Source organism: Leptidea sinapis, chromosome 14, assembly GCF_905404315.1.
Source record: "Leptidea sinapis chromosome 14, ilLepSina1.1, whole genome shotgun sequence".
Lineage (NCBI taxonomy): Eukaryota > Metazoa > Arthropoda > Insecta > Lepidoptera > Pieridae > Leptidea > Leptidea sinapis.
The window spans coordinates 4,667,111-4,811,289 of NC_066278.1; the positions used below are offsets into that span (position 1 = coordinate 4,667,111).

General features: G+C 36.1%; 5 protein-coding genes and 1 non-coding gene across 8 annotated transcripts; 2 read left to right on the plus strand and 4 right to left on the minus strand.

Moving 5' to 3' along the window:
* Positions 1-57,617: 57,617 nt before the first annotated feature.
* On the minus strand, positions 57,618-57,691 carry Trnas-gga (transfer RNA serine (anticodon GGA)). The gene has a single exon. It is a non-coding gene; the product is annotated as a tRNA-Ser (tRNA).
* A 1,313-nt stretch (positions 57,692-59,004) lies between these two features.
* LOC126967896 (THAP domain-containing protein 5-like) lies at positions 59,005-63,529 on the minus strand. Its single transcript, XM_050812592.1, has 3 exons — positions 63,385-63,529; positions 61,487-61,673; positions 59,005-61,341 (listed from the first exon to the last, which is right to left on the minus strand). Exons 1-3 carry the CDS (start codon positions 63,459-63,461, stop codon positions 61,093-61,095), a joined length of 513 nt encoding a protein of 170 aa, XP_050668549.1. The 5' UTR covers positions 63,462-63,529; the 3' UTR covers positions 59,005-61,092.
* Positions 63,530-64,134: 605 nt separating this feature from the next.
* LOC126967891 (upstream stimulatory factor 2) lies at positions 64,135-84,667 on the plus strand. 3 transcript variants are annotated; one of them, XM_050812586.1, is made up of 7 exons: positions 64,135-64,251; positions 64,445-64,485; positions 64,663-64,761; positions 66,408-66,494; positions 68,109-68,227; positions 68,889-69,073; positions 77,149-84,667. In XM_050812586.1, exons 1-7 carry the CDS (start codon positions 64,199-64,201, stop codon positions 77,318-77,320), a joined length of 756 nt encoding a protein of 251 aa, XP_050668543.1. In that variant the 5' UTR covers positions 64,135-64,198; the 3' UTR covers positions 77,321-84,667. The 3 variants fall into 3 exon arrangements, with proteins under 3 accessions (XP_050668543.1, XP_050668544.1, XP_050668545.1); XM_050812587.1 differs by having other exon boundaries at positions 66,411-66,494; XM_050812588.1 differs by lacking the exon at positions 64,663-64,761.
* Positions 71,753-73,935, minus strand: LOC126967888 (uncharacterized). Its single transcript, XM_050812582.1, has 2 exons — positions 72,200-73,935; positions 71,753-72,168 (listed from the first exon to the last, which is right to left on the minus strand). The coding sequence occupies exon 1, from the start codon at positions 73,722-73,724 to the stop codon at positions 72,714-72,716; it is 1,011 nt and encodes a 336-aa protein (XP_050668539.1). The 5' UTR covers positions 73,725-73,935; the 3' UTR covers positions 71,753-72,168; positions 72,200-72,713.
* A 1,404-nt stretch (positions 84,668-86,071) lies between the features above and the next one.
* LOC126967881 (zinc finger protein 624-like) lies at positions 86,072-108,966 on the minus strand. Its single transcript, XM_050812576.1, has 10 exons — positions 108,589-108,966; positions 104,979-105,175; positions 103,470-103,516; positions 102,017-102,188; positions 100,141-100,421; positions 99,472-100,022; positions 98,984-99,097; positions 91,770-91,918; positions 89,545-89,639; positions 86,072-86,237 (listed from the first exon to the last, which is right to left on the minus strand). Exons 1-10 carry the CDS (start codon positions 108,691-108,693, stop codon positions 86,089-86,091), a joined length of 1,860 nt encoding a protein of 619 aa, XP_050668533.1. The 5' UTR covers positions 108,694-108,966; the 3' UTR covers positions 86,072-86,088.
* A 1,745-nt stretch (positions 108,967-110,711) lies between these two features.
* LOC126967897 (protein FAM177A1-like) lies at positions 110,712-112,043 on the plus strand. The gene is made up of 2 exons (XM_050812593.1): positions 110,712-111,142; positions 111,557-112,043. The coding sequence occupies exons 1-2, from the start codon at positions 110,999-111,001 to the stop codon at positions 111,833-111,835; spliced, it is 423 nt and encodes a 140-aa protein (XP_050668550.1). The 5' UTR covers positions 110,712-110,998; the 3' UTR covers positions 111,836-112,043.
* The last annotated feature ends 32,136 nt before the right edge of the window (positions 112,044-144,179 follow it).

Below are 144,179 nucleotides of genomic sequence, written 5' to 3' on the forward strand. Positions count from 1 at the left end.
CTGTATATAATACGCCGCAATACAATGGGCGTTCAATAAGTAGAGAATATGAGGTGCAAACTCCTTGGATCCAAAAAAAAGTTAATCCTAGCTCGTAAAGCTGGAACCAGGTGGGATGCTCCTTTGCACAGGATCCCGGCTATATTATGCATTCATGTGTAAGCATTATTGTTTCGGTCGGAAGGGCGCCGTAGCTAGTGAAATTACTGGGCAAACAATACTTAACATCTTACGTCTCGTCCCTTATTGTCATAAAAAACATTGATTAATAATAAAAAAAAGGCAAATAACTAGAGTATCTTTTGTATTTTGGAAATGGAAGCCTTTGTGTTCAGTTTGTCGGAGCGTGTTATTGAACATGAATACAGTTTAATGGCGCCATACTTCATTACGGAATAAGATATACAATTTATAGGTCTAGACAGAGCCTATTGCTGCTAAACAACCGATGAAAACAGGCAAGGCTTATAACTATAGTGAGCGTGATAAGTTACGTCTTACACAGGCAAATTGCAAGTCATAAAAAATACTCGGCAGTGTCTGGGGCGGCAGCCATAATTGGTAAAAGGACTGGTGATGACAGCATCAAAAAGGATATTTGAGGCTACATCACACGTGTGGTATGAAAATCTGATATTCTCCAAGAGCACTTCAAACATTCAATTGAAATGAAATGCCTTAAAAATTATGATGTGGACAGTAACGCAGTAGACAGATTTAACAGCATGTTTATATATGACGAGGAAAGAACCTCTGTATTGTTTTTAAAAGGTGTGACGTCATTACTGTTGACAGCACAATTGCTATCTTGCTGAAGATCACTCACTGGTTCTTCCAAAGAAAACTACACGAGTAAGTATTTTATTACTTTCGTTTATTCAACGGGCAGCGATACGACGTCCCAGAGAGGTCCGTACCGTACGACAGCCCGAGCACGACTGACTCAAGTGTCGTCGTCGAGTTTTCTTCTCACCCCCTGTGTGAGGGCGGAAGGAGGGAGTGCAGGGCGGAGCCTTATACCCTGGCTGTTCTTCTCCCAAGACGTTAGGGTACAACAATTTTTTTTTTATTGTTTTTTTTTTGATTGATCTAGACTTAAGTGTTGACCGTGCGGCTGTATTTATAGGCTAGTGCTAATCCGCGTGTTTTGAAATGCGGCCGTATTTATGGGGCTCGGTGCACGTGCACGTGTTTTCAATTCGTGTTGTAGTATTTGCGCCGATATATACGATTCGATGAAAAATAAATTGTTAGAAATGAGGCAATTAAGAAAGATGACACACAATGAGTAATGAGAAAAATCAGTGGAAGATAAAATAGGCTTCTACTTTCTGAGGAAATGGTGAGAATACAAGGCCAAAATGATGAAAATAAGTATTGCATTTTCATCGGTATGTAAGCAAATAGGACGCTTTAGAGTTGGTGAAATTCCGTTAAAAGATATCGTTATAGATACAGGGTTTGGAGTCGATTTCACATAAATGCTGTTGTTTAAATATTCTTCTGTTCAGTATTTGAACTTTTGCGCGAACATTTTTCCGATTCGTTTGTGTATTTAATTTATATGCGTAATTATTTTCAATTCAAAAATTTCCATGTCAGAGTATTTCCTCTGAAAATTCTTGATTAAGTTACACAAAATATACCGACTTAATTACCATTCAATAAGTACTTAAGCCTTTCTACCTCATAAATTTGCGCACAGTGAACATACAGCCCCATTTTGTTAAATATTTAATTCATAAGATACACGCACGTTTTGTACTAATAATATTTCGAGTAAGGGAAACATATAAGATGACTAAACGTAAAAATATACTAAATAAATTTTAGTATGGTTTTTCTAATAGAGAAATATGAAGATTATTTTTATAAATATTCCATGAAATAAACAAATAGTGGGTAGAACCCAGATAATTTTTTTAAATATTAATAGGGGATGAGGCGAGTAGGATGTTCAGGTGATGGTACGCCCTGCCCGTTACAATTCTCTCTCAATACGTCTTGAAAAACCCAAAAATTCAGAGCGGCATAACAATTGCGCTCGTCACCTTAAGACATAAGATGTTAAGTCTCATTTGCCCAGTAATTACACTAGCTACGACGCCCTTCAGAACGAAACAATAATGATTACAAATTACTGCTTCACGGCAGAAATAGGCGCCGTTGTGGTACCCTTAATCTAGCCGGCATCCTGTGCAAAGGAGCCTCCCACTGGTACATTACAATAAATTGACCAGTATATAATTTACTTATTGGAAATAATATACAAAGTTGCTTAAGGGTTCTGAACGTCCAAGTGAAAATATTAGGTATTTATATAGGGAAAATATAAAATTGATTGAAATGCGAAATTTTCAAATGAAATTACTTTATTTCACGTAGCTTTATTTTGGGTCGGAGAGCAAATCATTATAAAAGCAATTAATACCCTATTAAAATTATATTATATCAAGATTTATATTCCAATTATATATGAAATTAATGTTGTCAGATTTCAAATCAAAATACAGGGTTTGAATAATAATTTGGTTGAGTGTGCTGTATGTTGATTATGATAATTAATAATAGTTCTATACTTCCTCGGATTAACTTTCATTTAAATTCGTTACTAGCATTACCATTCAAAATATAATTCATTGATTAAAATTTCAACGTGATTCTGGAATATACAATTTATTACTACATTAACTTCTACTCTGAGAAAGTACGAAATAAATTTTCAGTTTAGTTGTTTAACACGACTTAATTAATCAGAGACGATACATTTCATTTTATGTTACAAGGAATCGGCTGTATAGTATAGTAAATAGGGGTCGTATCTCATTACGCTACCCTCAGGTAGTACGCAAACGAAGCTTTAGTTGTGTGTAACGATTCGTATACTATTGTCATCCGTTAAGGCAGATGAAGCACCTTAACAAAAGCTCCCATTTTTTTTATGATTTAAGTTCCTAGCACATAAACGTGTTCCAAATTTGAATTAAGAAAATATATTTTCTCACAATAAAACAATGCTTAATACGATAATATTTGTAAAAACTGAAAAGGAAAACTTTTTTTTTTATGGAATAGGAGGACAAACGAGCGTACGGGTCACCTGGTGTTAAGTGATCACCGCCGCCACACTCTCCTGCAACACCAGAGGAATCACAGGAGCGTTGCCGGCCTTTAAGGAAGGTGTACGCGCTTTTCTTGAAGGTACCTATGTCGTATCGTCCCGGAAACACCGCACAAGGAAGCTCATTCCACAGCTTCGTAGTGCGAGGAAGAAAGCTCCTTGAAAACCGCACTGTGGAGAACCGCCACACATCCAGATGGTGGGGATGATATCGTAACTTGTGGCGTGTCGTGCGAAGGTGAAATTCAGCGGCAGGAATCAGGTTGAACAGCTCTTCAGAACACTCCCCGTGATAAATGCGGTAGAAGACACACAATGAAGCGACGTCTCTACGCAACGCCAAGTGATCCAGCCGTTCACAGAGCGCTAGGTCCCCGACAATTCGAGCTGCTCTGCGTTGCACGTGGTCAAATGGATCGAGCTGATACTGGGGTGCGCCAGACCAGAGATGACAGCAATACTCCATATGAGGCCGGACCTGCCCTTTGTAGAGCGCTAGAATGTGGGCCGGCATGAAGTATTGTCGTGATCTATTTATGACGCCCAGTTTCTTCGAAGCCAATTTGGCATTGCCCTCCAGATCGCCACGGAATTGGCAATCGCTCGAGAATTCGAGACCCAGTATTCCGATACTAGGCGAGGCTTTAAGGGAAGTGTTCTCGAAGAGCGGTGATACGGCAAATGGGGTTTTTTAGTGGTTAACGCGCAAACTTGAGTCTTCTGGAGGTTAAATTGGACAAGGTTCAACTTACCCCATTCCGCAACCTTCTCGAGAGAGGACTCGATAGAAGACACAAGTTTCTCCCGGCACTGCTCGACGTTTTCCCGAGAGAGACCTGCATTGCACGTGTATACGGCATCACCAGTGCTGTCGTCTGCATAGCAATGCATTTTGGCGGTGTCCAACATATCATTGATATGCAGAAGAAATAGCGTGGGAGATAGCACACAGCCTTGGGGCACTCCAGCGCTCGCGGGGTTGGAATTCGAGCAATAACCGTCGACAACGACCTGTATGCTGCGACCAGTGAGGAAGCTGGAGGTCCACTTGCATAAGCTCTCGGGAAGCCCAAATGATGGAAGTTTTGCGAGGAGCGCCTTGTGCCATACACGATCAAAGGCCTTCGCTATATCTAGACCAACTGCCAGGCCTTCCCCCTTGCTTTCAATAGCCGCCGCCCATCTATGTGTTAGGTATACCAGAAGATCGCCAGTCGACCAACCATGGCGAAACCCGTACTGTCGGTCGCTGATCAACTGGTGACCCTCAAGGTATACCAAGAGCTGGCGGTTAATTATGCTCTCCATGATTTTGGAGAGTAGGGAGATAATAGCAATAGGCCTGTAGTTTGCCGGATCCGAACTGTCTCCTTTTTTTGGGATCGGATGGACAAGGGCTGACTTCCATGAATCAGGGACTACGCCTTTTGAATAAGAGTGCCGGAATAAACGCGTTAGCACCGGCGTCAACTCAGGGGCACACGTTCTAAGCACGATTGGAAAAATGCCATCCAGCCCGCTCGACTTCCTGACGTCCAACGAAAACAGAGCTCGCCTGACAGTCTTCTGTCGGAACTGTACTTCAGGCATGGAGCTCTGACACGGAGCGGGATGGTCGGCGGTGTTTTTCCGTTGTCGTCAAGAGTCGAGTTGGAGGCAAAAAGAGTGCACAGGAGATCGGCTTTCTCTTTTGCCGTATGGGCCAGGGTGTCATTCCTCATGTGCAACGGCGGCATGGACGGCTGGTTGAAGTTACCAAGAGTAGCTTTCGACAACGACCAGAACTTGCGTGTTCCGGTCGGGTAGCTGGAAAACTGCTCGCCAATTTTGGCGACGTGCTTCGATTTCGCAAGGGCGATTTGCCGCTTAAAAAATCTGGAGGCACGGTTATATTTCCTCTTCAGAACTTTGCAGTTCGGATCCTTTGAGCCCAGCGCCGCAACCCAAGTTCGATACGCCTGTTTTTTGCAGTCAGATGCTGTTTTAGTTTTAGGCACTACACTCCTGACCAGGGAATGGTCGGACGTTCCGAGATGGGCGTCGACAAAGACCTAGTAACCATCGGGATATGCAGTCAGCAGAGGATCAGCTAATAAGGACGGCATGTGGCTATCCACATCCGGGAGCCGCGTTGGCGACTTAACCAATTGGGACAGACCATACGCCAATTCAAAATTATGCACAGATCGCCCTGCGTAGTCTGTGGTACGTGATCCAAGCCATTCGGCATTGTGCCCGTTGAAATCACCCAAGACTATGATTTCTGCGGAGGGGAACTGAGAACTGCCCATGAGATGATCGGTTTCTGCGTTACCACTATGGGACCTGTAGACACACGCATAGATGCGGACGCGGTCCTCTAAATCTACGCGGAGCTAGAGAGTAGACAGGTCCCTACCCCCAAAATTGCCGAGACGGCGACGGCAGATATCCTCCCTAACGTACACACATACCTCGGCATGAGGCATGAAATTATGCTCAATTTTGTACCCGGGGTACGTTAAATATAACGTATCGCTAGGTCGAGATATCTGCGTCTCCGTAAGGAAACACAAGGCCGGCTGCGCCGTCTCAAGGTGGTGGTGGACGGCGTTTAAGTTGGAGTGAATTCCCCGGATGTTAAAAAAGTCCATGTTAAGCGTGGAGCGGGGTGCCGTGGTGTTGCTGCCCTGTTTGTCCTGTGACATACGCGGTACTGTGCCCTCCCGAGAATACGAGGGGCAGCCCGAGCGCGAATGCTCGGGGAGGGATTCTCCGGCTCTACAAGATCCGGTACCCTCCTGGGGTAGGTTCTCTTTCAATACCGCTCTCATATTTTGTTGGGGGGGAAGGACGGGGGGGGAATGGCCTCCGGTCCTCGACACTAACCTATGCGAAACATAGCGGCACTAGGTCGCTACTTCACGCCGGTATTCTGTGCAAGTGTGGTAAGTAACCCGGACGAGTCTGGCCCAATTGTGCTGACGTCATAAGACGGCAGCGTGACTCTCCCACTTTCAAAAAGCCCGTAGTCACCTCTTACGACACCCTTGGACCTGGGGCTACCCTATTCTTTTTACGCCCCGGGGCAGCACAGGGCAATTACTGGGCATTAAACTGGTGATATTGATTGTAATTTTCTTTTTATAAATATGCGATGATTTTCATTTCGATTCATTATTATTAATGAAATTAATATATATCATTTATTTAAATAAATTTAAGATTGAGTCTCTGTTAAACAAGGGTAACAGAAGCCCTTTGAACTTAAAATGGTTAAGTTATTAAACCGAGCAATGTAAGAGAAAGGCCATTTATAAGTTTAGAAGCCCGAAGCACATGCCCGAAGGGCGCAGCGAACTTTTCATAAGACTTTATCAAATTAATATTAATAAGTGCTTATGTCTAATTACTAGGCATTTATTAAGGACTGGGGTATCATTTATTAAAGAACTATGCCAACGTAATTTTTTAATACTTTGTTTGACATAAAAACAGCTTTTGTGAAAAGAGTTCTCTCTTTTCTTTTATTCTAGAGATTTTTATTATGAGAAAAGGAAGACATTCCAAGTACAATGCAGTGCCGCTTAGGATTAGGTATAGATTAAATCTAAAAACCTGAGTGTCATCGCCATTGCGCTCTTAATTTTCAAAAATAGGATAAGTTAAGTTAAGCAACAGTAGCCCAGTAATTTTTCCAGCTACGCCACCTTCTAACGGAAAAAATAAGGGTTGCACATTACGGTTTTATGGCAGGAAAAGGTTCCGCTGTGGTACTCACTTAACTGGCATCATGTGCTATAAAGCCTTCCAAGGATAACGACCTATTAATGTCGATATGAAAATTTTGTTTTAGTTTAAAAAATTATAAAGTATTCTAATAACATAATTTATAACAATATTTTACGCTCGTTTCCACAACCGAACCTTATCTGTGAATAAATCTCTGAAGAAATTTTAACACTTTGTTAATACTGAATTTCCAAAGTTTCTTATTGATATTGTGATATCAAAGATCTGCTAGTTGACATGAAAAGTTTTTCGACGAACTTAATGTCCAAACGGAAGATGAACCTCCTATAACTTACAACCTGAGGCCTAAGTGTGATTTTCACACTTTGCTATTGTTATTATTGTCTATTGCCATGTCGGCCCTTAATCGTTATTTTTCGTTTCTTTGAATGTAACAAACTTAAGTATGCACTGGAAATAAAAAGCGCGACTCTTGCCTTAATTTATTAGTTAAGTTTTATACTTAGAGGGAAACAATATAAATATAAAGTCTAATCTTCTGCCTCGACATCCATCTGTGTGCCTCTTTCGACAAAGGCCTCCTGCACCTCCGACCTTTTTCCTCTGTCTCTAGCTAATCTTGACCACGAGCTACCTGCTGTGACCTTTATTTCACAAACCGCTTTACTTGTGGGCCTATCTCACTTCCTTCTCTTGTACCTTGTAAACATTATAGATTTTGACCATTTGTCGTGTCCCCTGACTGTGTCTTGTCCATTTCCACTTTAGTTTTCTGATGGTAGCTCTTGCGGCTTTGTTTTAGTTTATTTCTTTATAGTTTCTAATCTAATTCTATCAGATAACTTTTTCCCATCATAATTCTTTCCATTGAGATCGGGCATGTTGCTAGTTTTTTTTAGTATGAACCATAGTAGTGGCCCAGATTTGGTAACCGTATGTAAGGACGGGCAATACGCAGGTATCATCATCTTCATGTCTCTGTTTTTCGTAATATCCATCACACTCCATTATTATTTCCATGCAATCCCTATGCGTCGTTCTATCTTTTGGTATTGAGTCTTTACTTAGTAACTTCCTTATAATCTAACTTGTGTAAGTGTAATAATATTATCTAAAACATCAAAGCTGATAATCATGGGTTTTGATCCATGTCTTGGATCAGCCTAGAACAATCAACATCGAACGGCCTTGTGAATTCGAGGTTGAAAAAAGAACTTCATATTTTTTCTTATGAAAAAAAGGGATGGGACGATCAGGACGTTCAGCTGATTGTAATTGATACGCCCCGCCCATTACAATGCAGTGCCGCTCAAGATTATTGAACCGAAAAATCCTGAGCGTCACTACAACAAGTGCTCGTCACCTTGAGATATAATATGTCAAGTCGCATTTGCCCAGTAATTTCGCTAGCTACGGTACCCTTCAGACCGAAACACAGTAATAATCTAGCTAACAGATAGTGTCAAACTATCTCTAATTAGTTCGACACTATCTGTTAGCCCAGTGTTTATTAATGTATTTACTGTTTGGCCATGGTCCATAGAACAGGCCTAATTTCGCTGATTACGAATTGTTTGAAAATACAGAAATTATAATTAGTAGAATTTCGATACAGGAATTTATGAATTGTTAATAAAATAACTTGATTTCACGTAGCTTTATTTTTGGTTCGAGAGCAAACCATTATAAAAGTAACTGATCTCCAATTACAACAGCTAATGCAATTAAGGGAAAACGTGAAAGTTTACAGATTTCCAATGAAAATTCAGCTTTTATTATTTAAGGCTAACTAATAATTGCCACTGAAATTATATTTTATTGTTTATAGCCTTGACCTGATTCATAATTATTCAATCTATCATTATATTATCAACTCACCTCCGATCGGCTTGATTCTTTGGCGTTGCGTAGAGATGTGGGGTTTATTTTCATCTTAAACCCCGAATATCATAGGGAGTACTCAGAGCAGTTGTTCAAGTATATACCAGCAGCCTAATTTCACAACCAGGCGTTGCATCATTACATCATTACGTCAAAAATATATGAACCGCGTCATTTTGACGTCTGGCATTTTGCGAGGAACTTATGCCTTGGACGGCTACTTTGTGAAATCAAATACTAGTTGCACATTACGACTTAGATACTTTCAAGCTTAGAACACACTCCCACCTTAAGTTAAGAGCGGCAACATTTCCGTTGACGTCTGGTGTTGTTGATGCACATTTCCTATGAGGTGAACCGTGGCCAATTAGCCCCTTTTTATGTTAAAAAAAAACAGTGTACAGAGTTCGGATCGTGTTTCGCTGCAACTTGGGTAGTTTTGTGATGTGTTGCTACTTGAATCCTAATGTCACTTGCTTAATTATACTGTATTATGCTGGTTAAATTAGAGGAAACAGAACTTTGTACCGTGTCCTTCTCGTTAGACGCTACTAAAATGGAAGAATCATCGGACTTCGAAAAGGAGGAGGTTCTCAATTCGATCGGTATTATTTTATGTATGTACAACGATTACGCTGATATTTATGATACGTTCAAAAAATGGTATATATGGTATAAGGTGTAAATGGTAAATAACACTAGAAATAAGGGATTGCTTCTAACTAACTCTAGAAGGCTTCATAAGATACATAATAGGTTTATTATTTACCCTTAACTAATACACTTTTATAATTAAGCCAAGCCACTGTTCAGGCATAATCTATAAATAAATTTAAATGTTTTATTTAAAAATGCCTCTGTCGTAAATCCTACTACTCCACAGCTGAATATCTAATTGATCGGACAGCCTGGGACTACATTATGTTTTTTTATCAATAACAATGACAGTACAGTATTGTCTATTTTATTAAAAAGAGCGCAAAAAAAGAATATTGTTTCTTTGGGGTCGCTTATTCTCTCTCAGAGTGTCATTATTTCCGAAGCGGTGGTAGCGTTAGAAATTATATAAAATGAATTCTAAAGGAATCAATTTTGAGTAAATAAATACCTTTTAATTGCTGTAGTATACATTGTTGTTTGTATTTATAAATTGTTTATATAAACAAATTGTTCTGTTCCTAACACAATCAAGTTTTAAAGTCCCTTCCAAACAAATAAGGGAGTGTTATTTATTCAGTATTGATTCGTGTTGACCCTTGCTTTGACGAACGTCAGCGCTGTCCAAATATCATTTTCCTTATTGCTTTATATTGAGGGATTTGTTGCGTCATTCAAGTAATTGTTTTATTTATGTATCAGGACGTGTATCGAGCCCTTAAATCTGTTGAATTTAATGTATCAGATACAATGTCTAAGCTTACATACATATATTATAAGGTCTATTCATTTACAACTGTTATGACAGATATTTTTAGATTCCCATTCCATTCTTTTCCATCCATCCTTTCCATATAAACCCAAATAAGACGGTAATGGAAAAGTTATAAGTCCAGTATCCATTACATTGTTTGCAACATTCTGGACATTCAGGTGAGAAGAATTATAAGAATAACATGAGAAGTATTGTTGTGCAGAATTATGGCAATACGAATAAATTAAGAACCTTATAGCGCAACAATTAATTGCCATATATTTTGTTACCTAATACAGCAGTTTAAAAAAAATAGTATATTTGCGTCAGCGTTTGCTTCACTTTGGATCATTCCAGTGCCTGCAGCGTTTTAGTACTACAAGAATTCTAGACTAGAATCTATAGGACATAAATATTGTAATTTTCATATCGAGCTCTGTACTACTGATCGGTGGCAGATAACCCTGGTTCTTCGCGTCAGTTAAAGCAACAGGAAACTGCACACAAATCCGAATAAAACAGTGTTAAACAGGAATTACAACCGTAGAGATTCTAAAAACGTCCCTAAAACAGGCGAGCAGCTTTCAAGTCACTTCTCGAGAACACGCAAATTACGACATTAAGTCCAGTTCAGACAGAAAACGGTTAGCAAGATTTATTTTCCTTAGACTTTAAGAAGTCGAGTGGGCTGTATGGTATTTCTCTCATCGCACTTAGAACGTAGGCCTCTGAGCTTACGCCATTAATAATGCGTTAATTACAGCACTCACACCTACTCATTCATACAAAAGATGTAGACCCGGACTCACAGAAGTGAGCCCTAGTACATGTGGTATCAGAAAAGGTGATAGCTGGGTTCCGACAAGCCTATTGCTATTACCTCCTTGCTCTTAAACCTTGGAAAGCATCACTAACCATCAGCACTTATATGGTATATATTTAGGGTCACCACTTGTTAATTTACCGAATTACTGGTACAGCATATTATACAAGGGCTGCAACCGAAAGCAAGGGAGGAGGCCTGTCAGATAGTCTACAGTCAGTTAACGAAGGCCTACAAGCATATCTGGCATAAGTTATTCCTCTCAAATCTTACGTCCTTAGGCTTCCCGAGAGATTATGCAAGTGGGCTAACAGCTTATGCTCTGCCTAGTGAGGATTGTGGACGGATCTAGTACACTGTTTGTTCTGCATGACAGTGAAATGTTGGACGGACAGTTGGGCACACGGAAGGTTGGACTTGCGCGGTGTTTCCAAGACGATTCGACATGAGTACATTCATAAAGTGCGTACACCTTTCTTAAAGATAGACAGCACTGCTATTCCTCTGATATTGAAGGCGAATGGCTCGTTTGTCCTACTCTTCGTAAGCTTGCTGTCCCTAGCTGCTTGTGTTTTATTTTGTTAATTTTACATTACGCCTAGTGTGCGTACACCTTTCTTAAAGACAGACAGCACTGCTATTCCTCTGATATTGAAGGCGGATGGCTCGTTTGTCCTACTCTTCGTAAGCTTGCTGTCCCTAGCTGCTTGTGTTTTATTTTGTTAATTTTACATTACGCCTAGTGTGCGTACACCTTTCTTAAAGACAGACAGCACTGCTATTACTCTGATATTGAAGGCGGATGGCTCGTTTGTCCTACTCTTCGTAAGCTTGCTGTCCCTAGCTGCTTGTGTTTTTTTTTGTTAATTTTACATTACGCCTAGTGTGGGAGTCAGTATGAATTATTGTGATTTATGCAGTTACCTGTTATCTCCGACGAAAAGTAATTTCTATATTGTAGAAGGAACGACTTTCCGTTAAACGGAGAGGTGATAGAACCGGTGGAATCTGCTATATTTCTTGGAATAACTCTAGATTCCAAATTACAATGGGGCCCCCATATTGAAGGATTGGCGAACAGACTTAGTTCTGCAGCATACGCGGTTAAAAAGATTAGACAATTACAAGTATACTTTAGTTATTTCCATAGTATTATGTCCTATGGCATATTGCTATGGGGCAACGCTGCCGATATTAAACAATATTTGTGCTGCAGAAGAGGGCTAACCGCACTATTTATAACCTAGATCCTAAAGAATCATTGAGGGCAAAATTCAAAGAAATTAACATCTTGACTGTTGCTTCTCAATATATTCTTGATAATGTAATGTATGTTCATAGGCACATAAGTGAATTTGCCAGAAACTGTCATAACCATAATGTTAACACCATGAACAGACATAAACTTATAATGCCTACTACTCGGCTAAATCGAGTTAGTAAGTCTTTTGTGGGGCGATGTATATGCTTTTACAACAAGATCCCAGAAAATGTTCAAAACAAAAGTATAACGTTATTCAAAAGAATTGTTAAAAAACGTTTGTGTGGTAAAGGTTACTATAACATAAATGACTTTCTTAATGATACCACAGATTGGGAATGGAATCGCCCTCAGGCTATTAAATATTTAAGTTAATTTACTTTGTAAACATATTTATTCGATGAAAAAAAAAGCCCGCTGAGTTTGTTGCGCCCATTCTTCTCAGGTCTGAGGCATTCATTTTGGAATGGGTGGTAGTTTTTTGACTTTCAATAAGTGATGTCACATCCTATTTTGAATAAAAATATTTGAATTTGAATTTGAATCTAACTTATTTTGACAGATCTTTATACGGTTTACCTATATAAATAAGTGTATTTAAGTCACGTATTATAAAAAGCAATTTCTTTATTTCAGAATAATATGCATTTTGGAGTGAGTGGTTAATGTTTATTTAATAGTCGGCGTTTTTAATTATATTCATATACTAGCTTCTGCCCGCGACTTGGCCCGCGTGGAACACGTTTATATCGTAGCCCTTTACAACGATGATACGACTCGCTTGACAGACTCTAGCAGGCAGGTTAATGAATAAGGTTACGTACTGTACGTTATTTTCGCAATGGTGGTAGGATTGTGCTGAAGTTTACCAACAAAGTGATATTACAAATTACAATGCATTATTGTAAATGCATGATATTATTATTGTTTAAACAACAATATTGTTATTGTTGTTGCATTAGCTATATTACTTCCATATACACTACATTAGTGGTTCTGCCTTGAGGTGCTAGTATGACCAAACTGCTAGGCGAACTTACTCTAGAACAAGCCATGTAAAGCTGCCCGTGTGAGAAGCAGTCCCCCCTTAGGTCAACCCCTGCCGTTTTTAACGACTAACCCTGTGATTTATTAATGGTCATTGCAAAACAGACCTTAAGGGGTAACTTCAACCTTTTAAATTCAAACGGGTAGTCAGATAGTATTAGAGGTATGCGTGGTATATACATGGATTCACCTCTAGCGCAACCAGTAATGACAGTGGCCTCTACCACATTGTTATGTAACGCTTTTATACACAACCTGGTCCCGTTGTACAACTTGTCAACAACTCAGATTACGCAGTAACATTACTGGAGCACCCACTTTAAGGACAAGTTTATGAGTTGGTAGTCCAGGCGGGTTAAGTGCATAAGTCCGTATTTACTACAGAGTCCACAGAGTTGTATTGAAGTTCTGCACCTTCGAACAAACTTCAATAAAGTGTCATTAATGAAAGAAGCCTGGTCGCTCTTATCACTCAGAATAGCACGTTCACACAACCACTCATGGGTTTATTGGGCAGGTTTTTGACATCTGGGTAAATTCGGGCTATAAGGTCTTGAACGGTGTGTACAACTGGTGTTCTGGTGGAATTACAATTTTGCCCTCAGTTATCAGATATTCTCCATTCCCTATTTTAAGGAAAAGATCGGAGAATTCCCCGGCGCACAAGTCGTCCTTAAGATGCACTCGCATGTTTTTTGTAATGTTTAGTTTTTTAATAAAGGGCCAAATATTTGACGCCTTAATGCATGCTTTGACTTCGTCAGCTCGAGTTCCCCTCGGCACTAAGGGCCGAGTCTGACGAAAGTCTCCAGCTAATTAAACTGTGACCCCTCCCATCGTGAAGTTGTTCCCTCGGATCTTTTAGGGTTCTATTTAACGCTTCAAAGGTCCGCTTGTGCGACATAGTGCTTTCGTCCCATACTATAATTTTGCAATCGCGCAACACTTGTGCTGCGTTGCTTTGTTTTGGGATATTGCACAATAGAGTTTCAGTATGATTAAGATATAATAAGTCTGTAAGTAAAGAAAGTAATTCAAGAGGCAGCCTGAAAGCCGTGTGAGCAGTTTTGCCGCCCTCCAGTAGTGTGGCAGCGATTCCTGATGACGCGACAGCCAAAGCGATACCCCGGTTATTTGTTACTTTTACTAATATTAAATTTATAAGAAAAGTTTTTCCAGTGCCACCAGGAGCATCTAAGAAAGAAATGTCGCTCTTTCAATGCTGGCTAGAATTTGTTGATAAACATTTTCCTGTTCACCCGTCAATAATTCCTCGTGATGCGATACTACCTCTCCCAGGGCGCAAGGGCTATAATTTGTCTCTCGTAGATATTTGCAATTATCCAGGTTTACTGCGGATCTTTTTGGTTTAGGTAAACCGAATTGATCCAAATGTTTTCCAGCTTGTGCTAAAACTACATCTTCGATCAATATCAAGCATCTGTTAAACACCTCATTCATGAATAGCTCCGCACCATTTTGCAATTCTCTTTCAAGTTGCCGTTGAATGTCATCCGAAAAACTGTCCCTATATTTTCCCCAAAGGCTTAAGGGATCAGTAAGTTGACAAAAACTGAAACTGAAATTCATTTTCTTGTATTGTAATAAGGAGTCCATACGCAAAGTTTAAAGTGTCTTACTTAAAATTTTACTCCATCCCCATACAATTTTTCAAGCCCCTTTTCACCCCTTTAAGGTTAGAATTTTCTAAAATCCCTAATCTAGGTTCAACGGTTTGGGCTGGGCGTTGATTTAAGTGAGTGAATCAGTCAGTCAGGAGTATTGCGTTTATATATATAGATATTTATAGTTATATATTTCTTATCGTAAATATATTATAAACCCTCACATAGATATATTTAAATATTTACAGTGAGTATATTCTGCATCTATTGTACTCAATAACTCTTGTGGTTTTTTAATTTATATTTAATTTATATATATATTTCAACTTATTCATGTAAGTAATTCAGAATTTAACGTTTTATTATTATTACTGCCTTTTTTTACCATTATTTATTTATCATTATTACCATTTTACACCAAATTATTGGTGTAAAATGGTAAAATATTTAAGTTTTGATATAAATAAGTATGATTTCTTTGACCTAAATGATTAAAGTAAAATTGATTTGAAGAAAGTATTGCAATTTGCACTATATATCCTTGCCAAGAAAGGTGAGGATTAAAGAAAGAAAGTAATTTCGGATGGCGTAGTAATCCAATAGATGAAGGGCGTTTAATTTCAGTTCACATGGACAGAACAAGTAACAACAAAGGCACAATTGGAATCGTGGTAGCTGTAATTAAAGTTCGAGCTCTGTTTATGACAGGGTTAGAATTCTGTTTTCATACAAAAAGCTTACAAACTTTCGGTCAAATCTCAACTGTTGGCGCCATATTTCATTTGCTCATTTCGGAACGAAGTTGTAAGTGTCAGCTACAACGTCAGTTGTCAAGTTTCTTCTCGTTTCCACTCCCCCTACCTCGGCCCTCACTAGCTCGTTGGACGCGCCACCTAACCTCATCAGTGACTAAGTGACCTAAACACCAAACACGAACTAAGCGAAGAAGAAAGGATTTATACAAAGGCCAATTTGATACCCTCGGGGCTGCAGAGGACTACCAGCATTTACCAGGTCAGTTCCCTCCGTCCCTGTATAACTTTCCTCAGTAAGCAATACTAATCAGCAAAAAGATGTTATATTCTTCAGTATTAATGCAAAACTTAAGCAGTTTGCTACTTCAAGCAGTTGCATGATCAGGCTACGAGAAGAAACCAAGTTTCGACGCGTCCCACAGCATCGCCCTTCCCGTTCACCCAAGTTACCAGTGTCATCAGACAAAATGAATACAAATTATATGTTTCAAACATATAGTTTGTATTTTTTTGGTTTGTTTTTTCTCCAAAGGGTTTGCCTTTTTACATTGCCTTTTTAATGCATAAGGCAAAATAATTATGTACTAAAAGTGATGTGCGGTGAAAGTAAATAAGTATATTATGTATTGATATATTTCTATATATCTATCAAATTGGCTATTTTTTTATATATATATAAGGGGAGGCAAACGGACAAGAGGCTTACGGAACTTTAAGGTGGGAGTGTGCTCTTTTCTTGAAGGTCACTTGTCACACAAGGTGCTTGAACAGCAGCCAGTAACTGATTCCACAAAGTGGCTGTGCGTGGCAAGAAATTTCTTACAAAACGTACGGTTGTGGAATTCCAGGACGTCAACGCGATGCGGGTGGTATTTTGCATTTTGACGTAAAGTCCGGTGGTGACATTCAGCCGCTGGAATCAACCAGAACAACTCCTCTGAGCTCTCCCCGTGGTAAATGCGGTAGAAGATGCAGAGAGAACCCACATCTCTACGCAACGCCTAAGATTTAAGCTGATCGGGGATACCTTGATCGTCGATGATTCGAGCCGCTCTTCGTTGTATGCGATCAAATGGAAGAAGCTGGTACTGGGAAGTGCCCGCCCAGAGATGAGAACAGAACCTCTCGGGAAGCCCATAACAGTTTCGCTATAAGCGCTTTACGCCACACCCGATCGGAGGCCGTCGCTATATCTAAACTACCACCAATGCCTCTACCTCCTCTAACTTCGGATAAACAGCTTGCACCCATTTATGGGTGAGATATGCAAGAAGATCACCAGCTGAACGACCCTAACGGAAACCGTACCGGCAGTCGCTGATCATCTGGTGCTTGTCATGGTATCCCATGAGCTGGTGCTTGATAATCGACTCCATCACTTGTGGAGAAAATGGAAGTAATGCCAATGGGGCGGTTGTTGGACGGATCCGAGCATACACCTTTCTTAGGGATCGGGTGTACTAAAGCTGCGTTCCAAAATTTCGGCACTACGCCTGATGAGTAGAAGAGCTGGAAAAGACGGGTAAGGACCGGCGCCAATTCCAGAGCGCATGTCCGCAGCACAATCGGGGGAATGCCATCAGGCCCGCACGATTTATGAATGTCCAAGGTGAAAAGCGCTTTATGCACGGCGCCATGCCGGAATTTTACCTCTGGCATGTATGACTCGCACCGCGGAATATGCGGTGGTGGTGCACCTTGGTCATCCAGAGTCGAGTTGGACGGGAGCTCAGGAGATCAGATGTCACTTTCGCGTCATGGGCCAGCGCGTCATCGTTCCTATGCAATGGCGGAATGGCTGGCTGGCAAAAGTTTCCTTGGACAGGCGAGTGACCAGAACGCACGAGTTCCCGAGAAAAGGCGTGCAAGTCTCTCACCAATTCTATTAATGTGCTTCGACTTCGCGTCCGCAATCACTCACTGTTGATTGAGGCATGATTGTAGTGTTTCTTAAGACCCCGAATACGAGAAGTAAAATGTATCAGCCAGAGAGGATATCTGTGTCTCGGTCAAAAAGGGCAGGGCCGGCTTCGCCATCTCCAGGTGGAAGTGGACGGTATTTAAATTTGAGTGAAGCCCCCTGATCTTGCAAAAGTCCACAGTGAATGTGGAGGAGGGTGGTTTGAGCATCCTGTAAAAAAATGACTTTGTAAAAATGCATAAGACATTATAATTATCTTGTGATGTTCGGAGAAAGTTGATAAGCATACTAAATTTAATATTTCTAATTCAACAACTTTGCTTTGTATCATGTAATTTAAATTGTACTATTTATTAACTTACTAGTAAAAGCAAAATTTAACCTCCTAAATACATACACATAAATTTTGCCTTTATAACAATGCATAAAATGTGTTTTATATAAAGCTGCACGTAGTGTGGACAACGTAAATATTTAACTAGGTGTGTGTATCTAAGGTCAACGTTATTATGTGTTCGGAAAACACTACGGCACTAATGTAATTATTTGGCTGTTGGCGAAGTAATTTGTTTCGCTTTGATATATCAAATACAGTGGATATATTGTACGGGAATGATCATTAGATTATTTATACTGAAGTTCTTCATGGACGAGTTTTATATGCGAACAACATGCTTTTTCAACAGCCATAATATCATCATCGGTACAAAATAAGTTTATTTAACATTGAGTCATTATAAATATTTATAATCCTTTAGAATGGCAATTATATGTATACCAACATATACTTACACTTTTACTGCAATGGTCGTAAATGTGAAAACTATGTTACTTTATAAAAAGTTTTTATGTGGCTTTCATAATACGTTCTAATGAGAGGGTATAATAATTGGGGAACAATTTTAACAGGGTCATACTTAATTAAACATGTACATGCGATTTATGGTATTAGTACCTAAATACGACGTAAAACGTGGTTAGTACAGATCACAGAGTGTATAAAATAACTAACAACAGTAATATCTCATTACATGATTCTAGAACTTTTGAGATCTACGATATTTCGGGGTCGGTTAACACGTCGTCAAGACGGGTGGGTTCGTGAGCAAATATCCCGGGATTAGTGCTTAAATTCAGATCAATAACATTATAATTTAGAGAGTTATGAACCGATTTTTATTCGCTTTTTATAAGCTTCACCTGTATATATGTTTGTTTGTGTCCAACTTATTTGGGCGCGATTTTGACCCACTTTAAACGGCCAGATTTTGTTCAAATTTCATAGATTTATCGAGGACCGATGACAATACAGTAATTTGATAAAATTATTCCATTTTCAATTTGCAAAATAAGATTTATGTTAATTTATATAATACTAGCTAACCCAGCAAACGTTGTATTGCCTATATTAAAATCGCGATACAAAAGTAACTGTTGAATGTAGATGGGTGAAAATTTGAAGTTGTATGTATTTTTTAATGCTGACTGATAATCAAACAAATTTAAAAAAAACTGTAAAAAAATTAAAAAAGTAAATTTCGTGTGGACCATCCTTAACGTTTAGGGGTATGAAAAATAGATGTTGGCCGATTCTCAGACCTACTCAATATGCTCACAAAATTTCATGAGAATCGGTCAAGCCGTTTCGGAGGAGTACGGGAACGAACATTGTGACACGAGAATTTTATATATAAGATTTTCATTTATCGGCGTTAAGGCAGTAATTGATGTTAAATATAAATTTGGAACCATTATCTTTTTAACCAAAGCGTGTTTTTTAATTCTTTTTAAACCATTTTTTGTTGATTTTAAAGAGTCAGGTTAGTTTCTTTTCTATTCTAATGGACTCTACAATTCAAAAAACAGATTCAGTAAAATAAAATTAAATATGTAATTCATTTATTTTACTGATTCTAGCAAAAAATCTAAAGCCTATTTGAATTGAGATGTTTTGGAGTTTGAGCTAAGAAATTAAAATATTTTTCAGCACTAATGTCGTAAGAGCAAATCGTGAAAGCCCTCACCGCTAGTTGCAGAGAGCATCCTTATAGTTATGTTAAATTAATGTTTCATTATATCACATGCTATTGTTGCCTGTCAAAATGAAAAAGAAAGTGACAGTATGTTATTTAATGAAAGATTAACTTTAAGGATGCCTTCTGCAACTAGCGGTTAGGCCTATAAAATCACATGACAGCCAAACTCTATAGAAAGACATCATGATTTTTTCGATTATGCCGACAACTGAAATCCCAGCCCTGTAGATAATCCAGAAATTTTATTATAAGAGTATGTAATGGTATAAAATAATATTTTTGTTTATTATATAAATATAACAACTTCTATAAAACTCATTATCCAATAAATAGAGAGGGTTGGTATAACGAAAGGCAATTTAAAATCATAATTTGACTTGACTCATACAGACTGTTACAAAACTTTGTCGGAACTTTTCCACGAGAAATTATAAAGAAAATTAATTAAGATTAATATTTTAGGACAAATGAGCGTTCGGTTTTCTTGTGTTTGAGTGCACACCGCCGCCCATATTCACCTACAATTTCAAAGGAATCACAGGAGCGTTGCTAGCCTTTTAGGAAAGAATTTTTTGAAGGTGCAGAAGTGTATTATCCTCTAGACACTGCGGAAGGGAGCTCATTCCACAGTTTTAATTTATTTGAAAATCGCTTTGCGGAACAATACATCCAGATGGTGAAGATGGCAATTATGTGGCAGGAATCAGGCTAAGCAGCTCTTTGGAACTCTTCCCATGATAAATGGGAACAATATTCCACCACCAATGAGGAGCCTGCAATGCAAAAAACAAAGTTTTAAAATTAAAAATTAAACAGTTTTTGTTAAATCATCAGAAACAAGAGGAAACACTGAGACATGACACCAGTACTTTATAAAAGTATTTTACCTAATATAGTTTTACTTATTACAATGTACAAGAATAGGTACTGACCAAATATTGTTTTCTCCATTATCTTTTCAATTCAAAACATAAACTCTCAATTCTAATTAGATCTTTAAAGGAACTACTTACTAATTTAGGCACTTGTCAGTTATTTATACTTGGCTGTTACCAGTTTTATGAACTATAATGTTGATTGTTTTACATTTGCATTTTTTAGTTTTTTTTTGGGATAAATTATAATTGACAGTTGACGCAACAAACAACGAACAGAAATTATCTATTTATTTACATGCGGCCACTGAGTATACAAGTAGAACGTTCTAACTCATTCATTACCCATCGTTAATTATAATCAGATAGAAACACTTAAGAAATTAATTTTAAAATTGGTAACCTTATGTAAGTTTATAAGATTTAGTTTTTATACCACGTTACTTTTAGTATCCTACCAGTAAAAAGTTTTGCTTTTAATTTATATATAAATATTTTTCGTGACGTCACAAAATGGCCTAACGGAAGACCAGCGTTGGTTTTCAAACCAGCAACATGCTGAGTTTGGACCATTTTTTGAATCGTATATTGCAATAGAAATGTTATAATAATAATAAATAATAGAAATGTTTCAGTCTTTTTGTTTTTTGCTTGTTTATCAATCTTAAGTTTATATTTATTTTTTATGTTATGTCTTTGTATACTACTTACTTATACGTTTCAAAATAAAAAAAATTCTTTTTCTTTCTTCTAAATGCAGTAGAACAGTGAAGGAACGTCTCCATGCAACGCCAAGTGATCAATCCGTTCACACGGCACCGGATTGTCGACTGAGGAAGTTGGTGATCCACTTGCAAAAACTCTTGGGAAGCCGGGAAACAGGGAGCGCTGGGTGGCAGTGTTCCGGCTGAGTCTGGCCTTTTAAGTGCTGTCAATATAGGATGACGTGACTCTCCCACATCGAAAGTGCTTTTTTGCCTCTTATTCTTACATTGGGCCTGGGAATTCCCTATTCTCTTAATGCTTTGGGTAACCACAGGGTAAACACAAATACAAAACGAAGTCCAGGATTCAGGTGTCGCCCTACACTTCGTCTTATATAAATTATAATAAAAAATGTAATCATAAAATATAGTTACAATATTACATAATGCAATAATTCATATGAATGGGCTTTACTATGGTAACTACAAAGAGAAAGTAAGTAATTGTCGTCCATTTTATGTTTGAACAAAAACATAAAAAGTGTTTCATGTCTAGTTACACGCTGAGTATACACTTTAGTCATTTTATGTTATTATTACGCCACTAAGGTGTAATAAAAATGAAAATACCTTTTCTTATATTTTTGGAATGAAAACTTCTATAGCGGCGTTGAATACTTTCTTGGAATGGGTATAAAATGTTAAACTAGCGTCAGGATACGTGGCCTGATTGAAAATTCGTTAGGCAATTGGACCAGTGGTTGAAACATTGTGATTGCAAAGACGAAACATCGGATTCACCCGGGATCGAGACTCAACCGTGAAGTATTTTTACTGTTTATTAAGATGAAAGTTGATTTTTCTGAGAGATAAACTTTTTAATGCAAAATGACTGTAATAGTTCTGTAGTGTTAAATTTTTTGTGTAATTTAAATTTTGTGTACGATAGCGCAATGAATGAATATTATATTTAACCACATAAATGCTAGTGTTTTTATTCTAATAAATAAAGCAATTCGCGCGAAATTATTCTCTAACTATTCCAAAATATTAAAAAATGCACAACGATAATGATCAAGTTTTCACTTCTGCTGGCAAAGTAGGTTTTGATATAATTTTTTTGATAAATACGAAAACTTGTTTCCAATTATTACTAAATTATAATATTAAAAAGACTTATTTTCTGTTGAAAATGAATATTAATATTGAATAATTTAATAATTTCTTAAATTCAAAAGAAAATGTGTGTTTGATATCTGCATTGTTTCCAAAATAAGTTTTTGATTTCACAGACAATAATATATAAGATCTCAATTTAATTACATTTTTATTATTTAAACTCGATACCCATGTCATTTTGCATTTTGCATGTCCTAACTAACCGATGACAAAATTTTGCGTATTATTTTACCTTTGCCAATAACATGACATGTTATTACAATATCTTCGACATAATGTCGGAGAAGATTGAAACCACAGCTTTGCGGTTATTGAATTACAGTATATGTATGAGAAATTGTTGTCAAGATTGGAATTTCTCTGCTTGTTATTTACCTTAAGCTATAATCGAATTTATATAATATAAACATACCAATTTCTGATTGATAAAAAAACTAATCTTAAAGAAAAAATAGTAACAGAACTCCTTTAGGCAAAATTTTTGTCATATCAGTCTTTCTATGAATGCGAATCTAAAATAAAATAAGATAAAACAAAATATCTATTTTGAGTTGCGTGTCTTTAAATACACACACCAGCTGTTAGAAGCCCGACGAGAGAGTCCTCGTCCTGGAATCTTTTTAAGCCACTCACTCACACACACACAACAAATAAACTCAAGTACATCACCGCACTCGCCGGTGAGTTCGTAGTTTTTTTCAAACCTAAAGTCTGACGGATTAATAGATATTATATTACATTACTAGCTGACCCTGCGAACATTTTTCCGCCTTAGAGGCAATAAATGAGCAGATTTAGGATTTAATTAATTTCAATATTTTAATAGGATAAAAAATATAAGGAAATAAAAAAATCAAGTTCGTTAATGATTCTTTATTGGCTGTGCATTTTGGAGCTTGGGTTGCACTCTTCAGTGAAGCACCTTGTGATAGACGACATTTACCGTTTTATTATCATGCGCAAATAACGCAGATGGTCTACCATCCCATGAAAATGCCACTTCTAATTAACTGAACATGGGAAATGGATTCTAGATTCGGACCACAAACTTTCAAGGATTGGGCTTAAGATTTGAATGGTCAGGGCGAATGCGAGACGGATCGGAAAGGAAAGATTTGCGGGCTAACTCGACATGCAAAATGTTCATGAAGTAGTTGCTGCAGATCATGAAGAATTGCTATAATGATTGCTGCATTGATCTCCCAGTCAACTTGAATAACATGATGTGCACTGTCACTTGTATTTTATTACTCATGTAGCGTGAAACTAACAAAAAACTTCATTGAATTCTTTCTATTCTCTATATGTCATCAAAATGTCAATCCATACAAAATGTATCAGAAAAAAAAAAATTATAATAATATTTTTTCGTGATTTTTTTGATATTTTATTACTTATTATCCTATTCCAGACTAAGAGAAATCCAAAAAATCTAACAACAGAAAAATTGGTCTAGCCGTTCTTGAGTTATAAACGGCCTAGCAAACAGTCGGTCCGATGTTCAAGATACAAATTTGGCCTCCACGGCTTGCGAGAATGTTTTAAGCTTCTAGTTTTTAATTTTAAAATGAAAAAAAAAAACAAAATATTAAATATTTTTTGTGCACGTCATACTCGATTCTAAGCGAGGCTAAATTGGTATATATGGCAAGCTCCCCGAAACAGTTAGTTCATATTATAGTTACAACAGATATGTTTGAAGCGTTTAAGCAAAAGCAATCATATATCGTGAACTATATACATAACCAATTAGTAAGATGCTGCAATATGAGTCGTGTTTAAGTAACAAACTATTTTCCTGAAAGTAATAAAGAATTAACTGTATAAATATAAATTATTGTATATTGGATGCATCAACCTTTAGAGCTTGAATTCATTGTTTGTGTAAGGATGCTTCGTGAACATGATGGCCGTGATTACTGTCACAATTAGTAATTGCATCCAACAAATACTGTGATTTATTAACAGGTCGATGTGGCACCACAAGCAGCACCCGTTCACGAGTTGACGCATGGAGCATGCCATTAAGGCGACACTAAATGCCAGCGACCTTGAGCGATATGAGTTCACGGCTTCCGGCCCGCCATCTATGTAACAAAGCCAATATTTTCAAAATTCTTGCATGGAAAACAGTTTATATGCTTACAATCCTCGTTATTCACTACTAATCTGAATAAATATACCTACACAAAAAAATTAAGCTATAAGAATAAATTTTCTGAGAGTTGTACTAAAAAAAATACGTCATGCCATGCCAAAAAACTTGTTTAACTGCAAGAAAAAGTGGTAGTTCAAAAAGGCTCTGGAGTGAAAACTATAACCAACAGGAAGCATTAGAAACCTAAAAGTAAGACTTAAGTATATGTGTAACAGTATTAAGTAGTGTTCATAGCTCGAAATACTATATTTTCACCAAAAAACTTGTCTAAAAACACCTTGTTTGCATGTCTTCTGCTTACTCTTCGCCATTAAGTTGTCATTCAATTGAAATACAATATACGGTGAAAACTGGGCGATCATGGATTAAAGTCACAGGCGTCAGATTGTCTTTAGTATGAGTGTGTTACTTATATTAAAGTCATTATCCGTGTACTAATAACTATGATAACTATTTAACTTGTGATGAAACTTTCAAGACGGTAAATTAATTGTAACTTTTATTATTACTACTATACTGTTAACTTATCTGTATATGTAATTTAAATCTCTCATTGAATTAAAGTACATTGTAATTAATTATAGCCATTAAAATATTATTTTATTTATTGAATAAGTTTAATAACATTTTTTTCTTATATCCTTTTGTTTAAATTTTATAAAGCAACAGGGGAACTCTTCAACATCTGTTTTTAAGGTATAACATAGGGAATTAAGTAATCCAACCATTTCTACTTTCTTTCTTTTTTTTTGAAGTTGTTACAAAATGGCGATAGTGTGAAATGCCACACAAGCCATATCCCGACGAGCGAGGTTGTGTATTGAGCAAGGCGGAGCACACTTTGAGCCATTTATTATGAAAAAGTAAGTGTTTAGGTTCTTAAGTTAGGTTGGGTCTTTAAAAATTGTTGCCCTTACGCGAATTAGGTAGAAATGTAGGTAAAAAATAGGGTTTGCACTTTGCACATCAGTGAAACTTATAATATATTTTTGGGGTATGTTATACAGTGATTCTACGGTTCTTAAATATCTTGAATTGACTCGTTATAAGGCCCTATTTAACCTCCGTATTCCTCCTTTATGGGTAGTTTTGTAATACCTGTATACACTCATTTGCAAAAAATGCGTGCACCTAAGCATTAAACCAATTTTTTGTTTCTTTAAGACTTTAATCTGAATATACTGTGCTTAATTCTAAAAATATAATACACCAATTCATTACCTTGTTCAATGGAGTTACTTTATTTTAACATCAATAAAGGTATAAATGAATGAAGGTACTCGCTGGACAAACTAAACATTAAATTAACTAGGCGTGTGTATTACAGGTCAACATGGTTACGTGTTCGGAGAACAGGACGGCACTGATCTAATTATTTGGCTGTTTGCGAACTAATTTACTCTATTTTGATATATTAAATTACAAAAAACATATTGTTTTGTTAAGCATATGGGTGTTTTTTAATAATTTATTTTACTTAGTTAAAATTCCAGAAAGGAGAAAGCCCATTTGCCGCTTAGGTTTTCTCGTGAATCAAAATTAAATTAATGTAGTAATTATTTGCTTAATTTTTGCCATAATCTCGCCCTCTGAATTGAACAGAGGATAAAATTTAAAATAAAATAAAAAATTAATATTACTTATTTGTACTTACTACTTGTACAATAGTGTAACACAAAACATTTTATGTCATAATAAACGCGTTTTTATTCGTGTACATAAATGTTGTTGCACATAAAAATGTAAATTATTTGATTAATAAATATAATATTATTATTTTATAAACTATGCACAGTTTAGTGTTGTGTAAGCTACACACTTGCATTTATATAAGAAAAGTCTACTAAATCTGTCTGTCTGCAAGTCTGCTAAGTACTTAGGCAGGTAAATATATAATTAGGCCGTCTTTGGTTTGGTAGGCCCAGTAAATTCTTTTCGAAACGTAATAAAATTAATTTGATGAAAAGGATTTTGTAGTTCATAGGTTCAGTTATGTCAACATATCATTGTACCTACATATTATACTAGTAATAACCTGGACATCATACGATTTGCTTTGATTTTGAGGTTATGTTACATCTTATCGAATTACATCAAAACCCGGGTGTTGATATCAAAAATGATAACTGGGGGGTAATCAGTGGATGTTTACGTATCATCTAACGGCCGTTCCCAATATTCAGTCTATCACTTACTTGAGATAAAAATCGTAACTATCGTTGACTTTTCTGTCCCAATAAACTTATCGACGGACGGTAACTCACCTTATCCGTACACGCTGTCTGTCAATGGGACGACGTATAAATTACCAGCGATAGAAGTTTGTATGGAAATTGCAATTCACACGTCCCACTATAAGGCGATAAGAATGAGTTATCGGGTATATTGGGACATCTTCAGATTATTGACAGATAATTACTGAGAGTAGAAGGTCGTAATTAATCTCAATCTGTAGATAGTATATTGGGAACGGCCGTAAGAGAAATTTGAATTTGATGCAAGTCTAGGCAGCGGTCCATACATTTTTTGGGCAATCTTCTTTGAAATAATGTTTTTAATTGATTACGTCATAAGCTAGTAAAATACAATAGTACAAGTCTTAAGATTTAGAACTAAGTAGGTATATTTAAAAAAAAACTAGCTGTTACAGTATTTTATGCAACAGTTGTATAATGAGGGTCAAAGAACACGAATGGTGTGGGTTGCGATATGAGCCGCAGGCGAACATCGCAATCAATGACGCCACGAGCGTTTTTTGACCTAGTTATACAACATGTTGCATACAAAAATTTTTTAAGGCTTGGTAATTTTAAATAAAACAAACAAATACTTACCACTGTTTTCGAGTTGTCGCTTAAATGGGCGGGAAATGTATTTATCGGCGCAAATACTACTACACACCTATTATAAAAAAGAGAATAATTCAGTTAAACTAATTTTAGTTAAAATTAGTTCTTAATTTATCCTCTAATTACATTGTGACTTGAAATTATTGTAAAAAACAACACGAATTGAAAACACGTGCACGTGCACCGAGTCCTATAAATACAGCCGCACGGTCGACACCTGAGTCAGTCGTGCTCGGGCTGTCGTACGGTACAGACCTCTCTGGGACGTCGTATCGCTGTCCGTTGAATAAACGAAAGTAATAAAATACTTACTCGTGTAGTTTTCTTTGGAAGAACCAATGAGTGATCTTCAGCAAGATAGCAATTGCGATGTCAACAGTAATGACGTCACACCTTTTAAAAACAATACAGAGGTTATTTCCTCGTCATCAGAAATGGAATACGACCTGATCAACTGCGACCAACCAACATCCAGCAGAAGGGACCGTTGGTAGATAACAATACGCCATTGGATGCAGGGTCACAAGGACTGCAAGCATACCCATATTATGGAAATCAGATGGGAGGGATACCAAGTCATTTCTTGATGGAGACGACGCAGAAAATGTCGGTGCACTTATGTGCTTTATCTACCGAAGCGAAGATAAAGGATTCAAGTCTACTTTATTTGACTGGAACGAGTGCGCTGCAATGCGTAGTGCAGAACGAGAGTTTGGTGTCAGCTCGTGGTGCTGCAGGATGGCACCTGTACATGCTTATTTACGTGGTGACCGTATCGGCGGAAAACGAATTACCCACTCACCGAGATCCTATTGCACAACACACCCAGCCCATTCCATCAATCATATGAGAAAGGCTGTCACTGCAGCCACACTAAGACTCAGTGTGAGGATAATCAGAGTAAAGGGAAGTACCTCTATTCAACAATTCAAACAACCAGACGAATATCTTTTATAAATCCACGAGAAAAGTGAATCACACCACAGATCCGTATGAATATCTGGAGAGTGGTACCTCTGAGCTAATCATGTCATAAACTTGGATAACCACGGACCCATGATGTATCCATAAGAGAACCATGGAGATACCGTTGGGAAGTCTTGTGGAATTGTGATTAGACACGTACACACCACAGATGCATACGAGTGTCTGGAGCGTGTTACCTCTGACCTACTCTCGTTTCACACTTGTGCTAACCACGGACTCTTGATGGATTCACAATGTGAACAGTTTTATTCTATAATTCAAAACATCCTGATGAAAACCTTTTATTAATCTACGAGAACTCTACGAGACCCTCCGAGAACTCTACGAGACCCTCCGAGAACTCTACGAGACCCTCCGAGAACTCTACGAGACCCTCCGAGAACTCTACGAGACCCTCCGAGAACTCTTCGAGAACCTCCGAGCACTCTACGAGACCCTCAGAGAACTCTACGAGACCCTACGAGAACTCTACGAGACCCTGCGAGAACTCTTCGAGAACCTCCGAAAAGCCTCTTAAGACTTTATATTTTTGCAGTTCAACGAGAACTACGAGATCCTATGAGAATCTGCAAGAACGCTACGAGAACCACTGAGAACCCTCAGTTATAATTATAGCATTTGTGGTTATGTAACTACAGCAAAACAACTCAAGTTGATTACAGATGCACTACTCAGAAAAACTTTCTATACTTGCAGGTCAACAAGAACCTACGAGAATCTGCGAGGACTCTGCGAGAACCTCCGAAACCTCTACGAGAACCTCCAAATCCTCTACGAGAATCTCCGAGAACTCTGCGAAAAACTACCAATCCTCTACGAGAATATCCGAGAACCTCCCAATTCTCTAAGAAAATCTTTGAGAAATCTACGAGAACACTCAATCCTCTACGAGAATCTTCGAGAACTTTACGAGAACCTTCGACAACCTACGGTTACAATAACAGTCGATAAGAACAAACGAGAATCTGTAAGAATCCACTACAACTTACAAATACCAACCAGGCTGGTGCAGAGCGCGCACCGCCTGTCAGAATGGCCGTATCGGTGCAAATACTACAACACACCTATTATAAAAACGAGAATAATTCAGTTAATAATTTATCCTCTAATTACATTGTGACGTGAAATTATTGTAAAAAACAACACGAATTGAAAACACGTTCACGTGCACCGAGTCAGTCGTGCTCAGGCTGTCGTACGGTACAGACCTCTCTGGGACGTTGTATCCCTGCCCGTTGAATAAACGAAAGTAATAAAATACTTACTCGTGTAGTAACCAATGTGTAATCTTCAGCAAGATAGCAATTGTGATGTCAACAGTATTGACGTCACACCTTTTAAAAACAATACAGAGGTTCTTTCCTCGTCATATTGTATACATACTTATCTCTGGTGGCTGGTTTTTTCCTTCAAGGAATGGCAAAGGTTCACCCATACAGCTAACGCAGGGAAATTGAAAATTACAAAATATACCTAGCAGCATCTTGGCAAATTATATAAACAAGATTATTTCTTAAGTTGACATTAAAATGTTTAGTCTAATGATTTAAACATGAAAATAGTATGTGCTACGTATTACCTAATATTTCTATGAACCTACCATACCAACCTAACCTAGATTTACGGCCGTTTGCAATAACCTATCTATCCTTACTAGAGGTAGACAAATCTATCATTTTCCGCTTACTTACATTAACTTTACAATAACCTATCGACATAAAGCGTTGAACAATAAATTGGACACTCAGTGGATAGATAAGATCTTGTCATTAAACGGTGTCAGCAATGTATCCGTAGCTAGAGATACGTTATTGGAAACGGCCATTAGTTGTCTGTGGCACCAAAAAAACTGTGCTTATTAGTGATATTATATTAAACAATGCTTTTTTTAGGCCATAGAGTATAGACTTTTCAAAAACTCAAAAAAGTATTTACTTATAATAGTGATCGTGGCTATATATAAATGACAGATAAAAGTAGGGGAGTAGAATAATTAGATTTCAACATTACGTACATTATAACGATCTAAGTAATTTACTTACAGTAAGTAGCACTTTCCATTAATAAATTGCTAAGTGAAAAGCTCCAACAGAAAGTTCCCCACGGATCAGATTTGTAAACCTCTCACAAGCGGCCACTGACAAACAGCCTATCTACATGTAAACTTTGATTATGTAGCATATAATTGTATTCATAATTAAACCTTAACTGTGTTAGTAATAAACGCAGTGTAAAGTTACACCAAGTTTAAAATAACTTCTGTGACAAACAAACAAACAAAAATATTTTTATTTCGTAAGTAAATTATTGCATTACACTTGAAATATGTAATTTTTTCATACAGCTAGTTCGGAAGACAGATTTCCTTAGAGAAGAACAAGCAAGTAACTCTAGACAAAGGTAAGATTAAACCATAAAGTTTGAAATTTGGAGTAGGTAATTTTACTTCGCGTCTATTAATAACAGTTATAGCCTACGTTTACAGCAGTTAAAATGCCATTAGGTGTAAATAGACGAAAAAAATTGGTCAGTAATACTGTAATGTTAAAGCACCTTGGCAGCGACGAGGGTAACTTTGGATCGATCCTGAATGAATAAATAACACTCCCTTGTTTGTTTGAAAAGGACTCTTGGGCTTAATTCGATGCGTAACGGGTGAAGTGTCTCAACTTTCCATTTAGCTCAATATGATTTCATGATTTTGTATCAACTTTTCCTTGTACAAACATATTTTAGTAAGAGTAATGCATAAGAATATTTTTATCTACAAATTTATAACACTGTCGGTATCTTTTTAATGACATTCCCATCATCGTTTAAATTTGAATTTAATAATGTCATTTCTCATCAGCCATGTACCATCCATTAAAAGGCTCATGCCTATTTATATACCGGTAAGGATTATTCAATATAATTCAATAATTTCCCTGCGAGATCGAATCAGTTATGAGGAGATTCGTAGGAGAACCATAGTCACGCACATAGTTCAAATGATTGCGAAACTGAAGTGGCAGTCGGCAGGGCACATAGTTCGACGGACAGATGGCTGTCAGAGCAGTAAAGTCCTCTAATGGCGACCACGTACCGGAAGATGGAAAAGATGGATCGATACACTATTAGTTAAGATCTCCGGAATACGTTGGATGAGGGTAGCGCATTGATGGGTCACCATATTTGGGGGAGGCCTTTGCCCAGCAGTGGGCTTCTACCGGCTGATACGATGATGATAGTGATGAAAGATCATGAAATAGAATGATGTCGAACAGTGTAGTAGGTAGAAGCAGCAAAAGCCGGCGATTTCTCGCTATTTGACCTAACAATATCTTTGATATTCTTAGCAAATATACAGAGATATTCAAATTATTTGCCCTTTTATATGATACACAGGTAATATGGTAATATTACCTGAGTAATATATTTGCTGTATCAAAATAGTACTTGACTACAGTTGAAAAATTTCCAGATATATTTGGATTTTACAGTCAAGTTTATCATCAGCTATTAGGTTATTTCAGACATTGCAATTTTTAATATCAACCTTGATAAAAACATAATACGATAACTGATTTTATTGATCTGATTTATTTCATAATTCCATCGTTGAGTGATCACTTCTGCCTATGTGGGCTGATGAATTTAACAAGCGCTATTATTTTACTTCCATAAATAAGGTCCAAACGGGTCTATATATTTTTTAAATTTTTCGTCATACTGATGTTAAATTTTCTCTTTTAAATTTTGAAAAGAAATTATTCTCAAACAAAATTTCAAAGCCTTGTGAAACAAATTAATTAAGAAGTTTCTTTCTTTAAATAAAAACCGTTGCCGTTACAAGAATTTCCTGTAATGCCTTTTGACGTTCCGAGTCTCAAAGGAGAATAAATTACAAAACAAGATGGGTCCAGGCTGTTTACTTACTGTACTATTTTATTTATATATTTAAATAACAAACTTTTGAGATACGCTTCCTTAATAACAGTTTGATTTAGAATTGTTTTGCTTTTTAAATACATTATTTTCGAAAGAATTCGGCGCATCATCACAATCATATCACTGCATATTATAAAACAAAGTCCTCCACCGTGTCTGTCTGTCTGTTTGTTCGCGATAATAACAAAAACTACTGCACCGATATGTCATGATGTTCTTACCAATGGATAGCGTGGTTCTCCAGAAAGGTTTGAGTATATAATTTGTTATGTGTTTGTGTGCATTTTAGTATACATTAACGATATTTGTAGGAGGTGTCGGAAAAAATAAGCCATCTGGGAACTTTCAACGAAAACGCTGTCAATGTAAAACCCGTTGAGATATAACAAAATAATGTATGGTAGAATGATGTAATTTATATAGGTCTACAGAAAAGTCCGTGATGGCATATATCTATCTCATGAGGATAACATACTATATCTATTTAAATACTTTAAATAATTGGCAATTATAAAGCGGTAATGTAAAAACTGTTAACACAAATTCGATATTAATCATAATCATTTCATTATTACATAATATTACAAAATCTTTAACTTTGATAACACATGTCCGATGGCTAAAAATACGTTGGTAAATATCCCTACTCTGCGCTTACACGACTACATTATTCCCGAATTCTTAAATCATTTTTTTTCTATTGGCAGAACCGTATTTTTATCTTTATCTTTATATATATTTATTGAAAATGGGCTTTGTTTGAGGCTCTTTCACGCCTTAACCACTGACCGTATCGACATGAAACTACCACTATTCGATGCGAAAGTTATCTTAGATGGTTTATGGCTACATATTTACGAATTCCAACGTTCTTTCCTTTTAAAATTCGCGCAGCGATGCGGGCGTTAAATATAATTATTGAGCTTTTTTTGAGATTTTTTTGTGTCATCATTTGGTAGCCAAATTAAATGGTTCTTCGTTTTGTGGGTTTAAATATCCTGGGTAGTCATATTAATTAACCTTAGGTTATATAGAGAAAGGATTATATTGAGTTACTATTGTAAATACAAATTTGAGATCGGTTTCTCTTCGAACAAATAGATAGTTTTGGATTATAGGTCATATTCCGGTGTGTTTTTCTGAATGACGCTAACCTTTTTTTTCTTTTTTTTCATGTAAATAAGGGACGAGATGATCAGGACGTTCAGCTGATTGTAATTGATACGCCCTACCCATTACAATGCGTGCCGCTCAGGATTCTTGAATAACCCAAAAATTTTGACCGAAACACAGTCATGTTTACACATTACTGCTTCACGGCAGAAATAGGGACCGTTGTGGTACCCATAATCTAGCCAGCTTCCTGTGCCAGCTAATTGGGCCTTGAAAATTTTAAGGTCCTTTTGATTACGAAACATTAACTAAATAATATTATAAACATTTATATTGCATCGCTATTACCGAAGATTTATTATCAATTGTAATATGAAATTCCATTTTGTTAATTAATACAGCATTGATACTATGAAACGCAGACGCAAACGAAGTTTGACTTTGATATTGACATTCAAAGGTTCGGCTAACCTTTCGTGTAAATCGCCAACCGTAATCATATTCATAGATTATAACTACGTGACTTTGGTAAACTATATTATTTAACTATCGAATAAACTATTATCAAAGCGCTAATTAAGGCATTCAAGCAAAAACTCGATTGAGGCTCTCATTCCTCACTTACCAGAAAAAAACCTGTGCATTCGTAAAAAAAAGTAACTGAATTTGGCGTTATTTCTCGTAAATCCATAATTATCATAATTTTTTATGTTTTCTTGAGTGTAAATTCCGCTAATATCCGTCTTTAATCAATTCGACACGCGTTTCGCCTCTACACGAGGCATCCTCAGGAGGCTTGCCAAATTCTGGCACGAGACTCAAATAAAAATTTGGATACAAAAAGTACTAATCAGAGCTAACTGGGCACTATCACCTAAACAAGCACTTCAGTGTGTTCGGAATCACAAAAGAAAAAACTTGCAGATTTCGCCTCTACATCTTCTCGTCGACTACGACCCATTTATGCATAAACCCTTGCAAAATACACATTACATGTAAGTGATCTTTGCAACACTGGCATCAAGAAATGCGGTTCGTAAATGCTGCAGGGCTTGACAACGAGCTTTTAGTTACAGGGGCGTAGCTACCGCCGTATCTGCCGTATCCACTATACGGTGCCCCCGGGCCACGGTCCCGACGTGCGTAAGCAAATATTAATGAAAACAGTCGGTGTTTGCCGAAAAAAAGGCATGAAGAGTGAATGTTTAAATTGAATTGTTTGGAAAAAGTGACAGATAATTATGATGAATAAAAATTTCTTTTAATTTTATGCAAACATTTTTTTTTCTATTCTGAGAAATCTTCCCTTCATAAGGGCACCCAAGCAAATTTTTATACTGGGTACCGCCAAGGCCCTTTACGCCACTGTATTAGTATGAGTGAACAACACGTTCATTCTTGGACGCGGTGTTATTAGAACCTATAGGAACTAAACTCATACTTAAGTCACACTGAAAAAGCTTACAAAATAAAAAACGGCTTAATGTAGAAAGTTATCAATACTTTTACGGCCTTACAAATAAAGTTATAACTGATGATAAACAAAGAAAATGCAAAATGTTTATAATATCGTTGACAACACTATCAATACAATGATAATTCTGAAGTTTTCCGAATGACAAGCTGCCTTACAAATAAACGCCGGAATTGTTATACGTCCATACAAACCATTCGTAAGCAAACTGTCTATTTGTAAACATTTTACATATTCTTGGTTTATGCTTAGTTATAACTTTATGCCAATTTTATTTGTAAGGCCGTCATTGTTTTTCGAAGTAATCTCTGTTCCTCTCTACACATCGTCGCATTCGATGGAACCCCTGAGACAAGCAGTGGCCCACTCTTCCTTAGTCTCTTTACAGGCATTTTCGTACGGTTTCACCGCATCTTCAGGGCTCGTAAAGCGAAAACCTCGAATTTTATCTTTAGTTCTTAGGAATAAACAAAAGTCGCAGGGCGCCAGGTCAGGACTGTATGGCGGTGACTCATTATCTCGACACCTGCCATAGTCAAATATTCAACAATCTGATTTGCGGAGTACGCTGAAGCATTGTCGTGGTGCGCATCCTGATTCGATGACGCTGCTGTCGAATTTTTTCCAAGACAAGAGGCAAACAGCGATTGGCATACCAGTCTGCTGTCCTTCTATCTTCTAGCACAACTGTACCATGTTTGCCCTGTACTTTTCCCGGGGCGTAAAAAGAATAGGGGAGTCCCAGGCCCATGGGTGTCGTAAGAGGCGACTAAGGGCTTTTTTAGAAGTGGGAGAGTCACGCTGCCGTCTTTTGACGTCAGCACAATCGGGCCAGACTCGTCCGGGTTAATTACCACACTCGCACAGAATACCGGCGTGAAGTAGCGGCCTAGTGCCGCTATATTTCGCATAGGTTAGTGTCGAGGACCGGTGGCCATTCCCCCCCCCCCTGCCCCCTCCACCCGAATATGACAGCGGAACTAAAAAATATTTTACCCCAGGAGGGTACCGGCTCTACCAGAATTGGAGAATCCCTACCCGGGCACTCTAGCTCGGGCTGCCCTTCGTATTCTGGGGAGGGCACAGAACCGCGCATGACCAAGAACAAACGAGGCAGTATCACCACGGCTCCCCGCTCCACACTCAACGTGGACTTTTGCAATATCAGGGGAATTCATTCTAATCTAAACGCCGTCCACCAACACCTTGAGACGGCGCAGCCGGCCTTGTGTTTCCTTACTGAGACGCAGATATCTCGTCCTAGCGATACGTCATATTTAACGTACCCCGGGTACAAAATTGAGCACAACTTTTTGCCTCATGCCGGGGTATGTGTGTACGTTAGGGAAGATATCTGCTGTCGCCGTCTCGGCAATTTTGAGGGTAGAGACATGTCCACTCTCTGGCTCCGCGTAGATTTAGAGGACCGCGTCCGCATCTATGCGTGTGTCTACAGGTCCCATAGTGGTAACGCAGAAACCGATCATCTCATGGGCTGCGTTCAAGCGGCAATTGACGACGTACTTGCACAGATCCCCTCCGCTGAAATCGTAGTCTTGGGTGATTTCAACGGGCACAATGCCGAATGGCTTGGATCACGTACCACAGACTACGCAGGGCGATCTGTGCATAATTTTGCATTGGCGTATGGTCTGTCCCAATTGGTTGAGTCGCCAACGCGACTCCCGGATGTGGATAGCCACATGCCGTCCTTATTAGATCTTCTGCTGACTACACATCCCGATGGTTACCAGGTCTTTGTCGACGCCCCTCTCGGAACGTCCGACCATTGCCTGGTCAGGAGTGTAGTTTCTATCCGACACCAACGTCGCAGACCACCAGCGACCCACCGCGTTTGGCACTACAAGTCAGCTTTTGGGATGGGATGCGTTCCTTTTTTGCATCCTACCCTTGGGGCAAGGTTTGTTTCCCTTCGGATGATTCTAGTGCCTACGCCGTTGCAGTAGCCGATGTGATGCTGCAGGGCATGGATATTTTTATACCAAGCTCTGTAGTACCGATCGGTGGCAGATCACAGCCCTGGTTCGATGCGTCAGTTAAAGCAGCATCTGACTGCAAAAAACAGGCGTATCGAACTTGGGTTGCGGCGCTGGGCACAAAGGATCCGAACTGCACAGTTCTTAAGAGGAAATACAACCGTGCCTCCAGATTTTTTAAGCGGCAAATCGCCCGTGCAAAGTCAAAACAAGTCGTCAAAATCGGCGAGCAGCTTTCCAGTTACCCGACCGGAACACGCAAGTTCTGGTCTTTGTCGAAAGCTGCTCTTGGTAACTTCAGCCAGCCATCCATGCCGCCGTTGCACATGAGGAATGACACCCTGGTCCTTTCGGCAAAAGAGAAATCCGATCTCTTGTGCACTCTTTTCGCCTCCAACTCGACTCTTGACGACAGCGGAAAAACACCGCCGACCATCCCGCGGTGTCAGAGCTCTATGCCTGAAGTACAGTTCAGACAGAAAACTGTTAGGCGAGCTCTGTTTTCGTCGGACTTCAGGAAGTCAAGCGGGCCGGATGGCATTTCTCCAATCGTGCTTAGAACGTGTGCCCCTGAGTTGACGCCGGTGCTAACGCGTTTATTCCGGCACTCTTATTCTAAAGGCGTAGTCCCTGACTCATGGAAGTCTGCCCTTGTCCATCCGATCCAAAAAAAAGGAGACAGTTCGGATCCGGCAAACTACAGGCCTATTGCTATTACCTCCCTGCTCTCCAAAATCATGGAGAGCATAATTAGCCGTCAGCTCTTGGTATACCTAGAGGGTCACCAGTTGATCAACGACCGACAATACGGGTTCTGCCATGGTCGGTCGGCAGGTGATCTTCTGGTATATCTGACACATAGATGGGCTGCGGCTATTGAAAGCAAGGGGGAAGGCCTGGCAGTTAGCCTGGATATAGCGAAGGCCTTTGATCGTGTATGGCACAAGGCGCTCCTCTCCAAACTTCCATCATTTGGGCTTCCCGAGAGCTTGTGCAAATGGACCTCCAGCTTCCTCACTGGGCGTAGCATACAGGTCGTTGTCGACGGATATTGCTCGAACCCGAAGCCCGTGAATTCTGGAGTGCCCCAAGGCTGTGTGCTGTCTCCCACGCTGTTTCTTCTGCATATCAATGATATGTTGGACACCTCCAACATTCATTGCTTTGCAGACGACAGCACTGGTGATGCCATATACACGGGCCATGCAGGTCTCTCTCGGGAAATCGTCGACCAGTACCGGGAGAAACTTGTGTCTTATATCGAGTCCTCTCTTGAGAAGGTCGCGGAATGGGGCAAATTGAACCTTGTCCAATTTAACCCCCAGAAGCCTCAGGTTTGCGCGTTCACCACTAAAATAACCCCATTTGTCGTATCCCCGCTCTTCGACAACACTTCCCTCAAAGCCTCGCCTAGTATCGGAATACTGGGTCTTGAAATCTCGAGCGATTGCCAATTTCGTGGTCATCTGGAAGGCAAATCCAAATTAGCTTCAAAGAAACTGGGCGTCATTAATAGAGCACGGCAATACTTCAAGCCGGCCCACATACTAGCGCTCTACAAAGCGCAGGTCCGGCCACACATGGAGTAATGCTGTCATCTCTGGTCTGGCGCACCCCAGTATCAGCTCGATCCATTTGACCGCGTGCAACGCAGACCGGCTCGAATTGTCGGGGACCCAGTGCTCTGTGAACGGCTGGATCACTTGGCGTTGCGTAGAGACGTCGTTTCATTGTGTGTCTTCTACCACATTTATCACGGGGAGTGTTCCGAAGAGCTGTTTAACCTGATTCCTGCCGCCGAATTCCACCTTCGCACGACACGCCACAAGTTAGGATATCATCCTCAACATCTGGATGTGTGGCGGTCTTCCACAGTGCGGTTTTCAAGGAGCTTTCTTCCACGTACTACAAAGCTGTGGAATGAGCTTCCTTGTGCGGTGTTTCAGGGACGATACGACATGGGTACCTTCAAAAAAAGCGTGTACACCTTCCTTAAAGGCCGGCAACGTCGGCCGGCCTCTCGTGTTGCAAGAGATTGTGGGCGGCGGTGATCACTTAACAACAGGTGACCCGTACGCTCGTGTCCTCCTATTCAATGCCTAGGCTTGCCCGTATCTGCTGATAGGTTAATCTCTTTCATGTGTCGCACAGCACTGATGTTATCTTCAGTAGTCGCTGTTAAAGGACTTCCCTCACGCGGATCATCATTGAGATTGCTAAGTCCACGCTTAAACTCGTTAAACCAGTTGCTAATAGTGGCACGAGATGGTGCTTCATCAAGAAATGCTAATCGCAGCCTATCATATTCATAGCTTTGTTGTTGAGTAAGCCCACAACGAAAGTCGTAATAAATCAGTGACCGAACATCTAACTGGCCAGTTCTAAACATTTTCAGTGTTACCCACGTAGCCACTCTTTCCAAAAAATGATAATAGGTGATAGTACCATCTGCTTATTTGAAGTTTCTGTACGCTTGTGACTTACCCTTCTCCTAAGAGCCTGGCGCTGAATAGAAGACCTTCCAAAAAACCTTTTTTATTTGCAAGGCTGCCTGACATTCGGAAAACTTCAGAATTATAATTGTATTGACAGTGCTGTCAACGATATAGTCAACATTTAACATTTTCTTGATTTATTCTCAGGTATAACTTTATGCCATGTGTATTTGTTAGGCCGTAACAATTCCGAGTTATGTACAGGGCTGTAGTATACCGTTTGTAAAGCTTCGCTTCTTCAGGGCGTGCCTAAACCACATTGTTGTTTTTATTAATATTATTTTTTGTTTAGAGGAACCACAAGAGCGTTGCCCGTATCTGCTGATAGGTTAATCTCTTTCATGTGTCGCACAGCACTGATGTTATCTTCAGTAGTCGCTGTTAAAGGACTTCCCTCACGCGGATCATCATTGAGATTGCTAAGTCCACGCTTAAACTCGTTAAACCAGTTGCTAATAGTGGCACGAGATGGTGCTTCATCAAGAAATGCTAATCGCAGCCTATCATATTCATAGCTTTGTTGTTGAGTAAGCCCACAACGAAAGTCGTAATAAATCAGTGACCGAACATCTAACTGGCCAGTTCTAAACATTTTCAGTGTTACCCACGTAGCCACTCTTTCCAAAAAATGATAATAGGTGATAGTACCATCTGCTTATTTGAAGTTTCTGTACGCTTGTGACTTACCCTTCTCCTAAGAGCCTGGCGCTGAATAGAAGACCTTCCAAAAAACCTTTTTTATTTGCAAGGCTGCCTGACATTCGGAAAACTTCAGAATTATAATTGTATTGACAGTGCTGTCAACGATATAGTCAACATTTAACATTTTCTTGATTTATTCTCAGGTATAACTTTATGCCATGTGTATTTGTTAGGCCGTAACAATTCCGAGTTATGTACAGGGCTGTAGTATACCGTTTGTAAAGCTTCGCTTCTTCAGGGCGTGCCTAAACCACATTGTTGTTTTTATTAATATTATTTTTTGTTTAGAGGAACCACAAGAGCGTTGCCGGCCTTTAAGGAAGGTGAACGCGCTTTTTTGAAGGTACCCATGTCGTATCGTCCCGGAAACACCGCACAAGGAAGCTCATTCCACAGCTTTGTAGTACGTGGAAGAAAGCTCCTTCAAAACCGCACTGTAGAGGACCGCCACACATCCGGATGGTGGGGATGAGATCCTAACTTGTGGCGTGTCGTGCGAAGGTGGGATTCGGCGGCAGGAATCAGGTTGAACAGCTCTTCGGAACACTCCCCGTGATAAATGTGGGAGAAGACACACAATGATGCGACGTCTCTACGCAACGCCAAGTGATCCAGCCGTTCACAGAGCACTGGGTCCCCGACAATTTGAGCTGCTCTGCATTGCACGCGGTCAAATGGATCGAGCTGATACTAGGGTGCGCCAGACCAGAGATGATAGCAATACTCCATGTGTGGCCGGACCTGCGCTTTGTACAGCGCTAGAATGTGGGCCGGCTTGAAGTATTGCCGTGCTCTATTAATGACACCCAGTTTCTTTGAAGCCAATTTGGCTTTGCTCTCCAAATGGCCACGATATTGGCAAATGCTCGAGATTTCGAGACCCAGTATTCCGATACTATGCGAGGCTTTAAGGGAAGTGTTGTCAAATAGCGGTGATACGACAAATGGGGGTTTTTTTGTGGTAAACGCGCAAACTTGAGTCTTCTGGGGGTTAAATTGGACAAGGTTCAATTTACCCCATTCAGAGACCTTCTCGAGAGAGGGCTCTATAGAAGACACAAGTTTCCCCCGGTCCTGGTCGACGATTTCCCGAGAGAGACCTGCATGGCCCGTGTATTTGGCATCACCAGTGCTGTCGTCTGCATAGCAATGAATGTTGGAGGTGTCCAACATATCATTGATATGCAGAAGACACAGCGTAGGAGATAGCACATAGCGTTGGGGCACTCCAGCATTCACGGGCTTTCGGTTCGAGCAATGTCCGTCGACAACGACCTGTATGCTGCGCCTAGTGAGGAAGCTGGAGGTCCACTTGCACAAGCTCTCGGGAAGCCCAAATGATGGAAGTTTTGAGAGGAGCACCTTTCATAGCAATATATCCAGCTTTCATCACCTGTGACGATGAAAAATACAGCATTTGAGTCACCGCCGTTGAACTTATCTAACATTTGGCGACACCAGTCCATGCGAAGGTGTTTCTGGTCGTCGGTTAAAGTATGGGGAATCCATCTGGTACAGAGCTTCCTGACGCCTAAATGTTCCTGTAATATTTTTTGAACTTGACTCATACCAATGCCTAGGCTTGCCCGTATCTGCTGATAGATCAATGTCTTATCTTCCTCTTTCATGTGTCGCACAGCACTGATGTTATCTTCAGTAGTCGCTGTTAAAGGACTTCCCTCACGCGGATCATGCTTAAACTCGTTAAACCAGTTGCTAATAGTGGCACGAGATAGTGCTTCATCAAGAAATGCTAATCGCAGCCTATCATATTCATAGCTTTGTTGTTGAGTAAGCCCACAACGAAAGTCGTAATAAATCAGTGGCCGAAACTGGCCAGTTCTAAATATTTTCAGTGTTACCCACGTAGCCACTCTTTCCAAAAAATGATAATAGGTGATAGTACCATCTGCTCATTTGAAGTTTCCGTACGCTTGTGACTTACCCTTCTCCTAAGAGCCTGGCGCTGAATAGAAGACCTTGCAAAAAACCTGCACCCTGTTGCCCTGTACTTTCCCCGGGGCGTAAAAAGAATAGGGGAGTCCCAGGCCCATGGGTGTCGTAAGAGGCAACTAAGGGCTTTTTAGAAGTGGGAGAGTCACGCTGCCGTCTTATGACGTCGTAGCACAATCGGGCCAGACTCGTCCGGGTTAATTACCACACTCGCACAGAATACCGGCGTGAAGTAGCGGCCTAGTGCCGCTATGTTTCGCATAGATTAGTGTCGAGGACGGGAGGCCATCCCTTCCCCCCCCCCCAACAAAATATGAGAGCGGTCCGTAAAAATATATTACCCCAGGAGGGTACCGGCTCTACCAGAGCCGGAGAATCAATCCCCGAGCACTCTCGCTCGGGCTGCCCTTCGTATTCTGGGGTGGGCACAGAACCGTGCATGACCGAGAACAAACGAGGCAGTAACACCACGGCACCCCGCTCCACGCTCAACGTGGACTTTTGCAATATCAGGGGAATTCACTCCAATTTAAACGCCGTCCATCACCACCTTGAGACGGCGCAGCCAGCCTTGTGTTTCCTTACGGAGACGCAGATATCTCGTCCTAGCGATACGTCATATTTAACGTACCCCGGGTACAAAATTGAGCACAACTTTTTGCCTCATGCCGGGGTATGTGTGTACGTTAGGGAGGATATCTGCTGTCGCCGTCTCGGCAATTTTGAGGGTAGGGACCTGTCTACTCTCTCTGGCTGCGCGTAGATTTAGACGACCGCGTCCGTATCTATGCGTGTGTCTACAGGTCCCACAGTGGTAACGCAGAAACCGATCATCTCATGGGCTGCGTTCAAGCGGCAATTGACGACGTGCTTGCACAGATCCCCTCCGCTGAAATCGTAGTCTTGGGTGATTTCAACGGGCACAATGCCGAATGGCTTGGATCACGTACCACAGACTACGCAGGGCGATCTGTGCATAATTTTGCATTGGCGTATGGTCTGTCCCAATTGGTTGAGTCGTCAACGCGGCTCCCGGATGTGGATAGCCACATGCCGTCCTTATTAGATCTTCTGCTGACTACACATCCCGATAGTTACCAGGTCTTTGTCGACGCCCCTCTCGGAACGTCCGACCATTGCCTGGTCAGGAGTGTAGTGCCGATCCGACGCCAACGTCGCAGACCACCAGCGACCCGCCGCGTTTGGCACTACAAGTCAGCAGATTGGGATAGGATGCGTTCCTTTTTTGCATCCTACCCTTGGGGCAAGGTTTGTTTCCCTTCGGATGATCCTAGTGCCTGCGCCATTGCAGTAGCCGATGTGATACTACAGGGCATGGATATTTTTATACCAAGCTCTGTAGTACCGATCGGTGGCAGATCACAGCCCTGGTTCGATGCGTCAGTTAAAGCAGCATCTGACTGCAAAAAACAGGCGTATCGAACTTGGGTTGCGGCACTGGGCACAAAGGATCCGAACTGCACAGTTCTTAAGAGGAAATACAACCGTGCCTCCAGATTTTTTAAGCGGCAAATCGTCCGTGCAAAGTCAAAACACGTCGTCAAAATCGGTGAGCAGCTTTCCAGTTACCCGACCGGAACACGCAAGTTCTGGTCGTTGTCGAAAGCTGCTCTTGGTAACTTCAACCAGCCGTCCATGCCACCGTTGCACATGAGGAATGACACCCTGGCCCATACGGCAAAAGAGAAAGCCGAGCTCCTGTGCGCTCTTTTCGCCTCCAACTCGATTCTTGACGACAACGGAAAAACACCGCCGACCATCCCGCGGTGTCAGAGCTCTATGCCTGAAGTACAGTTCAGACAGAAAACTGTTAGGCGAGCTCTGTTTTCGTTGGACTTCAGGAAGTCAAGCGGGCCGGATGGCATTTCTCCAATCGTGCTTAGAACGTGTGCCCCTGAGTTGACGCCGGTGCTAACGCGTTTATTCCGGCACTCTTATTCCAAAGACGTAGTCCCTGACTCATGGAAGTCAGCCCTTGTCCATCCGATCCAAAAAAAAAGAGACAATTCGGATCCGGTGAACTACAGGCCTATTGCTATCACCTCCCTGCTCTCCAAAATCATGGAGAGCATAATTAGCCGCCAGCTTTTAGTATACCTAGAGGGTCACCAGTTGATCAACGACCGACAGTACGGCTTTCGCCATGGACGGTCGGCAGGTGATCTTCTGGTATACCTAACACATAGATGGGTGGCGGCTATTGAAAGCAAGGGGGAAGGCCTGGCAGTTGGTCTGGATATAGCGAAGGCCTTTGATCGTCTATGGCACAAGGCGCTCCTCGCAAAACTTCCATCATTTGGGCTTCCCGAGAGCTTATGCAAGTGGACCTCCAGCTTCCTCACTGGGCGTAACATACAGGTCGTTGTCGACGGATATTGCTCGAATTCCAAGCCCGTGAGCGCTGGAGTGCCCCAAGGCTGTATGCTATCTCCCACGCTATTTCTTCTGCATATCAATGATATGTTGGACACCGCCAACATGCATTGCTATGCAGACGATAGCACTGGTGATGCCGTATACACGGGCCATGCAGGTCTCTCTCGGGAAATCGTCGACCAGTGCCGGGAGAAACTTGTGTCTTCTATCGAGTCCTCTCTTGAGAAGGTCGCGGAATGGGGAAAATTGAACCTTGTCCAATTTAACCCCCAGAAGACTCAATTTTGCGCGTTTACCACTAAAAAAACCCCATTTGTCGTATCACCGCTCTTCGAGAACACTTCTCTTAAAGCCGCGCCAAGTATCGGAATACTGGGTCTCGAAATCTCGAGCGATTGCCAATTCCGTGGCCATCTGAAGGGCAAAGCCAAATTGGCTTCGAAGAAGCTGGGCGTCATCAATAGTGCACGGCAATACTTCAAGCCGGCCCACATTCTAGCGCTCTTCAAAGCGCAGGTCCGGCCACACATGGAGTATTGCTGTCATCTCTGGTCTGGCGCACCCCAGTATCTGGTCGATCCATTTGACCGTGTGCAACGTAGAGCAGCTCGAATTGTCGGGGACTCAGTGCTCTGTGAACGGCTGGATAACTTGGCGTTGCGTAGAGACGTCGCATCATTGTGTGTCTTCTACCGCATTTATCACGGGGAGTGTTCTGAAGAGCTGTTTAACCTGATTCCTGCCGCCGAATTTCACCTTCGCACGACACGCCACAAGTTAGGATATCAACCCCACCATCTGGATGTGTGGCGGTCCTCCACAGTGCGGTTTTGAAGGAGCTTTCTTCCACGTACTACAAAGCTGTGGAATGAGCTTCCTTGTGCGGTGTTTCCGGGACGATACGACATGGGTACCTTCAAAAAAGCGCGTTCACCTTCCTTAAAGGCCGGCAACGCTCTTCTACGAAGCGAGCTAATTCTGGGGTACGCCATACCAGAGATCACAGCATACTCCATGTGTGGCCGGACCTGCGCTTTGTAAAGCGCTAGAATGTGGGCCGGCTTGAAGTATTGCCGTGCTCTATTAATGACGCCCAGTTTCTTTGAAGCCAATTTGGCTTTGCCCTCTAGATGGCAACGAAATTTGCAATTGGCTCGAGATTTTGAAACCCAGTATTCCGATACTAGGCGAGGCTTTAAGGGAAGTGTTGCCGAAGAGCGGTGATACGACAAATGGGGTTTTCTAGTGGTAAACGCGCAAACTTGAGTCTTCTGGGGGTTAAATTAGACAAGGTTCAATTTACCCCATTCCGCGACCTTCTCAAGAGAGGACTCGATAGAAGACACAAGTTTGTGCCATACACGATCAAAGGCCTTCGCTATATCCAGCATAACTACCAGGCCGTCAAGAAATAGTTTCAACTATGCGCCATTTTGGCGTTTTCTTGGGATAGCAGCCTTGATACAAACTCGAAGTTTCATTTTCCATCCATTGTAGTTCACGAAATACATACAGTCCACTATCAGACAGACAGATGGTCGGATAGTGCAGTCTTATTTATTATAGGATTTCGCACTAAAAGTCTAACCAACACAGGTTAAACTTTTAGTGCGAAATCCTTAAAATTTATCATCATTATATTATTTCAATACATTTAGCTACAATTTGTGATACAGCTATACAATACATAATAAGTAAAAAACTTTTAGGAGAATTAGGCGTGAATCAGTTATTAAAGTTGCTCCGAAATCGTTCCTTGATTTAGTGAACTTTATAATTTAATGGTAAATTTCCCGCGCCATTTGCATTCTTAATCACTTTCCTAATAACTTTTCACATTATAGACATAAAAAAGCTTAAAGTGATGGGGAACTTAGTGTAGAACGTGTTTACGGACGAATAGTTTAATAAAATTTATTGAAGTACTTTACGGAAATCCATAATAATCCAAACGTTTTAAGTTTTCAGTTAGTTTTAAGGTCAAACGGGTCGAAATTTTATTTGACAACGGTCACTCACTCGGAAACAATAATAATTTTAATATTTAACATACATGTGAAAAAGGATTTCGCTTGAATGTGTTAGAGAAATTAGGAATAATAAATGAAAATAAACAAACAAATTTGGTCCCTTCATCATCGTTACGAATCTCTTCCGGGGGTAATACGTCACAACAGCCGACCAATCACAGCGCGTCATTTCATGGGACGAGGGTATAAAAGAGCGGTTTCCGGCTCATTTAACTCAGTCTCGTGCCACATCTCAATCAACGTGTCAACATGTCCTGAGGATGCCTCGTGCAGAGACCAAACACGTGTCAAATTGTTTAAAGACAAATATTTTCGGAATTAGCACTTAAGAAAATTTAAAACAATTGAGTAGTTTTGTATATAGTACTGCAATCATTTATTAAACAGCTTAAAATAAACACACATTATCAATACTAAAGCTGAGATCTTTAGAGTGTACTCAGACTTTACTCGTGTACAACTCAGCTGAGTTCAAACTTAACGCAATCTTTGATTTGGTATTTATAGTTATTTGACTGCTGAGATTCTGCTGAGCTTAAGCTAAGACAGCCCAATAGAAAGGTCAAGCGGGCGTTTCTTATAAACAATACATTGTCGATTATTATTAAACAAACTTAAACCAGTGGGAGGCTCCTTTGCACAGAATGACGGCTAGATTGTGGGTACTACGACGGCGTCAATTTCTGTCGTGAAGCAGTAATATATAAACATTACTGTCTTCCGGTCTGACGGGCGCCGTATCTAGTGAAATTACTGGGCAAATGAGACTTAACATCTTACGTCTCAAGGTGTCGAGCGCAATTGCAGTGCCGCTCAGAATTTATGGGTTTTTCAAGAATCCTGAGCGGTTCTGCATTAATTACCATCTGCTGAACATCCTGCTCGTCTCGTCCCTTATTTTCATTAAAAAACAACTTTAGCAATAGAAATTATACTAAATTGTAACAGTACCCAAAACTTACTCGATTATTAGTTTCGTTGAAATAAGTGGAAATCGATGAAAGATTTACGCAAAATGCGGACTTTTTAATTTATTTGGTATTAGGAATGGAACGCATTTTTAGATGCGTGACAGCTGTGGGTGACAGCAGACAGTGCATTTTACACGGGAATTTAATAACGAATGTTGTGATGATGCAAGGAAGATTTGTTGATTTGCTTTTTGTTCGGCTTAAAGTCTGAGTTTTTCCTATGTCCTCGTTATGGTGGACTTTGCTTAAGCTTTGCTTACACTCAAAGCGATGTTTATAAGTACGGAGTTTGAGTTAAGTCTCTAGATTACTCTGAGCAAAGTCTAAAAACGCTCTATAAATACGAGTCTAAGGTCAGAGGGCCCTATCTCTGATCAAAGAGAATTTAAACACTACGTTCAAATTCTCTGATATCCGCAATATTTGACAGCTGAATTTTTGACAGAGTAGGTCATTATTTCTGTAAGTAAGAGTAAGTAAGATCTTTATTTGTTGACTAGGGTAATACATAGATACATTATTTAAATACAGTTTAGCTCTCCAAGTCGTGCCCGTTATTGAGCATACAAATATTTGACATATAGATATTATAATCAAATCATATTAATTATCATAAAACAAAATTGATTACATCATGAAATAAAGTTAAATTAAATTAATTGCATCATTAAGTTAAAAATAAGAGCGACCATTTTATAATATTTTTTCTTAATAATGATTATTAAGAAAAAATATTATAAACTACTGTTGGAACAATGTGGAATAATAATAATAATAATATTGACACACTTTTTATACAAATTATCTTGCCCCAAGTTAAGCATATATAGCCTGTGTTATGGGTTACAAGACAATGATATATTTAATACAATATACTTACTTAAACATACATAAATTCATATAAACATACATATAAACATACATAAATACATTTAAACATCCATGACTTGGAAACAAACATCTATATTTATCATATAAATGCTTGCACCTACCGGGATTCGAACCCAGGACCTCTAGCTTAGTAGGTAGGATCGCTAACCACTCGGCTATACAGGTCGTCAAATGAATGAAATGAAAACCGTGATGGTGAATTCCAAACCATGCAGATTATTTTTTTTTACAAAAGTTGTAAGTAAGTAAATGTCTACCGTGTGACTTTCACTATGTTTCTAGATACGATAATTTCTAACGTCTTTTTCAAAATATTTCATGAACCGAAACACTATTACAATAAATTTTCACCATCAAATAACACCAAAATTACTAATAAAATGTTAAAATCTAGTTTGGTAGCTTTGTAAGGACTATAATATTGTGTGGTACAATTATTTAACAAAAGCCTTTCAGTCCATGCAGAAATCAACTTAAAGCAACGAGGGCTCTTGAAACTTTCATCATTAGGAGCGGCTATTAAATCGCCTCGGAACCATAATACAATTTACCAAGTTAACTGTAAATTATGAAGTACCAACGACACAATATCAAACTCATTATTAATGAATTAAGTACATATTATAAAGTTCGTTTTCAAGTAAGTACTGTTTAAACATACTTTAAATACTTATGACAATAACAGCCGTACTCATAGTCGTTTAAGGAATACTTAAATAGCTAATTCGTAAGAAATGAAAAATGTTCACTCCTATAGTCACCTAAAGAATACTTAACTTTAAGTATCGTCGAATCTATACTTAAATGCTTAAGGAATGTTTTTGACATGTAAATATTGAGATAAACGTGTCGAAATCTGTAATAATAAATGCAATATTATGCATTAATATAATTTAATTTAAATAATTAATCAGTGTTTAGTTACAAAAAATACATTTCATTTATTGATAGTACACTCATTTTCTATGATAACTGTGTATGGTAGATACGTCCGAAACTAAAGTGAGAAGGTTTCCATCGCTTTCTGTGGAGTTACAGAAAAAGGCTCACCTCCTGTTTAAAACAGGCTGCCACGTTCATTTGCTCGAGCTTTCTAAACGTAACTTATCTTTTGTAATGAATTTCACGAAAAACCTATTCCCAAAACACAAAATAACAACAATCACCGTCGAAGACACTCACATTACACCGACTGAATTGACTTAGGATATTGTCACAGTATAAAATAACCATTCAGTTTATTTTATTCGTAATTTTCAGACAATTATGGGCTTTTCTGTCAATATTTAAAGCTATATGCTTACTTAAAAGTGTCCTTAGCTAAGGAAATCAAAAGCGACGACTGTGGGATAGAACTCTTCTTAGTTTATCAAAGCATACTTAGCTAAGTATTCCTTAACACTAAGATAGGGCACGACTATGGGTGCGGCGGTTTAACTTCTTAGCTAATATGTAATTATTGGCAAAAAGATTCTCGTACATACGCACGATCACGGTCGGCTCCCAGAGGGCTAGGCAGATAATGTCCATTGGCCATGGTCCTAACTTTTTGAGATTAAAAATTTTAGTATACTTTTCACAGGTGGAGTTAAAATTCACGACCTCTGTATCTGTGCTCTGTTTGAGCATAGTCTGCGGCGCCAGTATTGTTTGCACCTATTACTCATTGTTCTGAGATCCTCGCATATAAAATTAGATTCATGAAAGAGATATGTATAAAGTATAAATTTAGTCGCCTAAATTTAGTCGTTACTTACGTCGTTAGGATGGTTTCTGACTGACTGAATCTTTTAGAAGCCTAATCAGACAGGCATTTAGGAAAGTGTAATTGCATTTAGTTAATGATTTCGCTCATGGCTCTTCGTGCGTGGAGGACGCATCTAAGTTTTATGTTACCGAATAACAGTAATAGCCCCAACAAGTTTCACTTATAGTTTTTGTCAGCAGGGCTTGGGATATTAAAGAAATGAAATATAAATCTTGATACGAATTTCGTGTTGCAAGAAATCTTAGTGTTACGACCAATTTTTCTTTTTTACTGTTACTGTCATGTAGGAGTAGTAGTAGTTATCTAGTAGAGATAGTATATTGCTTTTGGATAAACGGTGTCATTTATGTCCAACGATCTCGAATCCATGCGTATATTTCTGAAGTCTGCTGGTTCTATAACACTTATATATGTCTCTTTGTAATGTTTGCTAACTTTCACCCATGATTCTATTTTCCTATTTTAATTGAGCCAACCGCCAGGCCAGCCAAAGCCAATTTTTCGGTGTTCGAACAATAATAGACTCATCCTCGTAGACGACACGTCCGACTACGTCGCGCTTTTATTGGTAACTTTTAACTATTAACTAAATTTAGGACTATGTTCAAATTTATTACAAAAGTGAAGGTGTGAGACGAATGTGTGACATATGTAATTAGCATTGTAAAAATGGAAATTTTATTTAAAATGAAAGTAATTAAACTTTTATATAATTAGTACTTGTAAATACTTAAACAAACGTTTACATAAATAGTGTGTATAAGTGCGTGCGTAGGAAAACATGATATTAAAAATGAAAATAAGTTAAGGCGAAACAATAGACAGACATACCTGAGGTTCCGAGAAAGAGATGGTCTGCAGCTGGGAGCTCCCGCTAATCCTCTAGGAACATTCTTGAGATATTAAAGTGTGTGGCCTCTCGGCGTTTGGTGAATGAATACTAACCACTGAGTACTTTTATGCGATGCGAATATTCCGTTGACCACTGATGAAATTATTAATGAATATGCGTGCGACTATGCCGGTTTCCGGTCACAATTGGTTATTAACCGGCGCGAGAGCCAATCGGCATTAGATTAGCCAATCAGATACTAATACGTCTTGTCCGTAGTTATGTCTCTATCTACAGGAATCTATCTGCACTTTAGTTTGCAATAACAAAGAATTACAACAACGAGAATAGACTAGTGCTTCTGATTAAACAAATTTATATTATTTCAATTGTATGTTAGTTGTAATTTAAACCAGGCCGATTGTACGACCATTCAATATCTGTTATAAGCGTCAATTTTATTGGTTAAAATTTTCGATTCAATTTAATAGCTGCTCCGTTTATAGATTAATTTTATTCGGTTACATCATACAATATAATATCCATAACGCCTTAAGAGTTCAAATCTCTGGGGGTATCCCCTGTGGATTCCTCTCTTCGAATCTCCGTTGCGAACATTAATTTAAAGTTTTATCTCTACTCATAGCTTTGCCGCATGGCTCGAGAATATAGGACTAAATATAATATTTTATATGATAAACTCACTAAAATAAAAAATAAAAAACAATTAAAAATTATAGTATTTTAATTTTATTTAGTTTTATTAAGTTGAAGTTTATCGAAGGAAACACACGGAAATATCACACACCAAGCATAACTCGTAACTGAAAATAAAATTTATCGTCGTCGTTGAAATTAAAATAGATAATTTAAAAAGTGACAATTTAAGGGCTTTCAGTAGTCAGTAGTAAATTTAAAACAATTGCAGTTTTAATATAACATTACAATTTAACCGAATATAATCTACATTGTCCGTTGTATGTAGTGAGGCGTCACTCAGTCGCGTCAGAATTCGAAGGACGATGCGGCGTCTGCCAGTCTGATCTTGAACCTCATATCGCTGACATTTTATTGTTCGCTGACGTTAAAACACTTTTATTTCGAGTTTACGTATTATTTGATTTTCAAATATCTCATATTTGAAAATCAAATAATACGTGAAACCACTATAATCTAATATTACTTGATAGAAACTTGAAAGAAGCGACTAAGTGCGAGTCGGAGTCAACCATGAAGGGTTCCGTAGCAGCAAGTAATATAATACAAAAGTTCTTGAAGGTTTACGATTTATGACGTATTAAAAAACTACTTACTAGATGTCGTTCAAACCAATTTTCGGTGTTAGTTTGCATGGTAATGTTCATTATATATTTTTTTTGTTTTATCATTCTCTTATTTTAGAAGTTACAGGTGGGGGGGGGCACACATTTTACCACTTTGGAAGTGTCTCTCGCACAAACTATTCAGCTTAGAAAAATAGAAAATGATATTAGAAACCTCAATCATATATCATTTTTGAAGACCTATCCATAGATACACGTATGGGTTTAAAAAACATTTTTTTAGTTTCAGTTTGGGATGAAAAAACATTTTTTTAGTTTCAGTTTTAAGTATAGTAGAACCCCCAAAATTTATTGTTTTTTTTCTATTTTTGTTTAAAAATGTAAATGCGGTTCACAGAATACATCTAATTACCAATTTTCAATTGTATAGTTCTTATAGTTTTGAAATAAAGTGGCTGTGACATACTCGGACGAAGAGACAGACAGACATGACGAATCTATGAGGGTTCCGTTTTTTGCCATTTGGCTACGGAACCCTACATTCGTTACATTGCTATACAACAAACCATCATTTTGCCTTCAAAATAATCAATAGGTATGTCGCAATAAGGCGAAGATCTGCATTTGGACAAGAAATATATATGTAATTAATTGCTTGTCCAAAAGTGTGTATACATAAAATATATAAATAAATTGTGTGTTTATATACGATTTAATGAATAATTTTTATTAAAAACAAATATAATTTATTTAAACTTTAACTGTTATAAGTTTAGAAATGATTTTCACGACAACCATATTATTAGCTTACGAATCAGTATAATTTTGTTGAAGCCTATGAGATTACGTAATCATTACCTTCATATACCTTACACTTATGTGTTACTTATGTAAGAGGACTTTATACAGCAGTGGACGTCGTCCGGCTGTTTTAAAAAAATTAAGACTACCATCCGATGTTATTTTCTTTTCTGTATTTATGGAAATAAAAATTAATGTTATTAATTAATATGTTATCAGAATTAATATTAAGTGATCGCTTAGGTTTATACCGAAGTCGATTTATGATTTTTTAGCTAAAGATGTAACTTGAAAAAAAAAAACTACAATAATCATCTGACATATTATACATATATCATACACTATTATATTTTTTAGAGCTGCTTGTTATATTAATTTAGAGAAATATTAAAAACTCTTACAACCAATTACAAATGATGTGAGTTTTATTGAGTGTAAATTCCGCCAAGATTTATCTTCAATCAATTCGACACGTGTTTCGCCTCTACACGAGGCATCCTCGGGATATGTTGACGCGCCAAACTGTCACGAGACTCAAGAATTGTCTTCAATCAATCCGACACGTGTTTCACCTCTAAACGAGGCATCCTCAGAAGATGTTGACTCGTTAAACTCTGGCACGAGACTCAAGATTCATCTTCAATCAATCGGACACGTGTTTCGCCTCTACGCGAGGAATCCTCAGTAGATGTTGAACAAAGATTTATCTTCAATCGACCACCCTTTTCGTACGAACACTACGTGGACGGCCAGGTCTTTTTCTGTCACAAACAGAGGATTCAATGTACCTATTAATAGCCTGGTACATAAACATTTTACCAATACCAAGCGTATGGAGAGTTTTAAAAATTGCATTTGGCTTCATACGTACGGTGTGATTACATTACAGCGATTCGGTTCTCTTTATCATCCCACTCCATTTTAATATCGGAAAAAAAAATTGTACAATTTACAATTCCTTATTCAAATGTTATTTTGTTTATTTTTAACTGTAACAGTATTTATGGCCAGACTAAGTATGTACATTCCATGTGTGTGTATGGGTTTGTGTGTGTCCAATGTTGTCGTGGAGCAGACCTTACCCGAACGAATGTAACATACAGGACCGTTTCTAATTCAAATCTAAACAAAACAAACAACAAAGTAATAAAAGTAGCCAAAAAGAAGTTTCAATAATAAAAATCTAACATCTTGTTATAATCGCACGATTTTTTAAAGCAAAACACGGGGCCTGATATTATTCTATTTAAATGTTATAATATATAAATAAATGTTTTATTTATAAAACTTTAATATTACCAATTTCTTCTTATCTTCATCAAAAACGTACATATTATATTATATCCAAACATTTTGATAAAGTGACGAAAATACAATAGAACTTATGTAAGTGTATTGTAAGGCGCGCCGTAGTCGACCGTAGGCATTCAGTCGCCTACGTGATGAACCGTAGTATAGCGTAGCATAACGGGTCACCGTCACTCAATAAAGGCTTCTTTGATCATTGAACTGACAGGCCCGACACGAAGCTTTATTAAAATATTAGTACAGTGCCAGTTTTGTAAAGCGTTCGGAGAGGATATTAATTTATTTACAAATATTTAGTCCTTTGAAGTCAACGATTTTGTTATATGATTAAACTCCATGCTGTACATATACTTGAGAAATCCTGTCTAGTATCACAAAAATGTCAGAACAGGTTTTAATATAAAATTGGTATAAAATGTTTGTGTATTATTGTCACCCTTATGATTATGATATTTAAAAACATTTTATTTTAAGTAAATTTCAATAAAAAAGGGCCCGATAAGTTTTTTGCATTTGAATTAAATCAATCTGTCTTTTAAAATCCTATTTAATTTAATTATATATTTAAGTCCTAAAATCTTGTTTTTGAAATAACAGCTGAACATTAACATTTTTGAATAAAATAAAAATATTAGAATGTGAATTGCAAGAAAATTCTAAAGAAGTAAAAACACTAAAATGAATCATAACGTTAATAATGAAAGTAATTTAAGATAACCATATATTCAGATAATTATAATAATAATGAAAATCAGTAATACTGGGAAGAATTACGAGTAGTAACACATTTATTTACAAATGTATCTGATCAACGTTGTAGCAGCTAGCTAGTTAGCTGGATTATAGCCCCCTTATTCATAATAGTCTGCTAACTTAAAGCATTGCTAATTCTCACTCTGTCTTCTTCTATTGACCTAAGTCAGAATGAGAAAAAACACTCCTTAGCGGCTGTTTAAAGTTAGCAGACCATTATGAATAAGGGGGTAAGTGTATGGTATGTATGGTGCATGTTGACCAACGTATTACTTGTTCCAAATTATTGATTTAAGTTTTCTTTCTACAAAGACCTATTGAAAAATGAGTGGAACTAATCAAAGATTAGAATTTTTTACGATTTTGGAAAATACGTAGAATTAGCACGATCGTCAGCGGTAGTGAGTCGAGGAGGCGGCCTCATACCGATAAAAATGTGACAGCTGACCCATCACCATAATAATCAAATGCTTTGCCACTCCATCGCCCTCACCATCTTCTTCACCTATATCTCTCTTTTCATCCCTAATAGAAAATAAATATTAGTAATAAATATTTACAAGATCTATGTGTTTTATATTAACAACGGCTAAGTGTTTTAATGGTGTAATTTTGAAAACTAGCTGCTACACAGTATAAACTAAGACCAAAACTTGTAGAACCAGCATTTCACGGCTTTTACATTCCGTAATGGTGGTATACAATAGGTGGTGCGCCAATACACATCTACATAAAAATGAAGAAAAATTACATTCGCGAACATCCTCATGAACACTTCCATTAAAAAAAGGTTTTTATTGGAAGATTTAAGAAAAGGAGGACAAACGCGCATAACCTGGTGTTAAGTGATCACCACCACCTACATTCTCTTGGAACACTAGAGGAATCACACAAGCGTTGCCGGTCTTTTAGCTTTTTTTTTAGCTTTTAAGTGTACGCGCTTTTATTGAAGGTACCCATGTCGTATCGCTCCGGAAACACCGCTCACACAAGGAAGCTCACTCCACAGTTTTGTAGTACGTGGAAAAAAGTTTATTGCGGAGGAGCCACAGCTCGTTTTTCTCCAAACATCCAGATGGTGGGGGTGAGATCTTAATTTGTGGCGTGTCGTGCGAAGGTGGAGTTCGGCGGCAGGAATCAGGTGATACAGTTCTTTGGAACACTCCCCGTGATAAATGCTGTAGAAGACACACAATGAAGCGACGTCTCTACGCAACGCCAAGTGATCCAGCCGTTCACAGATCACTGGGTCCCCGTCAATTCGAGCTTTTCTGCGGTGCACGCGGTCGTATGGATCGAGCTGATACGGTACTGCACCAAGCCACAGATGACAGCAATACTCCATATGTGGCCGGACCTTGACCCGGAAGATTGGTAACAGTGACAAGGAAAAACTGCTATAAATCTGCATTCACAATAGCAGCTTATATGTTATGTATTACATACATTTGATGTTCTTGCTGTATCTTTATCATTAGCCTCTTTTCACCCTTCGTTTCTTACCGTGACTTTATTGTGCAGATATTGTTACAAATAACTTATTACGTAAACTATGAGCCCAAGTCCGCAATAAGAGGTGGTACGTTATCGCGAACCCACCACACTCACCCCTGATGGAGGATCTTCGAATGGTCCGGAACTAGTCGGTACCGACACCGACAAAAACGTGAGTAAAGCCGTATTAATAAATAAGTTAATAATGACTCACGAAAGTTTTAATAAATTAAATAACGTATTGTTAAATTTGAAGGCTCAATTTAATTTTAATTACTTTATTCCAATTTACAAGGAGAGGCTCAGAGATGATAGCCATTGGACCGGAACCAATAGTCCCTCTCCCCTCTGGTTGGCCCACATCAGTCATAAGGCGGGAGTCACCAAGGACCTACATAATAAATACTGGACGGAGATGAGTGGATGCAGACAAGCAAAAGAGGCTCTACCATGCATAGATCAGAGGCTCTCTCGTAAGCTGGTGAAACTCACACGATCAAGATTACGTAAGATAACTCATGTAATAACGGGTCACGGCCCTTTTAACAAACATCTGTTTAATATAGGTGTCACTGACAGTCCCCTGTGCAGGGCTTGCATGGAGACAGAAGAAACGGCCACACACCTCATCCTGGAGTGCTGCGGAGTGGCCACATACCGGGTCACCGAGGACTCTCCCCGAGGTCATGGGTGACATCAGAGGTTTGAGTAACTTCCTTGAGGAGTTGGGATGGCAAGATTAGCAATCCAACCCTATGACGCAAAATAGGCGCACAGCAGTCGTCGAGTTGCGGAAAGTAGCCCGTGAATACCTATACCTATACCTATATTCCAATTTACAAACATCACACAATATAATTGTTCAAACACTTATAACTGGAAAACAGCCGGACCGCATTTCATGATTTTTAATTTGTTGGATTTGTCTCCATCCCGAATAGCAGAATAATATACTGAAATATTAAAAATATTGAAATATTAATAAAAACTATATAGTTAAATCTATTAAACCAATTTTGAAAATTCTGTTACCAAATAAAATATGAAAAACAAAATTTTATGAACGATGTGGGACTCGAACCCACGACCTCCGGCATTCCGTGCCGGTGCTCTAACCAACTGAGCCAACCGTTCGAGTAACGTATCGTTATAAAATCTTGTTTGCTTTGTTCAACTCTCAAGTTGTGGCTTCATTATTCATTCTGTTACCACATTTTTGTGAGTGTCAAAGGCTATATTTTACTAATCCGAAAATTGAAAAGACCTTTTCGTGGTAGTTGGAATTAAAAAGTAAGTCGGAGAAGAACGGCGGAACACTAAAAATAATTTATATGGCAAAAGAACGTTTGTCGGGTCAGCTAATCTATAAATATTTCTCTATACAAATATCATATGAGCCACGTTTTAAAACGTTATAGGTAATATGACTCGGATAACCTACCTAATATCATCAAACAGCCAAACCTTTTCAATATCAACGAAGAATGAAGTCAATATAGATTCAGATCAAGTTCAGACTTGGCGGCGTCTCCCCGTCCTTCAGTACTCAGACGCGACAGAGAGACGCCTCACAACTACAATATTTATTCAATTCAGGTTACGTATGTTGAATTTAGAACCCAACTCGGATAGTGACAGTTGACACATGACTAAGGAAAAAAGTGTGCTTACATAGTCTTTAAGCGCACTTTTGCTGTTCCGCTATCAGGCTGCGAATTGTGATATTATGTCTGTATAATTATGTGAATAGAAGTTGGCATTGAAATATTTTTTCATTGGAAATGATCCAAACGTCATTCTAATTGAAATTCTTTACAACTTTTTAGTATTTAGTTCTGTTGCGTAATTAATAAAAAAATTCCTATATATTAAATAATACGTCTTGAGAAAACATATAATATAATGTAAGATTTATTGAGAATTCGAAACAAATGCGTAGAAAAATCGTCAGCTTTTTGTTTAAATAGTGATTTAACTAATTCTAGTAGGCTTCACAAGACACATAATAGCTTTAAGGGTAAATGTATAAACTTTTATAATTAAGTCCCAGTCGCTGTTCAGGCATTATCTATAAGTAAAGGAGGTTGCCCATGGATGGCATCGTTAAGATCTTAGTTGTGTCACAGCTTTATGAAAACAGTAATTCATAGTGTTAGTTATAATTTTTTTTTTTAATATTACGATATAACAATTTCTCCGGATAAAATCTGACCGAAAAATTGATCATTTATTTGGTCGCCATATTTCTATAACCAAAATACGATTAGATACGGATCAAGGAATCGATTAAATTTAGTTTCGATTATTTATTAATTTTATAATGAATAATCAATCGATAATATTAAATACTAGTGGAGCACGTTGATGGAGATGGTTTATTGTACTGTTATTGATATATTTAACGCTATGGATTAAAAATGTAGATTAAAACTACATAGCCTCTGACAAAATTTTTTATTAAAAAATGGCGCTGTCGTAAGTCTTAATATTCCACAGTTGAATATCTAAGCGATCGGGCAGCCTTGGACTACATTATGATTATTTTATAGCAATAACAATGACAGAACAATATTTAAAAAGAACGCAAAAAAAGAATGATGGGAGAGTTTCTTGCGCCGATTGTTCTCTCTCAGAGCACCATTTGTTTTCGAAGCGGTGGTAGTGAAAATAAAACTGACAGCAAAAATAATTCTAAAGGAATCAATTTTGAGAAAATGAATGTCTTCACAACCTTTTTGCCGCACCTTCATGTTATGAAACAATGTGTTCCGTCTATATAATTCGTTTTTCCTGTAATAGTTTTCCTCAGATTTCGTGTCCTTGTATCTTTAAGTGTTCATGTTTGAACGGCTAGTGGCGACGGTCTGTCGCCCTTGAGATATTGCTCTATCCGCATTGGCGCCCCGTGGTCTTCAAATAATATTACTTAAAGACTTCATTTATATGAATTGAGATTCACTGATTAAAGCATATTATTTGTTCCTTTTTGAAGCTCGGAATAGTCCGATTCAGATTTTTATACATACAACGAAAATTATTATATATGCCCAATAGATTCATGAAAACGTATTATTATTTTCCATATATTTTTGTATTATTATTAGGATTAATATTGGACCACATATGTGACCCATGGTGCTGATGATCACGTAGTGGACATTGTGATTAGATTTTGTGCACCCGTGGACGCCAAGTGTCAGTGATAGTCCAGCCGCGCACTGCGAGCTTGAGTCGTAAGAGACGGGACGTTATCGCGAACCCACTACACTCACCCTGATGAAGGACCTCCGAATGGTCCGCAACTAGTCGGTACCCACACCGATAAATCGTGAGTAAAACCGTATTAATAGATATCTTAGGATATCCTCAAAACAGTACCAGGCCAAAGTCAATTACAGATGCAACGATCACTGAAATATATTTTTTTTATTTTTACTCTTTCTGCCATCAAGCACCATCCTGATGTTTCCGGGACGATACGACACTGGTACCATCAACAAAAGCGTGTACACCTATGATTCTTCTGGTGTTGCAAGAGAATGTGGGTGGCGGTGATCACTTAACACCAGGTGACTCGAAAAAAAAAGATTAAATGTAATAGTGCGCATTCATTATATTTTGTGTTTCCGTTTGAAGAGCGGCCGTATCTACCGAGATCGCAAGGCTGGCTCTTATGTCTCAAGGAGAAGAGTCCAATCGCGGTGCCACTCCACGTCTTCAAGTCATTTTCAGGCAGCGGCACTGCATTTGAGTGGGCTAATCAGTAATTCTGTAGAATTTTTCACTCATTATTTATGTACGATTGCATATCAATGATATGTCGGATACCTCCAGTATGCATTGTTACATAGCTAGTACTGGAAATGCCATATACACGGCCTAAATTTGTCTCAAGATATCGTCGACCAGTGACAGAAGAAACTTCCAAAATCACACACGTTGTCAGGGGTAGGTACAGAAAAGATATGGGAATATATCTTATCCCGAAATCTTTAGGTTTCCGAGGGAAAGACCCAGCCTATTACAGCTAATTTAATATTAACATAAGGCAAATCAAATCAAAATCAATATTCATGTAGGTCACGGAAATGACACTTATCAATGTCAAAAAAAAAATATTTCTTATTGAATCTACCGCTACTAAGTAAAGGGTTGAGCTACTGAGAAGAAGTAGCAAGAAACTCATTGCCACTCTTTTAAATCAAGATTTACATGTTCATCGTTTTAAAAGTCTATTTTAATTACAATATAATAAGTAAAGTGATATATGATAAGTGACAAGAAAACATACTGAAATAGTCAATTCCTTGCACGAGTAAGTCAAAAAAGTAAATGTAAATTAGTACAAAACAAAAGTTATTGAGTATAGTAGCTAGATCATCAACACACATTTTCAGGATTTTTTTTTTTAATATACCAACACCAATAAGTACAACTAACTAATACCATGTTCAACTGAGGTTCCTTATTATTCATATTCCATTATTACGTACTTTTACATTTCTATAAAAAAATCTATAATAACATCAGTACGATTAGGTCATGGCCAATTTATTAGCTGTCAGTTTTTCTATAATCATTTTGTACGATAAACATTTTTTCTTCAGATAAATATTTTGTCTTTTTATTTTCTTCAATTCCTGAGCCAGTTTCATTTTAGCTGCATATTCTTTGCGCAACTCACATTTCAAAGCAATTTCTCTTGGGTTATCGAAAATTGAGTTTGAGCTGCTAACAGATTCAGACAATACTTCTGATACTTCTTGTTCACCACATTCTGTGGGCTGAAAAAAAAGATATAGAGGTATGTTTAAACCCTGTAGTAGTTAGGTCAAGGATTCCGGGACTCATGAAAAGCCTCTCGTAAGCCCCGGGTTATTTACCAAAAATTCGATCTTCTAAACTTAAATATCAAATGTAATTAATTACGCCTTCATATGGTAGTGCATTCTTCTTTAGGTAAATTCTTCCAGTTTTTGTGATAATTTTGTCATTTTCTTTGAAGTGCACAGAACATATACATGCATGCTTTGACGGTAACCATGTTTCTTCGCTGCGATTCTTCTGTAGAAATTTAATCCATAATTCTCGTTCTTCTTGTTCCGGCTTAGGAAACCTTTGAACCCAAACAATAAAAAAAATTACATTACTATAAACATAATTAGTATGGAGGATCCGAATGAAAAAAATATCTTCAACCGTTAGTTGAACCTGATGGATAATGGAAAGTTTATAATTTTGTATTATATTAAAGTCTGAAAAAACTTATGCAAGAATATATTATTTTACTCATAACATTACTATTAACATTGCATTTATTTATTTCCATAATAGCTTTAATGTTAATGTTCATCAGGGGAGTGGCCTTAGTTTCATACTATTTAACGTCATAAATATTATTTCACAGCAAAAAATCTCCCATATGCTGATGATGTGGTACCATATTTTTGATAACTTTAGGGAGATCCAAGTAAACTTAGAGCAATGGGGAAAGTCTGAATGAACTGAATGGTCTATGCATCAGCAGAACTAAGACTGAATAAATGTTCTGGAAATTTAGCCCAAATAATAGTGCTGACAGAATGGCCTATGCATCAGCAGAGCTAAGACTGAGTATATGTTCTGGAAATTTAACCAATTGGCAATGCTACACTATCAAGAGCCTTCCTTAAAGGCCGGCAACGCTCCTGTGATTCCTCTGGTGTTGCAAGAGAGTGTGGGCGGCGGTGATCACTTAACAACAGGTGACCCGTACGCTCGTTTGTCCTCCTATTCCATAAAAAAAAAAAGAGCGGAATCCTTCAAATACTGGGATACAAGATCACTATTCTCAGATGCTGGATGAATTGAAGCGGGCGTAACTCATGGGACGACGGCAGGGTGGAATAAGTGGCATACCTTTACAGGAGTTTTGTGTGACACTAAAATGGCAATAAGATCTAAGCGCAAGGTTTTTAAAACGGCTGTTAGACCTGCGCCTCTTTATGGTAACGAATACTGGGCATCAAATAAGATGCATGAGCAAAAGCTCCAGACAGCAAAAAGCATATTATGCTACGATAGGCAGGAGTAATCACACACAATGATAAGGTTCGCAGTAAGTATATTAGAGGGAGATTCAAAGTTCCAAAGATAACGGACAAACTGAGCGGGGTTCAGGGGGAAATGCTAAGCTCACGTAATGCGTAGAACCGAGGATCATGTCGTGAGAAAGTGCCTTTCTATGGTTACTGTAAAGAGGGGAAGAGAAACACTTCAGACCACCTGATTGCCGAGAGTTGGGTCTAAGGGAAGAGAACGCACAGCGACGCAGCACGTGGCGTCCGCGTCGCATAATTGGAAAATGCCGACCCCGTGTAGCGGGAAAAGGCTAGGCGAAAGAAGAAGATTTCATTTATAATCTACAAAGATTTATTATTATACTCATTTATTACCTACAATTCTATCAAAGATAAAATATATTGTAACTTATTATAAAAAAGAGAGTTGGGTTAGTAAGAAAAATACTCGTATCTACACTTGAGCAAAATATTACACTCGTGACGCAAACATAGATTTGAATTTGCCTCATATTCTTTGACAACTGTGGATATTGCTATGTACAAAATACAAATCCTAGTGTTTTACTCTTTGACATTAACAAATCACAATAGCTATTCATTCAATATTTATACAATAATAATAATTCGGATTAATAATAGAAATTACATTGCTCAAGTAGGTAAAGTTGCCAGTTGTCACCGCGATGACGTACCGCTACGATTTAAATTGCCAAAATATACCTATCACTAAAGCGTGTTTTTAAGTTAATATTATATTGAACTTACTTATGAAAAGTGACTCCTTGACTTTTACTAGTGTTTTGAGAATTATTAAAACAGTATCTCAATGCACACGAAGGCATATTTTATACAAAAACCTAGCACATAAATAATATTATGTTTTATTATTACATTTGACTCCCACGAGCTCTTAGCATAGACTAAGTGAGTTGACGACAGCTGTCCATAACTATCAACTCGTGTTAAGCCGCCGCCATACTATGGAAAAAATTAACTTCGCCGAAGTCTTCGTTGAAGTTGATGGATCTACACCCCCAGAAGGTTTCATAGAAATTAAAATGTATATTTATTTTATACATACATATATAATACTATTATAATAATTACAGATATTTTTTAACCCTGAGCTAAGTGTAGGAGTTTGGGTTAGAATTACATTACATAAACAATATGTTACCAAAGGATCTTATAATATTGAGCTCATAATTTGAATACCACTATAATAATATAAATGGAAATTAGTAATTTTAATTTTCTAGACACTGAGGTCTTTATGTATTTCGGTGCCGAATATAGAAAAATGGCAGTAGCTGATCTTTGTTAATAGGTGATCACACATCCGAATATGAGTCGTAATTAAGTATTAAATTCAAAGTCTTTCTAACGTGTAAACGGCTTAAACAATGCTGGACATAAAAATAAGTGTTCCGCAACACATTGGCACATACATGCGCCAACGTGTAGAACATACAATAACATTGCATTTATTTTATCTGTGTAATTTTGTCTATGGTTACATCACATGACCTTTTATTTTGTTCCCGTGACCAAGATAGAAATTTCAAAATAATTACGCGCAATGGCTAAAGTGGAAGTTGATTTAGATGTTCAGGATAACTCTCTTGATAACAGGTATTTAAAATGTATACATTCGTATTGGAAGATAATTATGTGTTCTGTTACATAACAATAATCGGTAATAAGTGTATCGAAGGTCAGGTTAGAATATTTGGCAATAGCTAGAGTTAAGTGTATGCTGCGTTGTACTCACAATATAATTGTTTGTTTTGAGTATTTATTGTTACTCTTGTTTTTTTCTTTACAGTAATGATAAAGAACAGTACCTAGGAATCGTCGCCCCCTATTGTAAGTAGATAACTCCTTTTAAATCATTGATTTACATTATTTTAATTTGCTGTTTATTTAGATTTTGTATTGACTTCCTAAATAATAGGGGTCTTTATAAATGTAATTTTTATGTAATGTTTAATTAATTATAGTTTACAATATATATGTATGTACAAAAATAAATTTATTTTGCAGCCAGTGCTGATTGTGAAAGTTCTGGTTTAGAAACACATACATTTTATGATAACACCGAGGAGGAAGACAATAATTCCTCTTACAGCTATAGAGACTTGTGTATGTATTTTATTTCATTAGTGTGGTCTACAAATCGTATTATTAATGTCATTTACTACCTAAGTATATCTTAGTATAAATGTCTATTACATTTACATCATACATCAATTTGGACATCTATAGTAAAAAGTTTGCTTGACGATGATAATAAGCAGTACTGGATTACATTTTATATTATAAGTAAATAATATCGATTTCAAGTAAAAATGTAACAGATATGAGATTCTCTCACCAACATCTATTGACATTACTGTTTTCCTTAATCCAAGTTCACATTGGTTTCACCCTTTATCATTCATCACTTATACATCCAGATATACTATGTATATGCTTTTACAACAAGATCCCAGAAAATGTTCAAAACAAAAGTATTACATTATTCAAAAGAATTGTTAAAAAATGTTTGTGTGGTACAGGTTACTATAATATAAATGACTTTCTTAATGATACCACAGATTGGGAATAGAGTGACCAACCTCAGGCTATTAAATAATAAGTTTTATTGTACAATATTACTTTGTAAACATATTTATTTGATGAAAAAAAAAGCCTGCTTTGTTTGTTGCGCCCATTCTTCTCAGGTCTGAGGCATTCATTTTGGAATGGGTGGTAGTTTTTTGACTTTCAATAAATGATGTCACATCCTATTTTGAATAAAAATATTTGAATTTGAATATGACAGCTGCGAAATACTTGAGTGTAGAACTAACCTCTATTTTGAGCTATGCACATACACAAACACAAAGTGTCATACAAATCATGAGTGTAAGACATAGCTTGACACACACAAAATGTATATACTTGGCCTATTTTGGTCGGTTGTCAAACAGCAAGATACTATCTAGATGTATATATTACCTAAGATTTCACCATGTAAATCATAATTATTTACAACCTTTCGAGATAAGTTTACTATCATATTTGAAGCCTCTCTTTTTGTTATCATTATCTGCTCATTATCAGTTTTCTTCCAACCAAAGTCTTGCTCTTTACTCCTACATCCGTTTCAGATACTTTATCCTCCACATCATTGTCAGAATTTTTTATAGTATAATAAACATCTTTATGGTGTAAAATAGCTTCAATATCAAAAGAATTTAGTTGGTGGGAGAATCACATTTGGCCATCCTGTATATTATCTTTCTATGAATTAGACACTTGTTAATTAACAATTGTAAAATAAATTATAAACAAGAATTATGATGTTACTAACCATAAATAACAAGGTGATGTGGAAAGTTTCTCATATTGTTGGCACTCACTGATATGCTTCTTCCACTTCATAACAGGTCTTGACCCAGAACCACCAAGTACTAAGTTCACACATTAATTAATAGCCAATTATTTCTCAATGGAAATAAGTACATAGTTAAGGGTTAATATCTTAAAAATTTAAGATTTCTGAAGATCCCGGATTTTATAAAAACAGGGTCGTTGGAATAGGATATGTCTTAACTTAGTAATAAATTAGGTAATATACAAAACATTTATTTATTATTTGGTATTTGTTATTGTTACTGTAACTGTTATTCTAGCAATTTACAAAATACCTAATTGCGAGAGCAGCCTCCAAATTATACATCTCATTGAATATACTGCTGTTAAAATAAAATAATACTACAATTTTGTATCACTCTATATTTCAGCAGCTGGTGGACTTACATATAAGTTGGTACAAATGACTCCAGAAAATTCTACTATAACCAGCATATCACCAGAACCACCCTCACATTGTAAGTTTCACTCATTAAAGCATCTTATTATTTTAATATTTTACCATAATTAGGCGATAATGTGCACAATTTTAATTTTCCCATGTATATTTAAAAATGTATTTTTGTATGCTTTCATTGATATTTTTTTATTGAGAAAATATAACAGACCAGTGGGAGGCTCCTTTGTACTGGATGCCAGCTAGTTTATGGGTACCACAATGGCATCTATTTCTGCTGTGAAGCAGTAATGTGTAAGCATTATAGTGTTTCGTTCTGAAGGTTGCAGTTACATAGTGATATTACTTGTCAAATAAGACTTAACATCATAATATGTCTCAAGGTGACGAGCACAATTGAACGTAGTTAAGCAGAAAGGACTCAAACCACACTTTGGTGAAAATACAGTTAAGTATGCCATCATACTCCTGAAGGTCGAAAATGTCATGTCAAACCCTATTTTTAAATGTACTCGTACACGGAAACTGTTTTCTTTTGAATATTTATACGGAATATAGTATATATAGGAGCTGAAACTTCAAATACCTATCACTCAAAAGTGCCTTTGTGTGGTTTGAGTCCTTTCTGCTTAACTACGTCCAATTGTTGTGCCACTCAGAATTTTCAGGTTTTTCAAGAATCCTGCATTCGTGCATTGTAATGGCAGGGTGTATCAACATCCTGCTCGTCTTGTTCCTTCCAACTACCAACATCATTAAGTTAAGGAACTTCTGAATATTACGCTATGGAGAACTTTAGTTACTAAGTTATTTATTAATTTATTTTACTCCAAAAGGCTATATTAATTTGAGTACAATTAACATTTCAAAAAATTGTCAAAACATACATTTAAAAATGAGCAACATATGTATACCGTTATATATGTTATATCCACATTTGATTATGTGGATTAAAATTTGAATAGAGTTTTTTTCTTGGAATCTTTCCTGCAAAAACTTTATACGCAAATAAAAAAAAATATATTTCTCTAATCCGTACATTAAAAATAAACTTAAAAGGTAACTTTAATTGTTGATATTGCATGTCATTATTAATAATACTATCGACATTCTTATTCTTATTTTTATATTGCAGCCACATGAGTTAAGTGTTTTTTTTTGTGTAAAATTTGACTGTAAACATCTAGCAAAAGTGGGAAAATAAAAAAAGTGGAAACCTAGCTTTATTGCAGATGTAAAATAAACACGCTGCAATATTCTTGTATCCAATCTATCCCGCTAGTATCATAATAATAATAATATTGACACACTTTCCACACAAATTATCTTGCCCCAAGTTAAGCATATATAGCCTGTGTTATGGGTTACAAGACAATGATATATTTAATACAATATTCTTACTTAACCATACATAAATACATTTAAACATCCATGACTCGGAAACAAACATCCATATTCATCATATAAATGCTTGCACCTACCGGGATTCGAACCCGGGACCTCTAGCTTAGTAGGTAGGATCGCTAACCACTCGGCTATACAGGTCGTACATCATACAATAAAAGTTAACCTGTAAATGTATTAAATGACTTACTACTAACTGTAAATGTATCAAATGACTACTAACTAAGATTTATTCCCATTTAAATACATAGTGTTAATTAATGTGTTGCAGTAGTACCATCTGGAGATTATTATGTGATAAGTAATGCTGCTGATGTCTTTGGTGGATCAGTATCAAAGAAGGTTATCAGACGACAACCTCTGAAAGCAAAAGCTGTGACAGCAAAAAAGGTATATATTTATTTTACAATACCTCTTTATTGTTCCATGCTTATTGTTACATATTATTTAACTTTAGTTAATTATTAATTTAATTACAATAGAATATATATATTATGTTTCATCTATCTGTTGCATTTTCAAATGATAAAATACCAACAGCATTAAGTTAAGGCACTACTGAATATTAAGCTATGGAGATCTTTAGTTACTAAGATAATAATTAACTTATTTTACTCAAAAAGGCCATATTAATTTGAGTACAATTTGAGTATAATATGTGGATACATATTATGTGGGAGGTTGACCAGCAGTGGGATAATTAAGGTTATTAGTAAAAAGTAGGTAGGTAGGTATCGATACTTTTAAAAGAAGTTACGAGTAGGTAATTTAAAATTATATATATATATATATATTAACCAAAAATTTTAGTATCAATAAACTATAATAATCTTATTGAATCTTTTTGTGAATTACTACTGATTTGAGTAGGTGTCGGAACATCCAAATAAATAATGACAAGGACTGTCATGCCAAAAAAATGTTGATGTCAATTGGGCAAAACATTCCAAGTGCAAGACGACTAATTTTTTAATAAATTATAATAATTTCTATCTTTTTCTTCTAATAACTTCTTGTTCTTCTTCTAAAATATTGAAAATATTAATTCTAGCGCGATGACAAAAGGCGAGCCACACACAATGAAGTTGAAAGACGTCGAAGAGACAAAATAAACAGTTGGATATCAAAAATAGCAGGAATGGTTCCAAATTCAGGGCATCCTGATAGTGCTAGTAAAGGTGGAATACTCGCAAAGGCGTGTGACTACATTACCGAGCTGACTGATAAGCAAAAAAAGTAAGATCATGCTACATATGTGAAATAAATTTGTAATACTTAATCACTAATTATTACATACTATACTAGCGGCACGCTATGATGGCCGTTTTGACGTTTGTCCACTCATGAAGTTTCGTATTATTTAATAATTACATTGAAGGAGTAAATTACTGTTCTTTATTGTCAATAGTGACGTGCAGTTATTCATAAAAATTTATCGAATGTATAATTTTAGGACACAAAATTTATTTATTTATTTATTTATTTATTTATTTATTTATTTATTGGAAAACAAACAGCTTAAGTTATATACACATTGTAACACATAATTTATATTACACAAGCCAATAAAGTTTCCACTTAAATATAAACAAAGTAGGAGTGAATATAATACAAAATATAACGATTTTATATACAATTAAACGTAAGGCGAAAAAAGTAAACAAAAATACAAATGAAACAAAATTCATCAAATTTATCGGTTGGACATATTTTAAGAATGTTTAAGATATTCTTTAATTTTTTTAGTAAAAGTTGGATAGCTGCTATGAAAAATGTCTAAGTGACTATAATTATTATTATAAGTGTTGCATGCTCTTATAATAAAACAATTGCTAGTATAATTAGTTCTACGAACAGGGATAAAGAATGTATCTATAGAACGTGTATAATGTTTTGGACAGTTAAGTTTAATGTTACTTAAAATACGATTGGAATCAATTAAGTCATGTAATATTTTGAAAAGGAAAACTTGATCTCTGTATTCTCTACGCTGTTGTAAAGATAGGTAATTAAATTTAGGAGTATTACAATTTTGAAACTTATAATTTAATCTTTTAATAAATTTATTTTGTACACTTTCTATAGCATCTATATATTTTGTATAACGTGGGTTCCAAGCAGTCGAGGCATATTCTAAATATGGTCTGACATAAGCATTATATAAAAGATTAAAAGTATGAATATTTTTGAAGTCATTTCCCTGTCTGAATATAAAACCAAGCATTTTATAAGCTTTTGCTGTCATATTGTCTATATGATTTTCAAATAAGAGAGCCGAATCTAGCGTTACCCCAAGGTCTTTTATTTCTGACACCCTTTTAAGGGGTTTATTGTTTATTTTATATTTGAAGAAAATTGGCATTTTTTTCCTCGAAAATGTTATCATACAGCATTTGTCAACATTGAGGTATAAGTCATTAGCGGAACAATAGTTTCCTAACTCAATTAAATCGCTTTGTAGGTCAACACAGTCCTGTTTTTCTTTTATTATTTTAAATATTTTGGTGTCATCCGCATAAAGTAAAATATTAGAATTTTGAAAAGATTGCAAAACATCATTAATAAATATGTTAAATAACAATGGGCCAAGGTGAGAGCCCTGAGGAACGCCCGATGTAACAGGGACAAAACTAGAAATAAATCCTTTAACAGCTACCGCTTGTGTTCTGTTACGGAGATACGACTCCAGCCATCTTAGAAGATCTCCTTGAATACCGATACGCTCAAGTTTAAATAATAGTCGAGCATGCGAAATTTTATCGAACGCCTTTGAATAGTCGGTATAAATTGTGTCTACCTGGAATCCATTGTTTAAGGCATCCATTACTTCATCTAGAAATTCGCAAAGGTTAGTTTCCGTCGAGCGTTTATTTACAAATCCATGTTGCTGTGGAATAATTAGTGGTCGTAATAAAGGAAATAAAGTGTCATAGATAATTTTTTCAAATAATTTTGGGATGACCGATATCTTTGAAATCCCACGATAGTTTTTAATATTATGTCTGTCACCACTTTTAAAAATGGGAACAATTAAAGACATTTTCCATATTGATGGTAAACTACCTGAATGTAATGATTTCCTAAAGAGTATATCTAAAGGTATTGAAATTTGTCTACTACATGCCTTCAGTAAAATTGGGTGTAAATGATCGGGACCACTTCCTTTGGTTGGGTCAAGTTTTAACAAGTACTTTTCTACCTTTTCACGTGTAATGTCTATTGTTCTCGCAAAAGTTTGAGTATAGCTTAATGGTAAGTTATCATGGCTACATCTAGAATTAGAATCGGCTGTAAAAACGGAGCTAAAGAATGTGTTAAACATATTAGCTATCATTTCACCGTCTGATCCAGTATCATCATCATAGTACATACAGTCTGGAATGCAATTACTACTTCGCTTAGATTTTACAAATGCCCAGAATTTTTTAGAATTGTTATAAATATTATTTTCGGCCTTATTAATAAATAAATCATAGCATTCTGCTTCTAAACGTTTTGTTTCACGGCGTAATTCCGAGAACCTATCATAATCACTAGATCTTCCGTATATTTTCCATTTTTTATGAGCTTTCAGTTTTTTCTTAATTAACTTTATTAAAGATCTAGAGTACCACGACGGAAACTTATCATTTTCATGCACTAGTTTTGTAGGGACAATTCGATCTATAATATGGTTAAGTATAAAATAAAATTTTCCTACGGCACATGTTATATCTTCTGATGAGAGCTCTTCAACCCAGTCAATTTTTGATAATTCATCATTAACTGCATTGTAGTCGGCGTTGTGATAACAACGAACAACACGAGTCGGTGCTCGTAAGTACATGCTATTTTTTTCACTCTCAACCTTCACCACTAAGGATGGATGATGACCGTCTTCTGGCAATGCTAATGGTTTTGTTCTATTGACCACACAAATAGTATTAGATAAAACAAGATCTAATAGTCTATTATTATTGTTGTAAATATTATTATACTGCTTAAATCCTGTAAATGTCATAAATGCAAATAGCTGATTAACTAAATTATTATAAGAAGTGTTTACAATGGTAATATGTCCTCCGGGAACATGCAGCCATGTTGCATCCTTAACATTGAAGTCTCCTAATACTATGAATTTATCATTTGGGAATTTAATTACTAGATCAGATAAATATTCAAAAAATGTAGCTTGAGAGTTACTTTGTTGTGTGTTTTGTGGAAAATAACAGCAGAAAACCCTTAACTTTTTTCGGGTTGTATACTTTTCCAAAAGTAGGTCCAGAGAAGTAATGTCCGCATCAGGCAAACATGGAGGCACGTAAGAGTGACGCATGTCTACAGTAACACAACTACGACGTACAGCAATCAGTGTACCCCCACCCATAGTCACTCCTAGACGCTTGTAATCACGATCATTTCGGTATACACTATATCGCGAGTCAAAAAATTCTTCATTGAAAAATCCTTCTGACAACCATGTTTCGCTCAAACAAACTATATCATAATTCATATTCAAAAGATTCAAATAAAATTGTTTTGTTTTGGTGCGTAATCCCCTAACGTTTTGGTAAAATATAGTTAGAGCCATACTAAGTTAGAAGAAGCATTAATAAATAGTAATCATAAGTAATAATTCGATCCAAAATTTGTTCAAACAGTTTTCTACAAAATAAGTTTAAAAACATACACCACAAAATTGTATAGCAATAAATAAAAGCACTTATAATAAATAATAAAATAACTAGCTTATAGAAACATTCCCTCGCAGAACCAACCACATTATAAAGCTTGCAAAAACAGCAACTACAATTAAAACTATAATATCTATAAATAATTTTAAAAGTCATTAATATCAAAGCAAAGACAAACATGTATGAGTTTAGTATGGTAGCACTTATGTGATTTTCTTTAAACATTCACTAGAACTTATATGAATAACCGGTGAGCTGCTAGTTTTCCGAACCATGATCGTACAGTTACGGACCCAGCAATACATGAAGCCTTTCTGCTTTGCTCTTCGTCTAGCCTCATTTAGAAGAGATTTATTATAGGTTGATAGGTGATCATTAGCATATATTGGAGTATTAACACCGGCATATCCAAGGTCGGAAGCTTTTAAATTTTTTATTTTCCTTAGTGATGAAAGAAAGTCATCCTTTTTATATCGTGCCTGCATTTTTAATATAATTGGGCGGGGTTTATTTTCTACCGAGTCATTCTTAATTGCCACTCTGGTCACGAAATCTATGTCCGTATCTGGATTTAAGCAGTAACCACTTTTTGACGCTAAACTTTGAACAATTTGAATTAAGTTTTCGCTTTTTTTGTGTGGGATGCCGTTAATCTGAATATTCGACCGCCGAACCCACTGGTCGTTTCTTAAGGTGCCTTCTGATAGTTCATTAATTTTTTGCTTTAAATCATTTAATTCGATTTGATAGCTGTTAACTTTAGAGACCTCCTTATCTAAATCATTTATACGGTCTACGATGGTATTTATGCATGACTCCATAGTAGTAATTTTTGAAGACCATGAACTTACTGTTTCAGAAAGCTTACGAAATTCATCAGTAAAGAAACATTTAAATGATTCTATTGTAGAATTTAAACTATTAAATCTATCGTCAAAGTGAGCAAGCATAGACTTTAAATCGGTGTTTTGAGCTGAAATAGACTGAAAACTACTCTCAGGAATGGTGTTTGTAATAGGACTTATTATTAAATTACTTCCCTTTTTTTTTGATTTGCAGTTATTACATTTCCACTTAGCTTTATTCATAGGCAGCATCTTTTTGTAATCGGTATCTTTTATTCCAAAACATGCGTAATGACACGTTTCCTGGCAGGCCACACATTTTATTGTTTCTTCAGGTATCAACGCAATATTACAATTGTTACACAGCATGTTTAATCTATTTTGTAGAATCCGATTGTAGGTATGAAGACACTAGTTATGCGCTGTGAATTATGAGTCACTCAGGCGAATACTTTGTATCACTCACTAAACCTGTTCGGCGATGAATTTAATGTGCAAAATATTGTTATTTTAGCGAGTCACTGTAACTAATGCAAATATTTAAGTGTTATTTGTTAGATATGATCATAAAAATTGATATGACTAAAAATTCACTCCTGATAAACAACTTTAAACACTGTTACTGATTTATTAAAATAATACGATTGAATAACGTGACGGTACGCACGCGCTGCGTTACTGTAACTTAAGTTATTTATTACATTGAGTTCTAAACTATATTACGGTCCCGCGAACATTTATTTTTTATTTTTATAAGATTCTAATTATTGGTCTAATTATTAACCACAAAACACGGCATTTGTTTTTCGAAATTCATAATTTTTAAAAGTGAAATCTAGTTCGATCATCACATAAGGTCGCTGGCCAGCACAACTATAACAAACGAACGACTTGACGTTGCTTCGAAAAGTACAAATTGTGAGTGCACTGCGATTGTGATATAGTTTTGACCTGGCTTTGGATTTCGGATATTGATACTGCATTACTGTTGACCCTTGCTCGTTAATTTGGACTCTGTTTACGCCTTTTGTTGCGGATTTCGTCGATATGGCCGAATGTACGCAGAGAACTGTTCTAAACAGTGAGACACGTGAGCTCGTTATACGCCTTTGTAACTATTTCGATCGTGAATCTCAAAATGGAGGGCTAATTTTACCTATAACTTCAGTGGTTGAACGCGTAGCTGATGCGCTTAATATTGGACAACGAACTGTTAGACGAATAACTAAAGAAAAATATGGCGAGACTAGCACAGAAGAAAATAAACTTCACACACCAAAAAAGAGAAAACGAGTAAAACCAGTCGTAGGCATCGTAGCTTTGATGCCGATGCCATCCGAAGACATGTGTACGGCTACTATTTACGGAAGGAGTATCCAACAAGAGATTTGATATCGTGATGGCAAGATATAGTTTTTTACGGCAAGTGAAAGAAATAATTAAAAATTGGCAAAATGTTGTGTTTTTGGATGAAACATGGCTTAATGCTAACCATACTGTAAACCGTTTTCGAACCGATGACACTGCAGCATCTACGTCCAAAGTTCCTGTTGGAAAAGGATCGCGACTTATAATTTGTCACGCCGGAACCATCAACGAGTTTGTCGAAGGTTCTCTCATGGCTTTTGCGTCAAAAACCACTGGAGCCTCCCTGAACGATCTATTATAATTATGGACAACGCCCCATACTACTCGATGCAATTTGACAAGCCACCTGCCCAATCCCAAAAGAAAGCTGACGTCGTCGTGGTCATCATCGTCGTCATGGCTTCAAAAAATGGCGTAGATGCAAACGTAAATAAAACAAACCAACCAATATCCGATACGTCATTGACGAAATAGCGTTAGAACATGGGCACAGAGTTATACGGTTACCGCCTTACCATTGTGCATATAATGCAATTGAGTTGATGTGGGCTCAAATTAAGGGATTTACCACAACAAAAATGGTAAAAATATTAGAAGAAGCTTGTGAACATGTGACTAAAGGAGACTGGGAAAAAGTTGTGAATAGAACTTTTAAATTAATAAGAGAAGATTATGAAAGAGATGTGAAAATAGATAATATTTTAGAAAACGAACTTATAATTAATGCAGATGATGATAGCAGTGAAGACAGTGAAAATAGCAGTATGGACGAATCTGATTAAATCTGGCCTTTTGTTACACCTTTTTTTGGTCTCTTTTTGTATTCAAATGTTTCTTATGTGCATATAAAGAATGTATATTAATTTTCATTCCAATATTCAGACCGTTAAGTATACATTTATATTTTTGTTTTATTAAACCTTTTCAATCAGGTACTAATACTACTACATGCAACAAAAACTAATAGATTTGATTGTATTTTTTTCGAGAATAAATTGACATTTCACATCACTATTGTAATATGTCAAAACGGCCATCATAGCGTGCCGCTAGTATGACTTTTGTTTGTCTAAACCCATTAGTCCATAAATATTTATTACAAGGAACATATCTTTTTTCTATTGCATAAAACATTATACTGTAGTGTTCAATTTTATATATTGTATAATAACATTTAAAAAAATATGGTGGATATATACTGCAAATTATCATGGCTCTTAGGACATGACCTATCCTCTAAAATTTAGAATAGATCTAGGTTAGGCAGGCATAAAGGCATTTATTTTCTCAAAATTGATTCCTTTAGAATTCTTTTTGATGTAATTTCTAATACCTACTAGATACTACTACCGCTTCGGAAACAAATGGCGCTCTGAGATTGAAGAAGCGGCGCAAGAAACTCTCCCAGCATTCTTTTTTTGCGCTCTTTAAATTTTTTAATATACAATATTGTACAATCATTTATATCGCTATAAAATAATCACAATCTAGTCCCAGGCTGTCCGATCATTTAGATATTCAGCAGTGGAGTAATAGGATTTACGACAGAGCAATTTTTTTTATAAAACATTTAAATTTATTTATAGATAATGCCTGAACAGTGGCTGGGACTTTATTATAGAAGTGTATACATTTACCGTTAAAGCTATTATGTATCTTATGAAGCCTACTAGAATTAGTCACAAGCAATCCCTTATTTCAAGTGTTATAATAATGGAAATCACTATTAAGAGCAAAAAGGTGACGATTTTTGTGAACGTATATTAAATTATCATAGGATCGAGACAAGTTCACGTCCTGTCTTCTGCTCCTAGATAGAATCTCGGAGTAATTATCAAGCCTGGAAAGTGCGCATTTAATTAAACATTTTGTACGGAGCAGCTACACTTTCAGTAAATTCACGAGAGGACAAAAAACTTGGAATTCATATTCATATGTAGCCGTTGTTTATTTTAATAAGGTAGTACTTGCCACTATTACATTGACGAAATATCCATAAATGAAAAAATAAGTGTGCATATAAGAAAGAAACTTACTGCTGGGTTAAATTAATGTAGATTTTCATCTGTGAGCTCTCTGACTCCATACAAAATTAATGTAAACCTACCGATATGTTTTATAATATTATGATTGAATGCGTGAAAACTTAACGAAAGTCTTTATTTGCTTGTGTAACTTTAAGTAATACAATAAATATATCTTAATTGTTGAAGAATGTTTGAGACTTCCAATTTTTTCTCTTATTTTTGTTCCAAGTCGTCATAAATTCAGAAACATTAGCATGTACTCTATCTTGGAGTATTATGAAATGATGTTTTGTAGAGGCCGCTAGTATCCAGCCATATCTTAAAGTAATATTAATTACATGACGTGAAATGGCAACATATTTAGTTTCAATAACTGTAATATTGATATTATGTTTCAGATTAGAAAAACTTGAGATGGACAATGATAAACTAGTGATGGAAGTGTTAAGGCTAAACCAAGAGCTTGTTGAATTACGCAAAGAGAATTCCATAATGCGTACACAACTTAATGATAATAATAGTGTAGTGTCAAATGCGCAAAACCAAAGGCCTAAGGGGCAGAAATCATAGGATTAGTGTATTGAAGACTTATAGTGGTGCTGTCAGCATTAGATAAGAGGTGATTATTGGATTTTAAGTGTTACCAAATTCAAATTAATTATGTGAGAATTTGTTATAAACATTGATGTTGAGTGAATGTTTATGTGGATCAGAGGATATTAACATTGCAAAGATCTGTGCAATTTTATTCTAGAGCAAAAAACTGCAAATCTGTCCTGCAGACTGGTACTTTTCCACTAAAAATTCTGTAAGGGGCCATCCATAAATAACGTCACACGATGAATTTTTGATCCATCCTAGTCACAGCTGGTCGCATTTGTAAGACATTTTGAATTATATTTTTGAAGAACACAATGTATTAGATGATTTTGATCATATTGAAAGATTATTGTACATTCCTCGTTTATTCCAAATACATACTTCGAGGAATATGATAAAGCATTTGAATGGATGTTTAATTGTTTCTTTGGCAAAAATAACAATGTAAATTACATTGACAGAAGGAAATTTGCTAAATTAAAAAGGTGTTCACGCTATGGACATAACTTTGACGAAACAAGCATTACATTTTGCAGCATTATTTTGTTACCCTTCCACTTTTGGATGTCATTAGATAAATAGTATATTACGCACCTAGTGAGAAAAGTAGGTCATTCTGACCCGCGGCATATTGACACCCGAACCGAAAGCGAGGGTGACAATCTACTTATCTCACCTGGTCCGTATACGATTTTTTTCCCACCTGGATGAAAAGGTCGCTTTTAGTACCAGGGACTAAAACTTTTCGTGGAGTCGACCTTGATCACTAGTTAGTGTCGCTGGGCATCCAAATCTTGAGATCCAGTGATTGTAGATGATATCTGCAATTGTCTCGGCTGTAAAATTGTCGCTAGGGATTGCCTCAGGCCAACCAGTATGTCTGTCGATCATTGTTATCAGATAACGATGTCTTTGAGCAGAGGTAGGTAGAGGTCCAACAATATCTATGTGTATATGCTGAAAGCGATCGGTTACGTCAAACATTGAATTTTGCTGACTGTGTGGTATTTTACTTTTCTGACAATTTATATAAGTTTTACTCCACTTCCCGATGTCGGTATTCATTGAAGGCCAAAAGAATTTTTGAGATATTAATTTACGTGATGTTCGTATTCCTGGGTGAGTAATATTATGTACACTATTAAAAATTTGTTTGCGGAATTCTGTAGGTATGTAAGGACGTACATGACGTGTTAATGTTTCGCAATATAATTCTAGGTTCGTGTTAGGTACATTTATTTTTTTGAAGGTTATGTTCGGTTGTTGAATGAGTTGTGTTATGCTGCTGTCTCGCTCTTGTGCGTACGCTATCTCGCTGTAATCGATCGTAGGTGATACTGTTATTGTTTCTATGCGGCTTAATGCGTCGGCAATTATATTATTTTTTCCACTGATGTGTCGAATATCGGTTGTGAATGAATAATAATTGGCGCGTTCGGCGTGGCGTTTCGTTTGCAGTATGTGTTTTATTCATAGCGAATGTGAGGGGTTGTGGTCTGTGAATATAATTAATTCACGTCCTTCAAACATCTTACGGAAATGTTTCACTGACTTATAGACGGCTGAGAGTTCTCTGTCATACGCTGAGTATTTCTTCTCCGCCTCTGAGAATTTCTTTGAGAAGTAACCGAGTGGTTGCCATTTATTTTCGATGTATTGTTGTAGGACGGCACCTACTGCATTGTCAGACGCATCACAGAATATTGCGATAAGGGTGTCATGTGATGGGTGAGCGAGTAAGGTAGCTTTAGATATGCTATTCTTGCACTCTTCACATGCTTGCGATGCTTCGTCGGTCCATTTAATTATTGTTTTATCACGTTTCTTGACATGGTGTAGGTAAGCGTTTAGCGGAGCTTGTATTGATGCAGCGTTCGGTATGTGGTCACGATAGAAATTTAACATGCCTAGAAATCGTCTTAAACCTTCTATAGTTTTCGGTTTTGAATATTCGGTAATGGCTTTAATCTTCTCTTCTGGTGGCTGTATACCGTTTTTTGATACGATGTATCCAAGAAATTTGACTTCCGTTTGGCCTTAGTTACACTTCGCGGGGTTGATAGTGATACCGTTTTCTTCCAATCTTCTAAGAACTGTTCTTAGGTGATCGCGATGCTCAGTCTCGTTTGCTAAGGCTATGAGCAAATCGTCGATGAATGGGAAAACGTAGTCTAATCCACGGAGCACTTCGTGAATAAATCGCTGAAATGTTTGTCCCGCATTCTTCAGACCAGGACACATGCGAGGAAATTCGAATAAACCCATTGGTATGATGATAGCTGTCTTCTCTATGTCCTGTTCCCTGGTCTTCAATTGTTGGTAAGCGCGGTTGAGGTCGATTGTGGAGAATATTGTTTTGCCAGACAGATGATGGGTGAAGTACTTGACTCTCGGCACTGGATAACGATCGGGTTTGGTTATGCTGTTCAATCGTCTATAATCACCGCATACCCGTATATCGCCATTCTTCTTAGGTACTATATGGAGTGGTGAAGACCATGGACTTTTACTCGGTCTGCAGAGTCCTTGTTGCATCATGTTTTCACATTCTTTCTTCACTATTTCATAACGATGAGGTGTAACGGGACGAACACGGCAATGTAATGGAGGTCCTTGTGTTTCAATATAATGTTCCACGTTAATTTAAGGCGATAATTGCATCGATGTTAATCTCGTGGTACCGGGGAATTCGGCGAGTATCGCGTGGTACGGGGCCTGTATATCGATACTTCGTACCGTGGGTAAAGTCGTTGACATTATTGGCCCGTTTTTAAGATTTGTGGCGGCAATTAATCTTCGATTTTTTAAATCTACGATAGTTTGATGGCGGTTGAGAAAATCGGCACCTAATATTGGTTTCGTGACGTCAGCTACAATAAACTTCCACTTGTATGGTCGACGGAGGTTGAGATCGAGTTGTAATGTTTTTTCACCATAAGTAGAAATTGTTGTGTTGTTTGCAGCGTACAATTTAAATGGTAGAGGCGTTGCTTTCAGGCCTAGTTTTCTTGGTAGGACGGATATATTAGCACCGGTATCTACTAAGAATGATATCTTTGTTTTCTTGTCTGTGACAAAAAGGCGGTATGATGTGTGAAGGACGCTGGGTTCCGCCGCAGCTAACGTCCGTTCTAGTTTCCCGGTGGCTCTTTCTTGAAGTTGCAGGGCGTAGTACAACGTCGTGCTTCACTACCAAATCGGCGATGGTAATAGCAGTAAAGTGTTGGTGAGCTATTGAGTGTGCGGGAAAGGTGTTGTGACGAGCTTCTATTGCGACATGACGAGCGAAATCGGTGGCGATGATAGTGTTGAGATGGCCTTGACTTGAGTTCGGCGACTTCTAGTGATAGTTTTCGTATCTCGTTAATAAAGAATTGTGTGTGATCTACCTGATTTGACGTCGATGTTTCTGGACCTGATGCTGGTGGCTGGCTGGAGACGGCTGCTACCTCCATGATTTGCTCCATCATCGTGTCAGCAAGCAACGCTAGTTCCTCCAGCGTGGACTTCGCGCTGAATGACTCGCTGACGGCGAGCACGGAGCGGACGTGGGCTGGCAGCAGTTTACTCCACATCATGCGGAGGGTGGAGTCGGTAACCTTGTCCCTCGCAAGGTTACGCATGCGTCGCAGTAGCTGTGAAGGCTTCTGGTCTACAAGCTCCATCTCGGCGAGTAGCTTCTGGAACTTGCGGCTGTCGGATTCTTCATACACCGATATTCTCATACGGTTCCTTGATTGCTGAATATTGTTTGTCTCTCGGTATGTTAAATAGGATGTCGGAGATTTGTTCGATGTCAGCCTTTTCTAATTGGGCGAGCACCATCTGTGTCAGCTGGACTTGACTCCTCTTGAGGTCATCGGTGGCGGCTTCAAAGCTGTGATACCAAAATCGCGGATTTTCACGCCATAATGGTGGTATGCGCATCGACAGTGAAATGCTGGAGATTTCTGTCGCGGTGAGTGGCTGAGCCTGGTTTGTGTCTTCCATTTCTTCGTCGGCTAGATATTCCTCGAGCAGAGATTCGATGAACAGAAATTCGTCGTTTCGGAGAGCTGGTGAAGCTGTTCTTCGATGTGTAGCCGGGCAGAGGTTCGGTGTTCTTCTGTTCAGGCTTCCTGGCTTCCTTCCGTCGGCGTTCTTGTTCGGGCTTCCTGGCTTCCTTCCGTCGGTGTTCTTGTTCGGGTTCCTTCTTAACTTTTTCCACGTGTGCGTAGTGTAAGCCCAGTTTATGGAAGTGTTCATTGTCCTTTTCGTTTCCACCAGATGCTAATAATCTTTGTTCATAGATGTCTGATAGAGGTTATGTCTCCGATTATAAGGCTACACTTATTGCAGTTAATATGCACGATTAATATTTCTACGATCTATAATGCTACGAAGGTATTACGTTACAAGTTAGATATTAGACATTTGTATTAATTGATATTATTGGTTGTAGGTACAGCTACAAACTTGAGCGTTAGTTAAAAAACATTATATTTTGTAAAAATGTTATGGCACAAAATTTGTGAGCCCTCCCCGTCCCTTTATTAGCAATGTCACACTTAATCTACCCCTCCCTCCGTGTGACGTAAATTATCGATGGTGCCCAATTGCCCCATTGTCTGTGAGTGTAATATTCACTGTTGTAACTCACAGCAGCTATTTTGAAATCCCCAAAATTATTGTAAGGAGTTAGATTGCTGGTTGTTTGAATGAGAGTAACTTTAATATCCCAATTATTTAGGAGATATCATAGATCGAGCTGGTAACAATATGTACTCGGTTTTTGTTTTTTAAAATATTATTTATTTTATTATTAAAATGTCGCCCATTTGAGTATAATATTATATTAAGTTAATAAATTATAAAGAATTAATTTTACTTTGAGGCTTGTTGTAAAAGAAAGAGCCAGATAGTTACCATTGGGTTTTGAAATAGCTGGACCCTGGGGTTTATGTGACTGACAAGCGACATTGAAGCTTGTGGTCTTCTTTCCGAAGGTTGAGAAACATTTAAATCGTAATATAATTTATAGTCCAGTCAATATAGACATTATACTTAGCCAAAAGACATATATAGGGTGTATTTAAGTGCATAATATGTAGATGTGAAATTTCCAACTATTGAAACCGCGATATCTCACAAATGGTCAGTCGTAAAAGACCTTAATTTTGTACCTCAGTAAAAAAATTGCGGAAGTAGGATCAAAGGGGATTTTTGACATTTCATTTATAATGGCGTGTTTAATGTCTCAACCAATTTTTATGAGTATGTTTATGACTTTTTTATTTCTATTTTGACTGGATTATAATATTAGATTCACAGTAGCTTCCAGATCCAAAACAAAATAATAATGGTTTAAATTATTCAATGTACTCATTTTAAATTGATCACATAGAATGTAATTACGTTACATTATAATATTGTATTTTTTACGTAACATATTATGTTTGAATGTCAGTTCCAAACGCAAAAATGTCATTGTCAAACTGACATTTTAATACTTGAAATTTTATGTTTCTACTATTCAACTATAGTTTTAATTATATAATGTTTTTATGGAATAATTAATAACAGGTTCTCTGTAGAACCCGTTTATTGTGTTAAATAATTTTCTTTAACTTTTGAAGTGAAACTTCTTTAGGTGCATGAGGGTATTTTACGAATGCAACGCAATAGAACGTCACGAAAATGAGAGACGTTTTTGTTCAAGGGAGAGAGCGATTGACACCGATTGAGGTACAGTATTTCTTACTCTCGGGCTTCCCTACTATAGCCTTGTATCGTGCAGGTTTAGCGCGCGGCCGCTAGTAAGTAGAACATCTAATAATTGCTAATATTGACAAAAAACTTTTGGTTTAGAGAACAGATTAGGATAATTGATGTAAACGAGATTTAAAAATTAGTTTTCCAAAGAAGTTTCACTTTTGAGCTGAAGCTATTTTTTTTAATAAACAACATCATCAGTATTGTTAAAGAAATTATATTTTTAATCGTTTAGTTATTTTTTATTTTTTTAAATAATTAATCATTGTAACAGTTGCATTTGGAAAGAGCAGGAGGTCTGATCATGTAGAATATTTTGTTTACATTTAAGTGTTTTTGTTTTTATTTTGTAACATATAAGTTATGTGCCTTAACAAAATGGCAATACTGAAATCGCAAAAATATAATATGGACCAGATTTTTCTTTAAAAATAAATTGACTTTATAAAAATCTGACAAGTAAAGATCACTTGCTCGCTCGGGTTCTGTACCAAAATAGATTTAAACGCATTATATTGAGTGGCCACACTTACCGACGTAGAATGAGCCTAGTGATGATACCAGTGATGTGCTTTCGATGTATATTGGGTGTTTAAGGCCATATTTATTACATCATCGCATGCGGTTGGTAAAGCACAAATAGGATTTTAGCCATAAATCTGGGGGTCCTGTTTAATTTATGTTTTTGTTTTATTTCACAAATGGGTAACATGGCCATTTTAGGGATTTACCATTTTGAATTAACTTCCTCTTTTGCTATTCGTAAAATGTTCCCATCTCCGACATTGCATGCAGCTTTTGTATTTATTTTTATGATTTACCAATGTAACATCCCAAGTAACCGGTCCTTCGGTAGTTGTATAAAAAACTATTTTTTATTCAAGCCACTCCAGCACAAATACACCAAAATAGAATTATCGCTAACTACGAATGATAAGTCTTCATTCAGTGAACGCTAACATGCGTCAGTTTCCCTCCCCACAGGCGAAAGCGGGTGATGTTATTCATTTGTCGTGGTAAACATGTTAAGTTGATTTATTTAACATAACTGTTAAGCCACGCCCCTAATCGCTTTATAGAACATGTTAATGTGATTACAAACACAAAAACACGGCACAGCCAGCCGACCCAGCGTATGAATGTAGGTATAGGATGCGTTCGTCTTGTCTGCACTGTAATCTTATTGCTTCGAACGTTTTTTTTCCACTGTTTTTCACTCTTGGTAGTGTGGGCGTGGCCTGTCCTAAATACGTTGAGACAATGTTATGACCGGCTTGGGTTCCTCATCGGCAAGTGTGGTCACTCCCTTGTGAGCGAATAATATTGATAACACCCTTATATGCCATATATTTTACGACACCCTCTATATGTATTAAAGTTCTCCCAAAATAATTTTAATTTAGAAGGCACTAAAGGAAATTTCTTATACAATGTATCAGTTATTTGTAAATAATATTTTGTAATCTACATCACAGATCCTGTTGGTATTATGAAACGTCAGGAAAGAATTTTGTTTTAGTGCTGGGTCCAAAAAATTGTGAGAAATATATTAAACTGTTGTAGATATTTGTTGTTTTATTAATATACATAATAACATACCTATAACACAGTCAACTGTCAGATTTGATTAATCTATTGCGTCGGCGGCGGCGCTAGTAGGAAGTATTCACTAGTGGAGGAAGAACATCGAAATGAGTCAAATTTGGGACACCCGAGCTTCTAATGATAAAATTTTATATCATTCATACTATTGGAAGAGTTTTATTACACAACGAACTGCTTTATATGTAATACGTAAATATAATACGAATAGCGACAGGTCAACTGCCGGTAAATGTCCACAATGCTGTCACATGTAGTCGCTAAAATATGCAAAGGTAATTTTTATGAAAATAAGGGAAGCGAATAGGACGTTCAACTGATGATAATTGATACGCCTTGCCCATTACAATGCAGTGCCGCTCTGGATTATTGAAAAATCTGAGCGGCACTAGAACTGCGCTTGTCACCTTGAGACATTAGATGTCAAGTGTCCTTTGCCCAGTAATCTCACTAGCTACGGCGCCCTTCAGACCGAAACGATAATCCTTACACATTACTGCTTCACGGCGGAAATAGGCGCCTTTGTGGTACCCATAATCTAGCCGGCATCCTGTGCAAAGAAGCATCCCACTGGTAACATAAATGTTGACACACAGCCATGTAACAGTACAGTACTAGCAAAATCGTGTTGTCGTATCAGAACACAAAAAAACATGCACTGATGTTGTCTTCTTCCTAAATATGAGTACCGTGACGAAATACAATGAGTCGGTACTACCTAGCCTGTCGAGAGTACGAGGGGCACGCCGATCTTCTTCATACCGAACCCCATCGTTGGTCCGTCTATTCTTAGAGTTTATTCTGATTGAAATATAATGTATGTACACTGTGAGCGGCAGAAGACCTTGTACTGGAAGACACAGATAGACAAGATGGACCGACGAGCTGGTTAAGATCGCCGGAATACGTTGGATGAGGGCAGGGCAGCACCGATCGTCGAGGAATACTTTGGGGGAGGCCTTCGTCCAGCAGTGGACGTGTTTCGGCTGATGATAATGATGAGTAGTAAGTAATATGTGAGCAAGAGAGAATGATAATTAGTGACATTTAACACTATTCCAGTGAGTTTGTTATTGTTATGTGATATCCCTCACTTCTAGGATTAAATATAATTTAATTTCCACAACCAACAAAGACACCAAGATTTACAAATCTTGCGTCATTCGGACGGTTGGCCAATTTGGTAAGAGCGCGGGTTCGATTCCCGCATCATTCATAAATTATGTACTAATTAAATTTAATAATAATAATTAGGAGGTTTATTTGGTTCAAAAAGTTACCAGATATCTTAAATGTAATAACAATATGAACATTAAAGAACCAAAATTTGTACTATTCTAATGAGTTTACTGTAATTAAAACAATATAAATATCACAGTTTTTATTTAATCAATGCACAAATTCTCCATATCGCCAGGGAATGCAAGTTTGTGTTGTATTTCCAAACATTTTGGTGCATTTGTTTGATGAACCTTCATTACGAAGGGGTCACTGAACTTTCTTCGACAAAAATTGCATGTGTATGGTTTTTCTCCTGAAAAAATAAAAAAATAAACTATTTAATATATACATCTTTGTATTTAAATTACGAAACCGGGATAACTGGCGGAACGAGCAAAAGGCCATCTGTTATCATGTATGTAATACGACCCCGATAATATCATACTGCGACCGTCAACCTGAGACAAATGACGGACATGTTCCTAATTAATACAGATGAGGCTTATCGCTTTCATAAAATTGTTGATTTAAAAAAACTATTTAGAAATATATAACGCAATTATATTATTAAAACTGATTTATTAGCTTCACAAGCTGAAGCTTAAAATATATTATTTTTCAAATAATCAAAGTCAAAAAATCTTTATTCACAGTAAAACTTTATAAGTTATTTAGTACAAGTCAGGATGAAGTACAAAAGTTACAATAGCATTCAAATGAGTATAACAATATTCATTAACAAAATTTAGAACATTAATTCCAACTATCTTTATCATTCAAATAATCTTTCGCATTATAATAGGCCTTAGATATTAATTTATTTAGGTAATATTTTAATTTCATTTGGGAGTTTATTATAAAATATAACACAATCCACTTTAAAAGATTTAGCAATTTTACGGAGCCTAGTAGATGGAATTGCGAGTTTATGTTTGTTTCGAGTATTGACACTGTGTACATCACTATTCTTTTTAAATTGGCTAATATTTTTATGAGCGTATAGGAGGTTCTCGTATATATTATAATAGGCCTTAGATATTAATTTATTTAGGTAATATTTTAATTTCATTTGGGAGTTTATTATAAAATATAACACAATCCACTTTAAAAGATTTAGCAATTTTACGGAGCCTAGTAGATGGAATTGCGAGTTTATGTTTGTTTCGAGTATTGACACTGTGTACATCACTATTCTTTTTAAATTGGCTAATATTTTTATGAGCGTATAGGAGGTTCTCGTATATGTACTGGCAGTGTACTGTCATAATATTAATAAATATAAAGTAGCTGAAATATACAAGTCTAGCCGTTTCAACATCTGTCAGCTGCCTAATTTTTTTTATCGCAAATACTGCAGAGCTAAGTCGATTACATAAGTTTTTTATATGAGCACCCCATTGTAGCTTAGTCTAATGTAATGCCTAAGAATGTTGTCGTTTCTACTACATCAAGTTTGTCATTATTAATTTTTATAGGTGTTGGTTGATGCTTTATATTTGGAAGTGTAAACCTTACACATTTTGTTTTCCTTTCGTTTAAAAGTAAGTTATTAACATTAAACCAATTTACTACTTCAGCAATGTCGTCATCAACCTGACAGAAATTTTTTTGCTGGCATTTTATTTTATATAACAAGGATGTATCGTCCGCAAACAGTATAATATTATGTTTATTTTGAATAAGGTATGGTAAATCATTGACGTAAACCAGGAACAAAAAAGGACCCAAGATTGAGCTCTGCGGTACACCCATCGATATGATAGAGCCAGTTGATCTTTTTCCATTAATGGCTACTCTTTGAATCCTATTACGCAAGTTCGATTTTATGAAATCTAGTGAAACATCTCTAACCCCATAGTGGTGAAATTTTTGAAGTAAGGTTTCATGATGGACGCAGTCGAATGCCTTGGATAGATCACAAAACACTCCTAACGCATCACATGAATCCTCCCAAGCATAATTAACTGTTATTATTTTTCAATCTAAATCTTAATTTGAAGCCCTTGATTAAAATTGATTAAGAATCGCACGTTAGATACGTTTTTTATGTTGGGTATACTTCTTTTGGCGCGTTGGTAATAAATTATGAGAGTGACCTTTTACGATATTTACCGGTTAGGTGGTCAACCACTCCATTTGTTTCATATTTCAACTACCATAAGTTTCTTGTAACTCGAATGTCTACCGTACCACAAGCAATGGACGAGAATTAAATTAAATTTCAATATGTATAAGTTGTACTTACAATAAGGATTTATCTCCGCTGCGCTCCAACTAGATACCATAGACGTGCGGCTATTAATACTACGCCCAAGTTGGTGTACTCGAGCTAGTCTCGAACTGTGTGTGACGTTGACATGCCACATGTTCTGTTAAACTTTGCTAATAATTGAAACTAAAATGCCGTTTTTCGTAGTGAAACTTTGTAAAAATAATACTTCAAGAAATAAGAAAGTCACTGGGATCACATATCATCAGTAAGTATTTTGTATTTTATAAATTTCAATGTAAAATAACACGAAGCGTATATTACAAATATTTGAAAGATGCCATTGAGGGTTCTTGACACTAGCCATGCACACAAGTATCTAATTGTCTTAATGAAAAAGCTATTGCTCTAAGATAGTGCGGTATCTAGTTGGAGCGCAGCGGAGATAAGAAGTTGTAAAATAAAAATATTTCATTTTACTAACTGTGATTATTATGCGGTATAATAATATTTTCATTGGTTGTATTTAATACATTCATTATTACAATATTGTTTTTTCTACAAACTTAAAAAAAAGCAAGAGAAATAAAAAATTAAGGGTTTTTGTTTTGTTACAAAAATCCTTCATTTTTGCCAAAGAAGTAAATATACTTCTTGCGTTCGTGCATAAGTACCTACAGACAGTTTTTTTAAGGACATTTTTTCTTCCATGTTCTATCAAACTATGGAATTCACTGCGCGGTAAGTCCAGAACGTTTTTTTATGGAAAAGGAGGACAAACGAGCGTAACTGGTGTTAAGTGATCACCGCCGCCAACATTCTCTTGCAACACCAGAGGAATCACAGGAGCGTTGCCGGCCTTTAAGGAAGGTGTACGCGCTTTTTTTACCATTGTCGTATCATCCCCGAAACACCGAAAAAGGAAGTTCATTCCACGGCTTTGTAGTACGTGGAAGAAAGCTTCTTAAAAACCGCACTGTGGAGGACCGCCACACAGCCACATGGGGGATGATATAAAAATTTGTGGCGTGTCGTGCGAAGGTGGAATTCGGTGGCAGGAATCAGGTGAAACAGCCCTTCGGAACACTCCCCGTGCTAAATGTTGTTGAAGACACACAATGAAGCGACGTCTCTACGCAACGCCAAGTGATCCAACCGTTCACAGATCACCGGGTCCCCAGCTGCTCTACGTTGCACGCGGTCAAATGGATCGAGCTGATACTGGGGTGCGCCAGACCAGAGATGACAGCAATACTCCATGTGTGGCCGGACCTGTGCTTTGTAGAGCGCAAGAATGATTCGACATGGTTATCTTCAATCATAAGATCGAGGTCGGTAACGCTCCTGTCTTTTGTATGAGCGGCGTTCCTCGTTTTACATAAAAAATATATTTAAATAGTTTTAGACATACCGGTATGTGTCTTCAGATGTTTATTAAGTGAGTCGTGTCTTGAGAACTTCCTCTGGCAGTACACACAGGAGTACGGTTGCTCGCCCGTGTGTTTCCTGTCAACATACTCTCATGTTCAAGAATACATCTAAACAATTTGTTATTTAAAAGTGATAACCCTCACTTCTGGGATTCATTATACAAATGATATTTGTTGTCAAAATTTATGAATGATGCGGGGCTCGAACCCGCGACTTCTCCTAATTTCAAACAATATTTGCGTAAGTCCTAGTAACCCGTACCGGAGCGCGGAAAGTACTAAGCGAATGTTGATTTATGACGTCACACGTAGCGAACACTGGCCGGTCGAAACTCGCGCCGTGCGTATATGTTTATAACTCCATATCTCGGAAAGTAATTGAAGTATCGAAATAAATATTTTATATACAATTTTTATACTGCGGTGGCAAGATGATCCTGTAGCCGGAAACTCTGCCTCATGGTTTTAAAATTAAAATTTTTATATTTTTATAATTGCTAATAAAATGGTCGCTAAATACCTTTATTTATTTACGGTGTGTGTGAATTGATGCATCAACTGTACCATGGCCTGGTATTATTGTTGATACAGTAGTAGTCGGCCGTGAATGTACTGAATAGCTCTTGTTTTTTACGTATTAATTTACATTTTTTTTTTTAGTATTTGTAGTTTGAGTATTATTGCTGCATCACTTTACATATATTGTAACTGAAATGATTTGTGAGTGATTGCCACAAAGAGTTTCTTGCCACTTCTTATTAAAGCTCAACCCTCAAAGGAGGTGGATATAAAAAGAAAAGTCATTTCCTTGACCTGCCTGAATAAGGTGATTTTGATTAGATTACCCTAAAGGATTAGCGAGCTTTTGATTACTGTTAGTAAAAATATAATATTAATTACAAGTTTAAGCAGAATTATCAAATTGTAAGTAGAGGTATTTGGTGAGTATTGCATGATATGTAGGATTATATGGATGTATTAGGATTATTTTATTGTTGTTTGTTGAGTTCTCGTAACAGGTTTCATCATACTCGCTTAAATGTCACTGCTTGTGGCGGCGACATGGGACGGGTCGTCCCCTTCCCTAAATATGGTTGAGGGAGGCGATGGCTGGCTCATGCGTCATGCTCGTGAACGGGCGCTGCTTGTGGTGGCGGGATGATCCTGTTGCCGGGGACTCGGTTTCAGATACTTTAAAGTTATTGTGTATACATATATATGTATGGATATATACATGTTTATTTATTTATAATCGCTTATAAAATGCTCACAGAATACCTTTATTGATTTATGGTGTATGTGGATGATGCAGCTACTGTACTCCAATAACTTTTGTATTAATTAACATTTATTTTTTTGACTTACTCGTATAAGACATTGACTATTTGACGTTTGAGTGTGTTTGTTGCATCATTTTACATTTTACAAATTATATTGTAATTGAAATGATCTGTAAATCTTGATATAAAAGAGTCGCAATGAGTTTCTTGCTACTTCTTCTCATTAGCTCAACCCTTTACGAAGTAGTGGTAGATTCAATAAGAAAAATATTTTATTTTTTTTGACATTCAAAAGTGTCATTTTCGTGACCTACTTGAATAAACTGATTTTGATTTGATTTGATATATTTTCTATAAAGAATACGAAAAGCTAAAAATCACATGAGCGAACATTCTGCATTATGATGAAGCAGTAAAAAGAATGAATATCATTGATATGGTTATTATATTATTATTATTATGTAATTAAACACATCAAAAGCTCTATAAATCTCAATTTATAAAAATTACGTGCCACGTTGTTTGTCCGCGATGGACTCCTAAACTAATGAACGGAATTTAATGGGGATTACTTCATGGAGTGCAGTTTAATCCAACTTGAGAGATAGGATAGTTTTTATTTCGATTTGACCCATAATTATTTTTATTTTCAATACTTGTTTTGTATGGACATATTCACTATGAGAGAACTTAGTGACGCACGGTTTGACAGTTCCACTGTGAAACAATTTCATTATAACAACAGGGAGCATTTTTTACGAAATAATTCTTGAGGTTTTGAAATATTATTGGCAAATTCCTATAAAACAGTATTTTTTTTTTATTATCTACAGAACAACGTCTGTCGGGTCAGCTAGTTAATTATAATAAATCATTAATTAGTTGTTTAGGCACGCGCCAAGGTATACAATATTATGTAGACTTACCTCAAGTGTACGACAAGATCGATCCCTCTGAAGAAGCCGGCGTCACATTCTTGGCACTTGTGTGTATATTTCTTGGTGTGTCGCATCATGTGCACCTTATAGTTGGATGATGTGGACAGTGTGGCACCACACTCCTCACACACGTACTTCTGTAACAACAAAATAACTTTAAGCAATTTGTTATGTTTTTAAAGTGATAACCCCACACTTCTAGGATTACACACTTTTTAATATTAGATTTACAAGAGCGACAATAAAGTCAATTTCCTGATATGCAAATATTGGGGTTGAGCAGGTTATCAACTGTAAAGAAATCCTGTAGATGAAGCCACAACCTGAGAGTTGAACAAAGCATACAAGATTTTTCAAACGATACGTCACTCGAAAGGTTGGCTCAGTTGGAAGGAACGCTCGCACGGAACGTGAGAGGTCGTGGGTTCGAGTCCGAAACGCTAAGTATTTATTTATGATTCCTTACTGCTAGCAAAATATACTGAGTATATTAAAAATAATACAGAATAGATACGCCAATTAAAAGAATACTAATAACGGTTCAATAGTATGTGATAAATTTTGTAGTTTAAGACAAAAACGAAAAATACTACATAAAAATTGAGAAAAACTTACAAGAAAAAATTAAATAGAAAGAAAAGAAGAAATCGTATCCATATTGAGTAACTGAAACGGTGAGTAGGTTGTGTGGTGTGAGTGAATGTTAGTGTTTGTTCGAATAAAAAGTCGATTGATAAATTATCCTGAATATAAACTCTCCATGATAACACTGATGATTAACTCCTGCAATTTAAATTGTTTATTATCAGTTTTTTGAACCTCAAACGTGATAATTTGAAAATGAAGGAAGGTTTAGAAATTTCAATTACCTAATTATTGTCAAAAGTCATTTTTACTGTTAACCAATCAGATTGTTTAACAATTCAATTCAATTGTTAAATAGCAATAAAACTAAATACATTAAATTTACCGTACCAAATGTTAAAAATGTAAATGCAAATGTTTTGTTAAACGGAGAGGTGATAGAACCGGTGGAATCTGCTATATTTCTTGGCATAACTCTAGATTCCAAATTACAATAGGGCCCCCATATTGAAGGATTGGCGAACAGACTTAGTTCTGCAGCATACGCGGTTAAAAAGATTAGACAAGTAACTGACATAAATACGGCGCGACTAGTATACTTTAGTTATTTCCATAGTATTATGTCCTATGGTATATTGCTATGGGGCAACGCTGCCGATATTAATACAATATTTGTACTGCAGAAGAGGGCTATTCGCGCTATTTATAACCTAGGTCCTAGAGAATCATTGAGAGCAAAATTCAAAGAAATTAACATCTTGACTGTTGCTTCTCAATATATTCTTGATAATGTAATGTATGTTCATAGGCACAGAAGTCAATTTGCCAGAAACTGTCATAACCATAATGTTAACACCAGGAACAGACATAAACTGATGATGCCTACTACTCGGCTAAGTCGAGTTAGTAAGTCTTTTGTGGGGCGATGTATATGCTTTTACAACAAGATTCCAGAAAATGTTCAAAACAAAAGTATTACGTTATTCAAAAGAATTGTTAAAAAACATTTGTGTGGTAAAGGTTACTATAACATAAATGACTTTCTTAATGATACCACGGATTGGGAATGGAGCGACCGCCCTCAGGCTATTAAATAATAAGTTTAATTGTTCAATGTTACTTTGTAAATGTTACTTTAATTGTAAAACATATTTTTGATAAAAAAAAAGCCCGCTGAGTTTGTTGCGCCCATTCTTCTCAGGCCTGAGGCATTCATTTCGGAATGGGTGGTAGATTTTTTTTGACTTTCAATAAGTGATTTCACATCCTATTTTGAATAAAAATATTTGAATTTGAATTTAGAGCAAAGCATTTAGCGGGAATTTAAAATTTGCTAAATTCGAATAAAAATCACTATTACATTTGGCTTGGCACAGACTTAAAATCTATCAATAGGTAGCACATATAAATAAAAGTGTTTAATTAATATTAAAGGTTTGCATAACAGTTGTATTAAATAAAATTTTTAGTTATTTAATACTTTTCAGTGTTTTAAGTCGGTTTTTTTAAACGTAGGTTTTTAAAAACTGTAGTTCTAATTCTACTTTTTTAATTTTTTTAACGCTTACAAAGAATATCTATGCGGATTTAAAAAATGCGTACATACATTTTATACAAAAACAGATTCCTCCTTTATTATGGTGATGAATAAAATTAAATGATCTTATAATAGAATTACATTAAAAATTACTTCGTTTTAAATACGATTAAAATTTGCTTATTTAATTAATAAGTCCAGATAGAGCCTATTGCTGCTAGAAAACCAATGGAAACAGGCCAGGTTTATTACTTTAGTGTGCGTGACAAGCTAGCTCTTACACTCGCGATTTGTATGTCACTTTGTGTTAGTGTGCGTGCATTGCTCAAAATAGATGTTCGAAGAAGATTAATTTGTAAATATCACTAAGTGATTGGTTCACGTAACCGTCGTAAGTTGTAAATATATATATATATCGTGATCGGTGCTGATATATATATTCAAATTCAAATATTTTTATTCAAAATAGGATTTATAATCACTTATTGAGCGTCAAAATCTACCACCCCTTCAAAAGAGACTGCCTCAGACCTGAGAAGAATGGGCGCAAGAAACTCAGCGGGCTTTTTTTTATATAAAATATGGATTACAATGTAATATCGTACAATAAACATTAATAATTAAAGAGCCTGAGGGTGTTCGCTTTAGTCCCAGTCCGTGGTGTCATTAAGAAAATCGTTTATGCTATAATAACCTTTCCCACACAAACGTTTTTTAACAATTCTTTTAAATTTCGTAACACATTTGTTTTGTAAATTTTCTGGGATCATATTGTAGAAGCATATACATCGCCCAACAAAAGACTTACTAACTCGACCCAACCGAGTAGTAGGCATAACAAGTTTATGTTTGTTCCTCGTGTTAACATTATGAATGTCACAGTTTCTAGAAAATTCCTCAATGTGCTTATGAACATACAAAACATTATCAAAAATGTATTGAGAAGCAACAGTCAAAATATTTATTTCTTTAAATTTTTCTCTTAATGATTCTTTAGGACCTAGGTTATAAATCGCGCGAATAGCCCTCTTCTGCAGCACAAAGATAGTATTAATATCGGCCGCACTGCCCCATAACAATATACCATAGGACATAATACTATGAAAATAACTAAAGTATACTAATCTCGCCGTATCTATGTCAGTTAACCGTCTGATTTACTTAACCGCATATGCTGCAGAACTAAGCCTATTCGTCAATCCTTCAATATGGGGGCCCCACTGCAATTTGGAATCAAGAGTAATGCCAAGAAATATAGCAGATTCCACTGGTTTTACCACCTCTCCATTTAATAAAATATTCGCATCTACATTTTTGACATTTGGCGCGGTGAATTTAATATATTTGGTTTTATGATTATTTAACAATAAGTTATTGGCGCTAAACCAGTACACGATGTCAGATAGAGCATTGTTTACTTCGTCATATAAAACTTGGCTTCGTTTCACTTTGAATATAAGTGAAGTGTCATCCGCAAACAATACCACCTTGTGTTTTTTTTCTACAAAGTTAGGTAGATCATTTATATAAATTAGGAAGAGGAAGGGTCGAAGAATGTCTATTCTTCGACCCTTCCTCTTGACCCTTGTGGTACCCCCATACCGAGAGGAGTCCCAGGAGATCTCCTGCCATTCACCTCGACCCTCTGAATCCTATTATTTAAATATGAGATCAGAAGATCGAGTGCATATCCTCTTATACCATAGTGGCATAGCTTCCTGACCAGCGTTGAATGTTGAACACAATCAAAAGCCTTAGATAAATCACAGAAGATACCAAGTGTGATTCCTCCCAGGCCTCAAAAATATTCCTGATGAGTTCAACACCTGCATCCGTAGTCGAGCGTCCCCTAGTAAAGCCAAATTGTTTTATATGAAGTAACTTATAAGTGTTAAAGTGAGTAAGCATTTGGCTTAAAATAATTTTTTCAAAAATTTTACTAAGGGTCGGCAACACCGAAACAGGGCGATAGTTATTCGGGTCAGAAGTGAGTCCCGATTTAAATATTGGTGTAATTTTACTATACTTCAGAAGGTCAGGAAACACGCCATGTTCAATACAGCTATTAAAAACTAGTGGTAGATATGGTGCTATGACGTCAATAACAGAACTTATTATTTTTACAGATATGCCCCATATATTAGCAGTATTTTTCATTTCTAAGGATCTGAAAGTTTTAATTATTTCTGCTGGGCTAACAACACTGAATTTGAAATTTTGTTTACATTCCTTAACATTTTCCAAAAGAAGTGACTCGGCAACACTGGTGGAGGAGACAAGGGTGCTTGAGATGGAAACTGGAATGTCAGAAAAAAATTTCTCAAAAGCAGAAGCTACTTCCTGCTCAGAGTGGATTTTTGTATTGTTTATTATTAGATTATATTCAAACTTGCACTCTTTCGCTCTTCCAGATTCCCAGTTAATAACTTTCCAAGTCATTTTTATTTTATTTGAAGCATTTTTAATTATTTCTCTAATATGCATTGACTTAGCAATAGTACATACTTTCTTAAATAATTTTGAATAATTTTTCACATATACAAGGAAAGATGCATCATGATTACATGATGATCTCTCACTAAATAGTTCATATAACCGTTGTCTGCTCCTATGAATACCAGCTGTTGCCCAGTTGTTAAATGACAAGAGACCACCCGAGTCTACTGTCTTTGAAGTAAATATAGAAGCAAACTCTGTTTTAATTATTTTAAATAACTTACCATACATCTCATTTGGAGTACTGTTATAATTCAAATACAAGTTTGAGAGTTTTTCTGAAACATTGCCTCTATATTTCTCCATTCGCCTATTGTTTACCGGAACAAACATAAACTTTTTAGTTGAAGTACATTATATATATATATCAGCACCGATCACTACCATTAAAATTAGAAAACAAATACTCTAGGCTTGGTGGTCTACTTTAACATGACATTGGCCAACATGTAGTATAGAAGAACAAAGAAGAAGAAGAATAGAATAGATCTAGGAAAATTTGCTTGAAACAATATATTGTGGCGATCACATGCGATTCATAATTTGTTCATATTGTTGTCATTTTGAAAGAAAGAAAGAAAAAATGTTTATTGACATCATTATACATTCTGATAATAGTTCTTAAGGTTATACTAATCTAATTATGATCTAATGACACCAATGGGCCCCCAACTCAGCATAGTTGTGGTTTCGAAATAATCCACAACGCTGGTCTTCCGTGGAAACCCAGAGAGCGCTACTAACGCACAGTCCTGTCACACGAAGGTGTACAAACTATTAATTCTCTATGAGCACAAAGCACAAAAATAGTGAAACTCGGGTGTAAAATTAAAACTAACAACAAATAAAAACAATTAAACTTGATTTAAACTTTCCATTGCCACACAAAACAAACTAATTTTTTTAAATATTTTAAATTGATTTTTGGACATTAATAAGATATTCCTTGTATTTTAATTTAAGTAGCCCTAAACTAACGCAGTTAACGCCACGAAATGCAGTTGTACGGTGTTTTGGGCAAACCAAACTTGTAGCCATACGCACCTGGCGTCGTGAGAACTCCAATTTGTGGAACAAATAAGGTGGTGTACGAGTATTTCTTCTTTTCATTTTGCAATCCTTGCTGCACGAGTCCCTCAATGTATACATACGAGGGGAGGCTGATAAGTAATCTACCTAACTATGAAAGAAAAGACTGATGGCTAGTTTTTTTTTTATTTTTCTATATAGTCTCCTGCAAGTGAAATACACTTATGACATTTGCAAATAAGTGACATCATGCCGTTATAATAGTAATTTTTATTTTGCTCGTCAAAATGGTCAGTCACAGCCTCCTTCATTTCTTCGTCCGTCGAAAATCTGCGACCCCTCAATTTTTTCTTTAAATCTTTGAATAAGAAATAGTCACAGGGAGCCAGATCTGGACTATAAGGTGGATGGTTAATATCTGTGAAGCCGTTTTTGCTCAGGGCTGACCTCGCCGTTAAGGCTGTGTGTACAGGAGCATTGTCTTGTAAAATCAGAACACCTGAGTTTGCCTCTCCGCTTTTCTTTGATTTGTTCACGAAGCTGGTCAAGCAAGTTTGCATAATATTCAGCATTCATTGTTGTATTTTTAGGCAAATAATCTATCATCAAAATCCCTTCGACATCCCAAAATACGGTGGCCATTAGTTTTCCAGCCGACGGCCGAACTTTGAACTTCCTTGGCGGCTTTTCTCCTTTAAATTTCTATTGCATTGACTCTTGTTTGCTTTCCGGATCCCACTGGCGAATCCAAGTTTCATCACAGGTCACAATTCGAGAGATAGTCTCTTCTTCTTTACCTTTGACCAGGTCTAGAAATGCCTGACAACATTCTACTCGCCTTTGTTTGTCAAAGGGGGTCAACATTCTAGAGACCCAACGCGCGCTCACCTTGGAAATGCCCAAATGTTCGTGAATAATTTCATGAACTCGTTCCTTGCTAATGCCCACATCTCTGGCTATCTCCCACTGCTTGATTCGCCGATCTGCAAGAATCAGGTTCTTCACCTTTTCAACATTATCTGCGGTAACAGCAGAAATTGGCCTTCCACTACGTGGGTCGTCTTCCAGGCTCTCACGGCCATGTTTAAATTGCTTCGACCAAAACTTTATGACGAATTCAGAAGGACTTGAATCACCAAACACCTTTAACATCCGCTCTCTGATCTGCGTAGGCGTATTTCCTTCTTTACTTAGGAATTTAATCACTGCTCGATGCTCAAATTTCATCATTTTACAATTTTCTTTCGACATGGTGAAATCAAAGCCGCGCCAAAAAAACAAAAGCAAGCGAAAAAAAATAAGCGTCATAATTTTGAAAAAGGAATAAATATAGAATATGATTTTGCAGTGGCCAGTTCGATTTTCAAAACTTTCTTTAACAAAGTAGATTTTATATCAGCCACCCCTCGTATATAGGGGAAAGTCATCATGCAAGAATTACTTTACCTTCTTATTTAGGTCTATGGTTGCCAGCAAGGCAGGGCGTTACATTTGTATTGTTGCCTTATATTGTACTCGTTTTTGTAATGTAATAAAAACTGTATGTATCACAAACCTTTAAAGGAGGCTTCTTGATGAAGAAACCAGTGTGTGTTGATTGATGCATTTTAAGCCTTGCTTCTGAACTAAATGTCAACGGACACTTCGTACATTTATGTTCTACAGGATTCTGAAATTTAGCGAAATGAAACTCAATAAAGAATGTATTATTTTATGCATATGCTCTTTTCTACAGGATGCCGGCTAGATAATTGGTACCACAACGGCGCCTATTTCTGCCGTGAAGCAGTAACGTGTAAGCATTAATGTGTTTCAGTCCGAAGGGCGCTGTAGCTAATGAAATTACTGGGCAAATGAGACTTGAAATCTTATGTCTCAAGGTGACGAGCGCAGTTGTGGTGCCGCTCAGAATTTGTGGGTTTTTCAAGAATCCTGAGCGGCGCTGCATTGTTATGGGCTGGGCGTATCAGTCACCATCAGCTGAACGTCCTGCTCGTCTCGACCTTTATTTTTAATAAAAAAAGCACAAAACATTACACTTACAACATGGTTTTCAATATGGTTGACCATAGATTTCGGATTCATAAATGTCTTGCCGCAATAATCGCAAATCATCATTCTTGGTTTCCATTTTTCTTTCACTTTCATTTTTCCCTTGCCAATTTTTAATTTATGTATTCTTGCTAAATGACACTTCAGCGCTCCAATCGACTTGAAAACCCTCTGACATTCAATACAGCGCCTATTCTTAAGAGAATATATTTTCTTATTTTTGCCGTTAACATTGGATATTTCAGTTTTTTTAATGACATGTGTATAATTTACATCAATTTTGTCATCAAATTTATTTGATTGTTCAATAAGCTCGCTAATATCTTCACCATTAGTAAGTACAACTTCTTGATCATTTGCTTTGTATATATTTTGGTTTTCATTAGATTTTTCTTCAAAATCTGTCAACATCGCTTTAGCAGTATCTTGTATATTAAATTGTTCATTATTCTCTGACATAACGTGTACATCAGTATCAAGATTTTCACCAAATAAAATATTTTGTATTGTCGGTGTAGAAGGTGCCCAAGCGTTTGGCATCACTGGAAGTTTATAAGTTTTAATTTTAAAAAAACGATCAAAATCTTTTTAATTATGTATATGAATGAAAGCTATTTAATATTGAAATAGGAAGCAATCTCATAAGAGTGAACTTCTTACTTGGAGGTGTCGCTAGTAAAGCATCCAATGAAATATTCTGCAAATTGTTTTCCAGCAACGCCCTTTCTAAATTCTTATCAATTGTACATGTAGTTCTACGTAAAGATGTTTCTTGATTTATCGTTTGAGCATTATTTTGATAAAATATTTCATTTATGTCCTGTTTGGTAGATTCTATTTGGCCTTCACATTGAATATTCTCATTTTCTTCAAAATTACTTGGTTGTATTGAATAGCAATGATCATTCAGTATTGACCGTGTTATGGAGAAAGGACTGAGACTGTAAAGATTTTTTATGAAACATTAAGAAAAACGGCATTATTACCTTTGGATTTGGAACCAGTCATTCTCATATGAATATTCATTGTTTTCTCTTTTTCGCGCAAAATATTAATTATTTGAAACTATTAATTAAGGTTTTGGGTAGTCATTCAGAAAGAAATACAGACAGAAACCACGCCTACATGTCAACTAAATCACAAATTGGTCTGCATTAGTTGGAAACCGGAGTACTGTTTCTATGTGGTTTTTTAAATGCGTGGTGTAACAAAACACAATTTTTTTAATAAATGGCTGAAAAAGAATATCGCATCTTTGATTTTAAATCTTACAAGTAGGACCCACAAGTGAACAATTTTACAAGCCCAAACAATTTTTTTTTTCTTTTTTATATACGTAATTTACACGAACTCGTTTAAACTTCCCTGTGACTGTGTAGACTTGTGAGTTTTAATAAACAGAGCACAGATCAAAATTGTGTATTGTGTACAGTATAACCTAACTAGAAGTGATAATACCTAACTGTTTGGAGATCAGAACAAAGAATCACTCAACAGTAGTGATACAAAACAAAATGTTTACAGGAATTTACAGGAATCTTGTTACGGCCGTTCCTAATATACTATCTACAGATAGAGAAAAATTAGTATCTTCTACTGTCAGTATTCTGTCAATAATCTGAAGCTGTCCCAATATACCCGATAAGTCATTCATATCGCCTTATATTAGGACTCGTGATTTGCAATTTCCATACAAACTTCTATCGCTGGTAAGCTATTCGACGTCCCGTTGACAGACAGCGTGTACGGATAAGGTGAGTTACCGTCGAAAGTTTATTGGGACAGAAAAGTCAACGATAGTTACGATTTTTATCTCAGGTAAGAGATGGACTGAATATTGGGAACGGCCGTAAAAGAACGATGAAATTTAAAAGAATTGTTAAAAAACGTTTGTGTGGGAAAGGTTATTATAGCATAAACGATTTTCTTAATGACACCACGGACTGGGACTAAAGCGAACACCCTCAGGCTCTTTAATTATAAATTTTTATTGTAAGATATCACATTGTAATCCATATTTTATATTTAAAAAAAAGCCCGCTGAGTTTCTTGCGCCCATTCTTCTCAGGTCTGAGGCAGTCTCTTTTGAATAGGTGGTAGTTTTTGGTAGTTTTTGACGTACAATAAGTGATTTTAAATCCTATTTTGAATAAAAATATTTGAATTTGACAAATGGGTTTCTTTACGTGACGCAAACTTTTATCTTCTAGGGGTTAAATTGAACGAGGTTTATTTTATATTATATACCTACTATACATATATACTCCTACCCTACCTATATATATATACTCCTTTTGGTCGCCCCTCCTTTGAGGTCCGGAATCTCTTGACCTTTGCTATTGCGGATGTCCATAGGCAGTTGGTATTTTACTTCCCATTATGTGAGCCTCTTGCACCCCTTATAAAATTTACCACTTCAGAATAGAGTTCGAGCACTCACTTGAGTTTTAATGAGAAGTAGTGGAAAGAAACCACTCATTGTCATCCATTCAAATCAATATATAAATACAAAAAATATTATCATTTCAGTGCTTACCAATCTAACCGTATATCAGAATCACTCGAGTGAAGCCAATTCGAGTCCAGTGAATCGTCAGATATGTCTGCATGTTCTTTTATGACTTCATCAATAATGCAAGACTCATTGTCAGGAATCTCAAGTTGTAGTATGTCCTTCATGAAATTTCGAATACTTGTGTTTGTTGATACTATACGTAAAATAGAAATGAATACATTTAATTTTTGTAATTAAGATACATATATAATACTAGGTGTCAAGACTACATGTTCGGAAAACTGGAGAATAATTCCGCAAATAAAAATATACGCCCCAGCAGTAAATTAATTAATTTTAACAAGGTTAACCAATAACATAATAGCAATTGTATCACGCATTGTCATAGGTATCACATAGCGTAATAAGTGCGCTTCTTTTTAAACCCGTAAGGATTATTCTCGAATGATATCGAACAGTGTCATAATAAACAACAAGAAATAATAAACTAGTTGTTTACAAAACAGCTAGCTATGTCAAGGTCAGAACTCCTTTACGCCGCCGATAGATAAATACCTATAGAATTCTATTCAATGTTTGACGTGAAATTCGAACAACTTTACAATAAATATTCTAAACATATAAAACATTGCTTAATGTGTTTAATGCAATGTGACATTCTATTAAACTATAGCAGTCTTTCGTTTTATTTGATAAATCATAATTAAAGCCCGTGAATTGACTAGCTGCAAATAATATCCCAGGAGTTATTATTTGTATAGGTAAATAAAGGAAAGTTATTAAGTAATTTTGGTTTGTTTCACAAATAACTTTTTATCCGCACAGGTATTTGTGTACTCTTCAGACGGCTGATGTATTCGCAAATTAATACAACTTAGAGCATACACCTACTTCACAGGAGGGCAATTCAAAACATGGTAAACTTCATTACTCGAATCAAACAGGCGAATAATACAAGGTTAAATCATACAAGTGTACCTACACATATCTAATGATTTACAATAGCCCACTTTAAATAAATTCTATGAAGCTATTTTTAACACATTTTAATATTACTATGCCATGTTAATAGCCAATCTTCAGAAATTAAACTTTTTGCCGTCAACAATGATTTCAGGTTTAACTGGGCTCTCTTCTATTTATTATTGTATCTATATAAATAAGAGATTTCCACGTATATAGTCACTCATCACGATATCTCTGGAACCATTAGAGCTAAAGACTTGAAATTTGGTAGGAATATTCTTTTCACCGTGTAGAGGTCAGCTAAGAAAGGATTTCGCAAAATTCCATCCGCAAGAGTTTTTTTTATTATGAACAGAACAACGTCCGTCGGGTCATTATATAATTACGAAGCTGTAAGCAAATTTGTTTCCATACATTGTTAACTTTTGCAACATTTGTCGAGTCTGTCTTTTATCAAATGTATGTATATAAACAAACATATATTATGACTATAAATAAAAAGAGTTACCATTTCCGTCTTCCTTCGCTTTATATGGCACATTTGAATGAGGCAACCTAAAAAATTAAACTTTTATTAGTATGTGATGGCAACCATTAAAATCTATTGAAGGCTATGTATGACCTAAATATGAGAAATAACCTATGTAGCTCATAATAATATGATGAAGGTATATGTATATATATATTTATATAACATATATATATGTTATATAAAATACAAATGCTCTTTGGGTAAACATGTTTTACCATATAAATTAAGTACGCCCGCTGATTGTATGAATTGACGTATATAATGAAATGTCATTGACTGAATTGTTACACAAATTAAAATTGAAAATTAAATTGATGAACGATGCGGGACTAGAACCCGCGACCTCTCGCGTTCCGTGCGAGCGCTCTTCCACTGAGCCAACCGTTTGAGTGATGTATCATTGATAAATCTTGTATGTCTTGTTCAACTCTAAGGTTGTGGCTTTATCTTAATTAGCTTTTCTTATTTTTCATCTTAATCTTCTTCATCTTAATATTTGTAATGAATACCAGAAGTGAGGGTTATCGCTTTAAAAATAAGCAAATTGTTCGAATTATTTGTATTACGAATATATAGGTATATCTATCAATATCTAAGTACCGGATAAGTAATCACCAACATATGCTAGATCTGCATCTTAATGCAGTGTGGTTCTGAGAAGGATCTATCTATGATATAAGTATTATTCCAATCAGTTCAGTAGTTTTCACAGTATAACCGAACAAAAAAAAGGCTCTCCGTTTATTAGTACAGACTTCATAAATACAAAAATAATTTATTTTATTTTGAAATAATTTCTTAAGTCAAACTTGATAAAAAAAAAGAACGAAAACTATATTGACAAAAAAAAAATGTTATTATTTATATGAGATAAATTAATAAAGTCTATAAGTTAATGACAAAGCTCTGAGAAATAAACATGCAACAAAAATACTTAACTTGAAAACCTTCTCATTTAAAAGTGATATAGGTTCTCAAGTATAACATTATTTTTAAGAATTATCACAAAACTTATTGTTTATTTCTTTCTTTAATGCTTTTTTATCACTTCTTCAAAATCAACCAGTGAGCTTCTTCTTCTTCAAACACAGAACATACAGGCTAGCTGGGTACATCACATTCTGTACTCTCTACTGTCTTCACCACTCATTTCTGCCACTTAGCAGTGGTACATAAATGGTGGCTAATAGCAAGCAGTAATTGTTACAGTTTGAAGCACACCATAGTTAGAAACACTGGCATAACTATGGAGATTTGGCATCTAATGTTATTAGGAAGTGAGGACAATTGCGATGCCACTCAGAATTTTGGACTTTTTCAAGAATCCTGAGACATTGCACTGTAATGGCCATGATATATCACTTACCATTGTGTTAATGTTAATAAATGTTAGACATTTTATCATGTTCTTAGCTCATTACAACTGTTATAAGACTATGATCAGATTAAACCAATTATCATATTGTAATTTAGAATCACAAATACCTTGCTTTTGCAGAACTGTCGCAATTTTCAAGATATGAATGAAAATCTTCAAGAACATCCCCAAGCTCTTTTCCACTCAAATAGCTTTTAAATTTTCTCTCGGAGTTCTTACATGTTTTCTTAAATTGACATGCCAATTTCATATTTGAGTAACATTCTCCACATAATTGGAATGTGAGTAAATCATTTTTCTTTACCTAAAAAAACAATTCATACTTCTATTTACAAATAAAGTACTTTTAGTTGAAGGACTATAATAATTTAAAACTCATATTTTATTGTAAAGTATATATATATAAGGAGGGCAAACAAGTGTATGGGTCACTTTGTGTTAAGTGATCACCACCACCCACATTCTTTTTCAACACCAGAGGAATCACAGGAGCTTTGAGCTTTAAGGAACGTGTACGCTCACGATCAACACACGTTAAAAATTATAACAGAAACCCTTAAAGTATTGTTCAACCCACAGTGACAGCGTGCGAGCTGTCATTCAGTCTCACTATTGCGTACGCACTGAAGGGCGCTGGATACGTCCGTTAAACGAATCCGAGATGATCTTGTACCTAGGGAACTATTACATATCTAACTGATCCCAATTACCCGCCGTTCTCAATACCCCCACTCTACCCTACGCGCTTTTTTTGAAGGTACCCATGCTGTATCGTCCCGGAAACACCGCACAGCTCATTCGATAGCTTTGTAGTACGTGGTAGAAACCTCCTTGAAAAGCGCACAGTGGAGGACCGCCACACATCCAGATGGTGGGGAGGATATCCTAATTTATGGCGTGTTGTGCGAAGGTGGAATTCGGCGGCAGGAATCAGGTGAAACAGCGCTTTGTAACACTCCCCCTAATAAATGCGGCGGAAGACGCATAATGAAGCGACGTCTCTACGCAACGCCAAGTGATCCAGCCGTTCACAGAGCAAGCGGTCAAATGGTCGATCCATTTCAGGTGACTGATACTGGGGTACGCCAGACCAGAGATGACAGCAATACTCCATTAGTGGCCGGACCTGCGCTTTGAAGAGCGCAAGAGATGTATTGCCGTGCTCTATTGATGACGCCCAGCTTTTTCGAAGCCAGTTTAGCTTTGCCCTCCAGACGGCCACGGAATTGGCAATCGCTCGAGATTTCGAGACCCAGTATTCCGATACCAGGCGAGGCTTTAAGGGAAGTGTTGTTAAATAGCGGTGATACGACAATTGGGGTTTTTTAGTGGTAAACGCGCAAACTTGAGTCTTCTAGGGGTTACATTGAACAAGGTTTTACCCCATTCCGCGATACTCTGATACTCGATAGAAGACACAAGTTTCTCCCGGCACTGGTCGACGATTTCCCGAGAGACCTGCATGGCCTGTGTAATGAATGTATGTTGTAAGCAATGTATGTTGGAGGTGTCCAACATATCAATGATATGCAGAAGAAACAGTGTCGGAGATAGCACACAACCTTGGGGCACTCCAGCGTTCACGGGCTTCGGGTTCCAGCAATAACCATCGACAACGACTTGTATAATGCGCCCAGTGAGGCCAGCTTCCTCACTGGTCCACTTGCATAAGCTCTCGGGAATCCAAAAATGATGGAAGTTATGAGAGAAGGACCTTGTGCCATACACGATCAAAGGCCTTCACTATATCCAGGCTAACTGCTAGGCCTTCCCCCTTGCTTTAGATTGCCGCCGCCTATCTATATGTTAGGTATACTAGAAGATCGCCTGCCGATACCATGGCGAAAGCCGTACTGTCGGTGGTTGATCAACTGGTGACCTTCTAGGTATACTGATGAGTCAGGGACTACGCCTTTTGAATATAAGTGCCGGAATAAACGCGTTAGCACCGGCGTCAACGCAGGGGCACACCTTCTAAGCACGATTGGAGAAATGCCATCCGGCCCACTCGACTTCCAGACGTCCAACGAAGACAGAGCTCATACAAATGATTTAAGTTTTCTTTAGTGTTAATTCCGCCAATATTTGTTTTTAAACAATTCACACGTGCTTCGCCTCTACACGAGGCATCCTCAGGAAGTGTTGTTTCGCTAAAATCTGGCACGAGACTCAACTTAAATCATTTGTAAAATTATGGATTTCCGCAAAGTAATGCCTACTTCGATAAATTTTTTTTTTAAAGACAGAGCTTGCCGAACAGTTTTCTGTCTGATCTGTTGAACTGTACTTCGGCCAAAGAGTTCTGACACCTGTTTTTCCGTTATCATCAAGAGTCGAGTTGGAGGCAAAAAGAGCGCACAGAAGATCGGCTTTCTCTTTTGACGTATGGGCCAATGTGTCATTCCTCATGTGCAACGGCAGCAGGAACAGCTGGTTGAAGTTTCCAAGAGCAGCTTTCGGCAACGCCCAGAACTTGCGTGTTCCAGTCGGGTAACTGGAAAGCTGCTCGCAGATTGTGACGACCTGCTTCAATTTCGCACGGGCGACTTGCCACTTAAAAAAATCTGGAGGCACAGTTATATTTCATATTTACAACTATGCAGTTCAGATCCTTTGAGCCCAGTGCTGCAACACAAGATCAATACGCCTGTTTTTTACAGTCAGATGCTGCTTTAACTGACACATCAAACTATCTGCCACCAATACTTCAGAGCTTGGTATAAAAAAATATCCATGCCGTGATGAAAAAAAAGCAGTTTATTTTAAAAATGTCTTATATATAAGGCATTTAACAAACAAACATTTAAAATAACTTTTTAATACTTAAAAAAGTTAAAATAACTTTTTAATACTTGTTTTAAATATGGTGTGTTTCCTAAGAGAACCAAACAAAAACTGTCCAGTTTTGATTTTACCACCTTTTAATACAATATTGAAAAAAAAAATTGAAGTTACTTACTACTACTATTAAGGTATTAAGGAGGCGGTTTTGTACCTAACTTTTTATTTCTCACATCTTTTTCTATAGGATAGAGGTGTTATTGAACCTACTTTAAAAAAAAACAAAAGCACATAAAAGTGGTTGCCAACAATTAAAATAACATTCAGATCTTGAAATGGAAGAAGCGCTTTTGCATCTATACCCATGAATTGTCATTTTTTTTTCAAACAAAAAATTGTTATTTAAGATGTAGAAAATTGTAGTTAATGATAGATTGTAGGTACTTTCATAAATAAATACTACTTAAAGATCTTAAAGGCTAGAGCATCCTCCCATCTCAAAGGCTGGCCACCTATTTCTCTTGACCTCAGGAATTGCCTATATCCATGGGCAGCTGCTTTTTTTAATTCCCATTGGGTGAGCCACATGTCCAATCGCCCTGTCTAAAGTTGGGTATATATCGAAATATTCGGAAAAGTAGAAGTAGGTAGGTATTAAAAAGTTAATGCAAATGGATAAAACTAATAATTATTAAGACAAGGCATAAATGGAGGGTTGTAATCTCTCTCTACCTCTGGACAGGTGAGATTGTATGTACCATGCTTAGTAAGAAACTCATGAGTACTAATAATATAAGAAATTTTAGGTAAGTACATATATCTTACTTTGAGTGATGTCAAATTTAATATGAAACCATCAAGCAGTTTTAATCTAATGGAATAACACAGAAATTGCACACTGTTAATTAAGACAATCATGCATGCTTTTATACTCACTTGGATACCTGTAGAATAAAAAAATAACCTTCTATTTCTTTCTGAATACTTTTGTAAGTTTGTATTATTAGATTGAATTAAGCAACCTCTACAAATGTTTTCCATACTTAGTTTTTTATATTACCTATTATCAAATTATTCGTATAATTTGAATTTCTATGTCTACATATCGGTCCTATTAAACTTAGCTGCTAGATTTGTAGACAAACTCATGACAGTAATTAGTATCACAATTAATAAACATTATGTAAGCCGGTAAGTATTTTACAAAACACGGAAAAGATTTTATGTACAAGTTACAATGTATCCATTGAAACGTCCGCGCAATTAGAGCGGCTTGTTTCTATAAACAAACTAGCAAAGAGAATTTAAACACTACGTCCACAAACTAGGTACAGAAAAAATGTAGTAACTTAATCAATTTTTATTTTTTTTATAAGATTTTATGGCCTGGTAACTACAGTGTCATATAGAATATTTTGTATAGAACACATAAGTTACTCTAAAACGAGATCTAATAAATAAGAATATATTAAATATATTAATAAAATAAAAATTACAAATTATTAATTAATAATAATTTTTAATTATTGTTATTACAATTACATTATCATTTTACAAATTTTGTAAAATGATCTTACGGCTCGAATGAAAACGTCATTGGGCGATTTCGTTAAAATCTGTCCATATATCGGTTTGTGTTGTGCTATCAGTTTTAACTCTTGTTTTATTCTAACAAAAGATTTTTAATGGAGAAAATTTACTTTTTTAAGTTACCTTAAAGTTTAAAAAAAGTTATTGACTTTGTAACTCGGAAAGCGTTACTGTAATAACTTTTTGTTCCACTTTATAACTGTGATTTTTTACTGGTAACTTTGTAACTCATTTATCAACATGTTATTACTGATTGCTTATAATTACAGAAACAAATAAACTAACTAATTAATTTTAGTAAAATATAGCAGATAAGTTAAAATACAGGCAGTCGTATCTTTATGACCAGTAAAACGTTACTTCCATTTTGTTTGGTTACGTATACGTTCTTATATTTTAGTTCTTTAATTTGAAATTCAAATAAAATTGTCGTGTTCGAAAAAAACCGTGTGGTGGCGTGGGACACCTGATAAGAACAAGTTCCTTATAATAAAAATATTAATTTTAAGTTCTATTCAAGCTATAAAGAAAATTATTATTCGGGTAAACATTTTTATAATGTTTTTTTTATTGATTAAAAAACTACTTTATAAAGTTATCAACTTTATTTTATTAACAATGATTTATTAAAAATATATTAGTAATAATAATATACAAAGATACAGCAATTTTTATGAATTATAATAATTAAGCCTAATTATATTTATATATACAAAGTAAAAAATAACAAGGCAGATTTACCTAAAAGTAACAAAGAAATATTTCATGCCAGAGGTTTCATTAGTTAAATGTTAGACTGAATTAGAGGTTTGTTGTTATTTATCGTTGTGATAAATGTCTAATGTCAAACAAGCATCCTTTCTATGTCTTATGCGATACAATATATGTGTCCATCTCGCTTGCACGTATCAAGTGTGAAGTTGCTTCGACAATACCACAGACAACTATTCTTTGGATAAAAAGCAATTGAAAAATTCAAAACTTTTAATCGTTAGATAAACAGTAAGTTAATTTTATTCTCTCGATAGTTATCTGGTGATTTATCTGAGGATTGAAAAATCGGCCCTTATAAAAGTAAGTATAATGATAAATGTAATGTTTTCACATTCGTTACAAATAAATTTCGTTTTATAAGAATTCTGAACTGTGATAATATTACATTACGTTTTAAAAAATTACAAAGTGGAACTGTAAGCAGAGAGGTTTGTACCAAAAAAATAATAAATTAGTACTTCGGATTTTTGCTTATAATAAATATATTTTATGGTACATAATGATTCAATCTGCATCCTTAAAGTATTTGTTTAAAAGATTTTTAATTTTTACTCCCTTGTGTATCAGGACATATTTATTTAAACGAAAACGCCCATATACCTTTGACGATGGCTGCCTTTCCCAATAACGGGAAGAAAAAAAAATGACTATAAGGTACTTACAATTTACATCCTCTTTGTAATAACAACTAAATACTAAATATAAAGTATTTTATTTTCTGTATTAACTTGTTATTAAACTTCACTTGAAATCAAAAATAGTTAATTTCAATGCTGTTGTTTTCTGATCTAAAAATATTTAAAATCATAGCATCTGTTGTAAAAACCTAAAATATTATTTAAAATAAGAAGCTGTGGGAAAGCGAGAATTTCAAGTTTCAATGTTGGACAATTTTTCAGTGGACTAAACTTTGGACTAACTTTTATAGCACGTAATATCCTAAAATTTACGTGTTATGTGGTACAATTAAGTGGACTGAATAATGGGTTCAAATGACCAAGTTGCGTTGACTATCAATACGCCGCAACGTTTTATTCACTACAGTGACGGAGTTGATGAAGAAATGCCAGAAGAGCAAGTGGAGATAACAAACTGTACACCTAATGACGCGGAATGTATTGATCCTGTAAATATACATTCTCGATAAATTATTGCCATCGCCAAAATTATATTTATTTTCATGAAAATCCATAAATTATTCTTTCTTATTATAAACATGCTAAATGATCATTTCTCACAAATCGCAAATAAATAATTTATTTGTCACATATTTTTACAAATATATTTGTACCATTCGCTTCTTCAAAATTCATCACTCTCTAATGCATGTTTAGAAGGGTATTCTAGTACCTACTATTGATTCATCATCAATGACTCAAAAGTGATTCATCATTCCATCCTCAGTATTGGGACCACTGTTAACCTACTCAATTCTCAGTCTCTATCTACTTTTTACTGTTTAGACTACCATAAAATAATCTTAACATGAGTAATATGCTAACATTGGAACAAACCCTTAACTTTTATTATAATTTTTCAGAAATCTTTATCATGGGTCCCGTGGGTCTCATACTACATATGGAAATCTGGCACTAAAGCTTTGAATGTAGTTGACTATGCTGGTGAAAATTTGGCTCATTTCTTTGGCATCACTACACCCAAATATCAGATAGAAATTAATGAATATGAAAGATTGCAAGAAGAAAAGAAGAAGATAGAAGAGGAAACAGCTGGTTGGATCCCAAAAAATTCTGGTGGAGACATTCCTCTTGTGCTAAATGAACCCATCAGAGATTCTAACATTCATGAGCCAGCTTAGTACAGTGATCACAAATGAAGTAGTATATGATCATAAAATGGAGAGTAGCCTCACTTAGATTTTTATCTATTCCTGTACTTATTTTAATGGAGACTTTGATACTGTTTTAAATACTTAAAATAGACAAAATATATTGTACTTTAAAAAACTAAGAAATAAAATAACTAAAATAAATTTTAATAACATGAAGAATTATATTGTTGTATAATACTGGCTTATAATTGAAAAAAATTAAACTCCAGTTTTTTTACATAATTTTTCTAAGTGATAATTACTTGAATGAAATAGGAATTCTGCTGTATACACTGTATAGTTGCTTTAAGAAAAGTGAAGTTACAACAGCATTTTTTTGAAATTCTGCTCAGTGCTGGTGCTAATGATGAATTATTGATGTATTACACATGACATTTGTAAACAAGGGTTAGTGCTATGTTTAAATGTTGATGGCATATAAATGTGGCTGGTTGCTGCTACTATAAATATTTCTTTTCCACTATTGGTAATTCTATCTTGTAACTTGCAACATGCATAAATATTCTTTTGGTTATAACAATAACTACAATTAAAACTCTTATTTTTAGCAATAACTTAATTATGTCCAGCTTAATTGTATCATATTAGCTGTTATAGTTAAGGATTAAGTCAAAATTAATGTTAAAAGTAATGCTGACTTTAACATAGAATAGGAATGTGATGGACCATCATATTCCTTCACAAAGTTAAAGTTAAAAAGTGTAATATCAATAACATTACAATAGCTATAACTGGTAAAGATTTGGACAGGTAATTAACAATTAATGTTATGACATCAACAAAAAAATTTTTGATGATGACACTAAACACAATTTTTGGTGGTACTTTAACATGTATTGGTATTGTTAAAGTTAGTTGGTGCTACCCAGCCTATTTGTTATTGCTAATTTCTCTCACTTCTGGGATTAAATAAAAACAGGATTATTGATCCAACACACCAAAATTTATGGACCATGTTTTCATTTCATGCAGATCCTTACTAATTAATGTGTCGGAGATGTAATCTCCAGACATTTGGATTTGAATCCCGGGTTGTACATAAATTTTAGTTAACATTAAATTATTTACTATACAGTATTAAAACAATACATTATTTTGTGACTAATGCATAAGGAGAATAATATAATTATGAAGTGTTAAAGTTTTATTTATTGATATAAATTATGGGTGATTAATAATAATAATATATTAAAATTATACTTGTAACTTAACAATTTTTTGTTTTTATATTTGAAAATGGACTATTTTACGTAGTGTGTAAATATAATTCTAATTATAAAATTTTATTGCTAACAATGTATTATTAACTAATGGACTTACTATTTAACGGGTTACTTGCAACAACTGTTTGTATGTTTTTAAAATTTGTTATATTTTTTATCAAGGTATATTTTTCTCAAGAGAAGTAAAATATCTTGATGTCAAATAGAGTTTAATTTATATTCTGATATACAAGTCTAGTGCAGAAATAGGAATAACTGTTAAGAAGGCAATTTTAGATTTGCTTTTGCCTATCTATATCTATTCTTAGCATCATGGCATCAGTTGGATGTTAATTGTCACCTATAAATCATAGCTCCCACAGGCTACTTCTAACCGTAGTATTTGGGACAACATTAGTGAGATCCTCACATCCATTGCATTGTTTCTCTTAAATCTATCCACTTGAGCATTAATCTGGGTGAAAATCGAAGTATTTAACACAGGTTTGAGGTAGGGTATTTTCTCCAAGTTTCACAGACCGGCAACTTGCTATTCAGTGTGAAAGTTATGTGGCTGGACTTTGGAGCACTTGCCTCGATTTTTCACTATTTCAACCACATTTGGGTGGTTTTGGCCTTTAGGACACTTGCTTGAATCGCGTATTTATTGTTAGTGAGGAAGGCGGTATCATCAGAAAAGGTAGCTACGTTCTCCATTTATGAGAATTGTGGGAGTCCACAATCTTATAGGTAAAGAACCCGTCCATATATAGTTTCCTTGGTACCCCTGCTACGATTTTGTGTTGGATGAATGATGATCCGGTTTGAGATTGTTTCAATTGAAATAATCTATTAGCCAGGTAAGACTTAATAGTTGAGAATATTTAATAGGGAATAATGTTTTTGTATATTGCACAAGCCTCTGTGCCAGGTCTGTTAAAAGCTTGCTGATCACCCAGGAATACAGCAAACAGGGCTTTTTCCAGACACTGGAGAAATGTGTGATAGACCCTGTGTCTGTTCGGTTTGTAGTGTTGTTTGCTAAGTCCAAAATAAGTCTCAGGTGAATTTTATAGACCTTTAGGATGAAGTTCCACTAGCTAGTTTTTCTGTTTTCAAGATCATAATTATTTTTTTCATAACTGGGGTAAATAGTTCAATCTGAGGGTAGTGGTAGTAGTAGCTGGGCGTCATTAATAGAGCACGGCAATACTTCAAGCCGGCCCACATTCTAACGCTCTACAAAGCGCAGGTCCGGCCACACATGGAGTATTGCTGTCATCTCTGGTCTGGCGCACCCCAGTATAAGCTCTATCCATTTGACCGCGTGCAACGCAGAGCAGCTCGAATTGTCGGGGACCCAGTGCTCTGTGAACGGCTGGATCACTTGGCGTTGCGTAGAGACGTCGCTTCATTGCGTGTCTTCTACCGCATTTATCTCGGGGAGTGTTCCGAAGAGCTGTTTAACATGATTCCTGCCGCCAAATTCCACCTTCGCACGACACGCCACAAGTTAGGATATCATCCCCACCATCTGGATGTGTGGCGATCCTTCACAGTGCGGTTTTCAAGGAGCTTTCTTCCTCGTACTAAAAAGCTGTGGAATGAGCTTCCTTGTGCGGTGTTTCTGGGACGATACGACATGGGTACCTTCAAAAAAAGCGTGTAGGGGATAGTGGGGGTATTGAGAACGGCGGGTAATTGAGAACAGTTAGATATGTAATAGTTCCCTAGGTACAAGATCATCTCGGATTCGCTTAACGTATCCAGCGCCCTTCAGTGCGTACGCAATAGTGAGACTCATTCAGTCTCGCACGCTGTCACTGTGGGTCGAACAATACTTTAAGGGTTTCTGTTTTAATTTTTAACATTATATTAGATTTAACTCTTCTATTTTTTAAAACAAAAGCACCATATTATACTGTTACTACCATGCACGTAAGATCTGATTTCAAACCTTACACGATTTGAACTTCACCAAAAATACAATTCCAGATGGCGTTCATTTACATTTATATATCCTACTTCGGGCAATTGGGAATGGCGTAAGGTGGGTAATTGGGAACGATCCTATTTACCCCTAGCATTCTTAATTACTTACCCCTCGTGCTGCTTGTTGATTTTGTGTAAATGTTTCAACAGCTTCTATGCGACGTAGTAAGAGACATTCTTAGGTTTTAATCAGCATACCAATAAAAAATCAACTCGAGGGAAAAAAGAAAAGACAAAATGAGAGAAAAATCTAAATCTACAAAATTTCGAATAAAGAACCAAAAAAAAACTTTAAACAATTCAAATTCAGCCACAAGTCAAGGGTCAGTCTGCAGTTAGATATTTGAAGAAGGCTTTACAATAAAATGAAAACGAACATTTTTATTGTATAGTGTGCAATGAAAAGTATGAATCCCCACCGACAGAGGATTGGATCCTATGCGCCATCTGTAAACTCTGGGCACATGAAAAATGCACTGCTTGCGATATTAGTGAAGGTTACGTGTGTAATATGTGTCAACTAAAACAACCGTAGAGTATTTATAAAGATTTTAATGTGTGTTCCTAATTACGCACTACCGTTCCCATTTACCCCGCGGGATGTTCTCAATTACCCCATAGGGTATCGGGTAAAAAGGAATGACAATATTTTTTGTTTTCATACAAATTTTAAATAACCTGTTGATTTTAAAAAATTTTTTGGTACTCATAAGTAGATAATAAAGCAAAGTTTAGGTTGCAATAAAAGTTGATTATCTCATTGACTTTTTTCTATTATTTTTGAGCGTTGGAAGTTAAGTGTTCCCAATTCCCCCACTTTCCCCTACACCTTCCTTAAAGGCCGGCAACACTCTTGTGATTCCTCTGGTGTTGGTCTGGCAAGAAAATGTGGGCGGCGGTAATCACTTAACACCAGGTGACCCATGCGCTCGTTTGTCCTCCTATTCCTTGAAAAATAAAAGTATTATATTTGAAAGAAATGTCAAACATTTTTTGGGTAGGGCTTTAGAATCTGCGGTGTTATAAGATCATATCCAGGGGCTTTTTGCGGTCCACCTTTGCTACCTCTCTGGACTCTGGTTACCTCTCCCTTAGACGTCATTGATAGGGACTGGGGACTCGGTTAAGTCCCCAAGTCTTCGAGTTGAAAGTTATGATCAATGATTTACGAAACTAGTCAGCAGGTAGGCTTGTCAATTGTCTCTGGAAGATATAGAGTATGTCTGCTATCAGAATTATATTTACAATTTTTTACTGGGTTCAGAAGCCACCTAGTTTTATGGCTAAAGTATAAAGTAGTTTTTGTAAAGAAAAATTCTTATCTACACGTCATATATCCTATATACGAGGGCGGCACTGAAAATTTCGGGAATCAAGGAAGTGACACAACATTACTATTTAAAAATGTATTTATTGCTTTTCGAAGTATTCTCCGCGAAATTCGACACATTTTTCCATACGATTGAACCAATCAATGAAGCAACCATTCCATTCGGAAGTTGGGGTCTCCAAAATGGCCGTTTTGTAGGCGTTCACAGCTTCTTCAAGTGATGAAAATCTCTGACCACGCAATTTATTCTTCATTTAAGGGAAAGTATAGAAATCATTAGGGCTTAGGTCGGGGCTGTACGGCGGATGGTCTAATAATTCTGTTTTCTTACTCTAAAAACTCTTCTGTTCTGTGCGCGGTGTGAGAACTCGCATTGTCGTGATGGAGGATGTTGCGGCAGTTGCAGCTCTCTTTACGGGTTTTAGAAACGACCTGTGGCAAACAAATGCTAGCATACCCTTCTGCATTAACCGTTTGTCGAGGTTCACTATTAACTGCAATAATAACTGAACAGACTATCACTTAGGTGTTTGGTTAATGAAAACGACTCACATCAAGGAATTTAACTTTTATTCACACCATATTAACTCGTTACATTACATAGCTTCACCAAGCTAAAATCTCTATTGCCAACCTGACGGGCATAATATTAAAAACTTAAATCTAGTGTGGCCAGGCGAAAATAGAGTGGCCGCCACACGTTCTTTGTCCCTCAAGATGAATAGTTGCAACATGGCCGGTTTTAGAGACAAACGTGGCCACCATTTTTTTTGCAACACTCCGTGAACGAACAGTTTTTGTTGTCTTTAACTCATTTTCGAACACCCAAACTCATGACTGGTTTTTTGTTTCACGTTCGTACGCATATATCCAGAATTCGTCACCTGATACGATGTTGTATACAGCATTTGAGGAACCTGCGTGGAATCTTTCGAGAATTCTGACGCACCTAGTAACGCGAGCCGCTTTTTGCTCTTCACAGAGCAAATGCGGTATCCATCGGGAAAACAACTTTTTTACAGCTAATTGTACATGCAAGATTATTTGTATTTGACTCATGCCAATGTCTAAAGTTGCCTGAATTTCGCGGTATGTCACATGTCGATCTTCCTCAATCAGCTTACGCACAGCATCAACGTTTTCTTTGGTGACTGCAGTTTTTGGACGACCTTGACTGGGATCATCAGGAAGCTTGACACGTCCACGTTGAAATTCAGCAAACCAGCGATAAGCCTAAGTTACTCCTTATTACGTCGGGTACCTGCCAATAAAATCGGTCCAGTCATTTCAGAGATTAGCCGGAACAAACAGACAGACAAAAATTGTTAAAAACTTATATTTTGGTGTATGTACCGTATATAGACATATATTCATATACATGTAGTAAAAAACGGTTATTTGTTACGAGTACAGTATTTGTTACGAGTCCATCAGATCCTAAAAACCAAAATACAAGAAAAAAAATAATATTAAATTCATTGTTCAACACAGATACTCAATAACAGCTTAGACCACCATTTTATATACACATTACACATACACTGGCGAGCGCAAAGTCTCTCTCAGTTTTTAAACTGCAACGGACTATTGAATTAGGTTCCTACCTATAGGTATTATCTATAATAAGATCTTTCATGATCTTCTCTCTTTCCTACCTATTGCCTAGCTCGGAGTCGTCAGAGGCTTAAAACTCACTAAGACATACTCCGCGGCTGTCTGCTATCAAGTTTATGGCCTCCACGTCTCCATTTTGTTTTTTTATAATGGAAGAGGAGGACAAACGAGCATACGGGTCACCTGATGGTAAGTACCTAATCACGGCAGCCCATACCCTCTTGTAACACCAGAGGAATCACAAGAAAGCATCTAATAAACGTACATAATATGAATTCGAAAACCGAAAACACGTGACGGGCGAGTATAGAACCGGGAACTCCGTGCTGAGATTCAACGGTTCAACCTATTGCGCGAACGACGCTCTCAATGTCGCTGGAAAGGCCCTTCCATCAGTATTACAGGACGTTTCTGAACGTCCTCTCCAAAACTTTGACTGTGGTTCGAACATTCCAAACTCAAATACTGACAGTTTGACACATGTTTATTTTTTGCCATATTAATTATTCTCTAGTAGGTACAATCCTATTTTATTTTAGTCGTACTTACGCATGAAAGGTTAAGTTTTACGATTTCCGTTCAGTACGGCTTTGACAGCCTAATATATTACATATTCAATTTAAGATGAGTTATTTGCAATAGTTAGGTACGCACACACCCTTTAGCTTCACCACTAAATTAATTACGGTCACTGGCGCAAAACTTAGAAAACTCTTGTTACAACAAGTTTTTTTTTAAATTTTCGGTCAATGATTTATTATGACTTTCGTTGTGGGCTTACTCAACAACAAAGCTATGATAGGCTGTGATTAGCATTTCTTAATAAAGTCCCATCTCGTGCCACTATTTACAATTGGTTTAACGGATTTAAGCGTGGACGTAGCAATCTAAATAATGATCCGCGTGAGGGACGTCCTTTAACAGCGACTACTGAAGACAACATCAGTGCTGTGCGATGCATGATAGAGAAAGATAAGAGAGTGACCTATCAGCAGATACGGGCAAGCCTAGGCATTGGTATGAGTCAAGTTCAAACAATATTACACGAACATTTAGGTGTCAGGAAGCTTTGTACCAGATGGATTCCCCATTCTTTAACGGACGACAGAAACACCTTCGCATGGACTGGTGTCGCCAAATGTTAAATAAGTTGAACGGTGGTGACTCAAATGCTGTATTTGACATCGTTATAGGTGATGCAAACTGTATATATTGCTACCAACCCGAAACCAAAAGACAATCAGCTCAGTGGGTGTTTCCTTTCGAGGATCGGCCAACTAAGGTCGGTCAAGGAAAAAAGATGATTGCCTCATTCTTTGGTCGGAAAGGTCATTTCGCAGTTGTTCTAGAAGATGGAAGGAGAGTTACTGCAGACTGGTATGTCAATCGCTGTTTGCTTGTTGTCTTGGAAAAAATTCGACAGCAGCGCCCTCGAAGCAGGATTCACCTTCACCACGACCATTCTTCAGTACATTCGGCAAAACGGACTGTTGAATATTTGACTATGGCATAGATAGTGAGTCATGCGCCATACAGTCCTGACCTGGCACTCTGCGACTTTTATTTATTCCCAAGAACTAAAGATAAAATTCGAGGTATTCGCTTTACGAACCCTGAAGATGCAGTGAAAGCGTACGAAAATGCCATAGAAGAGGCCCATAAGGGAGAATGGGCCCACTGCTTTTCTCAGTGGTTCCATCGAATGCGACGATGTGTAGAGAGGAACGGAGGTTACTAAAACAAAAACTGAAAAACAATAAAAGTATTGGCAACTTTCTACATTAAGCCGTTTTTCATTTTCTAAACATTTTCAGTGTTACCTAGGTATGTGAATAATACTCTTTCTGAAGTAAACACTCTTCTATTTTGTTACACTGTAAACTTGATAAAATAATTTTTCTGTCTTATAAACAAAGGCGATGTAAAGTTACATCAAGTTTAAAATTACTTCACCCTGTCATGTAATGACAAAGTAGTAGAAAAATGCAGTGACAAAGATAAGGTAAAGACAAAAAGTTTTAAATTAAGAATAATTTTATGTTACATTTATTAATAACACAGATTAAGTTTAAGCATTTGATCATTCAGTTTATTATAATATCCAACACAAGGCCTTTACACAACTTATAATATTGTGAACTTTACAAAAATATTATGTTATTGTTTTTTTATAAAGTAAATGAGACATGTTTGTTTTAATACTCAAAAAATCCGTGACCATACAAAAATGGATGGTGGACTGTTACTGAATAAGCAATGGTTTTGTTGGAAGGTCTGTTTTTGGTAAAAATGTACAAAACATATTTATCATGTCAAATAATGATACTATTGAAGTAAATTTATCTCCTCAATACATGTATGTTAAACACAAATACAATTATTGTTTCATGTTTGACAAAAATATATAAAGATAAATTTATTTAGCACATAGATGATGGCTAACCTGACTCTCATTTACTCCATTTTCCTTGCCCCAGAAATATTTTAATTTATGCCCACTTATTTTTGTATTATGTGTTGTCGCTTCTATAGCATGTGCAGCAGCTTCTTTAGCACTCTGTGCACACTGTGCTGAATAGCACATTCTGCTGAAATTAATTACTACCCAGAACAGACGTGATAAGTCTTAGATATTTATACGTCTAGATAGAGTCTTTTGCTAGACAACAGATAAAAACAGGCCAGGAATATATAGTTTACAGTGCATGACAAGCTACGTCTTACACTCGCGATTTGTATGACACTATTAGTGTGCATGAATTGCTCAAAATAGAGGTAAGTTCTAAACTCAAATTTTTCCGACGTTTTCACAGTTGTCATTGTCTAACTAGACGTATAAGTAAATGATCTAAATGATAAGTATGTGATTATTATTACTCTTCAAGACTAAAACGAAAACTGAAGATTTTTTTTCTCTACATAATAAATATTTCACGTTGATTTCAAGAGTAGGGCTAGATAACGCGTCATATTATTCATCTCCCAGAGGATTGATTTGATTTACCAGATATTTGAAAATCATAAATGTTTACATCGATAACACGTATAACGCCATCTATGGGGGTATAGGGAATTCATTCGTCAATTGAATATGTAGTTTGTAAATTAGAAATTAAAGGTAAGTCATTTCATACTATGTATCGTAAAATGAATATTATTTTTAAAAACATGAAATTAAATTTTTAATTGTACGATAGAATAAAACTAAATCATTTTTGTGCTGTATTGTATTTATCTTTTCATATTTTGTTTGAGTATGCCGACAGGTCGTGACTTATTCCAATTTCGACTATAAAATTGATCGAGCTTATTAGTACTGAAGATGGGGCTCACTTGCAGAGAGAAGTTCCCACCAATTATACGTCATACACGGTCAATCACCGGTGTTTTACCGAAGGTAACAATGGATCAATGGGATCACAAACTGAAATTTTGCAACACACAATCGTTAATATTTCCAGGTGCCGCTAACATTAGTAAAGGCTCGATGAAATTAAAGTTATTATAATATTGTTAATTGTTTGACGTTGATAGTGCCACCTTTTGGGCACTAGCGAAACTGCTAAGAGTTGTTTTTACAGACCATGAAACTTTACACAAAAAATTAAGATGGCGCTGTAATGTTGAAGGATTATAATGTAATTTTATTATTATTAATATTGTGTTCTTCCTTACTTTTAAGAAAAAATAATAAATGTATCTCCTTAACACTTTAATTAACTTTCTAAGCGGCTAAAAATAATATATATAGAAATATATCTACTTAGTATGTAATCTTAAGTTATATAATTATAATAATTGCTTTGAATTTTTTGCTACTAAGTAATAACGAGGAAATAAGTAACTTGTACTGTAATAAAATAAGAACTGGACGAAACAAGCAATTTGCAGCCTTCACGTGGTGTAATAGAGTTGAAAATTATGTAGAAAATCATATATTATTGTTTGTCGGTGTTTAGCATGTGATATGTCGAAATGTAAACGGTTCGAGCTGTGTCCGCAGATCAATATGCGTGTGGCGCGAGGGTGTTTAGAGTCATGTGATTGGCCGACGTGTGTAGGGCGGGGCATGTGTGTAAGGCGCGGTCTATATGTGACGCCGAATTTTGGCGCCAAATCGACCATTCCATTTCCAATTAATCCGATTTTTTAATCTGCTTAATTATCCGGCTGCTATAATTTTAAAGCAATGAGAATAATTTTGGCTGAATAATTGAAATGGTGTTAAAGTACAGATAAGGTAAAATTAGTTTACTATATTATTAAGTACTTAGGTAGGTAGCTTTTTTATTATGAATGATAGAGTGCCATATTCATCAAGTTCTCTTGGGTCCAACCAAAAAACACTCGAATAGGTTTTATCCTACAATTGAATATAAAATACCTACTTATTTGGCATTTGGCAATAAATACCTATTGGCAGCCATCCTGTAAGTGGGTCTACCTACACTACATTATTAGATATATATTTTCGGGATATAGATAGATAATCATTAGGTATGAGAAATTAAAATAAAAGATTTGATGTGAAAATATGACCTTATAGATATAGATGAAAATAGGTCTGGTTTCTATACTGTAGAATGCATTACCGAATAGGTAGGTATGATTGATGAATTATGAAAAATCTTAAAAACAAAATAAGCCTACCTGCTATATTTGGTATTGGCACTTTATTTAACTTAATCTTTATTTATTTTCGAAATCACGATAGACGATGTCGGTAGATGGATCTACCTATACTTAGATACCTATCCATACTTAGTTTGTTCGTGGGAAATATTAAAGCTAATTTTTAGATAGGTACCTATTATTTTATAAATTTGGTAAGTACCTAAATATTTTTTATGAAATTTAATGATATAAGTATAGAAGAATCATCACAAACATCAAAACACAAAATATTATGTTCTCAGCTAATTTTAGATTCCTATAAGTACCTACGTAGTACACCTACCTAGGCACATACATGGCTAAAGTGTTATAGAGGTCGCTAACACAAAACTGGTCCATATTATAACAAAATGCCATAAATCTTTGCTGTACCAAAAAGTCGCCATAAATATCGAACACCATAATTATTAACTAATTCAATAATTCGTTAACAACGCAGGTCATTCCATACAATGAATTTACAAAACATTGTACCACGCGCTTTACAAAACATGCCGTTGCCAAAGCGTGTTAAAAAAAAACTGCGAATGAATGGCGCGTGGTGACTGGTGTTACTAGTTTAGAAAATAAACTAGAATTTCTGGTTTGTCAATTTTTGCAAGGCATTGTTTGGTCCAGTTTTAACAGTATTGTTTGATTGCAAATAAATGTATCATAATAATGCAATCTGGTCGTACCATTCAGGATCGTATTGCGTGAATAATTTCGTATCAATTAAGTTCAACATAGTCAATAATTATCAAAATAAGTATATTAGCATACATAATATCTATTTATTTTATACAATATCTAAATTAAACAATAGAATATTAATAATACTACTTTACCTATAAGTTAGAAATTTCTGAATGTAGTTAGGTACTATTGTTGGTGTTTAGGTATTTGCCTACTCAATATACCTACCTAAAAAGATTTTTTTTTTGTATTTACCTACTTCTTAATAACTTGTCTCCTATCTGAAATCTTATCTGAAAAGAGTGGCCGTTGAGTGTCTTGTATTTTTTTATCATAAGCTCTACTTTTTCCCAACATAATATGGTAGATTCAGTAATTTTTAAAGAAATATTTATAGAGACTAAGCCTAATTGAATAACTATTTTTTTAGTTAAGTCTTATTTGACTATTATTTATTGGTATTTGATTCGTTAGGTCACTAAATGGGAAGTTGTACATTACGTGAGTATTTTACTACTAACATATTTTAAATATGAGATACTTTACTAACGTCGGGTTAATTTTACCCTCCCTTATTAAGGTCATCATAGATTAAGGACACAGATCTTTGAGTTTCTTTTTACCTACTTCCTTCCCTATATAGATAAGGTTAGGTAATAGGTACCTTCTTAAGTACTAATTTGAATGAGTTAAGTGTCTGCAATACTTATTGTTCCAAATTATTTCTATATGTATACCTACCAAAAATTTTTCACTTTAATGACAACAGTCGACAATTGCACTCTGTTTTTACCTATTTACCTACCTACTTTCTTATTGATTTGAAGTACTTATTTGATCAATTTTAAAAGTTATATACATCATTAACATACTATAATACGTCATTAAAAATTGCAATAAATATATTATTTTTATTTAGAAGTATTTTAGTATGTAAATTAAATTAATTCAATATATTGTTATCTATGCCAATATTCAAATTTCGCAAACGTATTATCGTAACATCCCTACGGCAGATGTTCTATTTTAGACTTGGCAATGTTGTTTATTAAAAAAATCTTTTGTGGGCATTTTAAAAAGTAAAAGTTGTACAATGCGCATGCAAATTAGAACGAAATGCGAATTGAAAGGGCCTAAGAGAAATTCTGATTTAGGAATACAATAGTTACATAAAAGGAATAGCGGCGAAATTAGCTTTTATACATTTCTAATGCAAATATTATTTTTATTACAGGTTCTAGAATTGAAGTTAAAACTTTACTGTTTGGTCATAAGGGTTGGTTTTGTATGATGATGGTAAAAATTTGCATAAACGCACACCTTTAGTTGATCCTATGAGTGACAGGGTATAGCTTGAATTAAACTTTAATATTGTCAGTATGTAGGTACTTCCGTAATGTAGTAAATACAGTATTATTATTAGACGTATGGGTATTTTTTTTTTAAACCTATTTTATGATTGGCATATTATTTAACTATTGTCTCGATACTTATTGATATATTATATAAAAACGGCAAAAGTTTGTGAGATTTCTAAATATTTTCTTCTTCTTTAGAATTTGGCTTCGTGTTATTCACAAACTCAGTTTAAGTAAAGGTAAAATTTAAGTTTTAAAATAAAAAGAAAGGCCGCATATTTTCAATTCACTTTTTCAAATGCCGCACATATCTTTTGGCTTATGACTTAAATCATTCACAGTGTAGCATAAATAAGTAGATAAAATAAATAAATTAACTATTACACATTATTTCTGTGTACAGTACGGAGGTATATAAATATATACCTAAGTATGTAGCTATGGGTTCAGTACAGTCCCCGGTAAAAACATTGTAAAATTTAATAAAGTCGAACGTGTATCCTACACGTCCTAATCCTACCTACCCATCGTTCACCAAATTACATTTTTTTTCATGAAAATAACGGACGAGACGAGCAGTACGTTCAGCTAATTGTAATTGCTACGCCCTGCCCATTACAATGCAGTGCCGCTCAGGATTATTGAAAAACCCAAAAATTCTGTGCGGTACTACAACTGCGCTCGTCACCTTGAGACATAAGTTGTCAAATCCTCATTTGCCTAGTAATTTCACTAGCTACGGCACCCTACAGACTGAAATGCAGTAGGTAATGCTTGCACATTACTGCTTCACGGTAGAAATAGGCGCCGTTGTGGTACCCATAATCTAGCCGGCATCTGGTGCAAAGGAGCCTCCCACTGGTTAGATAATCGTGTAGAATTTCTATAAAACATATCTATAGATCTAGACCTTACCTAATTCATTAATTATTATATAATCTAAAGCTAAATCAAGATATATTTAATTGGTATAGCGTGTTTTATATTAATAACCTTCCTTTTTATATGTCGGTTGAAAGTAACAATGCGGAAAACGTAAAACCGTAAACCTGTTTCCGTTGGTAAAAAATTCGCAAACCAGTTATCAACCCCAAACGGGCACACACTTAAGTTCTAATACGTACACAATACGGGATGGGCAGCGGCCATACAAAGGCGTACGAACCGATTAATTCGCTACACAATGACCAAGGGCTAGCTGGGGTCCGAGAGGTCATATTTAGGTAGAAGGGTCAAGGGGTCAGGGAGGGTTTGATAAATAGCAACGGCCAATGTAAAGGGAGTGACGGCGGTGATAAAGTTTAGAAACATTTCATCGTTGAATGTCCGAGAAAATTTATGGGCTGTGTTCGATATTTGAATTTGATTTATGTATTTGCGTGTTTTTGTTGTGGCTACCAGGCAAATAGCCAAATCTGAAGATTTATGTCAATTTGTTGTTTCTACTTGTTGACAAGTGTAGTTGTTTACCTAGTTTTTTCTCCATGATTTAAACAAATTCTAGCAGTTTAAGTTAAAGTAGAATTACTTAAGTCTAAGTAAAGGCTAGATTGTAAGTGGGGCGACATTATAATAACTATATTATTTTGCTGCCTAGAGAAAAAAAAGGATTGTGTGGTTTTATGAAACCACGGTAAAAGTGAAACTTTTTTTCTCATTATAGACATGTAACTATAAATTTTTGGAATAATATTCCATTAAGGGTATAAAAATCGCTTTACTTATATTAATTTTATACTTGGAAAATTGGAATGATAATGGGAAATAATAAAAGTAGACTAACCCGCTTATTCATAATGGTCCGCTAACTTTAAACAGCCACTAAGGAGTGTTTTTTCTCATTCTGACTTAGGTCAGTAGAAGAAGACAGAGTGAGAATTAGCAATGCCTTAAGTTAGCAGACTATTATGAATAAGGGGGTTTGTCTCCAACTAAATGAGTAATAGTCTATACACCACACGGTCAGCTGCTGCGAACTATAGGCACCGCCCGACCGTCACGCGACATGACAACGAAAAAGTGTGAGACGATGTAATAAAAGTTTCACTTTAAAAAAAAATGTTTTAAACAAAAGATATTGTCCCTGTTTTGGCTCTTGAATATAAATTAACATATTTATCGCTTTATTTTTAAAATATTACATTCCTTAAGGAAAGGGATTATAAAAATATCGTCAACATTAAATTTTAATTTTGTGAGATTCATTTAACATATATAGGTTAAAAATCAAATCACAAAATATAACGTAAGTAGAAATCAAAACGTTACAAGTCAATAGGTTATGGGAGCAAGGACCATAATTGTCAACTTTCGATAGGATCTCTATTCTCTATGGAGAGCCATAGTCATTGTAGAACTCTCGACGTGTGAAGTGTGAAATTGTTGATTTTATCATTGTCTATTCTATTTTTTGTGTGACAAAGAACGTATGATCTATTTCTGTACCATTGTTTATGGCACTTTTTGATAGCAACCATTGAACGTAGTGTTTAAATTCTCTTTGGTAACCATTGTGGATTGAAATACAAACTTACCTATAGTGTTATTAGGTATATATAATATAATTAAAATGTATATTAAAAATGCTTTCAAAAAAGTAATATTAGCTTTCTTGTGAGAAACTAACAAAAACTAGATGAAGTAATTTACAATAACTGATACATAATCTAATAAAGAGATATAAATAACTTACCTTTAGAAAATGAATGTAGCTGTAAACACCCTTTTAAAGTACCTACAATAATGTAATGGAGAGTACGTTCTATATATAACGTTTATTTATGAAAAAGAAATACTCTCTGTAACATTTTAAAATTGATGCCAAGTTAAATATAAATATAACGACACATATATATACATTAATAGAGGGGGCTATCACCTACAAGGCTTTATTTACCAACTTGTAGTAAGTTTCGGTAATATTTAGCCATTTACTGAAATTGTTTTATTGTTTACGTAGCATATGCAGATCACATGTTCGGATAAATATTGCCTTCCGGTTACTTAGAGCCTTTGCATTTTTCACTGCTTTAGCTACCAAGTTTAAGGCAAAGATCTATAGAGAGGCCTTAGACTTTCCTCAGACTTTACTTACGTAAAACTTAGTTGAGTGTTATAAAACAACTTGACTTTAGCATTGGGCTGTCTTGCCAGCTATTTCAGCTGTCAAATGACTATAAAAACAAAATCAAAAAAGGATTGTGTGGTTTTATGAAACCACGGTAAAAGTGAAACTTTTTTTCACATTAACTAAAATAACATTTAACTAAAATATTCCATTAAGGGTATAAAAATCGCTTTATCAATCTTAATTTTATGCTTGGAAAATTGAATGATAATGGGAAATAAAAGTTTCACTATAATAAATAACAACATTTACATTAAACACTAGACAAACAACATTTATATTAAACACTGACAAAAACAAACAAAATAGCGTGGAGTACTGGCACAAATGAGTAATAGTCTATACACTACACGGTCAGCTGCTGCGAACTATAGGCGCCGCCCGACCGTCACGCGACATGCAACACAGAAAAAGTTTGAGACAAAGTAATAAAAGTTTTACTTTAAAAATTATATTAAGCTTACACTCAGCTAAATTTTACGTGAGTAAAGTCCGAGTAAAGTTTAAGTACGCTCTATAGATCTCAGTCTAAGTATTTCAAGTCTCATAGACTGCTACTGTTTGGAGTATTCCCATAAAAATATCTAGAGGATTTGGGAACTTTGTGGTCATGTAATAAAGCCTCCTCGACCAATTTGGATTTGGATCAAACTGATTTTGATCAAACCAACCGATTTGGATCAAACTGACTTAAAAAATTGTCACTTAATATGAGAACCTGCTGTAACCACATCATCTTTTTGATAACTTTTAATATCAAACCAATAAGTCTTGAGGTAAGTTCACATATTGACTGGTTCGCATAGGTACTGGATTGTCTTTTCTCACTATTCGGGATTGAGAAAGGCAACAATTTTCAAAATTACAAAAAAAGACAACGTTTTTAGAAACTGGTTATTTTTTTTTTCTTAGGCTTTATAGTTATTTGGTAACTGTCAGTGGTATGTTAGTTATAATAGGTACCTTTTTAAAATTGTTTATTCTTTTTTGTTTTCTTTTTAAATTTAATGTTGCGACGGTGTAATAGATACATATTTATTTTAATGTGCTTCATTCTTATTTCAAGTTGCATATTTTGTAACATAACTAACTTAAAACTTTTAAAGTTTAAATCACATATTTTTATTCAAAATAGAATTTTTATGCGTCAGCCTTGAGAAAATGGCCGCTCAATCAAAAATCAAATTTGATGATGATTTAAATGTCGCTCCATCCCAATCTGTGGCATCATTAAGAAAGTGATTTATGTTATAGTAACATTTATCATAGAAACATTTTTAACAATTCTTTTGAATTTCATAATACATTAGTTTTTAAAATTTTCTGGGATTATGTAAAAAATATGTAACATCGTCTTACAAAAGACTTACTTACTCGACTTAGCGGAGTAGTAGGCAAAACAAATTTAAGTTTGTTCCTGGTGTTAATATTACGTCGAAGCTTCTAGAAATTTCGCTTATGTGTGTACATAGATAGATAACTATTTCAAGAATATTCTGAGAGGCAACAGTTAAACAGTTTATTTTTTAAATTTTTTCGCTTAAACCTTCTTTATGTTTTAGCCTATATAATCATAATAAGAAAAAAAAAATAGATTAATTAATACAGCCGTAGAAGGTGAAAGTATTATTAATAACCACAGAGCACAGTAGCGCTACAGATAAAAAAACATCAATGCACATCCGTCAGTAACAAAAGCATTTCATATGCGCACCCATAGTGTCTCATTTCAATATCGTAATAAAAAAAGATAAAATTTACCCACGATCCTTTGGGGTCACGTTTTTTTAGGGTTGAATCCTTAATTTGCAACAAGGTGCATAAGGGATGCTGCGATTTAAATGAGTGTAGTGAAAAAAGTCGAAAGGGTTACGTGTGCATTTATTATGGGGATTTTTTCCCATCGTCACTACAAAAGATGTTAGCTATGTTTGACACTGATGTGTTGGGAATAACGAATTGATTGTGTCGGGTTCAATAGCTGGCAGGTTACTGATTTGAAGAAATATTTAAATTCACAAAGTACTGATTCTATTTCCGAATAGTTTTTGTAAGGTTCCGTACCTCAAAAGATAGTTTGTTGCGCCCATTCTTCTCAGGTCTGAAGAATTCGTTTTGGAATGGATGGTAGTTTTTCAATTTCAACGTGATGTCACATCCTATTTTGAATAAAAATATAGATAACAATGTAATATCGTACAATAAACATTTATAATCAAAGAGCCTGAAGGTGTCCACTTCATTCCCAGTCAGTGGTATCAGTAAGAAAATCATTTATGTTATAATAACCTTTCCCACACGAACGTTTTTAACAATTCCTTTAAATTTCGTAACACATTTGTTTTGTACTTTTTCGGGGATCATATTGTAAAAATTTAAATTTTTCTCTTAATGATTCTATAGGACCTATAAATAACGCGAATAGCCCTCTTCTGCAGCACAAAGATGGTATAAAAATCGGCTGCACAGCCCTATAACAATATACCATAGGACATATGAAAGTACCTAAAGTGATCTAGTGGCGCAGTGTTTATGGCAGTTAACTGTGTAATTTTTTTAACTGGCAGTCCTTCAATCCCCCATATTGAAAGATTGGCGAATAGGCTTAGTTTGTCATTGCAATTGGAATCAAGAGTAATGCCAAGAAATTTAGCAGATTCCACCGGTTTTACCACATATTTGCATCTACATTTTTGACATTTGGCACGGTAAATTTAATTTATTTACTTTTATGAATATTTAATAATAAGTTATTGGCGCTAAACAGTACACGATGTCAGAGCATTGTTAATATAATATAAAACTAGGCTTCTTTTCACTTTAAATATTAGTGAAGTGTCATCCGCAAAAATACTACCTTGTGTTTTTTTTCTACATGGTTAGGTAGATGATTTATACAAATAAGGAAGGGAAACGGCCCAAGAATATACCCTTGTCGTACCCCCATATCGAGAAGGATCCCAGGAGATCTCCTTCCATTCACATCGATTCTCTGAATCCTATTATTTAACACATATTTAAAATCAGAAGATCTAGGGCAGATCCTTTTATACCATGGTGACATAGCTTCCTGATCGAAAGCATTAGATAAATCATACAAGATACCAAGTGCATTCTGTGATTCCTCGCAGGCCTCAAAAATATTCCTAATGGGTTCAACACCTGCATCCGTAAACGAGCGTCCCCTAGTATAGCCAAATTGTTTTATAGGAAGTAACTTATAAGTATTGAAGCGAGTAAGCATTTGGCTTAAAATAATGTGAGTGAGTCCCGATTTAAAATATATTGGTGTATTTTACTATATTGCAGAAGGTCAGGAAACACGTTTTGTTCAATACAACTATTAAAAACTATTGCTAGATATGGTGGCAAGAACATCAATTACTGAACTTATTATTTTTACAGATATATGCTGATATATCTGTTTTAGAAATGAAATAAACTGCTGAGTTTTTTTCATTTCTAAAAATGTGAAAGTTTTAAATACTTCTGCTGGGCTAACAAAACCGAATTTAAAAGTTTACTCAGTAGTACTGGTGGAGAAGACACGAGAGATAGAAAAGTAACCCTTTAGGATCACTTTGTTCTGTTAGTCTGCCTATTATCTCGGAAACGCGTTGTATTCAAAACGATACTGTGTCTCGAAGCTGTAAAAAAATCTTAGTTAGCGAAAAAAAGATAAAGATACGGCCTAAGATTTAAAATTTTTAGGGATCATTAGTATTTCTGTTTAGCTAGTTGAACTAAGAAAATTGGGAAGAAACACTGCAAATACAAGTTGGGACAGGGAAAAATCTGAAAACTATACATTTGTAATTAAAACATAAAAAAAAATTCTACGGAACCCTCGGTGGGTCAGTCCAACTCGCATTTATGGAATATGAGGACTGACAAGCGTACTGGTCAAAAAATAGGTATTGTAAATACTTGCGCCTAATGGAGCGGGCAGCACCTTAGATTTATGATAATAAGGGCTAAAGTATGAATTTAAATTTTGTACTGAAATTTTGAAAAATATTTTTTTGTTAAGTAATATATATATATTTTTGATCGAAGTTTGTTTACCCTCGTTATCTATAACGTTTCTATCGGCAAGGTCATTTGTGCTTTGCGGTAGAATTATGTGGACCTCGTCGTGTTTCTGTAGATTAGTTGAATCACGGGGCACCAATTTTTACTGACCTAGTGAATACCAAATGGAATATTTCTGCCAAATTTCTAGGCTCTGGGCCTCATGGTTCCGGAGATGTGATGAGTACGAACGAATAACAAAATCAGTCTAAATTAGCATTCTTCAATACAATACAATATAAATATTATGAATGTTCATTATCAGTACATTTATGAAAATTTAATATATGTTCACAAAAATCGTCACCTGTTTGGTCATAATAGTGATTTTCATTATTATAACACTAGAAATAAGGGATTGATAGTAACTAATTCTTGTAGGCTTCATAAGACACGTAATACCAAGCTTTAAGGGTAAATGTTAACACTTTATACATAATTAATAAAGTTAATAATAATGTTCCAGCCGTTGTGCAGGCATAACCTATAAATAAATTTAAATGTTTTACTTAATAATGGCTCTGTCATAAATCCTGTTACTCCACAGCTCAATATCTAAGTAATCGGACAGCCTGGGACTAGATTATGATTATTTTATAGAATAACAATGACTGTACAATATTGTATATATTATTATTTAAAAGAGCGAAAAAAAGAATGCAGGGAGAGTTTGTTGCGCCTTTTCTTCACTCTCACAGCGCCATTTGTTTCCGAAGCGGTAGTAGTATTAGAAAGTACCTACATCAAAAAGAATTCTAAAGGAATCAATTTTGAGAAAATTTACGCCTTTTATGCCTTTTATTTTTTTACTTTGAAATAGTAGTCAGTTTGTAGTAATATCGGAAATAGTATTACATTTTGCATGTGACTATTATTTATTTATTTATTTGATTCATAGGTATGTATGTAAGTGAGTAACAGAAACTTTGCACATTATTTTAATCCACTTTAAAGTGCTGCATTGAATTAAAACTTTGCACTTTCGACCGATAACAATACAATAATTTAACGATTTTATTATGTCCGATACCCGGTAGTGTCTTTGGGCCAAGGATGCCCGTACTAGTTCGTTACTATGACATTATCACCGCTTTAAGACGAAAAAAGCAAAACAAAATAATACTTAGACAAAAACAAGAAAAACAAGCTTTTAATGAAAACCGAACTAAAAGTAGAAAATAATTTTTAATAAGCATAAATTGTGTGATTGAGTAACAAAAAAATTATTTTATCGTACAAAGGCGATGCAGTTCGTATAAGGCGATACACTGACGAAACACATCGTCCGTGACGACAATGTCAAAATGAAGCCAATGTATTTTTTCTTTCTTTTCTCTCGTTGTTTTTCCATGTTATTTTTCATCTGAAATAAACATAGTCATTAGTAAAGTTATTCAGGTAATTTATCAATTGCAGATAATTATGGTCAAAGTAATTATTATAAAATAAATGAAAATGGATTTCGGTATTTATAGATGAACCCAAATAGTAGCACATAACAATACGAAAAGTAATCAAATATGCATTAATTTTATTTTTCTTTATCTTAGTATAAAAATAAATATATTGCTTTAAACTTTATAGTGTGTTATAAAAAAAACTTGTACCAGCGCTGAGATAGAAAGAAGCTCCACTTTAACGTTTAACAATATTCAGTCAAATCCAAAGAACACGTATGCTATAAATTTTAATATCAACTTAAAAGCTAAGTACATATAAACATTAAACATATATAGAACCAATTCCACATTTCGCACAGTAAACAGGCAAATAGCATATCTGGGAGCGGGCAATTTTAACGCTCTGTCCTGTACAGGATTTCCCTTCGCGACGTGTGCCTTCAAACAGGAAAATGTTGCCCCCTTCGACCCACGCCTGCCTGCTTAGTTGACGATTAGTCTGTGGTCTATGTTACAAGAATCGTCTTGATATTAATAAATGAAATAAACTTAATACTCGTAATTGTTAAATTAATAATATTGATAAATGAAATAAAGATTTGATATAATTAATTATATTTCGAAAAAAAAAATTAAAAACTTTTCGCAAAATTTCCAGCGTCGTTTTACCAGCCATCTTCTGTCCATATTTCAGCAAATCTCATAAGTAAATTTTAAGGGCATCCCCTTCAAACTTTGATCTAGAAACGCTTAATTGCATGCCCAGGTCAAAATTTTACAGTTTCTCCAAATTCACAGAGGAGCTGGGACGACATAAACCGCAAATTGAATTTAGACAATCTTTTGTTGTAGTAGAGGTTCAGCGCATGCTAAGCTTATGGCCGTGGGTACGCATGAGGCCGGCTACTGGCTTCAAGCGTACCCTTTTCTAGTTTCTGCTCTAAGAGATCTCATAACTAAAAAAGTTGTGAAAAACAGTGAAATCGTTTTGTAATTGTATGTCTTTTCAACCAGCTAAATATGTCACTTTTCCCGGTGAAATTTCATTTCTTTTTGGCAGGTATATTTAGACGTCCATTTTAGATTCGTATAAGGATAAAATTTCTAAAGGCGTTCTCGGTATGATTTGATCTAAAGGTGAGGGTTCGAAAATACTACAAAAACCTCTCCAGAAAAGCCGGGAACAAAATAAAATTGAAAATCTGGCAAGAATTGTGCTTGTTGATGATAATTACACAGTCAAATTCACCGAAACAGGCAAATGTAATATTTTATTTAGAAAAAAATATTTCGTTAGCGTTTTATTTAACTTAGAAATACTTTGAGTATGTTTTACGAGTGCTAATATGCGTTAAGAAATCGCTATAACTTATAATTGAAGGCACACGCGGTAAGCTACCTCCCTGCTTAGGCCAAACAGGGTGATCTATGTACCGTCATCATGTATAGTGCCCGTAAACTTAAACGGATTACAGTTTGATATATTACGTGATACCACTCAGGTACTCGATCTCTGCCCGCCTGTGATTGCTTTACCATAATTATATAAATTGTGTTTAAAGTGCCAATAGAGAATACAATAACGCTGACACGGGATTTGAAATTGCACAACAAAACGCCTGCTCGCTTAGTCTGTAGGTAGACAAGTTTCACTTATTTTACTTTCGTTATTTATGTAGTATCATGTTCTATGGTATTGTTTAATGGACTGTTAACCGACTTCGAAAAGGAGGAGGTTCTCAATTCGATGAGTATTTTTTATGTAAGTACACTGATTACGCTGAGATTTATGATCCCATTTTCAAAACTCTTCTTTAGTTAGATGCGAAATGTTTGCCATTTAGTCCCATAAAAAATAGACATAGTTTTGCCCAGTAGTTTTCATTTTATGAACATTTTTATATATATTTTTTGTTTACGTGGATGATGTTATCATAGTTTGTGAACTGCTTTTTTGGAGCATTCATTTAGATTGATTATAAAATATTATTATTGTTAATCATTAATCAGTTTGCCGATAAGTGGGTCTTAGGTTGCCTGTCATTCATACCTAACAAACACTCTTCACGATATTTCAATGTCTCACAAGAACGTGAAATAGGGGATCTATATTGTTTAAGCCACGCGGAACCTATCGTAGGCATACCCATACCTACTTAAAAATACTATTTAATATATGACGATAAAAAGCAACGAATTCTTATAGTTTACTTAATTAATGACATTAATAAGTAAAAAATAAAAAAAGCTACGTTTACGGTAGCACATAAAAACAATAGAGTTTTATTAATATTAAAGGTAAAAGATTTACATAAGAGGTGTACTAAATTAAATCTTTACTACGTTTATTTTAAACTTTTCAGTTTTCGAAGTCGGTTTTTTTAAACGAGCTGATAGTTTTTGACAGAGCTGAAATGCCAGGGCCGTTGCCTCTCACCCGAGAGGCGCCAGCTTGGTCCCCATCAATTTGTTTCATATTTACATTTGAAAACGAAAATTAAACGGATTCATTTTGAGTAAACCTATAGTTTACCACAACTGCAAGGGATTCAATGGTTATGTGTGATGTTGTCGCTTTGGGCCAGCGTGGTCCATTAACAATAACTAAGGGCACAAAATTGCTTGAACCCAGGGCCATTTAAACTCATAATAGGAACACATTTATTTATTTATTCTTAATAATACATCAACAGTACACACATATTACAATTACATAATATAGTATTACAAGAAATTAAATTACTGATGTGAGTACCAATAACAGATGTACACAACATTCATAGTTGCTGCTGTGACAATTAACTACTTACTAATTACAAATTAATTTTTCTAACTATTAACTAATAACATAATATAAACTAAGATAAAGTAACAATTTAAAGTTGATTATGGACTTTTAGTTATAACTAAAAGTCCATAAAGTATAAAAAGTATGAAGTCCTACTTTTTTAATCTAATAATTGTCTTATTTATAAGACAATTATTAGATTAAAAAAGTAGTTTTTATTAATTGTGATGTTTTCGTAGGTAACGTTTAAATTCCTGTGGACTATTGAAAAATATATCTAAGTTCTCGATTTTTCTAATTATCTCATTGTATTGCCTAAGCAGTCGTGGTAGAGTTTCGATGGATAGTCCATGAATACCAGCTATACCCAGTATCTATGTATATCTATGTAGAGTTCTTGATGATTTCGAGGTGTCTAGTGAGGAAAGTAATTGCGGCGTGATACACAATGTTCAGGTACGTTCTGGAAGGTGGGAGGCTGATACGGGGCTACAATAGAGGGGCACGCATCACACGTGCTTTCATCACTTGCTGAGAAACGTAGGGCATGCGTCGTGGAGTACGAATCGAATTGTTGGTGGATGTGCCATAGTAATATTTTTTAATTTTCATAATATGACCACGACTGTACAATTCATAAGTGTATTCACGCTCTGTGTAATGTTTCTATCGTAGGTAAGTATATCAAATACTGCCTGAAGGTGAAAAATAGCAATAAAGAAACAATTGTAGCTCTTATTAAGTAAATATTATTACAGGCCAGTAATTTCTGAACCTGTTCAATATATTCAAATTGAAAAATTTCGTTGCTATAGGAAATTCAAAATCTCTTTATTCAAAAGGAACCAAGTTATCACTTTGAATCGTCATTCATCGTACTTACATTATTGTAAATATGTAGGTATTTAGAATTAACACATCAATTTCATATAGGTAGGTCTTTAGTAGTTATTATTATTAGAATTTAATAATCTGAGGACAAACTACAAAAGTCATACCAATTTAAGCAACGCTATTCGTTACTAAGAGAAATTTTCCTTTAGTGGATTCTATATCGTTTGAATTTATAACCCAAAATTAAGAATTATTAAAACGCTTTTGAATCTATATTTACGTCATACATACTAGTCATGGATACTAAGCATCTTGATATTACTATAAATAATAGAAATACTAGTCAGCAATATATCAACCGTGATAATTCTTTCTAATGGAATTGTTTGATCACCAGTGGGAGGCTCCTTTGCATAGGATGCCGGCTAGATTATGGGTACCACAACGGCACCTATTTTTGCCGTGAAGTAGTAATGCTAGTGAAATTATTGGGCAAATGAGACTTTACATCTTATGTCTCAAAGTGACGAGCACAGTTGTAGTGCCACTCAGAATTTTTGGGGTTTTTCAAGAATCCTGAGCGACTTTGCATTGTAATGGGCAGGACGTATCAAGTACCATCAGCTAAACGTACTGCTCATCCCTTATTTTCATAAAAAAAACTTAAAAACACAGAAAAATAAGAAATTTATCAAAATATTTTGTGAGATTTATACCAGATCCTCTCTCTATACAATCCTAATCAATGTCACAATACAGGGCGTACGGGCAGGGGCAACGCGGGGGTGAGCTGCGGGGGCCGCGGGGAGAGCGTAGCGCGTGGACAGGCATTCGAAATGAAGAGCACTACACTACAACTACGTCTGTCTTCCTCTTTGTCATCTCTATGTGCCACTTACTCTATGTAAGGTCGGGGATGCCTGATACAACACGGTTTGTTTGAGATGTTGTCTTTAATTAAATCAAACGTCATAATCATTGGCTCTATGCAAAGTATCTAATACTACTTAGGTCTTACTTTTTTTTTTCAAAATAGGATGGCTCATACTGATTATTTGACAAACACTAATTTCATTGGTAATAAAAGAGAAGTCTGTTTGTTACGGTTAACTATGATATCGTTTATGATAATTAGTTTTTATAATAATCATTGCTTGCTTTATGAGTAGGTTTTCATTAAAACTACCAATATGTTGACTTTATTATATTTACTATTTTAATTCAGCATTTTGCATCTTAAAATTACTTTATCAAAATTACCTAATTATGCAAAAAGGTAGAGAAGGTATGTTGTCTGTATAATATTATAGAAAAACAGTTATCACAGATAATTTTGGTAAAGCTTCTAACAAACACAGTACATAAAAGTAGTACATGTGAATAGTACATATGCAATTGACCTCACAATACAGTCAACGGTATATTATTATTGCCTCATTGCTTGGAGCAAAGATAAAACAAAGATTTGAAATCCCTACCTACGTAACTAGAGGACAATTTTACTGAACCGACTGATGAAGTGACTATTTTCTGATTGATAAGAATGAAAACATGATACTTAATTATATTCAATAACAATATTTTGTTTCATCTATGAGCCGTCTTGTATCCATACCATGGTTATATAATAAATTAAAAAAAAACTCTGAGCCGTTCTAAAAATGTGGTAAAACGTAAAATGATGCTGATCCCGTCGGAACCTTAGGTACCTAAAAAAAAGTCTAACATGTAGTTACAGTGGTAGTTAAAAAGCTCAATAAAAGTTTTAAACGAATGCGTAAGCATCTCAAACTTCATGAATTGAATCTCAAAGTGGTTGCATCTACAGAATATTCAGTTAAGCAGCTACAAATTACTCTGTAACTAAAACCTAGGGAACAAGTTACTAATAAACAAAACCCGAAGCTATTTACATTTCAGGTAGAACAGACAATTCGTGGTCCGTTGCTATGGTAACAACAAAATGGCCGACGTCTGTGGTTTCCAAGTTCGCATCTAGTTTCCAAATTGTTTGGCGAGTGTTTTAGAGTTGTGTATGTAGGAGCATGCATAATTACGTTATCTATGTGTGCGGGCCCCACTAATTACTGGTAGAGTCAGCAGATAAGATGCACTATTTAGTATTTAATTCAGCGGAACAAATGACTGAGTTCGATAATCCACGGGCGTTTGGGAAAGTTTCCTTCAAACAACAGGAGACAGGTTCTTTCTAAGACTGATAATAAGGACATTTTGTTATACCATAAGTATTAGTAACTCCGGCAATTCTCTTCCCACTAGCTAAAATATTCTTTCTTTTAATAATTTTATTCATAAAATATAGACGCCAATATTCACTAAATGTATTTATTGTTTTTTTTTGTTGTCTCTACCTAGTGATGGATAAGTTAAGGAGGATTTAATAAGAGTTCTTTGGATAAGTGTAGAGCAGGCTTATCTTATATTACCCAATTAGAATTGGGCCTAAGTAATGATTTAATAAACACCTCTATGTAATATATCGAATTACTTATAACAAGGACGCTTAAGGTTATTTATTATATACTAAACTAGCTGTTCGCCCCAACTTCGTTCAGCACAAGAATTTAATAGGAATAACTTTAAAAATGTAACACCATGTTTTTATGTAACAGCAAAGTGTTACAATCAAACACACCTTACTAGCGTAATAGACAAACACTCTCCTCATTACAGCGTTAAATTTCAAATGTTCATGTGTGCTAGTTTTACAAATGTGTTGGTGAAGTGTGTAGTATTTTGCTTTTGGTCAATCCCTGTGACAAATATTCATAAACGGCGTCATATTCACGTATACAATATTTTGTTATCGAACACATATTTTCTTAAATGATTATAATCTTAAGAAAATAGTGTTTACTGTGTATTTAAAATGTAATATTTAGTATTTTAGTATGTTCTACGAAAATAAAAAACACGAAAGTAGTATTGAAGAATGAGTATTTACCTGTGAAATGATTCTTTTGTTGCATTGTTACTATATTATGTAACAATATAATATAATACAGATCACGACACCATTATATTTTGTTTTATTAATATCCGTTAAAACACAGAACAATAACGATAAAACACTACAATTAAAACTCGGTCCAATATGACAGGAGACTAATGGACACTAAATTGTTTCAATACGGTTTCATGGTCTTCATTGATTCCGTCTCTTTCTCACACGTAGGTTTTTATATAAGGATAGTTATCTCCATTTCACACAGGGTGCGTCTATTACGGTAGTACCAATAATAAGTTTATGGTCTATACTTTTTGAAGGCCAAAGGACTTAAAATAGCATTTTCGATTTGTATGTAGTGTGGTAGTAGTTAATGGTTCTACCTATTGCGCCATCGATGATTAAATTATATTCCAGACTCCTATAGCCCAGTGGTTAGTGACCTGCCGACTAAGCTAGAAGTCCCGGGTTCGAATCCCTGTAGGTACAATCATTTATATGATGAATATGAATGTTTGTTTCCGAGTCATGGATGTTTATTTGTATATATGTTTGTTAAAGTCAGTATATTGTATTAAATATATCGTTGTCATGCGCCCATAGTACAGGCTATGCCTAGTTTGGGGCAAGATAAGATGTCTAAGAATGTGTCAATATTATTATTATTATTAATTAATATCATCATCATCAGCCGTAAGACGTCCACTGCTGGACAAAGGCCTCTCTCAAAGATTAAGGCCTACCCACACTGCGTCTTCCGGTACGTGGTCGCCATTCGAGGACTTCACTGCCTCAACGGCCATCTGTCCATTGAACTATGTGCCCTGCCCACTGCCACTTCAGTTTCGCAATCATTTGGACTGCGCCAGTTACTTTGGTTCTCCTACATTATATTATTAATTAACATACATGCTCTTAATAATACATCCCAACAACTTGATAGTTTAGTGCTAATGGAGGAGGAAATATATTTACGTACTATCCTTGGGCACCATATGGCACAGGGATTGTGGTACTCAACCACTTAGACTGTCTTCTACTTTTTTGAAGTTGAAGTTGCTAATACCCACTAGAACTAGAAATCATAGAGTTCCCTTTTTTGTTAGATTCTCCGGGATCTTTGCAGGGCATCCGGAGATTCTTAGGGAGTGAATTGTACACCTAGGTTAACCTTTTACAACACTTCTACATTAGCTGTATAAGTTTCTGCAATCAATTTAATTTCATTCACCCTGTTTACATTACTAAGCCCAACCCACAAGCAAAGCGTAGTTTGAAATATCTTACCCGAAAGCAAAAACTTTGTAATAAAATACTGTTGGCTCTATAATTTGTTATCATATTTTTATCTTTAAAGCATTATGCACGTATAGTATACGTATCTAAGTGTAGTTGAATGTCCTCGCTGTGTAAGTAGTCGTAAAACCGTGAATATGGCATCGTTACAACCTTGCGAAACCTCTGAGATATACTCGTAGTTCTAAATATACTTTTATAACCGGCGCGTAAAAAGAAAGAATGAATTTTTTATTTATAAAATTTTATCGGGAGTTTTTACGTAATAGTAATGCGTAAAAAACCGCCTCACTACTGCAGCGTTTATGGAACATTTACAAGTACACCCTGAAAATGATTGCTGCCAGATCGGACTGAAAGAAAGAACAGCCCGATGGACAGACGGACAGACAGCGGAGACTGTGAAGGGTTCCCGTTTGAAACCCATCGGATACGTAAAGTATACTTATTGCGTTAAAAATAAACTATTTAGTCTCCTATTGGAAAAAATCATACTATTCTATATATGCTAGATTATGGGTTCCACAACGGCGCCTATTTCTGCCGTGAAGCAGTAATGTATAAGCATTATTGTATTTCGGTCTGAGGGGCGCTGCAGCTAGTGAAATTACTGGACAATCGAGACGCAACATCTTATGTCATAAGGAGACCAGCGCTACGATTGCGCTCGTCCGATCAAAGTTTTGTGATTTTCAAGAATCCTGAGCGGCACTACACTGTAATGGGCAGGGGGTATCAATTACCATCAGCTGAACGTCCTGCTCGTCTCATCCCTTATTGTCATAAAAAAAATACAAATGAACTGACATTGTGTACATTAATATTTCTTTGCCAACTTGTTACTATTAAATTCAAATTATGTGTACGCCACAGCATGCGGGCGAGGCTTGGAGAACTTTTATTTTGATTTGTAACATTTTATGAATACCCATGACTTTTTTATTTTTATCGAAAAGGAGGACAAAGTAGCGTTCGGGTGTCCTGGTGTAAAGTGATCACCACCGCCCACATTCTTTTGCAACACTAGAGGAATTACAGGAGCGTTGACGGCCTTTTAGAATGTCGTATAGTCTCGGAAACACCGCACAAGGAAACTCATTCCACAGCTTTGTAGTACCTGGAAGAAAGTTCCTTGAAAACCGCACTGTGGAGGATCCCCACACATGCAGATGGTGGGGATGATATCCTATGATATCCTCATTTGCCGCGTGTCGTGCAAAAGTGGAATTCGGCTGCAGGAATCAGGTGAAACAGCTCTTCGGAACACTCCCCGTGATGAACGAGGTAGATGACACACAATGAAGCGACGTCTCTACGGAACTATCAATATCTCTATCCAAACTACAACGAAATGTGACAACAAATATATGATGAAATGAAATGAAAATGCGTTTAGAATCATACAGACATAATATGTATATATACGTATATCTTGTGATACACACATTCAATCACCGGCTTATCCGTATTTTAATATCCGGCAATCTTCTACATATTTTATATGTATAAAACCTCATTCACGGTCTTTTAATTATAATGTATGCGAAGCTTTTGCATGTATTTAGCACAGGCGACCAACACTTAAATTTTGTTGGAATGTAAGCAAAATATCAGTTGCACGTTATCACGATTTTTTTTTATGATAATAAGGGACGAGACGAGGGATGATACGCCCGGCCCAATACAATGCAGCGCTGCTTGGGATTCTTCAAACACCCAAAAATTCTGAGCGGCACTAAAATTTCGCTCGTCACCTGAGACATAAGGTGTTAAGTCTCATTTGCCCAGTAATTTTACAAGCTACGGCGCCCTTCAGACCGAAACACAATAATGCTTACACATTACTGCGTCACGACAGAAATAGGCGCCGTTGTGGTACCAATAATCTATCCGGCATCCTGTGCAAAGGAGCATCGCACTGGTATAATTTGAATTACATTTATTCAGTAGTTTTGCCTGGACATACATACTGACAAACAGACAAAATTCTATAAAAATTTCTTAGCTTCGGTATTGTGTTTAGAACACACAGCTCGTACAGTTTTTATTTTATTACGATTTTGTTGTAATTATGTATATTATAAAGATTAGTATGTACTCAAAATTTAAAAAAATAACGTTGTTACATTATTATATTATTCAGAGTTCATTAAGTTTTGATATTTTGTTTATTAAAGCGCTGCAGATATTAAAAAAAATTAAAAATATAAAATTATATTCATACGATTCACAAATAATTGGTTACATTAATGGATGTATAAAATGTATAAGACTTATTTATTTTATGTAAAACATTGCAGGGCGTCACATATTGTCTACCCATTTAATGTACTACCCTATTGCAAAATGTGACTTGCAATAAAATATTTTGATTTGATTTGATTAATAATTGGTAATTGGTAGCATGATAAAGAGTTAGTATAGATTATACGAATTTGGGGATTGTTATAAAAATGTAGGTGATCACCCTGCAGCCAATAGTTACATCAATGATTCCCCACCGAACTCAAATAATCTTTAAGCATTGGTACATTCGTAGACTGAGGCCGAAACACGTACTTCAACACTTCATGATTTTATTAACTAAACACTCCTATTGAGACAGTTATATTACAGACAGATAAGCTTCTTTTTGCCACAAAAATGTGTTACAAAATTTATGATGAAAGATCCCTTGTTGTTTGTAAGTGCGGGTATGGTTTGTAGCATTACAGAACAGTTTCAAACGCTAAAAAGCAAACGAAAACATAAACGTTGATTACAACCAGCGTCGTAATGGAACTTAGGAAACCCTTACACGTTCCGCTATACAATTACTCCTAAGCAGAGCCGGTCTCGCCACAAAGGTTTGCCTAAACGCCGAATTTAGTCGACATTCGCCGCCCCCTCCCACTGGGGGATCGAACCCCCCCACGCCAGGCTCACGTCTATCCATTTGCCAGCTAGTTCCGAGCTAAATTAATTTCAAAGCTCCTTATGTTA

What these genes read in the sequence shown, in the direction of transcription:
- LOC126967896 (XM_050812592.1), bottom strand. Translation starts at nt 63,461, where the DNA reads ATGCCTTCGTGTGCATTGAGATACTGTTTTAATAATTCTCAAAACACT. An exon ending in CAAGGAGTCACTTTTCATAA is followed by an intron (nt 61,674 to 63,384) that starts GTAAGTTCAATA and finishes TTGGGTTCAAAG; the next exon opens with GTTTCCTAAGCCGGAACAAG. An exon ending in ATGCACTACCATATGAAGGC is followed by an intron (nt 61,342 to 61,486) that starts GTAATTAATTAC and finishes CTTTTTTTTCAG; the next exon opens with CCCACAGAATGTGGTGAACA.
- LOC126967891 (XM_050812586.1), top strand. Translation starts at nt 64,199, where the DNA reads ATGGCTAAAGTGGAAGTTGATTTAGATGTTCAGGATAACTCTCTTGAT. An exon ending in GATAACTCTCTTGATAACAG is followed by an intron (nt 64,252 to 64,444) that starts GTATTTAAAATG and finishes TTTTCTTTACAG; the next exon opens with TAATGATAAAGAACAGTACC. An exon ending in ACCAGAACCACCCTCACATT is followed by an intron (nt 66,495 to 68,108) that starts GTAAGTTTCACT and finishes AATGTGTTGCAG; the next exon opens with TAGTACCATCTGGAGATTAT.
- LOC126967897 (XM_050812593.1), top strand. Translation starts at nt 110,999, where the DNA reads ATGGGTTCAAATGACCAAGTTGCGTTGACTATCAATACGCCGCAACGT. An exon ending in ACGCGGAATGTATTGATCCT is followed by an intron (nt 111,143 to 111,556) that starts GTAAATATACAT and finishes ATAATTTTTCAG; the next exon opens with AAATCTTTATCATGGGTCCC.
- LOC126967888 (XM_050812582.1), bottom strand. Translation starts at nt 73,724, where the DNA reads ATGCTGTGTAACAATTGTAATATTGCGTTGATACCTGAAGAAACAATA.
- LOC126967881 (XM_050812576.1), bottom strand. Translation starts at nt 108,693, where the DNA reads ATGGAAAACATTTGTAGAGGTTGCTTAATTCAATCTAATAATACAAAC. An exon ending in AGCGAAGGAAGACGGAAATG is followed by an intron (nt 102,189 to 103,469) that starts GTAACTCTTTTT and finishes TTTTACGTATAG; the next exon opens with TATCAACAAACACAAGTATT. An exon ending in TCAAGAAGCCTCCTTTAAAG is followed by an intron (nt 91,919 to 98,983) that starts GTTTGTGATACA and finishes TTGTTGTTACAG; the next exon opens with AAGTACGTGTGTGAGGAGTG.